This window comes from Aythya fuligula, chromosome 1 (genome assembly GCF_009819795.1).
Source record: "Aythya fuligula isolate bAytFul2 chromosome 1, bAytFul2.pri, whole genome shotgun sequence".
NCBI classification, from domain to species: Eukaryota; Metazoa; Chordata; class Aves; order Anseriformes; family Anatidae; genus Aythya; species Aythya fuligula.
In genome coordinates this window covers 145,885,501-146,012,387 of record NC_045559.1, presented here as the reverse complement: position 1 = coordinate 146,012,387, position 126,887 = coordinate 145,885,501, and the positions used below count along the sequence as shown (strand labels likewise).

The 126,887-nt window shown below is 44.4% G+C and overlaps 3 protein-coding genes across 6 annotated transcripts; 1 reads left to right on the top strand and 2 right to left on the bottom strand.

The window, feature by feature from the left end:
- Window positions 1-27,675: 27,675 nt before the first annotated feature.
- ING1 (inhibitor of growth family member 1) lies at window positions 27,676-31,437 on the bottom strand. The gene is made up of 2 exons (XM_032195136.1): window positions 31,278-31,437; window positions 27,676-28,640 (listed from the first exon to the last, which is right to left on the bottom strand). Exons 1-2 carry the CDS (start codon window positions 31,417-31,419, stop codon window positions 27,937-27,939), a joined length of 846 nt encoding a protein of 281 aa, XP_032051027.1. The 5' UTR covers window positions 31,420-31,437; the 3' UTR covers window positions 27,676-27,936.
- A 7,248-nt stretch (window positions 31,438-38,685) lies between these two features.
- On the top strand, window positions 38,686-73,045 carry CARS2 (cysteinyl-tRNA synthetase 2, mitochondrial). Of its 2 annotated transcripts, XM_032203945.1 has the most exons (14): window positions 38,686-38,754; window positions 42,390-42,507; window positions 44,766-44,837; window positions 45,508-45,613; window positions 46,304-46,387; window positions 48,765-48,894; window positions 52,110-52,243; window positions 57,048-57,115; window positions 59,966-60,032; window positions 63,648-63,786; window positions 65,851-65,974; window positions 67,650-67,748; window positions 70,114-70,377; window positions 72,886-73,045. In XM_032203945.1, the coding sequence occupies exons 2-14, from the start codon at window positions 42,454-42,456 to the stop codon at window positions 72,958-72,960; spliced, it is 1,416 nt and encodes a 471-aa protein (XP_032059836.1). In that variant the 5' UTR covers window positions 38,686-38,754; window positions 42,390-42,453; the 3' UTR covers window positions 72,961-73,045. The 2 variants fall into 2 exon arrangements, with proteins under 2 accessions (XP_032059836.1, XP_032059828.1); XM_032203937.1 differs by lacking the exon at window positions 38,686-38,754 and having other exon boundaries at window positions 42,396-42,507; window positions 63,651-63,786.
- Window positions 73,046-73,801: 756 nt separating this feature from the next.
- On the bottom strand, window positions 73,802-123,296 carry NAXD (NAD(P)HX dehydratase). 3 transcript variants are annotated; one of them, XM_032191902.1, is made up of 11 exons: window positions 121,430-122,145; window positions 120,014-120,385; window positions 116,515-116,665; window positions 115,146-115,191; window positions 113,313-113,401; window positions 101,279-101,387; window positions 88,482-88,532; window positions 88,296-88,400; window positions 87,809-87,929; window positions 77,947-78,067; window positions 73,802-76,068 (listed from the first exon to the last, which is right to left on the bottom strand). In XM_032191902.1, the coding sequence occupies exons 1-11, from the start codon at window positions 121,989-121,991 to the stop codon at window positions 75,918-75,920; spliced, it is 1,878 nt and encodes a 625-aa protein (XP_032047793.1). In that variant the 5' UTR covers window positions 121,992-122,145; the 3' UTR covers window positions 73,802-75,917. The 3 variants fall into 3 exon arrangements, with proteins under 3 accessions (XP_032047793.1, XP_032047808.1, XP_032047800.1); XM_032191917.1 differs by lacking the exons at window positions 120,014-120,385; window positions 121,430-122,145 and adding an exon at window positions 123,182-123,296; XM_032191909.1 differs by lacking the exons at window positions 120,014-120,385; window positions 121,430-122,145 and adding an exon at window positions 122,803-122,903.
- Between the last annotated feature and the right edge of the window lie 3,591 nt (window positions 123,297-126,887).

Here is a 126,887-nt window from a genome sequence, read left to right as displayed (position 1 = left end):
TTTCAGCTGAAATTCTAGTAGGGATAAATCATGGAAGTGTCTTCCATTCCCTGACAGATTGAGCACTGTCATGCTAGAGACTGTCACCATTTGCCAGATGGATTTTCACTCTCCGTCTTGGAGCATCATCCTGCAAAGGTACAGATTGGCTTTGCTGACAGTAGCCAAGTGCAACATTTGTGTAAAGAATTTATTGTCACAGAGGTGGAGGGGATGATGGCTTTTTTGAATGCATAGCGGTTCTTTTGTTGTGTGCACAAGCAGTGCTGCCTCCATCAATAAACATCACTGTCCTGTGCCTTCTGGTAGACGGCACTTATGCAGGAGGCAGAAATCCTCCAGCCAGCGTAGTGGAGCTCAGTGCCCGGTGACGTTGTGGATCTGGACCAGAAGGCTTCCCAAAAACAGCGAGGGCCAGGGGAGCTGATGGACACCTGGGCACTGCCTGTGGTGGCCTGAACCTGGGACACCAACATGACATGCCTGGACCAAGGAGCTGCAGAAATGCTCCTGGAAGTTGCTGTGCAGAACTGGTTTTAATCTGAAATGCTGATTTCCAACTTTGTTGTGTTTCTCAGAGTGTCAGGGTGCTGCTCAGACCAGCACTGCACAGCCCCAGAGGGACAAGTGCCAGCTGGGAGCTCTGTAACCAGGTCAGTGTGGCACCAAGCCCAAAATAATACGCCCTGTTTGTTAGGTCTTCGGTACTCTGTCTGAGGTTAAGCCTGCCGTGGCCTCAATAGTAAAAGGCAGAGCAGCTGAGGGAATAATCCTGCTGAACCCAAAGCCAGGAGAATAAGATCTTCCCTCAGACTAAACTTGCTCAATGAAAGAACTGATATTCACACAGGTGACCTCTTGCACAAGACAACTGAGCAGTAGGACTAAGGAGAGCAAATATGAACATGATCTCCTCATACTGAAAGACTTCGAGGAAATGGCCACTGAACTCACCATGCAGTGAAACAAAAGGAGCACAAAGGTGGCCTCCTGAATACGGGCTGATGTTTGAGAAAGAGATCCTCAAGGATTCACCAAAGCTTTTCCAGTGTAGAAGGACATATCTGAAAATACAGTATGCCTGGAGGCAGCAGAGATTTCGGGAACCAGAAAAGGAACACAGGCCAAGCAAAATGAGGTGATGAAAATACTCAGCTTGTTCTACGGGTCTGAGAGCAAAGTAGTCACCTCTTTGCCACAAATGGTTTCAACAACTTTATTATTGCTAGTGAATTTTCAAATTATGAATAAAATGAGTTGTCCCTTTTTATATATAGCTGTCCTATAGAGACCATACTATGCAAACCATTGGAGGATTTCAGTATAGATGTGCTCCCACATTGTGTAAATTCAGATGCTAGACTCAAAATTCATTTGTACTGAATTTGAGCAATTTATGCAGGCACAGGCATTCCGATGTTTTAGATCATAGCCTGGCTCTGACAGGAAAACCACTTAAAATTACAAAGGCTGAAATCTACATAAAGCAAAACTACTTTTGAATAAAGATAAATGCTACCAGAAATGGTATTCAGTTAATGGCACTCCAGGGCAATGCTTGATACCAACTTATGCTATACTCTCAAACCTGTAGCTTCAGGTGTACTACTTCTGGGAGCAGCAGAAGGAGCAGCACAGGGAAAAAAAAAAAAAATAAAGTAACAGGAAACTTGAAGACCAAAGTCTGCTATGACCAGCAAGATAAAACTTGTCCAGACTTAGAGCAGAGTTACATATTTCACAGCTGTATGTTTTCAAAAGGACAAAGCCCGCACCTGGCACAAAGGACACACAATGCTCCTATTGCCTGATAGTGTTGAGTTTCCCTTTGGTGAAAGAGCAAATAAACTTGCCCAATCTAAGCCCAGCACGGGCTTGAGGAACTGTAAAATGCTTCTTACTGATGATCAGCAGCAGAAGTTTGTGGGGGCTGGTGGGTATCAGGATGTCTCCAAACCAAGCGATCAGCACAGTCTCCTGCCACCATGCCTGGGGCAGCATTAAAGTGCCTGAAAGATACACAAATACTGCACGCACAGCAAGGCCGACTGCTGTAAGGAAGGACAGGAAGACCCTCCATGTCCTCAGGTCTCGGGCAAGTGTCTCCTGCAGGATGTAAAGGGCAGCCAGGGCCTGCTTGGGGTGCTGGCTTGGGGTGTCAGGGCAGGCAGGGCCTTGTTCAGGCCCTCTCCTGCACCCCCACCTCTTCATCCCCACGTGTCCCACCGTGCCTGCCCCCAGGAGGAGGACAGTCAGCATGAACTTCCTTCAGTTGTGGCCTTCTGGCCCACAGCTCAGCCCCAGCTCAACTTGCATGTTGGAAGTCGACCTGTGCTGCCTGCCTTGGCCATCCCCAGCCAGCCTGACCAGCTCCTTCAGGTCTCCTCCTCTCTCCGTGGGCTCTCCATCCATGCTGTTCATTGGCTTTGCCTGTGGAAACATCGCTGGTCTTTCCTGCCAGCCCACACAACTGAAATCATCTGGTCAGGATTCAGTCATTTTTCACTAACTTTGGTGTCTCTGGCTTTCATGTTGGACTTCACCACCTCTCTGATATCTTACACTGCCTGCCTGTGTGCACCAGTCATCTCTTGCCCTAGATGTTGTTTTAATTCTGTGTTTCGATGGCGTCTAGCATAGTGAAATCTAATCTAATGGTAAGTCTTCCAGGAGTGATAGCAATAATGACAAAAGCAGCAACAACACTAATAAGTTAAGAAAATAACCAGGGACTCATCTACTCCATGGTATGATGGGACAGGATGCCACAGCACACAGCAGCAATTCCAATATCTGGTGACAGTAATACTGTGATGTATTTTTTTCCTCCTCCTTGTTTACATGCTCTCTGTAGAAATGTTTCTGAAAATATCAATTAATACAAGTGTTATTAATTGTGTCCCATTGTGACTATTTGTAAGAAGAGGCTGATTTATTATGTGTTTAAGAAAAGCCTTCCTCCACATCCTACTCCTATAGTATGTCAGGCTCAAAATCTCCTTTTTTTTAACCTCACCTGAGGTCTTATTTTCAGATCCCCTTCTGATTTCCAGTCAACATGAACAGGTTGGGTTATCTGTAGGTACACTATTTCTTGTCTGCAGCCAGGACTCCAGCTCTGCTCTCCCCTTCCTCCTGATTCTCCGTTACATCACTCCGTGAGGGTGTGTAAGGCATGGGCAATGCCCTAAAACTGAAGGGAAGAGACATGAACAGAGACATAAAAACCAAAACTGATTATTCCGCACTTTCTGGGGAAATGTGGGGAAAAAGAATAAGAAATAAAAAGGGCATATAATAAATAAAACCAGAAGCCACTTCAGAAGTAATCTCCAGTCACTCCCATGATCTCCACTCCTGAGGCTTACAAGGAGCTGTGCTGGTACAATAGACTCAAAATGCTTTGTAACTTCAGCCTCCTCAAAATGGTGAAGGGATTAAATTGGGAAAAGGTTGTGAGGAGGAAGGTTTGACGCAGGAGAAAACTGAGAAGAGACAAAAGCAAAGTGGGGAAGGGATTTAATGAGGCCCCAGCAAACGCTTTGCTAGAGGAGAAAGGGCTGCGCACTCCTACGCACCGCCTCGCCTGCTCCGCATGCTAAAGGTGGGTTTTGGTGTGTTCGGGAATCTTTGAAGGATTGAAATCATTGCTTATAGTGGGAAGGGGAACGCTGCTCAGCATGTGCCCAGTGTAGCATTTAAACAGCGGGAGGTTTTTGTCTTGCCGAGCGCTGCACGTTGAGCGTGCTGGTCGAGTTGGTCTCTGCTTGCACCTGCGCTGCCGCTGCGCACAGCAGCTCCAGAGCCCTCTTGAGAACCTTCTCCACGAGACCACTTTTTGTTGTCAGTGGGAATGGCATCGTGCCAAGGAGCTCGCTTTGGCTTGCGCAGGGGCTTGCAGAGTGCTTTTTCTAAACAGTAATTTGCTATGCTTTAGAGCACATGGACTATGGGAACATATGGGCCTCTCTGCACAATTTGGATGCTAGGCAAACAACTCTTTGTAAGGAAAGAGATAGTACTGTATCAGCAGAGAGACAGGCTGAATGCTGTGGCCAGATCCCAGAACAGAGCTATCAAATTAGGGAGCTACTGATTGAACTACAACTACAGTGAAATGGGGAGTAAAGAAAGAGGAAGGCAGGATCTCATCAAATTCCGACTCACTAAATAAAAACAGCGGGTGTTAGTTGGGGTGCGCATAAAAGCCAGATCCCTGGAGAAATTAGCTGCAGTTAGCTGAGGAGGCTGAAGCTAGAAATGCGCTTCCTATTTTAATGACGAAATGAGCGCGAGTGTGAACATCCATTTCCAACAGCCACCAGGGGCAGATAATGGCTCTCCGTCAGAGGAGCTGAAGTCAACCTGCCCGGTGCTGTGGGAAAGCAGAGGGGCTGCAGGCTCAGCCATCTGCCACGGGAACGGCCAACACACCTCAGTCCCCCAGACACAAGCAGTAGTGATCACATACCAGCACCTCAGACCGCTGGCTGAAGAGGCCCATCCCTCACTTTGATAACCCTTCTATGGACCTCATGAAAGGCTGAATTATCCTTTCTTGCTGCCATGATTAAATGAACAAAACCAAAAGAAAGCTCCTTGGGGATCTTCATGGATTACCAGCTGCTGTACTCATCTGCTGACAGGTGGCTGTAGCAAAGCATCAGAAAAATATTTTTACCTGTTCATCAAGCTGCTAACACAACTGGTTTAATTCACACATACACCAGAGTCCAACCACATGCTTACTTGGGATGCAAAGTGTGAACCACACATCATTTCACTGTCTGAACCCCTATTGTTATGTGGGCAGTTTAGGTGAGGCACAGATTATGACAAACTTTGTGCATTTTTTCCCACATTTCAGTTTCTGAACATTCAATATTGCACATGTGGAGGGTTACCCAAACGGCCACTTCAGTCTGAAGCCCTGTGTTTGTTCACAGGATGAATAGAGCACATTTACTGGCAGATTGCTCTGCCCTCTAGTCTTTCATGATAAGGCAACATTATGGAGCAACATTTCCTGTGCCTGTACAGGTCATCCCAGCCTCAGCTCCGAGGCCATTCTCAGCCTCCATCTCCTCCAGTCCTCCGTCCATCCCTCATGTGCATTTAAAGCCCTGTCCTCTGCACATCTTCTGAAGCTCTGCGAAGATAAAAGGAAGATAAATATCAACCTGCAACAGACAATGATGAAGCCTTCCTAAGGTTTCACTATCATGTCAGCTGTTGATGGAAATTAAAATTAGTGTATTTAAATCAAAATAGGGCTGGAGTTCTGACACTCAGCACTCCCATCACTCCTGCAGCTGGAGTAGGGCAGCTATTGGGACGAAAGGAGATGCCCAAACAAAAGCCTGCTTGTGCAGCTCTCATGCATGTTACTTGGTCTATGTACACCTCGCTGAACCTGCGAAGAGTTTTTAGTCAATTTGGAGGTAATGGAGACAAAAAACACCTTCTAAAACCTCAACATAAAGACAGCACCTGGGATGTATTTCTGCTACCTGATGTATATATTTGTTGGAGGGAAAGTTGGATGTGAACTGAAGACTTGAAAGAAATTAGATTACTTGAGAGGGTACTGTAATTGAAAAGAAGAGAAACGTGTGTGCTCGAAACAAATTTATTTACTACCATGGGAGAACTGTAATTGAAAAGAAGAGAAACTTGTAGAGCGGAGCATTTGAAATTGACTGGAGAGGGAGAGAAAGTATGGGGCTCCTGCTCTCTGAAATGAATTTCTTGCTTGATTTGTAGTACCAAACTTTGGAAACATCTATACCAATTAACTTGAAAGTGTAAGGCTTTCCCTAGGGAGTCAGGCCTTACCATGTAGGGATAGAGAAATAAGATGCTTTAAGCTTGTTCCTTGGCTCTTACACAAGGTGGAACAAGGCATTGACTGGAAAACAGCTGATGGCAGCCCTAGGTCCAGATTTCAGGTGCAACGTTACCAGTGTTTTTCCTCTGCCTAAAGGCCCAGTTATTCCTAAAAGCTACGTGGGGATAAAACTGAATTTGCATCATCCTGAAATGAGTCATGAAAACAGACTCATCTCTGAAAGCCCCATTACGTGAGCAAACAACGCTGTTTGCTAGGACTTGGCAGAAAAGATGGCTTGTCCTTCTTATACCAGTAGACGCCAAAAAGAGAGGAGACTCACAGCACCACAGGGACTTCGCTGTAACCAAAAGAGTTGGGAATGCCCTTCGTGCCCTGCCCAACATGTAGCTCAAGTAGTTACTGGTTTGAGATCTCCTCTCGGTGCCATGGTCACACTGGGAGCTCACTGGTGCTCCTGCAGCCCTCACACGTGGCGAGTGCACTAAAGACCATGCAGGACACTGGAAGCTTTTACTGGCACCTCTGCAGCCCTGCGACACAGCTACAGGCATTGTCCCCTTAATAGGAACCTGCCAAAGGAACCTGCCGAGGATGCTCATCATAGAGGGGGCTCTTTCCATCTTTGTCTCCATTTTTTTTTTTTTTTAAGAACACAATGAAAAAGAAACAGATGCACTGAGTCTAGCTCAGGGATGGTTTTATCCAATATCATACGTTCCCTGATACAGCTTTCTGATCTTTGACAACTTCTAGCTGGAGGAATTAGGACTTTTACTTCTACGACATCTTTTGACAATGAGCAATTCCACAGCTGCAGCACACACTGTGTGAAAAAGTGCTTGGTTTTGTTTATTTTAATCTCATTCTCTGACTGTTTCATTTGGTGACCCTTAGTACTGTGAAACACAGTGAATAGATTTTCTTATGCAGCACACAATTTTGTAGAGCTATATCATATTTCTCCTCAGTCATCTATTTTCCAAGCAGAGGAATCATATTCTGTTCAGCACTTTTTATGAAACAGATCTATAGAGCAAATTCTAGTTATTCTTTGTATCTTTTTCTTCCATAACCTTTTGAAATGAGAAGACGGTATATGAAAAGAGGACACATCATAAATTCACCGTATAATGATGTAGCCTATTTTGTTGTCTGTTCCCTTCCTGGTAATTACCAACAGTCTCTTTACTACTTAACATTGAACCAATGTTTTCAAAGAGCTATTTGCAAGCACTGCAAGATCTTTCTTAGGTGTGAGAGGACATGGAGATCCCCTTGTTACATGTATGTGTGTAGTTAAGATTGTTTTCCGCATGTGGATTACCCTGCATGTAATAAGACCAACTTTCATCTCTGATTTTATTTTCCAGTTACTCAGTACCATGAGATCCTTCTGCAAGTCTCTGCAGTTGGTTTTAGTTCAAATAACTCTGATAGTTTTGTAGGGCCAGAAAATCCTCTGGCTTCTCTATGTATGCTTTTTTTCCTACATCACTTACTGGTATTTTGAATGGTGTAGGTCACAACATGCACAGAGGTGATTCTCCCACCACACAGAGGTAATTCTATGATTCTAAGATTCTCCCACTATATCTAGTATTGGTGCGGCCTTACCTTGAATATTGTGTGCAGTTCTGGGCTCCACAATATAAAAATGATATCAAGATTATTGAAAGCATCCAGAGGAGGACAACAAAGCTGCCAGAAGGGCTTTGGGGCATAGATCACAGAATCACTAAGGTTGGAAGAGAGCTCCAAGACCACATGGTCCAACCACACCCCTACCACCAATGTCACCACCAACCCATGTCCCCAAGCACCAGGCCCAACCTCTCCTTGCACACCCCCAGGGACGGTGACTCCACCACCTCCCTGGGCAACCCGTCCCAGTGCCTGGCTGCTCTTTCTGAGCAGAAATGGCTCCTCATTGCCAGCCTGAGCCTCCCCTGGTGCAACCTGAGGCCATTCCCTCTGGTCCTATCACTGCTTACCACCCCAGTGCACTGAGGCCTCACTTCAACAGCAGGTTACCTGCCCAAGGATTTGGCAGCTCCACATCTGAAATCCCTCATTTTCCCAGCCAGAGCATCAGCTATTCTCACCGTTTGTTCCTATCAGGTAGGTCCAGATTTCCTTCTACCGGCACCTTCTTTTGAGACAGAGCCATGGCCTTGTCTTCTGCAAAGAAAGGGGTATTTTTTGTGTACACGCAAACTCCAGCAAAAGCATCTGTAGGTTTTATGCCCTCCAGTTCTGAGGATTTTTCTTTAAGTCTGCCATGGCTGTGGTTTTCCCTTTCAGTCTGCCAGAGTTCATCTTTTTTTGAATCACTCTCACCAGGAGATGTCATCCATTTTCTGAAGGAATTTATTTACTTACCTTATAGTGGTTATCTTTACTGTTTAAAAACAGGCAAGTGTACCTTTTGGGGGTTCCTTTTTGAATCTTTTAATGTATACCTTTTCCTTTCATCCTCTGATGCAGTGTCCGTAAAGCATCTCCGTCCCACCAGCAATCACTTGATCCTTTCGGATTTACTTTTTAATATGTGTACTTATTTACACGTGGTCTGTCTCTTTGAAGTTAAACATTGTTGTAAAGACGTTTTTTTTAGTCTTTCCGCTCCTGTAAGGGTGTTTATATTGAATATGACCCAGGCTTAGCGCACTGTTCAGGATTACACTGAGGATTGTATCTTCTGAGGTTCCTGGTGACTTGCTGTGACCAACTCTGCATGTGTTTTTTTTTTTTTTTTTTTTTTTTTTTTTTTTTTTTTTTTGTCTAACTATTTAGTCTCTGTACCATGCTCTGTCATGATGGCTCCTTGCCTGCGTGGGAATCACAGCAATATATTGTGTTCTCTCTCCTCTCAGCCTCTCTAACCTCCCTTAGCTTTCCAGAGTCCCTATCACCATCTTGGCCAGATGGCAGCTAGCAAAGCCCCAACACTGTAGCATTAAGCAGATACGAAACTGGTATTCACAGGAGCCCTGGCAGCCAGCTGAGACACTGCCACCTGGTTGCACTCTAGGATATTTCCTGGTATTTCCAGCACCATTCCCCAGTTGGAGCAAGGTCCTGCCGAGTCATTCCTGAATGCTCTGTACCCCAAATGACCACTGACTGAGCCCAAACCCGTTGCTCGTGCACCTTCAGCAGCAGTGTCTGGAGCACAGCAGGGCCCACTGACAGCTCTGTGGGACAGTTTTCTGGGGTGGAAGGTCTCCTGACTATTTAAAGCTCATCAGACCAAAGCACAGGCACCCTCTGGAAGCACTTTAAAGAGCAACCTACAGCACTTGTTAAGGCCGATAGGCTTGAGTCCCTCCCGTACATCCCCTACAAATTGTATTTGTGGTCATTATCTGGCTCAGGACACAGGAGCATCTGTTTCACGTGTATCCTTCAGGCAGAAACACTGCACCATTAAGCTAACAGCTGAGAATGGGCATTGCAATGGGGGTTACTTTATTCTCTCTCTCTTTCTTTCTTTCTTTCTTTCTTTCTTTCTTTCTTTCTTTCTTTCTTTCTTTCTTTCTTTCTTTCTTTCTTTCTTTCTTTCTTTCTTTCTCTTTCTTTCTCTCTCTCTTTCTCTCTTTCTCTCTTTCTCTCTTTCTTTCTCTCTTTCTCTCTTTCTCTCTTTCTCTCTTTCTCTCTTTCTCTTTCTCTCTTTCTTTCTCTTTTTCTCTCTTTCTCTTTCTCTCTTTCTTTCTCTCTCTTTCTTTCTCTCTTTCTCTCTCTCTTTCTTTCTCTCTTTCTCTCTCTCTTTCTTTCTCTCTTTCTCTCTCTCTTTCTTTCTCTCATTCTTTCTCTCTCTCTCTCTCTCTCTCTCTCTCTCTCTCTCCCTCTGTCTCTTTCTCTCCTTCTTTCTGTCACTAATACAACAAGTGGTCTATCACAACCTGTTCTGCAGTGTCAGTGTGGAGTTTCTACACATCAGGAAAAAAGAGGTGCTGCTTCCCACAGAGCAAAGCTGCTGGTTTCCTACAGGAGCGCTCCCTCTCAGATGCTTCATTACCGATGTGATAGTCTGACTGCACTGCTACTGGGGCAAAAGCTCCTTCACTGACACATCAGTAGTCTTTAAAAGCTCTCCCATAGGTAAAGTGTGCTACCTAGGGGAAAATCTTAATGGATGCAGGCTGACCACCAGAAGATGGCCAATCCACACCACAAGATACCCATGGTATGAAACTTCATCTGTTATTAGGAAACTACATGGATTAACTTCCTTAAAAAAAAAAAAAAAAAAAAGGCTCTTAAGAAATGCTTAGTACCAGGTTGTTTTTTGGAGGGCTACATTAGAAGATGAGAAGTGGCCTCGACACTGTGAAGTCTCTCATGGGAAAGAGAGGGTGCTTACTCACCAGATCCATAAGGAAAATGATCTGATCCTGCGAGAGGGAGGAGGACTCATGCTGCTCTGTGGAGACACCAGTCTGCAATTCTGTACTGAAAAGCACCACGGGGAGTCTTATTGCATTCCTTTCAGCAAGAGATTGAAACCTATGGCTTCATCAGGGAAGAGAGGGGGCAACCTCTGGCTGCAACAAAGCCTGTATTTTCCTGTAACCTACCTGAAATGAAGAGGGACCTGTTGTAAATCTGTCACTTGTTTGCCTTCCACTGTAACATTTGAGAAATTATTCTATATACAAGGCAACATATCATTTTAACAGGAACAAGTTGTGTTTTTTAACTGAAAGTTGCCCAGGTAATTCACTGAGGAAAGCTCTGAAGCCACCCGGAGCAGAGGTGGGTGGTGAGCAGTTCACTGACACCTCCTGCATCCAAAATGTGCTGTTACAGCTCTGTGGGGACATGGCAGAGGGAAAGGCGGGCACATGGGATTGAGGCCAGGCCTCCGGGGTGGGAGTCAGAGCTGTGAGAACCAGGGCACCTCTCCAGTTGTAGACCTGGTCTACATCAGCCTTCTAATCATCGGCTTTCCCCATGCCAGCTCTTCGTAATGAAGACCAGCTCTTCATTAAGCAGCAGCTCCAGATGTTTCCATCCCAGAGCAAACACAGCATCCTTGTCCCATGCACCTCACGTGCTGTTTGCTCCTGGACCTGGCTGGTGTGCAGTGATCCAGCAAAGGCAGCCGAGGTCCATCCCTGCCCAGCATCAGGGGGAGCACGTGGAGCATCAGGGACTTCTTGGGCTGCTCTCCACTTGGATGAAGCAACCAAGAGAATATGGAAACTGCTGTTAGACCCATCCTTTCCCTGCACAGACAGACCAGCTCATCCTCTCCTTTCTTTTCTCATCTGCTGCTTCTCCCACAGCCTAATCTAAGGGCTGCAGAACTTGACTCCAAACTGCAGTCTTGGTACTCAACATAATACAGAGATCTCCTCTTTTTTTCAATTTTGATCCCTTTACCAGGAATTAGTGTGCAAAAGGGACAAAAATTAAATAAATGAAAAATAGCTTTACTTCTTTTGTTTACTTGCCTCAAATTACATTAGAATTGAATTTTAGAGGCCAAGGCTGGGTTAATACAACTCACCACTGATGCCTTTGCTACCCATTATTGCACCAATTTCAGAAGGAGAAATCTGGAAAAATTGCCAAGGGAGATCAAGAATGGTCTGATGTGAAAAAAAAAAAAAAAAAAAAAAAAAGAAAAAGTGAGGCTGATTGCCATGGTGACTTTATTACTTTTTCCACTTCCTCCCAAAGCGTGCATCTCCCACGAAACTTGAACACCGGTGCTTTGTGAGCACCTCCTGGCACTCGGTGTGTCCGGTCAGGCATCCATGCTACCGACAGTCATGTGCAGCCCCTGCAGATACTGAGGGCATCACATGAACTTCGGAAATAGAAACATATCAAAGGTCAGGCATTTTAGAGTGGATAAGTTGCAAATTTTTATGCAGCTCAGGAAAAGGTTTCTGCTGCAAGCTATTGTCCCTAGGAAGAGAAACCAAAAAGTGCCATCCCCGAGGGCTCCTTTTGTGTGTGTGATTTGTGAAATGTTAGGAAGTCAGCTGACGGCTGCGAATTGCTTGGGTCTCGAGAGAAGGGATAAATAGATGAGAGAAAACGAGCACATTAAGGTCTTTTTGCTCAAACAGCTCACATTTAAAAATACTTCATTAGTATTCTCGCATAGTCAAAAAAGTGATGTAGGGAATGGCTAAGCACCAGCCCAGTACAGAGGTGCTTACATTTGTAGGGCAACTATAACATTCCCAAGTGCAAAGCGGAACAAAAAAGGTGAGAACAGGATCCCTTACTAAAAAGACGTTGTTTGAAGTAAAACCCCACGAAGCCGGGAGAACAGCTAAAGAGAATACAACAGCTAAAACAATCTGCTTGCTGCCTTTCCTTTGTAAGCAGGCTGACATTTTATACTTGCTTAACATTTTGCTTTCATCAAGTAAACCTGTTTGTCTTCCATTTTGAGTCTGGTCTGGTGAAGAAGTGATGTTATAAGGAGCCAGGAGCAAACTGCTGGATGGGTGGCTTGGTGTCCAGGTACTTCACAGCCGCTGCTAGCAAAGGAGTGATGGAGGCTGGCCCGTGGACCCTGCAGAAGTCTCTGATGAAGAGTGATGTGCCAGGGAGGGTTTTGTGATTTACAGGGATCATTTATCATCTCCTTGAATGTAAACAGGTTGGTTTGTACCACTGAAGGATTTGGACCATGTACATGTCTGAGAGGTGTTTGTAAAATGCTGGTTTGGTGATGGTTAATGGTCTGACCTTGCTGACCTGGATATCCCCACTATTGACTGGGATGCTTTCAAAGTATTTTCCTCCAGCATTTTCCCTTGTTTTTGTTGTTTGTAGCTGTTTTTGAAGCCTTGGGGATGGCTGAAATACCACAGCTTTGGATTTTCCTGCCTTATGTTAGATAGCTTTTGCACTGTAGTGCTAACAAATTACCACACCATGACTTCTCGACCTCAGCTTTACAAATGTGACAAATTAGACAAAGCCAGGGCTGTGTAACCACTCCTGAAGATGGACTCGTGTTACGATATTAGTGTCACGTAATTCTTTCTAGGTCAGCTTTGAATGGCATTTGTGCACTTGTAGTGTAGGAATGGCTGACTAAAAATGAAGTCCTGGACTTTTACATGACTTGGCACAGCCTTGTGGGTCTGAATGTCAAGTCTAGCTAAAAACGTCTCCAGGGATCAGTTGAGTTTTCAGTCTTCAAACACTTGTTCTAGTATCAACATCCCTTACAATTTCATTTTCTGGATATTTCTGAACGATCATGCTTTGCTATTATGATCATTTGCCTCCTGAAAGTTTCTGAAAAGGCAGCTCCAAACCAACATTGTTAGTTTTTTTTTTTTGGGGGGGGGGTTGAGGACCTTTGAATCTCATGCTGTGCTAGTTCGCCAGGTATGGATCACACCACAAAGTACTGAAAAACCCATTTAATATCCAGCTCAAATGCTAACTTTGAAAATCTGTCCAGCCTATTCAGACTAGCATGCCTTATTAATTCATTCTCATTTGCAAATCCTGAATACATTTGGATATATTACAGCATATTTGACCACTTTTTAGGTGACATTGGGATGGATGGCATTATCTGATTTACTCACTGGGAATTGCGAACATATTCTATCACATTTCTCCATATTACTGCTCATTTCTAAATGCTCTGAACTAGTGGCACTGGGAAGACTAATTACTGTGCTGTGATTCCAAGTGTGTTGCATCAGTATTAATAATTAGATGCTTGATTTAAGATTAACATATTGTGAAACATGCTTGTATTAAGATACCATTTGTGGCAAATAAGGTACCAAGCATAGCAACACTTCTCTCCACAACATTAGAAAGCTAATCTTTTTTCTTTGCCTACATGGCCTGCTAAATCACCATCTTCACTGCTTCAGCACCAAAGTTTCCTGGCATTGTTGGAAAGTAGGAGTTCGACAGGGTTGCATAAGGAGACGTGTAGGCTGAATGGCACGGATCGTAACGGAATGAGTTAATTCGGCTAGAATGACTCTTCATATAAGAAAGGATATGCCAGTGCCTGCACAGGTTTAACTTGGATTAAAAAATAAAATAGCTGGGGTTGGTCTCTCTCTTTTCAATGGAATCCCTGAGCAGAAAGTTGTTTTACTCACACGAATGAGCCATCCTTCAGAGTGTGGGCACAGGGGCAAGTGCTTTTTAAAGCTGCACAACTGTTTGCTTGCCCCGTTTGTTTGGAGAACAGCTTTTCATTTTGCATGACTGAGCTTGTAACATGCAGGAGGGCCCACTGCTCCGACGACGTTCCAGTTCTGCATGGGGAGAGGTGGGCACCTGAGAAGCACTTGCAAAAGCCAGAAAGATGACCTGGGGGCTGTGGCTGGAGTTTTACATGCAGCTGAGCCAGCAGAGTTATCTGAGGTTGGCTAAAAGGAGCTGATCCCCTGTCTCTTGTTGCTGGCCATGCTGTCCTACTGCCTGCCTTGCATGGTTAGCATCTTACAGACCCTTTCCCGGGCCTATTTACCTACTGAAATGGTAAAACCTCTCCTCTGGTTTTGCTTGCAAAGGAGCCTGGCATGTGGCATACCAAGCAGAGGTGGTGGGAGGAACCTTGGCCAGGAGACGGGCTGGGAACCGTCCCTGTTTGGCAGCGGTGGGCTGTTACGTTGGATCACGCCATCGTGTGAAACCTTACCCTAAGACAGCTGCAAAAGGAGGAACAGCACAGACGGGAACCTGGAAAGGAAAAGGCAAAGCAGCTTCTACCTCACTGTGACTTTTCTGATGTTCAGCGGCTCTAGGAAGCTACCACCGGTGAGAGGAGAATGGAAGAGCAGCAGCACTGCATGCAGGTGTTGGTTCAAGGCAGAGCACAAAGATGAAGAGGCAGAGTGAAGACCCACATGGTATCTCTAGTGGGGTGTCTTTTCAAAAAAAAAATGGGATCCAGAAACAAAATACAGCTTCCTATACAGAGAATGAAGCACAAAACAAGCCCTCTGGGCCACCAGGAACTCATGGGACTGCCTGGGCAGTATCTCTGCTGGCTTTGGGAGCTGACTGCTGCAGGGGCAGTGTGTTGCTGCTTGGCTGTCCCCTTCCCGGTTCATAAGCTGTGGTCTTTTGTTCCTCAGGAAAACAGCCCACGGGATATCCACAACAGCTGCAAGGACAAAGGGCTGTGCAGTTTTGGGGCGGGTTCCCAAACTGCCCCACGGGAAGTAACATTGCTTGCATGCAGCGCATGGGAGCTGCTTTCGGTAGCGAGGGATGCCTTAAAGGTGGAGCCTCCTGCCCAAGGGAGAGCATCAGAGCCTGCTGCTGCTTTACCATGGAAATTTTAGTCCACAACATCTTGTTTCTCAAGAGACAAGAGGAAAGGGGCTCTCAAAGTAGCCTTTGATGAAGTGCTTCACATCAGAAAGAGAACCACCTTACAGTATCTTGTCCAAAACAGGTTAAGCAGCTGGAAAAGGCTAGATTAAAAGCGACCGCTTGGCTTTCGCTTAAAGCTTATGTGCTGAGTGCAGCTGCATGAATTTCACCCGCGATCCAAGGGCTGGCCAGCAACAAGGTTAGAGTTAGGTTAGGGGAGAATACCTTGGTCAGAGTCAGAAATCCCTGATGATCTGAGGCACACTGGTCATAGATTTTCTCCTTACACTTTTGCTCTCTATCCCTCTGGTATTTCTTCAGCTGATATCGATCTATATGAGACGTATAAAGCAAATAACTGTATTTAACAGCCCTAGTTGTGAGCAAAGAGCTCTTAAAAATCTCAGAATGCGAATCTACAATGTTCACCCTCAGGCAGGAATCCCATTAATAATTTAAGATGTCTGTATGCGATTGAACGGCGATGGTAATTTTCAGCTACAAGGGATCAATCTAGCAGTGCACTCGAGATCTCTGCACACTGTAGAGACAGCGCTTCTCTGGGCAAATTCCCTCTTCATATACAGGGAGCTCTGTAAAACTGCAGCAGTTTTTCTCTATGGTTTGTTTTATAAAATCTTTTTGCCAGCAGAGCTGCTGTTGGCTTGTCCTGCAGGTCTGATGCTCCTCAGATGTCAAAAGCCTCAGAAATATGGGCACTGGCCTCAACGTGGCTTCATGACTAGCAGTGCCAGATCCACACAGAGCTGGGTGACCTGCTGCGTCCAGTCCAGGGCACAGTTATTTACCAGCCATGGAAGGCTCAGGGGTGCAGTTACAGATCAGACACCTCACTGCTTCTGCAAAATTTGCAGGATCACACGGCCAGGACTCTGTGAAGCCTTGGGCCCAGGCACCCCAGGCTGCCAGTCCCCTACTCCCTGGCCTACCTGTCAGAAGGACACCAGGCTTGTTGGCACAGCAGGATATGAGGGGATAAATCCTTGGTGGATCCATCTCCAAGATCAGCACAGATCCATAGGACACATCTCCACTGGAGGCCCTGCTGCTGCCCACGTGCTCTTGGGCTCAGCCACCACGTAACCAGACGTGGCTGGCACTGGAACAACAAAAAGCAGCCTGACAGACAAGGCTGATGGGGGAAAAAATAAATAAATAAATCACTTTTTACTGGATGTCTCTGAATTCAGCATGCCTCAACAAAGATTATTATCGCTAATTAGGCAGAGCATGCTAACAATGCTCACATTTGGAAGCACGGTTTCTCAATGAAAGGGAAAATTAAATAGGATGCCATCAGAGAGCTTCAGACAAAGAGAAATGAGGCCAGTCCAAACCAGCAAGTTTTCATCAGAGAATAGATGAATAGATTAGGTAATTTATTTTGTTGTACCTAGAACATTAATATGCATTAAATAGCACCATGGTTTGCATTTCCAGTGGAAAATGTTTTCCCTCCTGCCCTCAGCTCTTTCTTTGCCTGGGAGGTGAGGGGCTCCAGCTATGCCCAACCCTTCCAGCAACCAGAGCTCCTCAGGCAATGCTGAAACACCTGGATAAGAAATATGGCCTGAGGAATAGGAAACCCTCACAGGTTCTTCACCCACTGCGGTGGTTTTACTCAGCTGGGCAGCTGAGCTCCACCACAACTGCTCTCTCATTCCCCCTCCTCAAAGGGAAAGGGGTAGAAAACACAGTGATGAAAAGGACTCAAGGGTTGGGATAAGGACAGGGAGATCACTCAACAAGTATTGTCACGGGCAAAACAGACTCAGCATGTCTCAGGTCAGAGAAGTGAAGACATTAGTGGTGGAGGTGAGAATCAGGCTCACTGTTCTGCCTCTTCAACAGCAGCAAACTGCAGAACTGCATCTGGAATTCAGTTTGCAGTCACAGGCATTTAGGGTGCTCGGTGTCAAACACCAGGCACCTGCCCATTTGCTGCTAAGGCAGAAAGCAGGGGACTGAAAAAAATGCTGCTGATTGCAGGTAGCGCTGGGACAAATCCCACAGGCCGTGACTTCTGCACAGCACAAATTGGGGAATTTTATCCGGCAGATTCTGCCTCAAGCTATTCCCACACCAAAATTACTGCATACTTTCAAGGCAGCCACCCGTCTTTGAACAACCTTTTCAGGCAGTGACTTTCATTCTCCTACTGGCTGACGGAACAAAATCATAAACAGGTATATGAGAAAATCATTGCTTCGGCAATAGCCTCTCATATAACCAAGCTGGTGGGAAGAAGTCATGCCAAAAAAATATATATGTCTGTAGTTAGAGATAACAGTTGCCAGTAAAAGCTTCAGGCAGTGTCACTGAAGCTATATATTATCCATGGAATTTACAGAATTTATTTTAATTTAGCAACTTACCCAAGAATATGAACGAGGTAAATAAAAGGCTTCAGAGGAGCAGTAATAACAGTTTCTGTGTAAGGGCTGATGGATCAAGCTTGAGGCAAGGCACTAAATACCTGAAGGTAGTGGGGAGCAGCTCGTGGGTTTCCCAAAGTGTTGTGTGCTGCACAGGGAAGGCAGGAGCTGGCTTACACAGCCCTCCATCGACGTGCTGCATCACCCTGAACACATGGGTGCTAGCCATGTACTTCTCTTCAAAACAGAGGTGGGATGATGCATTTTTTCCAGACTTCTCAGAAATTCTCAGGTAACAAGTTGATGTTTTTTAAAAACAAGTACTGATATTTACCAGCTGTTCCAAAAACGGTGGATTTCATTTGTCCTCACACCACCACTATTTTTTAAACTTTATTTTCCCAGCACATTGCAGAGGACGAAAGAGGACGAGGCATGAGAGGCTGGATTCTCACAGCCCTGCTGCAGGGCTACAACTTCCCACTAATAGAGACCTTTATTTTTCAATCTCCCTTTCTTTCCCTCTCTTTCTCTTTGATTAGCTGCTAGCTGTCTCTTTCATTTCATAGCCTTCCTCAGCCTGACTGAGATGTAACCATTGCCGATCTCGTTCCTTATAACAGGGAGCGAGACAGCCCTAGCTACTAATAGGGTTACCCTACCTCTCACACAATTCCTTCACTCTCCTGCTAGAGATCAGCTCATTGTATGCAAGGACTGCTGGGGCAGTGGCAAGGATATGTGTAAAAGATATCTACTCTGTGTCAGGGTGCCTCACCTACACTATCTCATTCAGCTCCTGCAAAGGAGAGTGTGGCTGGCCCCATGGGAAGGTGCTGCGGGAGGCCAAAAGCTTTTCCCTTCAGGTGTTTCCAGACCCTGTCCTTACTTTGTGTGTGAATGGGGACTCCCATGTACCCAGTACGGATTACAGAAAATTTAGGTTTGATGAAGGTCCATCCTGGTGCTGCAAAGTGCAGGGCTGAACAGCAGCTGTGGTTCCTTGGACACGAAAAGAGACGGAGACCCCTGAGCACAGAGGTTCAGGGAGAAAGTATCTGGTGATCCCGGCCAGACACCTTGGTCTCAGCCACAAACCAGCAACAAATGAAAATATTCTGAAGCTGATACTCAGAATCAACCTGGTGTAAAGCAGGTCAGCGTAGAAGGATCTTTGTTCCAATGTGTAACAGGACTTAGAGAGAGAGCAACAGAGAAAGGGTTTTTTTGATATGAATGTATCAAGATATCTATCTGCCTTGACTTCAGGCTTTGGTTCTGCATTTTTTTCTGAATAGTTAAAGTTTTTAATTGCTACCATCCTATTATATTCATAATATATGTTTAACATTTTAACTAGCAATTCCATCTTACAGACACAAATTTATTTTCCTTCTTGGTAAATTTAGCAACTTCTTACGCTTTATGATACTTTTTCCCAATGTTGTGATTAGCAAATCTGCACTTACCCACTAAGGTAAGTGGGTAAGGCATTCGATTGTAACAGAGGGAATCATACAGAATCATTTAATGCATCCAATCCCATAAAAACCTGGTTACATTCGCATCATGGGAACCTTAGGAAAAATCAAGACCCACTATCAAAAAAAAAAAAACAAAAAATCTGCGGTTGCACTGGATCTTGTGAAAATGAGACTTCGGGGTTATAATATCTTGTAAAACATATTTGAAATTCCAGTTGGCTTTAATAAAAGCTATAGGAGTTCCTCTGACATGAAATGGGCACAAAAGGACGGGAAGGATGGTATGGACTGGGTGATAAGATGCATGCTGATAGTCAGAGATGTGAAATCAGTAGAAATTGTGCTTATGCACATAAACAGCTGGTTCGTCCCAATTCCCAGTCTCCTACAGCAGCACCTGTTCCTTGGGCTCATTTGTGTTCATCTTCCTTCTTGCTTCCAGTAAATGCAAGGTTGGTTTTGCTTTGGGCTAAATACATTCAAAAGTTGCAGAAACAGCTCTCTATTAACAACAACAGCATCTGCAAAACAGATAAATTTCAGGAAATCAACAAACTGCAGTTTCACAGGCACGCTACCACAATCAAGACAAATGCCAGCTGCCAGTCTGTGCTCCCCTGGGGAGGAACAAGACCTCTCGGGACACGCAGAGAAAGAGGGACTCACTCACTCGATCCTTGGCTCACGCCACCCTACCACCAGGCTCACAGCTCCTATTTCTGCAGTGTTTCTGGTCAGAATGCCTCTCTCCTGCTGCACTGCTTTGCCACCCACTTGTACCACCCCTCCGGGGTCCTGGAGCAAGAAAGACACATCATGTTCAGCAGCAGCTTGATACAGAGGACCTTCTCCCAAAACAGTCCCACACAGCCGTGTGGGGTGATCCTGCTTCTTGTATATGTTTGGGCACACTGCATGGTCAGTGATTTGAGTCTTTAGTGACAAAGCCCAGGATATGAAGTCTGTGCACTGAGGCTAACGACATAGGGTCATAGAATGATAGAAATGTTTGGGTTGGAAGGGACCTTAAAGATCACCCAGTTCCAACCCCCTGCCATGGGCAGGGACACCTCCCACCAGAGCAGGCTGCCCAAAGCCCCATCCAGCCTGGCCTTGAACACCTCCAGGGATGGGGCAGCCACAGCTTCTCTGGGCAGCCTGTGCCAGGGCCTCACCACCCTCCTAGTAAAAGAATGTCTTCCAGAGATCTAATCTCAACCTATCCTCTTTCAGTTTAAAGCCATTCCCCCTTGTCCTGTCACTCCACTCCCTGACAAGGAGTCCCTCCCCAGTGTTCCTGTAGCCCCCTTTAGGCACTGGAAGGCCGCTGTAAGGTCTCCCCGGAGCCTTCTCCTCTCCAGGCTGAACAACCCCAACTCCCTCAGCCTCTCTTCATAGGAGAGGTGCTCCAGCCCTCTGATCATCCTCATGGCCCTCCTCTGGAGTTGCTCTAATACACCCATGTCCTTCTTGTGCTGAGGGCCCCAGAGCTGAACACAGGGCTCCAGGTGGGGTCTCACAAGAGCAGAGCAGAGGGGGACAATCACCTCCCTTGCCCTGCCTCCTACAGGCTTGGGAGCTCAAGTCTTGCACAGAGGGCAAGGTGCCAGAGGCACCTGCTCCTGACACTCAGGTCCATGCCTATGGACAGTTTCATGCTGTTTTCTCTCATCCTTTTCATAAAAAACTTCATCTTCCAGTCCACTAAATGTTCTTTGCATCTTCGTTGCAAATCTCCCTCTTCCCGAGGTTCAGGATTTACAGAAAGAAAACTGAGGTTATGAGAACACATCACAAAGAAGACAAGCTCTGTGTTGTTCCGGTCACAAGCACAGCTAAGATCAAAAAATCCCTCTGCTATCAAAGCTTATTTAGGAAACTCAGTGTTGTAGAGTGTTTTGGCATCAAACTTTTCCTACCACTGCAAGCATTTCAAACAGCTCTGATCATATACAAGTAGTAACATAAGACAGCAGCCAAAAATAGATGTCAGGTTTTGGATTTGTCTAAACTCAACCAGAAATGAGATGTGGGGAGCTGGGAATTTTGCTGAGGCACAGCAAACATAAAACATAAATCTTCAGATAAATTATACAACCCAGGGACTCCCTTCTCCTGCACTCGGTTAGGAAAAGGGCTAGGAAAACCAGTGATATATTCTCATCCGTTTGTATCTGACAGAAATCACCATGGAATACCTTTTTTTTTTTTTTTTTTTGAAAAAAAAAAGTCATCCTGCTAGACCCGAGGGCTGTAAGCTGATGTCAGGATCAGTTAAGGGTGGGTTAATAGGGCTCCTCTGCTTATTTGCCTCTATTTTATAGCACTGATTGTGAGGAGTGAAGCACCAGGCTCCTATCCGATGCCTCAAGGGGTCCTTACACCCGAACCAGGATTTGGTGGGTGCTTCCCTGGGAACTTCTGGAGAGCTGTGTAAGAGACAGAGGACAGGGAGGAGTTTTTCAGGTTTTCAGAGCTCTTCTTGCATACCCTGTCCTGTAAAGGCACACCAGCTCTATGTAATACTTTGACAAATACAGTCTCAGCCCTGGTCTCATTCTCTGGCAGCAGAGCATTCTTCTAGCAATAGTAAAATGCAGATTTTGCATGCTGAAATCTCACTCTGATCTTAGCACTTTGCTTGCCATCACTATTGAGAATATTCCCTGATAACAAGATCACAGAATAACCTGGCATGGAAGGGACCATTGGATGGGATCTGGTTGAACCCCAAGTGCCAGCAGTCCCACTAACTCACAGCAATATATACTTGATATATTTTGAATCATAAAATTTGCTCTTTTGAAACAAGCCCCACCAGCCCAGCCTCTGCTCTTGCAAGAGGCTCATCCTTCCATGCTGCAGCGCTCTCTACTTGTCCTTGCTGAACTGCACGTGGTCGGGTTGGTGCCCCACTCCGGCCTGTCCCTCTGGATGGTGGCCCACCATTTTTTGACAAACTTGCTTAGCTATGGCCTGACAGTGAGTTGAAGGCAAACATAATTTTGTCTGCTTCTGCTCTGACACGGTAGGTGAATCCTCAGCCTTTGACTTGCACAAACAAGGCTCTAAGGCTTCCCTTGACACCTCTGCAGACACAGGTGATATCTCCTGGTCAGCAGAGCTTCCTGTAAAATAAAATCTGTGGATGATATGACATCTTGGTAATCCACTTGAAACAGCTCTTCAATATTCTCCTGCATAGCATGACACAGTTCTGGCTTTGCAAGATTTTACTACCGCCTCTGCACATAATAGCCTCCAGTCCTTTTATCAAAACTAGCAGAAATGCACAAGTGTCACATACTTTGTATTTATCTTTTCAGGAAATTTGATGTTCTATTTCCCTTGAATCTGATTAGATATAACTCCTTTAAATCTTTTATGGACCAGGAAGGATTGCTTCTGATACAGAAGTCCAGCTGTTCACCTCGCTATTGTACTCCTACTTCTACTCTTCATAAGTCCCTCTCTTCCTTTTGTGAAGGTTTCTTTGTGCTGATTCGAAGAGCTCAGGCACAACAGAGCTCTCCTGACATCATCTGTATTCCCAGAAATATATATATGTGTGTGTATGTGTGTGTGTGGACAACAAAGATCGAGAGTAATATCAGCAACTTTAATTATAATACTGCTTTTGTCTTCTTGAAGCTGTCTCCAACCCAAGCAGGATAGGCTCGGCAGATAAGGAACTGAGACAAATTACAAAATGGATCAAACCCCGATAAAGCATGGAAATCAGTGCATCCAAACAATCCTGCTTCTGTCCTGCAGGAACAATATGCCAAAATGATACGATTGTGATCAAACTTTTTAAGTAATTGTGACCATAGATTAGAATTGATTAAAGTTCAAGGCACGTTACATTAATTTCCTTCTACTTTCAACATCCTCAGGGGGCACCTACAAACTGAAGCATTAAAGCTCGGGGGACTTTTCAGAAAGAGTTGCCCTTAATCTTTTAGTTGTTGAATAAAATCACCGTGTGGAACATGCATCTAACAATTCATCTCTTACTGATACGGCTTTCAATAAATTGTCTGTTCCCAAAGTTATAAGACTGAAGAAGTTATTATGAGAAAGGAGCATTTTATTTCAGATGAGACCATGCGAATCTCAAGGAGAGAGGAGGCTGGCAAAATGAAAAGTCCCCTGATATGTATCTTATAATTAACACAGCAGAACATCCCTTCCTGTATGCAGGTAAATCATTTATGCACAATTCACTTGAGTTTCTCATCCTTATCTCTAAAAACCATTTCCTTGCAAGTCTGATTTATTTTGAAGAAAAAAAAAATCAAACTCGTGAAGTGAATTGTATGATGATGGAGACGAGGGAGTTCAGGATGGGTAGTGTTGAGGGGACAGCAGTCATTTGAATTGCATTAATTCTTCCACAAAGTGAGAGTACAAAAGGTGACTCCATCTGTCTTCACCAAGCTTTTACGAGATACACTTGAAACATCCAGGTTTATTTTAAGTACGCAAGTTTTTACATATGCTGAGTTAGCAGCCCTAGGTGTGTTGAACTCTGAGGGACTTACCAGCCAGCCAAATGCAAAATACCATTGCAGCTCCGCTGCAAGAGCAGTAAGTCCTGCAGAGGGGCTGGTGGCACCCACCAGGGGTGGTGACCATGGCCATGGGCTGCAGGAACAAGTTCAGGCCTCACCATAACAAGTAGAAGACCAAGACTGCAAGAGCCTCCACCTTGCTAACCTGGCCACTAACCCAGCTCCTGGTTCTGAGGGGGAAGCAGAGGTACAGTACCTTGTTTTTGGCTACTACCAACAGTAAATGCTTACTGGGAAAAGTAATCTAGCCACCCCGAACTCATGAGAAAATCTCAGTGCTGCCTCTCAGCACTTCAGAGAGATACTTCCTTTACTCCTGCGCTCTTCCTCACTGTGTTGTTCCTTTAACTCATCAGACCTGGGAATTCGGTGATACCTGGGAAAATAAGAAGCTGTGTGTAGCATTCCTAGCTCACCTGGTTTTGACACCACATTGAACGCTCGCACTACATTTGACATTTGGAAGCAGGAAATCTTTACATCTTTGGGAGCTAGCACAAGGAGGTTTATGTCTAAGGATTGAATTGGCTTCAAAGACGATGTTAAGTTTAACTAAAGCAACAGAATGAATCCCAGCAATACTCTAATTTGCTTTGAAGCACTTCTGCTACTGAGAACTTTTTTTTTATTATATTCTATTAAAATACTATTTACAATAATTCACCTAGCTCTTGCATCTCATTACAAATTTAAAAGATTAACTAAAAATACCCTATGAAAAGTAAGACCAGTGGAGCAGTCCAATTCAATTGTATTTATTCTGCATGTTCCACAAAATTAGGACACAGTTAATCAGCGGCTGTGCTTAATTAGTAAGAAACCTATTTAAACCTAATGATACACATGGCCAGGGTTGCTGCTGCTTAATGGAGACAGTAGTTCTGCTTAATTGGGATGCTTTCAGGTGACATAATGGTTGGAAGCGATGCTTTGCTCTGCTGTTTCAGTCTCGTGGTGGCTCTCTCTAGCTGTCCCACTAGGAACATTTTGCAGTTGCAGCTGACATTGCGCTTCGAGGGCTCCCTCCCTGCCTGCTCTTACCTTCTGACTTGTGTCCTCAGCACCAACTCGTAGCTGCCCTACTGCAGAACAAATCTGCTGCCTGGGGACGGGGACGACTCAGGTGTAAGGACTGCTACCAGCTCCCTTGACTTGGGTGCTGAAACTCTGTTTTTCATTAGTTGGAAGGGTTTTATCGCCAGTTCAAGTGCTCAGTAACACAATAAGGACTTCCTGTGACATGTGTCACAGACCAGTGGTGGTTACAGTCGCCTGAATGCTTTCAATGAAAAGTTTGTGATTCCTACCGCTGTGACTTCCTCAACAAACATCTGCTGAATTTTATATATTAAATTAATCCCGTAATACTGGATAGATGCTTATTAGCCTGTAGGAAGTGAGTCAGAAGCCTCAGCTCAGCTCCTAGAAGAGAGCCTCCCTCTTAGTCAATCCTGTTGCTGGCACTCGCGGTGGGAAATGGTCATCGAGAGATTCGGATCTGATCTCACAGCTGCAGATCATGTCCCCAAATCACAGCACCGTGTCAGCCTGCTGGCTGTATAAGGAAGCTTGCAAATTAGCTGCACCTATCCCATAGAGGCAATGCAGATTGGCTCGAAGGATGGCATTTTCTCATGACCATTAAATAAACTCCAAATAGTTACAAAAAAAAAATAGAATTACTACTTCTGTAAGGACAGCATTTTAGACAAGGTACCAAAGCCAGGACAAAGTCTGCATGGTATGAAGCATTTGGCAGTGTGTCAGTACAAGATGGCTTTACTTCCACCAACAGAGTTTAACTCCATGCCAGAGTACCTTGAATTTAACTGAAGTAAGCAACTGTGCTCACAGGCTGAAACTAGACCTGTCAAAGGGTACAGCGCGGGTCCAGCCAGCTGTCGGGGCCAAGCAGCAAAACAAAGTGGCAGCCTAGAATACGGTGAGTTGTGAAAATAATTTCTTCTAGCTATTCACACTCAAAATGCCCCACAGAGCCAATGCAGACATTTAATGGAAAAGGCTAAGGTCTGAAACTGTCTGCACCAGCTCCTAGATAACGTCTCACTGGGACTCCACCAGTACAAGATCTCCATCTTCTCAGCCTCCCAGAAGCTGCTGGGAGGGCAACAGAATGGTAGGGGCAGAATAGACCACAAACCTGGGGACTAGAGGTAACAGCTGCGAGTAGAGGAGCAGGTAAGGCTGGTAAGCGTGTATGAAGAACTGGAGAAGGTTCTCAGCAGATAAGACCAACACTGAGCCATGCCAGGAGCAGGAGACGTGATCGAGTGGTCGTTTGGTGAAGGCAGAGGCGACCTGGTTTAACCTGGCAGCTTATAACGACACACATGCACACAGTGTGCCTATTTAGAGGTAAAACCCAGCTTCTGCTTGTCACTGTGGGTGTACCTGCCTGGCAGGGAGCGTCCGTGCGTGGTGAAGTGGTGTTACCTTGTGGCTTTTCAGTACCCCTTTAGAAAACACTTAGTCCCTTCAACCGGATCCAGAGCTTTGTTTCTCCTCCCTCCAACAGGGAGACCTGCTGGAGTACATCGGAACAGAACAGCGTTACTTCAGTGGCATCGTCCGAGTGCCCAGGAAGCAAAACGAGGCAATTACAGATTTTAGGAAAGCTTTGTGCTCCAACAATTCCCAGCCCCAGCCTCCCACACTCTTACGAGTCCCCTGCCCGACCCGGTGGATTTTGTGACCTCTCCCTCAGTGTTCGCGGCCCCGGCCCCTTCTGCACTTACAGCTGAGGCCCGCAGGGGGATGAGGAGCCGGGATCAGCTCAGCCAGCAGCACGGCACCCCTCCAGCCACCAGCCCGGCTGACCAAGCTTCACCACGAAGCTGTGGCGGAGGATCTGGACAGCCAACCTCCAGCACCGCACCACCTTCATTGCAGCTACAGGATTTTGGCATGAGGTGACCAAAAAGCATGAAAACGCCCGCCCCGGAGCGGCTGCAGCAATAGTCTGAAAACGCTGTCACGCAAAAGCACTTTCTGCTGATAACAAGCATGGAATAATTTATATCCACCGTGTAAAGGCATGAAAACAACTGAACGAGACCAGCTCTACGCTATTGATTTTTAGACAAACGGCCAAGTCTGGAAGCGACTGCAAACACGAGAAGTGTAGCTGGACGGAAAGTTAAATGCTACTTTGGCTCTTCTACACGCTTGTTTGTCACACGCTCTGTGGAGATTGGTTATCAGAACTGCAATTTGGTTACCACTACAACAGTTTCAGGCTTCCTAGCAGCAGCTTGCTGGAGCTGCTAAGGTTCAAGGCAAATTTCCTTTTTAAACTCTTTGAGTGGTCATTAAACATGATTGCTAAAGGAGCAAACTGTCAAAGTTGTTTCATTTATTTCTTAATATCACAGCTGTACAATTTTCATACATACAGCAGGAAATGCGCATTGGTTACACAATGGCATTTGGCTGCATTTCCAAGTATAATACAGTAAGTGCAACTCCACTTAAGAATGTACATTTATACAACTTAAACAAATTAAGGATCGCTACACTACTATCTGTGACAGTATAAAGCTTCATTTATGTTAAGTTCTCGTTACTAAACCACTTCCTGGTTAAATATAAAACATATTCAATTATTTTAAAATGGCCCTCGTGGTACTTGGCCAGCATATAAAATATTTGTTGTGTAAAATTTAACCATTAACTTTTTCTTTTCTTTTAAAAATAATCCTCTAAGCCTATTTAAACATTTGCTATTGAACTGTTATACTGACACTTTGTAGCAGGAACCAAATTTTTGCCCTCCTTTTGTTTGATCTCCCACTGCTCATCGCGGAAAGAAGTTACATTTGTAATGTACTGCAGCTTTATTCAGATACAACCAGATGGCTAAGCTATTTAACAATTCCGTTCAAATGTAAATAACATTCTTCATTAAAGAAAAAGAAATTACATTTCGGAAATATTTGTCATCAAAATTTTAATGGGTAGAGTGCTACCAGCACTGGGAGGAGAAAAAAAAAAAAAAAAAAAAAAAAGCATTAATTTATCTTTTAAGACCCACCTGAATATTCAGTTTAAACTCTTATAACTTTACTTTTGGAATACATTGGTCCACAGACCATATTCTTGTTACAGCTTACCAAATGAAAAACAAAAATTGCTCTTATTGCCGTCCCTATAACAGGAATGGTTCAGTTTTAAACCTCCTTTAAAAATATACATTTTACAATCCTTTCACCTCAACAAAGGTGACACTGACAATAAATACACTGGTTTGGTGGTTTTATTTTTCTTTGCCGTGAAAAGTCTACAAACTACCTGTTGTAGGCCCTTTCTTTTTTAGACTTCTCCAATGCCTTGTCCATAGTTTTCTCATTTTCTCCTCGACATTTGGGGCAGTACCATTTGCCCTTTGGTTTATGGTTGAGTCCCACACAGGAAAAGTGAAACCACTCGATGGGGCACTCGTCATTATCGCATCCTATCATTTCTCCATAGGAGACTTGGTTGCATAAGCAGTATGTTGGCTCATTAGGATCAATAGGAAGGTCTGGAGGAGAAGCTTCCCTCTCCGCCTTAGCCTTGGATCGCTTCTTCTTCTTGGATGTTTTTGCTTTCTTCTCCTTTGGAGTTCCTGAGGTGATGTCATCGTGATCATGATTATTTGAAGCATTTTCTCGATTCTCATTATTCCTTTGCCGCCTTGACCTCTTATTGTTGGGCTTCTCAGCCTGGGCGATTGTCTCGTTCTTTGACTTATCTTGGCTGGCTTTGCCGCTGTTCCCAGTGGTGTCATTAGTCTCTTGGCACGTCTCAAACAGTTCCACGTGGCTGTCCACTTGCCTGGTTCTGTTCTCGACAAGCTCTACCATCTGACTGACGATTTGGATCTTCTCGTCGCCCAGCTCCTGACTCCGAATCAGCGCTCTCTGTATGCAGTGCAACATTCTTCTCTTCTGCACGGCATCTGTCTCTCGTTTGAATTTTTCATAGTAATCATCCAGGTCCTTCAGAATCTCTGCAGGGAAGAAGTAAAAACTGTAAGTATTTCAGATAAAGAAATTCCGCATTTTTCCTTCCACACAGCAACACCTTTTTGTAATGCACGAGGCTGATCAAAGGCAGGCTCCCTGAAGCTGAAATCTGACAAGTGGCTCATGACTCCAGCGGAATATTTTTGTCCCAGGAGGTCCCTCAGGAACAGAACGCAAGTGCTGATTTAGAAAAAAACGAGACTAAATATAATCTCACGCACGGTGACAGCTCTTTCCTTTATCAGTAATTAAAGAGAACAGAAAATACACGGATCGCCACAAGTTCCAGCATCAGCTGTGGAATTAAAAGGGGAGTTAATGTATTGTTTTCTAGGGCATTTTCTGTCCGATAAGGCTGATGCTTGTGGTGAATGACAGAGAGTGGGAGAAGAGAAAGGAAGCACAAATTGGTGCAGGAATCAGACAACAAATTACTTAATAATTGTTATCGTGCCTGGCAGCTGAGGCACAACCCCAAACACACAGGGCCAGAGCTAAGTTTTGGGGAGATTCACCCAAGGGCGATGAATTCCCTGCGGGTACAGAATTGCCGCTGCTGTATGGGAGGCGTGGGGGCTGCTTTCTCCCTGCGGGATCTGTACAACACCTGTGGCTTACTTTTTGTGTAACTTTTCACTAAATATTTGCTGCAAGGAAGGAGTTAAAATTAAGGAGCAGTGTTAAAGATGATTTATGGTGAGGGAAACGGATGAAGCTCCTTGATGATTTAAAACGCTAACAGTGAAAGGCCGTTGGGCCGTGAGTGACACCTGAAGAGAGCTTAAAGAGTTTAAAGGGAAACATTCCTCAGGTGCTCAAAGTTCCAGGGAGCCGTTTATGAGCCCATTGGAAGCACCAGTTTCCGAGTTTTGCTTTGGGAGATGCCGCCTGCAGCCCCCCGCCCGCGCCCAGTAACGACAGGAGCTGCGTTAATCGGTTCGTTAATTGTTTATTAACCGGGAGCGAGCTTTATAACCGCGCTCCCAACGGCCCCAACGGCCCGCCCCGCGCCCCGGAAGCGCCGCGCCGCCAGGCCCGGCCCCTGCCTAGCAACCGGCCGCGCCCCGGAAGTGACGCAGCGGCTATTGTTCTCCGGCCGGAAGCCGGCGGCGGGCCCCCGGTTGGCAGCGCAACGGCCGAGGCGGGGGAGGAGGGGCGCGGGGAGGGGGCAGGGCCCCGGGAGGCGCCGCGCCTATCAGAGGACGCGGCGGGCAGAGCCCGCCCCCTCGCGCCGTCCAATCAGAGCCGGGAGAGTGAAAAAGGGGAGGCCAAGGTTGGCCCGCCCACTGCCGGCGCCACAGCCAATCAGCGCCCGGCGGCCGGGGCAGGCCGAGATATTCAAATCAACGCCACCGAAAAGTTGCTTCTCGAAACGTCACGGGGGGAGGGGGCGGGGCGCCGGGCGGGACGGCCCGCCCTCCGAGCCAATGGGCGAGCGAAGGCGGGCCGGCCCCGCCCCCCGCGGAGCGCGCCGCCCTATCAGCGCCGCCGGGGGGCGGGGCGAGCGGCGCTATGCTAACGAGGGGCGGTTATAAAAGCCGCGCCGACGCCGAGCGCCCCGCACAGCGCGGAGGCGCCCGCTGGCCGCGCCGTGCTGGGACGCGGGAGCGGCGGCGGCGTGCCTCAGCCCGCCCTGCCCCGCCATCGCCGCCTCCCCGCCCAAGGAAGTTTTCCCCCGGCCCCTTTTTTTCCCCTCTTCTCATGGGCAGCCGCGGACAGCGAGGGAGGGCAGGGGGCTCCAGGCGCCCCCTCCCCGCCCGGCTGTCAGCGGCGCCGGGGAGAGCCCTCCCCTCCCCCTTCCCCTTCCCCAGCGGACAGCGAGTGACAAAGCTGCCACAGAGCTGCCACAGAGCTGCCACAGGGCTGCCCCGCGCCGGCCGGCCCTGCCCCTGCCCCTTCTCCTTCCCTCGGCCCGGCAGGGAGGCAGCTGGGCGCTGGGCACATCCGTGGGGCCGGCCGTGTGCCCCCCCCCTTACACACACGCACAAACACACACACACACACACACACACACACACACACAGAGCTCCCCCCCCGCCCTCTGCTTCAGGGGGTGAAGCGAAACCCACCGGGGAGGGAGCGGGGAGAACGCTCCCTGCCCCCCTCCCCTCCCCTCTCCTCTCTTCCCCTCCCCTCCTTCCCTCCCTCCCTCGCTCGCTGCCTCTCTCCCCTACTACAGCCATAATGAATACTGTACATTCCTAAATGTTGTGCTGTGATCTCCCCGTCCGCACGGCACTTTGTGCCGTACCCCCCCCCCCCCGCCCCGCAGCCCCTCTTCCATCGCGGCCCCCCCCCCCCCTTCCCCTGCTTTGTGCAGCGCGCACCCCGCTTCCCTGCCCCCCGCCTTCTCGGCCGGCGATTTACACAGAAAAAGCAGAGTCCTTGCTTCATGAGAGAAGCCGGAGACCTTTTGTTCCGCCCCATGACAAGAGCTAACGCTGCAGATCAGCCCCTCTCCCTCCCCGGCTCTCCTCGCCCGGCTCTCCCCCTGCTCCCGGCTCCCCAAAACCCAAGTACCGACCCCGCGGGGGGCAGGGGGGCGAGGGGAGCCGGGGCGAGGAGCAAAGCCGCCCTCCCCCCGGCCCCACACGGCACACACGCACCGGGCGAGCACTTACCTTGATATTTGGCGTCAATTTCCCTCATCAAGGAGACATTTCGCTGCAGATCGAAGGGCATCGACTCGATGGAGTCCAGGTAATCCTCCACATAGTTCACGAGGTGCAGCTGCTCGCCGTTCGCAGGACTCAACATTTTCATCCGGCGAGAAGGAAGGAGGAGGGGGGGGGGGTAAAAAAAATAATAATAAAAAAAATAATAAAAAAAATAGATCCTTCTCCACGCGCTTCTCTCTCTCTCTCTGTCTCCGTCCCCCTGGCCCAGCGGGTGCTGCTCCCCCCCTTGAAGGAGGCAGGAGGGGGAGATGGGCTCGCCCCCCAGGAGCCGAGAGCAGCTACATCGGAGTGCTCGCGTGTGAGGCAGAGGGAGCCGCACGCACACACACACACACACACACACACACCACACACACAGAGACACACACACACACCCTCCGCCAGTCCCCCTCCAGCCAGCAGCAGCTGATTGAATGGCTGTCGTCGTGGGTAATTCACGGAGGAGGCGGCACGGGAACAATCGGAGGGCTCCGTGTGTGTGTGTGTGTGTGTGTGTGAGTGTGCGTGGAGGGGGGGGAGGAGGAGGAGGAGGAGGAGGGAGGCGGGGGGCTCGAGCCAGCCCCTCCGAAACACTCCGCAAACAAAACGCGCCCTGCGAAGTGCCTGTCAGGGGCAGCCCCGCCGCGGCTGCTCCTCCTCCTCCTCCTCCTCCTCCTCCCCTGCCGGTGCCGCCGTGCCGGAGGCGCGCTGCCCGCAGCCCAGTTTCAAACACTTGGGAAACATTCGGGCCCCGCCGCGCACGGCGCATGCGCACCCCGCCCGCCGCCGTGTGTACACACGGACAGACGGACACACGGGCTCCCCTCCCCCGCCCGGAGCCTTCCTCCTCTCCTCCTCCTCCTCCTCCTGCCACGAGTTGGGTGCTTTGCTTTCACGGGACCGGCACTGCGCTGAGGGGGCACCGGGAGCCGTGCCCCCCCCCCCCCCCCGCCCCACCAGTGGGGCCGGGCGCTGAGGAGAAGCGCGGCCCCCCTCCTGCCTCCTCCCCGCCCTCCCTCCTTCTGTCCTCAGCGGGCAGCCGCAGCCATCAGCCCCGCGGCGCCTGGCAGCCCCGCCAGCCAATCACCGCGCGGCTCGCCGCCCGCCCCGCGGCTCGCTCAGCCAATCACAGGCAGCCGTGGGGGGGGGGGGAGGGCTCCGCGGCGACAGCGCTGCCCGGGATACCGGCCTGGGCAGGGGGGGCGGGGACACCGAGGAGGAGGGGGGGTGCGCATGCGCGCTGCTAGCGGCGCGGGGAGAAAATGGAGGCGTGCGCGGGGGGCGGCCCCGAACTACATTTCCCGGCAGCCCCCGGGGCGGCGCGGCGCGGCCCTTAGCAACGGGCGGCCGGCGCGGGGCGACCGCCCCCAGCCCCGCTCCCCAGAGGCGACCCCGGCCCGAGGGGGACGGCCCTGGCCCGAAGGGGGCGGCCCCAGCCTGAAAGGGGCGGCTCCGGCTCGAGGGGGGCGGTGCTGCTCGGCTCCCGCCCTTGGAAATGCAGCGGCGTGGTGGTGGTGGTGGGGGCGTGGTTTTGTTTTGAAAAATAAATAAATAAATAAAAAATAAAAATAAAACTCTGCTGCCTCCGCCCCCAGGAAGGCCGCTCTCTGCCTCGTGTGTTCTCGGAGCGTCACCGGCTCGGGGGCAGCCCGGTTCCCTCACGCCTGGCCGGCGCTGAGGCGCTGTCGGCGATTAAAGGCAGCTAACAGGGCTGTGAGCCGGTAATTACGGCTCAGCAGAGGAAAGGCATCCAGAGGGAGTTCAAGCGAGACCCAGGAAGAGTTGTTCCTGCAAAAAAGTTAACCACCGTGCCACACACGGGGCAGCAATTACACATACAAATAAGATAACACTTCATAAACGTCCCCGATAATTTGCTGAGCGAGAACTTTTGTCCATCATCACAGGAAAAAAAAATAGGAAGGTGCATCTTCTAAGTATAGTAGTGGCTTGCCAGGCTTCAGTAATTTGCCCAAAAGTAGATCTAAAAGTAGATAGTGAAGATCTAAATTTACAGCAGTGAGAACCAAGGGAACCTGCAACCAGAGCGACAAACCGTGCAACTGCTCTGTAACTTATTTTGTAGATCTAGCACATCATTTATGTAACATAAATACTCCAGTAGCTATGTTTTTATCAGCATAACGTTCAGAATTCTTAATATGAGCAGCATCCATTTCAAAACCTTCAGATACTTTCCATAAATGCAGATACTGAGGATATAACAACTTACATATATATACGTATAAGAAACACTGCCCCCATTCTCTTTCTCTAGCTTAGCTGAATGTTGCTGTATGAAATACTCTGTAATTACTACAGCGGTGTCCCCCTTTATTAGAAAAGATAGCGTCTTCTCATCACTAGTCATTATACTTTATAGGTACAGACAACTCGGATGAGTTATTCCTTCTAATAAAGTACTGTTTCTTCACCATTTAATAGCTTAATCCCTTTCTTCTACAGTCACATTTGTTTTTCTTGTCTGTTTGTTCTTTACGAGGCTACATTCATACTTACATGGGAGATGATAATAGTATTTTACAAGTCTATTAATCTTGCTTATGGTTGAAAGTTTTGAAACAAAACTGCAGAAGTTTAGCAGGAAAGATGAGCAGAGTTGAATTTTGCAAGTATTAAGGCCAGGAGACAAGTCATAGTTTGTACTTTCATGCAACAGGCATCACTAGACAGCGTATACCATTTACAGGTATTTGGGCCAGAAATACCTGCTTGTATCTTAAATTATACAGGATTAATTGTTCTAAAATCTGGAAAAAAAAAATAAAAATAAAAAATCTAGCTGAGTTTGTCCTTCTGCTGCTTCCCAGGAAAGGCTCAAGAACTTCTCAAACATCTAACCTAAGCCTTCCACTCTTTTTTTTTTTTTTTTTTTTTTTTAAAGTTTTAAGTCCTACTTTAAAAAGCAAGCATTTCACTGGCTACAGCTCCCCATCTCTTTGCCTGCTTGCCTTGAGACTGCTAACCTCACTACTTCTTTCACACGTGTTTTCTGGCTGCTGCCATTTGCACCTGTTGCACTTCATGCGCCTAATAAGCATTGGCACTACAAGTGCCCTAAAAATGCTGATTGGAACCGGTAATTGTGCATTGCAGTACAAGGCCAAGGCAGAAGTACAGCTGGAGATGACACAGAGCAAGGGGAGCTTATTCCATGGGCTCCACAATCTAGAAAGAGTTCAGAGGAGATGCACCTCAACAGCTGGAAACAACCAACAGACCAAACCTCCAACCAACCTGTGACCAAATTCATGCAAAATCCCCGGCTTATTTCTGTAAACTGCAGCACAGGAACCAAATACCTCTGATGTTAAACTTGTAGCATCTGCTAGAGCAGCTGATGGATAGGTTGACTGAACAGCAGTGGTGCTGAAAACTCAGGGTCCAGGCCTAATGGCTCGTAGTAAGAGCAAGAAAGTTTATTACATTAATTGTTCTTTATGTCCACCAATCCTGAAATTTCTTTTCAGTTTTATTTCATTTCCCCAGAATTACTCTTCTAGAATAGGTATCTCAAGATGATTTATTATCTTTATAAAACATACTCTTCTTGAACTTTGGGGGAATGGCTGCTCAACATTTACAACATTTCTGAGTCAAGCATTTGTAATAAGCATGAGACAACTTTTATTCTCATTTTAAAAACTAAATTGGATTCTTAGACAAAAAGAATTTGTACATTTTGTAAAAATAAAAAAGCACTATAAAATGTAAGTTGGAGTGTGTCTATTACAGAATCCTCCAGAGTTCTAAGAATAAATTCAGTCCACTGCAGGGGATTTAGCTCGTCTTTCCTTTCGGTTTGTAGTGTTTCTTCACAGCATTTCTCCCCCCCTTACCTTCTCAGGTTCAGATCCCGTTGCAGGTTCCTGAAGTAGAATCAGACTAGATGGGCCATTGATATTAGAAACGTGCTCTTGTTAACCCAACACACGCTGCTTTTCTCCTCTGTCGGCAATTCTAAAACAGCCTGGTTTCATTCTTAAGATAAATGTAGCACCCCAAGCAATAGTTGGGAAACTGTAAATGTTACAAATCATGTATCCCCTAGTAATAAACAGAAAAGAACAATTTTGTAGCATAAGCTTTATTTGCTCTTTACTTGTGATACAAAGCATGCTCTGGGATTTGCATGCTGATACTACATACCTCTTGGGGACCAGTCTTGCATGTGGTCCTGGTCTGAGTACCTGAGACTGGAAACTGGAAACCACACGAGAAGCCAGGTGAGCCAGAACACTCAGAGATCATCCCTGCCCACCACAGAAACGTTGCAGACCTGCAACACGTGTGTGTTTCTACCATTTTTTCCCTTTCACTCAAGCCCAGAAAGGAAACATTGCCTTCCTGCATGTGCAGGTACAGAAAATAGATCAACTCATTCTAAGGGATTCTGGAGTCACAGCCTTACCTTCGAGTTTCAGCTTGTATTTAAGAGAAGTTTTAACCTTGATGGCTCCTATGAGAAAGGTGAAAACATGAGCTGACAATATTAAATATGCGTGTGCCCCCTTGAAACGACAGCTTACCTGAAGCTCTGATAGTCAAAATCCCAATGAGGTGTGTCTAAGGGTTTTACCCGCACCCCCCCCCCCCCCCCCACGCATACTGCATCTCCTACTAACTAGTCAGCAGAAAATACAGAAGTAACAGGTATCAGTCCGGTCCCCTGGCTCCAGCTGCTGGCAACGTCTGAAGGCATCTTCTTCCACTCCAGATGGCAAAGAAGACAAGTCTCCCAATGGAGGCAGAAAATCCTTTCCTGATATTATTCTGCTCCTCTGGTAGATGAGGACCTCATTCTACGTGCTCCAAGATAGGAATAAGGGTATCAGGAAGGGAGGTGGTTATAGGTGTCGTAAGTTGAGGTGTGCTTACAGCCACAGGCTGTTTCTGAGAACATCTATTAGTTTTTTCTAAGGTACATAATTTATGGTTATAATATATCAGCTATGGTTATAATATATTGCTTGCAGGACACTTTCCACAGTTCCAATGAATTTATTCTGCTGCATTAAACCAAATCTAAAGTGTTAACAATGTTAACTGTTTATTTCAGGCATTAAATTATTATTATTATTAATAATGACTGTATAGCCTTTACTACCCTCAGATTTATTTATTTTTTTTTCAGGACATAGACATTTCTAGACTAAATGCTAAATTAAAGCTAGTCGGAATACCAGCGGCACTAAGCCTTCTGAAACCATCAGGGAAAGAAAAAGTTTCTCCATTCTTCTGATCTGCTGGCAGTTTCATCCATGACAGCTAAACCTGGAATTACAGCTAAAAAAACATCCATTGTTACTTAGTATTGATTCGGCCTCTCTCAAAGTGCTTGGCACTGTACAGAACAAAGAAGACAACAGTTAAAGACAACTCTTAACAGGATGTGTGTTGAATAGTGAAGACATCAAAACCAGCCGACTATGGAAACTGAAATAATTAGCTTCCAGAGAAACGTCTAAAGCAAACACTTACAAGGTTACTGGATGGTATCTTTAGTTTTATCCTAGCTGGTCTTGAAATAGCAAGCCCATAAAATAGGTTTCTTATCTAATCAAAAGTTCATTGATAAATGAAAAACATTGTGGAACACAACTGTATATTATGAAGAGCAGAAAACATCTGTCAGTAGTAGGGCTGTATATCTGATACTCTCCACAGCTAAGCCAGATACAGACAGCCTGCTTGGATGAAGAGAGATTTCTGTTATTATGTAAAAGCGGTGATTTAAACGCTCATATTCAAGATGAGAAAAAAAATTCTAAGAAACCTATCCCTGGCAGATTCAGGAGAACACAGCATCAGGATTTCTGCAAGGCGGTTCACCGCAGCCAACCCTACTCTCTGCAGAATGTGGTCAAGAAAGGCTGCAGTCACGCACTATTACCTTCCACGCAGAGGCCAGCAAGATGCTTTAGCTGGTGGCCACTGCAGTGCTGTGGGAAAGGAGAAAAGGCTCTGCCCCAAACCAGAGGTTTGTGGGGAGAGAGGCAGCAGGGAGCGGCACAGCCAGAGCGTGCTGGAGCTGGTGGTTGCCTCCTACCACGCAGGGCTAAGGGCTGCAGCAGGTGGAGGGCATCTTCAAAACAGGCCATGAGGACTGCTTCTAAAACTGACAGCGGGCCCGTGGTGCTCCTTGCCAGAGGCTGGAGCTGATGTGGGTTTTCCCTGGTGGCTGGGGAAGTTAACAGAAGAAGTTAACTCACTGAGAATAGGTTAAAAAAATATACACGGGGAAAAAAAAGTAGTGTCCGGCTCAGGAAGTCACCCAGTCAGAAGCTGGGAAACTAGGGAGGAAAATATTATATGTGCTTGTGCAGTTCTCACTTGTTTTCTTGGTAGCTGCTCTCAGAACCATTAGGGTTGGAAGAGAGCTCCAAGATCACCTGATCCAACCATCCCCCTACCACCAATGTCACCACTAAGCCATGTCCCCAAGCACCAGGCCCAACCTCTCCTTGCACACCCCCAGGGACGGTGACTCCACCACCTCCCTGGGCAACCCGTCCCAGTGCCTGGCTGCTCTTTCTGAGCAGAAATGGCTCCTCATTGCCAGCCTGAACCTCCCCTGGTGCAACTTGAGGCCATTCCCTCTGGTCCTATCACTGGTTACCTGTGAGAAGAGGCCGACCCCAGCTCCCCACACCTTCCTCTCAGGTAGCTGCAGAGAGCAATAGTTGCTTAGGAGTTACTTAGGGAAGCAAACAGCAGCTTACAAATACCGTGCGCCTGCTCCGTGCAGCTTTAATCACCCCAGGTGAGCAGCTCGGAGCTCCCAGAGCAGGTCCGGGCACTCCAGCCGGTTCAGCCCCGCTTCCTCCCCGTGCTGAGTCACCAAACCCAGACCCCACAGCAGCAGCAGCCCGAGCAGAGCGCACCCGGCAGCAGCAGCACATCCCGGCCACCTCCGGGCTGCCGGGGCGGCACGGCGGGGGCGGTGACAGCCGCCCCGACCCCTCCTCTTCCCTCCTGCCTCCCCGCCTCGGGCGAGGAGCGGAGCAGGGAGCGGCGGCAGGGTGGGGGGGGGGGTGCCGGGTGCCGCGGCCATGCTGCGCGGAATGGCGGCGGCCGCCCGGCGGGGCTGGCGCGGGGCCGCGCCGGCGACATGGCGGCGGTGCTGCCGCCGCTGCTGCTGCGGGCAGGCGGGGCGGCGGAGGAGGCAGCAGCGCTGGGTGCCCCCGGCGGGCAGCCCCAGCGGGGTGGTGGCGTACAACAGCCGCAGCCGCAGCAAGGAGCCGCTGGTGCTGGCCCGGGAGCGAGTGGCCACCTGGTAGCGGCGGGGGCGGGGAGCCCCGGGGCTCGGCCGCCGGTCCCTGCCCGCAGGGGGCTGACGGGCGCCGTTTGCCTCCCTGTGTCTCCGCAGGTACAGCTGCGGGCCCACCGTGTACGACCGGGCGCACCTCGGGCACGCCTGGTGAGTGAGCGGGGAGGGGAGGGACGGGGATTTTGCTGCGGCTGCTCGCGGAGATCCGGGCTGCCTCTGAGCCCCCGGCTCCTAACCCTGCAGGCAGAGGGTGCCCGGGGGTCGTAGGGAGGGAAGGGAGTGAGCTCTGCTGGCTGCTGGCACACCAGCAGGGCATATATGTATATATATATATAAAAATATTCTATATCCGTGGGTAATTTCTATACCCATTACCCCTGTAGGTTCACCAGGACAGTCAGCAGGGGCAACAGCACGCCTGCTGCATTTCCAGGAGGCTGGGTGCAGCTCTGCTGTGCATGGTGCTGCAGGTGCAGGCTCTTCAAAAACTTTCCTCTCTGGTGATATTCCACATAGCTTTGGCACAGTGAACTATTCTAAGATACAATAACACTATATTATTACATGTAATAATATTCCTGTTATCACAGCTATTCTTTTCTTGATCTTATTCACGTCTTTCTTTCAGCATCTTTCCTCAGTGTGTGTGTGCGTGATGCTCTTTTAACATAAAGTTTCAGTAATCAAACTGTACCAAGGAAGGAGAGGTGCGGGCATTGCCTTGCACAGCTGGCCTGTGGAGTAGAACTTATACCGTTTCTATAAGTGCTGCCCATGTTTCTCTGCTAGAACAGATACAAAGTGGTATGTATAGTGGGTCTGGAGTACAGCATTTATAAAGCCAGAGGACTTCACCTTCAACTTGGATCATTATGTGTCTTTTGAGTGTCTCAGTCAGTGGTTCTCCACGTTCTCCTGATTAAAAGAGTAGATTAAAAGAGACCTGCTATTTTTTCCATCCATTTTTAGCCTATGTCCAAACTAACAATTTCAAGCTTCCCTGGTCTGAAAGTTTGCCATGTTTCTGTGCCACCTATTCCTGACCTTTTCACTTATAGTATAAGAAAGAACAGTTAGGGCTGCATATCACATTCACGGTGGTGTGTCACGCAGATAAGGAGCTATGTTATCATCCTTCTGCCGCCTCTTTAATGCCTTCACGTGTTTTCTGTAGTACAGCAGGATGCCTGTGCTAAAGATCTTCCTCTCTCTCTTCTGAACAGGTGAACCCTTCAGGGGGCAAGGAATTAACTGTTCCCTCCCAGTGTCTGTGGTCTTGCAGATCTCAGTAGTGACATCTCAGCTGCCCTGTTCAGAATGTTTTAATTTTTATTTTTTCCCAGTATCTAGGCCTACTTGCAGAGCTACAAGAACATTGCTTTTGTTGGCACAGCTGAAATGAATGGGAGGCTACAGATCAGGAAATGCTCTGGAAAATAGCACAAAGTCACATGGAATGATGCATGTTGCTACAGGGTCACTCCTATAAAATATCCTCATGGTGTTGCACTGTTGCAGCATCTGATCTTATCACTGGAATTTCTTTTTTCCATCCTTTTTCCATTTCATTTGCAGTGAGCGTAACAAGAACAGCAGATCATGAATAATGGAAATGAGCTTGAGATCCTCAAGAGGAATTTGGAAAGAATTGCATTACTATTTTTCTTTTCCCCACTAAGACTTCCTACTTCTCTAGATAATCCAACTTTCTCTAGCATGTTGTGCTTCCAGACTTCAAAACAGGCACCCTGTGTGTTTTCAGACAGCATCCATAATTTATTCTATATATTAAAAAAAAAAAAAAAAAAAAGATGCAGAAAATGCCACCTTTTCCCTCAGTGCTGAGACTGGCTTGGATTTTACTGATGTGGGCTACAGCCTGGTTAGGGCCATGGTAAGAATAAGCCCAAATAGGAGGGAGTTCCTTCATGCCATTGTGCCTGGGAACGACACAAAATTTGTGTATCATTTGGGAACTAAAGCTGCAGAACCATTAAATACAGTTTTAAGCTTTTGATGCTGGCATTGTCCCTTTGAAAGAGGTCCAAAGAAGAATTTAATCTACTGGAATTGTGTCACAACATGAGATGCACATTGCCCCCAGTGAGCTGCTGTTCATTAATATCTCTTTTCTTGGCAGCATGTGCTACCTTCCAAAAGGCCTTTTTAATACGGACACAGTGCAAACAACAAAAGTAAAGTATTTTCTTTCATCAAGATACTAAAATCATCACAGAATCACAAAATGGTTTGGGTTGGAAGGGACCTTAAAGATTATTTAATCCCCCCCCCCCGCCATGGGCAGGGACACCTCCCACCAGCCCAGGTTGCCCAAAGCCCCATCCAGCCTGGCCTTGAGCACCTCCAGGGATGGGGCAGCCACAGCTTCTCTGGGCATCTTGCTCCAGTGCCTCATAGTAAATAACTTCTTTCTTATATCTAATTTAAGTCTGCCCTTTTTTTTGTTTATGCCATTCCCCCTTGTCCTATCACTCCACTCCCTGACAAGGAGTCCCTCCCTCCCCAGCTTTCCTGTAGCCCCTTTAGGTTCTGTAAGGTTGCTGTAAGGTCTCCCCGGAGCCTTCTCTTCTCCAGGCTGAACAACCCCAACTCCCTCAGCCTGTTTTTACAGGAGGTGCTCCAGCCCCTGATCATCTTTGTGGCCCTCTGGACTCGTGCTAACACTTGCATGTCCTCCTTGTGCTGGTGGCCCCAGAGCTGAATGCAGGGCTCCAAGCCCACGTCCTTGTTACGTAGAATCTGAATCTTAAGGTTGCCTGGTCCCCACAGCTGAGGGGAAGGATGCAAACCCCTTGGCAGTGTTTGCTTACACTCATTTTCTTTGACAGACACGGTGGGTGCAGCCCATCCAGTGGTGTGGGTGCCATGGAAAGCTGCAGCTCCTGGGGCTTTTCTTCGCTCTGTTGTGCAGACGCAGTGCGCTCGGGTTTCTTCACAGCCAGTGGAGGCTGAGGTTTCTCCTCATCTTGCAGGACAGAGTGCGAGCCTGGAGTCACCTTTTGTTATTTCACACAGTAATTGGGTTTTACTGAGTCAAAGCATGTTCTGAGAAGGAAGAGCGGGGGGCCTGTGAGGGGCAGCAGGCTGCCGCAGGCCTGCACCGCGTGCAGGTGGATCCGTCTGGCCGCGCCAAATGTTCAGCTTTGTCACGTACAGCCTGGATGATATTGAAGATTTATTCTCAGCTGTAAATAAAATAAAGTAACCCCCCCCAGAGCAGCTCTTCTTTGCTGTCAGAAAAGATCTGTGGTGTGTTAATGAAATAGCTTGCTTGTAGCTCTACCTGTTACTCGACCCCAAGCAAAGTTAACACGAGCTCTATCACTCTGTGTGGTGGACTTTGAAAGCCTGCTGGCATACACAGACTGAGGGCCTTTTATTTTAAAAATAACTGATCCGTGTCTCTCTTCTGTACTGTTTGCTTGGGAAAAGTCTTCTGGGTGAGAGGCAGCTTGAAACACAGCTCAGTGTTATCATAAAGAGATGCAAGAAAAGAAAGCGGAGAAAATTTGCTGTAATGTGTCACTAATGCCAGAAGAGGGTAGAGCAGTTCAACTGAAATTTGCCTGACTTTTGTGCAGATTGGAACTAATTTTGTAAAAGCATTTTATGTACTCAAGACCACCCTTTTTTTTTTTTTTTCCCCCCCCCAAAGTATTAGGGTATTGAGAATATCTCTGTGGCTGTCAGTGCTCTTTGACATTTTTATCAAAGTTTATTCCTGTTGCTGCATGTTTAAAAACTCTTTTTTTTCTCTCTTCCAGCTCCTATGTTAGGTTTGATATAATCCGAAGGATACTGACTCATTTTTTTGAAACTGAAGTTATCATGGTGATGGGGATTACAGACATAGATGACAAGATCATAAAAAGAGCCAATGAGGCAGGTATTTGCTACAGTCTTTGATCCAAACTTTTGGTATTTCCTAGATATAGTTATGTAGGGAAATAACCTAAGTTTGTTTTTGTTGTTGTTGTTTTTTAATTTATTTATTTTTCAATAGGTAATACATTTTGAGATTTTTAGCCCTCTAGCTGCTCCTGGGGCAGGTGCAGCTAAGTTGAAAGGTGGCCTTATGCCTTCTGCCGTGTCTGGAAGGCCAATGGAAAAGAAAAAGCCATGGCAACCCATCAGCAGAGTTGAAGCATATCTTTTTCCAAAAGCAAACCGAAGCCAGTAGCTTCTGGCTGTTTTCTGAAGAAATGTTTTATGTTGTTGAGCTTTAAAGACAGTAAATGATGATATACAGGGTTGAGGGCAGTTCCTGAAAGGTGCCAAGCACTCTCTAGCTGAAAAGTCAGCACCTTGAGACGTGTCCTTAGTCTTGTCTGAGTTCATGGCCTCCTTGAAAGTTGACACTTTTGGGTAAGGCTTGGTAAGACAGGGGCCTGGTGGTTGGATCAGTACAAAAATACAGAAGGGAAAAAAATAAATCAACACAACCAAACTTTTCACTGAATTCTCAGGGTTGTTGGCATGATTAAATGTTTTGTGGCTGTAAGTAGTTCTCAGATGGATTTTAATCAAACCTTTTTAAACAACCGTGCTTGGTGAATGTTTAATGTCATTTTTTAAAAATGTTTTTGGACCCAAAAATACCAAGAATTTATTCTGCATTTTGATAGTCCTTTTATTTGCATTTTTTTTTAAGACCAGTTCTCTTTAACCAAAAAAAGAAGGCTGCGTTTTACATTTTTTCTTTATCATCGGAACATCAAGGAGATTTTATTTTGTGTGGGGAAGGTGTTTTAAAAGAACGTGTGCTTATTTACTCCATTCTTTGGTTCTAAGAAGATCTATTTTATGTAGCATTTTTGTGTATTTTTGAATGCCCTGCTCCGCACGCTTTGGTTGTACAATCAAAGTCTCTGCTTCTAAGATCTCTTTTTTGCTTTTGGCTTCTGTTGTTGCCAACATTTGTAGCTGAAGTATTAGTGTTAGGATCAACGTGCCTGACGTTGTTTTTCATCCTCTGGTGGGACTCATATAGAGGGATTCTGAAAGTTGGGCATCTGGTCTGTGAGAAGCATGCTACATTCCCTGAGTGGTCCTTTGAAAAAGAGATGAGTCTCTCTGTGCTTGGAAATTTTCCCATCTTCCTTTAGGTGCTTTTGTCTTTCTGTTGATCAAAGAAGCAGCTGAGCTGCGTGTTGAGGTGAATCCCATTGCTGGAAGAGCTCTCCCTCTGGTCTGCAGGCAGAAGCATGCCTTTGCGCTGAGCATCTTCCTCCTTCCGTTGCCAGATGAGCATCTGGTCTTCACCAGAACTCCTGCCTAGTTCACTAATTTGTCTGAATAGAGGTACCCACCCCTTGAAGGTACTCCAGTAACGAACTCAAAGCAATGAAACTGGATTGATTTTTGTTAACAATTCAGTAATCTGCAAGCTGGAGAGGGTGGCAGTCTGCTGGCTCTTCCCCAGTAGGTTTTCCTCAGAGAAGATGTAAAACTTGAATTTGAGATACACTGATACCATGCTTTTGCCTGCCAGGGCAGGTTTTGCCTTCTTAACATGATTAAATTGCCTCTTTCCTTTTGGAGTGCACTTCTGCGAGGATCCCAGTTCCTGTCAGTCAGCTTGTGAATGAGAAATGTGGAGAAGATGTTTGAGAACTCCTGCACTTGGCAAAACACGGAACTGACTTTCAGTTAATTTTCCCTGACTGTTACTCATATTTCAGTACAATCAGCTGAAATATCTCATTTTTCTTAATCACTGGAAATTAATATCCTGTCTCATCCTGCAAGTCTCTGACAAGGAGGTGGTATCGGCGTCCCCTGCCAATAAGTTAAATGAATTTTACATCTGTGCACTGTAGTGTATCTTGTAGGTACAAATGGAAGACGACCCTCTCAAGAGGAAAATAATGGGGGAGGGAAGGAGTTCATTATTTTAATCTTCTGTTGCTTTCTCTTAAAAGTTATCTATTAATATTTTGGTAGTTCAGGAGCCTAAATGAAATATTACTTTAAAGTTATAAATAACTTGCATCCCCTTCCCGTGAATGCTAGATTAATAAGCTTTTCTGACTCTGTACCTTGGGGGTTCTGTAAGTCTTCCAATTAGCTACTAACTGCCTGATAAAAGATTGCAGTATTTTATGTTATCGCTTTGATTTACTGATCTTTTTTTCTTTCAGATGAATATATCGCCAGTAGCTCTTGCTCGCATTTATGAAGAAGACTTTAAGCAAGATATGGCTGCCTTGAAGGTATAGATAATTGAGCTTCTAAATTTTAGAGTATTTTAATGCAATTTTTCTAGTAAGGAATCCTTTTTTGACAGTTTGATGTGGGGGGTTGGGGAAGGACACAACAAAACACAATTGATTGCTTGTCTGATGAAGTGTTGTTCAGAAACTGAGTAGTGATTTACTTTCTCATTCTTCTGGGGAGAAACAGGCTTTATGTTGCACACCATCTGAAGGAGGGGGAGAGGAAGCATGGCTATTCTGGAAGAGGAATGAAGAAGTTAAATTTATTTAAGAACACAGACTTGCTGCCCCATGCAGTAAAGCCTTGGTTCACAGATAATACTTAGTTACTGTCATGCAGAAATATCCTGATCTAAAGCATATAAAACATCAAATATTCTGTCACTGAGTTCAGGTGACTTTGCTTCTTTTCCAGAGTACTGTCAGAAGTAGGCAGTAAGCCACTGGGGAAAACTAGTAGATTTCTTTTTCTGTCCCTATTTTTATTTTTTTAATATTATCTGCATCTTAAATAGTGCTTGCAATCTTTCTATGATATTTGCAACATTGTTTTTTGTAAGATAAAATTAAGAAGAGTGGTCATTAAAATTTGTTTCTGACGTTGGAGTGGCTTGTCAGTAGTGTATTTCACACAGTCTAATGAACTGTCACCATTTCTTTGTTTAAGGTCCTTCCTCCTACAGTGTATATGAGAGTTACCGAAAACATTCCTCAGATAATTTCCTTTATAAAAACGATAATTGCTAATGGACAGGCTTATGCAACCTCGCAAGGTAAGATTTGCAGTAAGGCACCTCCTCTTAGTGATCCTGCTTAGGGATCAGGTGAGATATGCTGTACCGGGTTTTGTTGATTACTACTGCTTGAGCAACTTGTTTGTGATGATAGGAGTGTGCCAAATAACTCTTATCCTATTTTTAAGTTAAAAGTAGTTCATTATTTAACATAATTGTTTGCTGTAATGAGCTGCTGTCTCAGCTCCTGTGGGGAAGTCCTGGCCTGGGTTCTGCAAGGGAGCTGGGGGAAGCTTATAGCTGTAGCAGGAGCTGGATATCTGCCATGTACTGTAAAAGACATGCCTGCAAAACACAATGTGTGGAAAATTTTTTAGTAGCACTAGTGGCTGTAGAAGGATGCGAATGTGTTTTAACTGGAACACTAGTAGGTAATAATTCAGTCATGGGAGGGGATTGCTAGTTAGCAGGGGAAAAACCCAGGCAGATGTCCAGAAAACAGTGTTGTCTTAGGTGCAAATCAAGAAAATGCCATGGGGTTACTGTAAAGCTTAGTAACATGGGCTGCTACTTCTGCAGCATTTCTGGTTTTCTAAATCAGAATTTCAAATGGAAGTTCAAAGGTACTTTGTTTTGTTTTGCTTTCAGGGAAATACTATCTCTCCATCATATCAGCAGAGTGAATGTGCCCCATCCTTGCTCTAAAACTAAATATTTCTTTTCTATTAGGCAATGTTTATTTCGATGTTAAATCCTGGGGAGAAAGATACGGAGTGCTAACTGCTATTAGTCCTGACACACAAGATGAAGCAGGTAAGCTCATGGCAGCAACTTGTTTGTGTTAATGCTTCGTCTGAACTCATGATGTATCTACGCATAAACCTTCATTCAACCGTTTAAAACAGTTTTGTAACTTGTTGTACATAGCCAGCGTTTTTAGTTAACTAAGACATTGTGTTTTAGTGATTGCTTATTGAGGCAGTGCAAGTGGAAACTGTCTTTTTTCATGCTTGGTTTTCTCTATGCCGTTGTTCTGGTACTTTAGAACAATCATGATTCTTAATCAATTTTATTTAAATCCTTGGGAGCGTTGTATACAAGCTGAGTGATGAGGTGGTGCTGTCAGCCCTTGCACTAGCCAGCAGTGAGGTGGGTGAGGGGAAATGCTGGGAAACGTCACCTGTCACGTTATTGTTGGGCAGTTGCACCCTTCTGGTGTGTGCTAACCAGATGCATTTACTTCTTTCATTATTTACCACCGGACTACTGCTAAGCAGAGTGGTTGTGTGAGCCCTTTTGATGGGCTGTGGTAATGTGCACTTGGCTGTGTTCTTCTGTTTTTGCTGCTGTTTTGCTGAGCAGGGCTGCTGATCCTCGCTGTAGTTTCCGTAAGTTGGCTCTGATCAGGTCTCTGCATAGGAGAGTTCGATGCAGGTCTCCCGTGTGCTTTTCATGCTGAAGTTCACTACCTCTTCATTGAAAAAAATTGTGTTTGCAATTACTGGAAATGTCTTGGAGGTGATACTCAGGTGAATTGCAGCCAGACGCTTCTCACAGCTCCGCTCTGGAGTTGTTTCATTACAGCCCACAAAGGGAACGTTCTGTAGGGGCAGTAACTGACAGGCTGAAACCATCCTCCTGATTAATCCTAGGCACATAGTAGCATAGGGGTCCCCAGCTGAATATAGGCGAGGATGTCCTGCATTGTATTGTGCTGTGTTACCTTTCCTGAGTTTGCACAGGAGGCGTTTTGAGGAGCTGTGCCCTCCTGTTTGCTGCTGGAGAACTGCACTCAGAACTGGCGTCCTGTGGTGTGTGCTCTGCTTTACCAGGTCCCCAGCTTCTTGGGGTTTTGGGGTGTTGTTAGTGACAATTGGAAGCAGACAGGTGCCAAAACAGGGCTTTGCCTGCCGTCTCCTCTCTTCTGAAATTAAAAACCAGTGAATTGTAGGTCACTCTCATTCTCTGCGAATCCAGAACGTTTCCAGTCCTAAATGTCCCAGACAGCACACTCATCGCCAAAGCAAACTGTGGTGGCTGCAGGGCACAGTGTCATAACCAGCATCTCATGAAGAGATCCCTCTTGCTGCTCTCTGACATGAATAAGCACTTGGCTGTAGAGCTCTGTTAACTCTGTGGGCTACCCTAGGGTTAACAGAGGCCCTGGGGAGCCTGCTGTAGGTGAGCCAGCTCTGGTTAGGGTTTGGAAAAGATGTTTCCAGAGGCGTCTCATGGCTGCAATCATTCATATTTTACCTTGCTTCCCCTCAATTCAAATTCACTTACTACTGAACTTACTCTGATCTCTAAAGATTCAGTGACCGTTCCTTAGTTTATAACTGAGAAGATGAAGAGTGCTGTTTTCGAAGTAATATACTCCAAAAAGGCAAGAGAGGGATGGAATCAACAGATGCAGGTCAAACAGAGCTTGGCAAGACAGTGAAAGCTGAGATGAAGATTCAGTTGGTAGAGCTCAGGTTATATTTCTGTCCCTTTATTTCTTATCAATTTTGAATGATGAAGCAGGTGTAATGGATTTCGGTAATGTGCTCCGCTTAATATTGCATGACGCTCTGAATAAAAACAGCCTCTACATAATATCAATAAAGGACAAGTGGAGTGGATCAAGAAAAATGACCACCTGATAGAGCCCTGAAAATAGCTGTGAATCATCATTAAAATGTGTTGGTAGTGGAATGCTGCAGGGGTAGGTTTAGACCCAGTCATACATGGTGTTTTTGTTAATGGTCTGGAATAAGTAGAGGAAAGAAGTAAATCTAACGTCACTGCTGATAAAAACAGATGAGCAATGTTAAATAATTAAGGATTTTTTTCTTCTGCTGCTGCAGTCCAACCTGTATATCCTAGGAAACTAGATGATAAGTAACTAAGCGAATGAGATAAAACCAGAGAAAGCCAAAAGAACAGAAAAGATGAGATGTATTAAAGAATCTTGAATCCATCTTTTTAGCCTGCAGAAGTCAAATTCCACATACTATTTTTTTCAAAAGCTTGATCAAGGAACTGGAAGCCCAAGGTAAGCAGGAAAGGAGGAAGGACACAGAAAAAGGAGTTGGGCAGAAAATAAAAACTGAATGGTTCACTAAGCGCACATTTCTGCTTTCTTTCATTTGTTCATTATTTATTTTTCTGAGACATGTCCCATTAACAAATCCCTTTTCCATGGTAGTTGATACTGATAAACGCTACAGTAAAGATTTTGCGCTGTGGAAAGCTGCCAAACCTCAAGAGTTATTCTGGACTTCTCCCTGGGGAAAAGGAAGGCCTGGATGGCACATCGAGTGCTCCACGATATCAAGGTCAGATTTCTGGTATTTTAAATCCATCGCTGGTTTTTGTCATCAGTCGCACTACAGTAGTAGAAGCAGTACTGCTCTTTTTTTTTTTTATGATCAGTAGAAAGCACCAGTTCTAATCTGAATACTTTCCATAGCTGCCTTGTTATATTTTGGCACTTTCTCTCCTTAGAGAGAAAAGCGTGCATTTAAAATAAGCCATGCAAGATCACGTAGCTGATTAGGGACTCTTTTAACTTGAATTGAGTAACTGAAGTTTTTGTGAAAGTTAAGAAAGACCTCTTTCATCTTCCTCCCTTCCACGTCATGTAATCTCCAGCGGACCTAGTCAAGCCTGTAGTGCTGTATCAGGACACAGGAAGTTTTGCTGACATTATCTTAATGGCACTTGTGGATGTGTCTGCTAATCATCTATCATTATTCAGATTTCTTTAAAAGCCAGCCATACTACTAAATATTCAGATTTCTACGTGGCAGTATATTCTGTGGGCATGATGTGAATTGTGTGCAGTAACAGTTTGCTTAGAGATGTCTAGAATTTGCTCAGAATTTAGAGTTTTGTTTTATTTTTTCTACAGGACAGGAATACTTTGTCCCATGAAGTGTCAATTTATGACCTATTAATTTGTGTTTGGAAAAAAGAGGCTTTAACTCTTCCTTTGTGAAACATTGGTAGTGGTACTTAGTTTTGCATTAGTTTCATATCTTTTTTTCAAAGCTAATAAGAAATTACTGAGATCTGACCATGTGTAACTTGAGAGTTTTGAACCCAAGCTGAAAGTAGGTGGAACAACTGCTTCAGGTTTCTCTTTCATAGGCCGTGCTGGTGCATGTAGGGACGTTAGTCATTACTACCTGCTAGCAAAAAGCATTTATAAAGGTGATTTTATGTCACTAAATAGTTTCAGTGCTGTGGAACAGTTCTTAAAGCAACCCAAGTGCACAAAAGTATGTGGCATTTGGAGTGCAACCTATGACAGAAGTGCACTCTAGGTAAGAAACGACAACCTGTTACAAAGTGGCCTATGTGCTAATGTGATGCTATTTAGAGTATGTATATATTTTCTGTACACTTTGCTGTGATGAGACTCCTGCCATGTAAATAGGAATTTACCCGTGGAGAGCAGAAGTGTGGTAGTCTGGGACTATGAGGAACAGGGAGCTTATTTTTGTAAGTTACCTGAGGTGTTGTACTGTCACAGTCAGCTCTCAAGTACCCATTTTATCTAATAACTACTTGTCTGTTTTGCCAAAGATCTCAAAGCTCTTTAAGTTAGGTGAATTAATTTTGAAATATCTTTGAAGTGTGTGTGTGAGAGAGAGAGAGAGAAGGTGAAGGGCATCGGTCTCTAGTTTAGTCCTGGAGAAGGAGGGAACCATCTGGTGTGACTCAGGTCTGATCTGGAGCTTCACTTACAGTCAGAGATGGGCTGCAGCTCCTGTCCCTGAGCATTTTGTAGATCTTTTTCCCTCTCCTCAGCTCTTATTTGTGTTGTCGGAGGAAACTGCCAATGGACAGTGTTTGCCTCCAGGTGGCAAGAGGGAAGGGACAAGCTGGGGTCTCTTTCTGAAGGTCCACACTTAATCTGGTTTTTAAGCAGGCAGGAAGAAGCAGTGGGGTATGAGCTTTAGACATAGCCACAGACAGTCTGTCTTCCATTCTCTCTTTCAGTTTTCTCCTGTTTCTCTGCCCCAAACTGAGAGGGTCTATAAATGTAAAAACCTATAAAGATATATGCCTACAAATACCTGAAGGGAGGGTCCAAAAAGATGGAGCCAGGCTCCTTTCAGAGGTGCCTGGTGCCAGGACAAGAGGCAGTGGGCACAAACTAGAACACTGGAGGCTCCCTGTGAACATCAGGAAACACATTCTCACTGTGCAAGTGACGGGGCACTGGCACAGGCTGCCCAGAGAGGCTGTGGGGTCTCCTCCTTGGAGATCCTCAAAAGCCGCCTGGGGATGGGCCTGGGCAGCCTGCGCTGGGTGGCCCTGCTGGAGCAGGTGGCCTCCAGGGGGCCTTTCCAGCCTCAACCACTCTGTGGCTCTGTGAACTAGAACTGCAGTGCCATCACGAGCCTGGGTGTTTTGTCCCAAGAAGGGACAAAAATTTCGACATCTATCCAGGACCAACTTGTTAGTGGGACATAAGGAGAGACTGTGTGTATCCAAAGTGCACATGTGTGTCTTGTCTTTCATTTTCTGCTTGCATAGACATTGTGTCTTCCCCAACTTGAGTGTCTGCAGTTCCTGTGCAGTTAGCATTGGTTTGTTTTGCTGTGAGCTGGTTAAGTATCCTCTGTGGAAGAGGCAGGCAAAATAAAGTGACCAGCTTGCCCAGCATGACCTAGCAGGGACTTAATGAAGCAGCGGATACATTTGATGAGCCTTGACTTGTGAGGCTTAACCAGAAAGAGGTTTGTCATACTGCCACGTGAATACCTTCCTTCCAACCACCAGTATTTTAGAGATGTCTGTGCCATGCAAGCCCTTGGGTAACCCACACGGAGTCGTCATTGCTGTTGGAATTAGAGAAGTGGGCTTGGGAGAATCAGAGGCAAGGGGCTCAGGTAATTCCCTTGTCATTAACCCATGTGCGTGTGTAATTCAGGCTGCGACTGAATGAGAGGTTTGCATTTCCAACAGGTCACTTAGAGATAGATAATATGCATGGCAGTGTTGTTTCTCCTTTGGTTTCTGGCTTTTCAGTGAATTTGTTTCTTCAGTCTCATTCTCATGCGTCCAGAATTAGGCATTTTCTTTTGACTTTATAACAGTGTAGGACTAAGCATTTTCTGTCATAACTGTGTACAGTATTGCCTGAATTCTAACAGGAAAGGTACAAGATAAAGCATGGGAACACCAAATTTCAAGAAACGTTCATCTCTGAAGTTGTTTAGTCTGTAGATGAAGGAAGCTGTCTGATGCTGATACCGTAGCAGAACAAGGAAGGGAGATGTCCTGCTTGCCGTTCTTTGATCTACATTAGAAAAATAATTGCTCATACAGGCAGGAAGATTAATAGCAGGCAGTTGTGGTCCTGTCCACACAGGTTCTACTGCAATTTTGGTATTAAGATCTGTGTAAAATCCTCATCTGAAACTGTAATCAGTCAATAATGTGTTTATATTTATGATGTTTCACCTTATCATTTTCTGCATTTCTTTTACAAAAACCTTTTGTAGCGTTCCCCTTGCTGACCAGGAAATTATTGTTACAGCGCAGTGTTTGGAAAGCAGCTGGACATCCATTCTGGGGGAATAGATCTCGCGTTTCCTCATCATGAAAATGAGATCGCGCAGTGCGAGGTGTATCATCAGTGCGAGCAGTGGGGGAATTATTTTCTGCATTCTGGTAAGTGAAATATCAATCACCTGAGAGGCCTGTACAAGTATAAGTTTTTTTTATTATTATTATTATTTTTTTTAAGGTTTGACATTGTATGGCATGAAATGGGAAGAAAACCTTAGAAACAGATACTGTACTGCAGTGACCAAGTTCTGTCCTCACTAAAAGAAGAAACATAAATGAGTGAATCTTGAAACTGTAGAACGAATGCCTTTATTAAGTGGTTACAGTGAAATACTAAGTATCATCTGTACAGCGTTTATTCCTAATTAAAAATGTGGAAAGAAAAGTTCTTCCAGCAGAATCTCATCTCCTTTCACTTGATTTCTGCAAAATTTGAGGGCACTGGGTATGATAACAGTTTCTTTTCCAATTTTACTTTGGCTGTGACAGTCCTGCTGGAAGAGGGTGAAAAGAATTGATCTTTTCTATATGGCCTCCTAAAAATAGAAATTCCTGCTGTCTTTGAGATAGAACCCTCGGTATCTGGAGGCAGGTGAGGGAAGGTGACAGGTAGCTGATCATAGTGTTTTAGAAGCTTTGAAACTGGAATAAACCAGTCTAGCTCTCCATCATCTCTCAGCACCAGTTGCCTGTGAGCTTAAAAGACAGTTTTCAGTGGAGTGCTGAGTAAAATAGCCTGTAATTATGGATACAGGGAAAAGGCTCTTCTCTTACAAAGACTCCGTACTCCTGAAGGATAAGAATGGAGAGAAGGCTGAGATGCCTGAACTGATGAGCCAACAAAGCTCACGGTTGTGACTCTGTAGAGAAACATCTGAGCTGGGATGTTTTGAAATGTGGGAGAAACCTAACAAGCAGATGCTCTGCTGCAATGAACTGGAAGCTCTGATGCATGATTCACGCACCTGTAACTATTTAAATTCTTCTGAGAAGCTTGTGGGTTTTTGTTGTTTGTTTTGTTTTTTTTTTAAATCCTCCGGTAGCAGTGTGATGAGTGATGAGTAAGAGGTGCAAGGTTAATGCCGAAGACTGAGTCAGACACTTTGGTTTAGTCTGCTCAGGCGTGACCAAAGAGGTTGCTGCTGGGTGAGCGACTTGGTCTTGGGGTAGCCCATCGATGCCACAGACCTCTGCATCTCTTTCCCCTAGAAGTGACCTTGCTGCCTGTGCCTGACTAAATGATAGCAAAGTGTCTTTTATTCACTTGGTCTTCAGCATTATGATATTGCTGCTGTGTAGAGCTGCTGCCTTATACAGTAATGCTTCAGTGAAGATTGTGCTGTGCAATGCTCTGAACAACGCTGTTATGTGATGGGGCTGGCAGCGTCCTTCTGGGAGAAACTGTGAAGTTTCTTCTTCCTATTGCAGTTGTAGTGGTTCTGGATGGTCTCCAAAGGACCAAAAGCAACAGACTGCAGATTGAACCTGCCTTTCTTCTTGCTGAACAACACTTTGTGTAAAATCTCTTGCTGCTTGTTTGAGCAAGAGCTGTGGAGCTGTGGTACACCCTGGGAATTACTGAAGCCTTTATACATTTGTGCTGTTTGGGGTTAATACCAAATTCTAGTTTCAGTTCTCAATGTAGAGGCTGTTAGAAGTTACCAGAAGCTGTCCAGAGGCTGGTGCATCCTCCAGGGTACGCTTCACTCCTGAAGTGTTGGGAAATTGTCTGTGCTTCCAATGAGATAGACAATACACTGGCTACTGCCAGCTGGAGCCCTCTGCCAAAAAAAAAAATACAGTTAATCTGAGTTCTCTAGCTTGGAGTCAAAACTATAGGGGAAATATCCTTTGAAACTAAGCAAATAAAGAGGATTCAAGATTTCTTTTCTCAAGAAAATGAAGAAGAAAAAAAAATAAAAGCTTGATTCCAAGGGCAGTTTGAGTGCTGAGCTTCTCCAGGAGCTGACAGATTACATTCATTAATTCAAAAAATGTTGCTGGAGGACGATAACGTGAATTATTTAGGGCAAATGAATCAGCTTCAGAAACAATTTATTCTGGTAACAGACTTCAGAATTTTAGCAGGCTCAGAATTGGAGAAGCAATCCCCATTAGAGGAAGAAAATCCCTGCACTGGGGATAAATCTTCTTATAAGGACTTTATTTTTAGACTACTTGTGCTCTGGGAAGAGCGCCAAGCCAAAGTTATGAAAATCCTTATATTCTGTGATTCTTTAATGAAACCATTCCAAGCGCTGAGGCTCCTGAAGAGGAGTATTACTTCAAATTCAGGTGTTACCTGTGCCTTATTAAGACAACATGGCCAAATTGCTCGAAATTGGGCTGCCTACAGTTAAGTCAGTCAATATTTAGGCAGCTTCACAAAAGCTAAATAAATCAATAAGTAATCATACCCAGGCTATTCATTTTCCACTGGCGAAAGTTTGTGTATGGGGGGTTTGTTTTAGTTGTTAGAGCTACAAGTGTCCAGTGTTTCTGGCAGTCTGCATGTTTTTATTCAGGGCCCTGAATAAAAATGGCAGTGGGAATGGCCTCACCTGATAGCAGTCAGGACTAAACATCATGAAAATGAGGTTTTTATTGAATTGTAGGTTTTTGTTGTAGCTGGTCCTGGATCCATACAACTCTTGATTCTTTGCTATCCTTGAAAGGGTGCTGTGCAAATTTAGCTGTGCAGGTGGTGGAGGTGGGACTGGAGGTGGCTTTCCCCAGGAGAATCCCCACTGACTTGAACCACTGCCGAAGGAGCTAGGAGGTGAAACCAGACGCTTCTCATGCCCATTCAGCAGGCCCAAGAAGGTTGCTTTTCTCTTTGGAAGAGTTGCTGGGAATTTTGTCCCCTTGGAGAAGGGAGAGGGCTCCAGTCAGGGCGGCAGAGCAGCGCTGTGCAGAGTGATGCAAAATTCAAGCATCAGACTGGGCTGCTTCACAAGATGTGAAACCTCTTCCACCATCTGTGAAAACGGAGCCGTAATTGTGTGTAGTGCGTCCACCCTGAGGAGCACCCGGAGGCAGCAGGTATCTGAAGGAATGCAAGGTTGCTGGTGTGCTGTTAAAGAGTAAGGAAAGTTCATGCTTAAAAATCTGCATCTGAGTAGGGTTAAGTGCTGGGTTCTGCAGTTAACAGTGTCTGAAAACTGTTAGTTGTGGGAGCTTGGTAACTTCCAGGATTACTCTATTAATAAGAGAAGCCAATTAAAGCTTTTAACTACATTTCTGAAATGGTGCTGAGTAGCATTTTATTGGCTCTGTGTTCAGCATCCCTCTGGCTCTGTAAATAATTGATGTCTTCTATCAGTGCTGGTGGTGTGGCTAGTGCAGACAAGGTCCAGGAGCATACAGCCTCATCTCCCGCATTGCTTTGACAGAATTTTATCCTGAAGCCAAGCTCTGCTTACTCTAAGTGGGATGGAGATCATTACTTCCTTTTTCTTGCATCACAGCCCTGCAAATGGAGGGTCTGTGCAGCTATTGAAAGCTGTATTAGTGCTTAGAGATTACATTTTAAAATTAATTCCAATTAGGCATCGCAGCTATAACTTTTCCCCTCTTTCTTTACACTGCATCCCAGCAGTGAGCAGACAAATGAATCCCTTTCTTCAGGCAGAACTTGGGCAATTTTGAGCATGATCTGGCTTTGAAGTTAGCCCTGCTAGGAGCAGGGTTCAGCTGAGCAGCCTGACGAGTTTCCTTACCAGCTAAATCCCCCTGTTATTTTCCTTCTACCTCACCAGCTCCCCAAGGCAGCAAGAAGGCAATGAGTCCTGGTGGAGGACCTGCAGGGACCCTGCACATGCCATGCCTGTGTGAAGGAGCTGCCCTTTGAGCAGCGTTAGCATGCAGCTCCTGGTGCCACGCAGACACACTCCTTGTGCCTGGAGTGCTCCAGGGCTGCCACACCACAGGGGCTGTGGTTAACAGGCACGTGTGCTGGGTGTGGCACAGCTGAGAGCTGTGCAGGGGGACTCAGCACGCGGGGAGAAGGTCTGGTTGGCCACCTTGGATGCTCCCCACTGCCTTCACTAGACCCACTTCGAGGAAACATGCTCCCGGATAGTGCCCATGACTTCATTTCCCAAGTACAGTACTCCTCACTAACTCTTCTCTGTGACTATAAGCTCCTGTCAGATTTTCTGGCATAAGTATCCAGAAGAAACACAGACGGCTTTTTCAGAAAGTTACTTCTGAGCAGCAAAATCTACCAGTTGCCTTTCAAAAGCTTTGACTTGCTTTATGGTATCTCTTAAAATCAAACTTCAGAAAACAGATCCTCAGATATGAGTGTCTTCCTTATCCCCTCTAATCCATTCTGGCAACCAAATCCTTCCAAATTTTTGGTAGATCGAGTTTCAGAACAGGAGATGCACAGAAAACTTTACACTTGAGGTATTTTGGATTAACACGATACACTTTTGGATTAAAAAAATAGTAGTGAGTAGTACATACAGAAAGTTGGGTTTCAAGAACATCGTATTGCAGGATAATTGGATGATCTTTACAAGTCTTAAAACATTTCTGGGAAGTCCAAGGTAACAGGTAAAGTACTTTTCTGTGAAGACTGAAAAGTGCTTGATTGTTTGTTTTTTATCAATTCATTATCAATTTGGTTAAGGAAGACTTTTTTTTTCTTTTATTTTTCCCTCATGTCTCTGCTCCTAGGGTGGTTCTTGTTTGAGTAACATTTTCTTCTGTTTTAAAATTCACCCAGCCCATGTTGAGGGTGGCATGGCCAAGCTTTTGAACAATAATTTACATGTTGCATTGAGATGGTTGGCACACGTCCATCTCAGCGTATGCCTCCTGAGACTCCAGAGTTTTTCCCTCATTCGCTGCCCATTGAGAAGAATACTAACTTATCCCAATTCTTTTTTTTTTTTTCTAGGGCATTTGCACGTTAAAGGAAGTCAAGAAAAAATGTCCAAGTCATTAAAAAACTACATAACAATTAAGGTAATCTATTTTTGTGAGCTGAAGAGATGTATGTATGTAACACGTAAGTATTAATCACAGCTTTCTTTTGAGAAAACACATGAGCGTTTGCTTATAGTGCAGTGGAAGAAGTGAGGCAGGGTGTTTTTCTAATGCAGATGTACCTGTTACTCTGTTGGGACGCAGGAAACCTGCTGTGACTCAGGGATTGTTCATAACTTGGGTCTCACTGAGTGGAGAGTGTTTGTAGGAGCAGCATTTGTGCCTAGTACCAGAAATCTGCGTTGCAATAATGTGTTCTCTTCTGCACACTTATCTATCATGTATGACTTTGGGACTTAGGCAAGGGTGGATATTTTTCCTTGTCCTGCTTTAGGTGAGAAGTGACATAGTCTCAGCATTTTCTTAGTAATTTATCAGGTATTCTGCAACTACACTATCATAATGGGCTCTTGTCTTCTCCTTTATTTTCTTTCTTTATTTTTTTTAACTGTCACCTTTTGATGATGTACAGAAACCTTTGTCTTTTCATACCTCCAAGCTGCACAAATACGTCCTGTTTTACCGTGTCAGAGAGAAGGAGCCATTCACCAGAAGCAGTTCAGTGAGTCAGTCACTTGTGGATCCTCTCCTTTCCTCCCCGAAGGCCCACAAAGGGGTTGAGCCAAAGTTTGTGGCACAGCGCAGGGCAGGGTTTGTGTCAGCATGTTGGTGATACGCTGTACTTAACACCATCTCAGCTCCAGCGATGGCTGACACCTATTGTTCGAAGCGGGTAATTTTCCTCCTTTAGACAAAGCTTGAGAGGCTGTTTCAGCACACACGTTCCCCTCTGCCCTCTCGGAAGACTAATTACAGTCCTTTTAAAGGGAGTTCTGCTTTATTCTGAATTCTCCCATCTCGTCTCGTGTGTGTACAGCTAAGCCTCTCCTCCCCTAGGAAAATTATCCATCCCTCACCATTTTCACAGCACTTTCCTGAGTCCAAGCAGATGCAGAGTGGAGGAGTGGCTGTGAATGCAATGCACACAACGAAAAAAAATGTATAGAAATGCTCCCCTGCATCTGTGCAGTGGCACTTCTTTGTATGGAGCAAAGTGTTGTGCAGGAGGCACGCAGAAATTTCTTTGTAGCCAGCAGTGATGTGCTCAGCAACAAAACATTCAGGGCCTTCTCCCTTTCCTTGTGGGTTTCTTCTTTTAATTTCTGCGATTAGACATGGTGAGCAAGTATTAATCCTCTCCGGCAAGTAACTTTCAGTCCAGTGAGCCAGATTTCTTCCCATACAGTCTTTCTGCAGCCTGGGCGCTAAGCCCTGTGTGGAGCTCCGTGCCTGTGCTCTGAAAAATTCACGGCCTCGGATGGTGCCGGCGGCTTTTCCTTTGTCTCGGGTGGCAGAGGAGCGCGGAGCGCATTCCTGGCAGCCACTGAGGCATGGCTCTCCTTTCCTGCAGCCGTGCTGGATGCTCTCAGTCCAGCTGCGCTATTTTTCTTCCCCCTTGTTCGTGTGTTTTTTTTTTCTTTTTTTTTTTTTTTTTTATATAAAGGCTATTAATTCTGACCTCCAAAATCAAGTGCGTGGCGATAATGCACGGCCAAGCAACCCGCTTGGAAAGATTTACGAGTACTTTCTTCCTCCGTGCTCTGTTTTTAATGAAACGCAGAACTGATTTCTGCAATTTGGATGACCCCTTCCCAAATTCAAAGTTTTCCTCAGTGGAATTTATTTCCTTACTTTACTGACTTTGTTTTCCTTCTGTGTATTCGCATAAAGCTTCTGGGAACACTGAGTACATAAAGTTATGGGTTAAGTTTATTTCCCCCCCCCCCCAAAAAAAAAAAGAAAAAAGACCACTTAGTTTCACAATCTGTTTCTTGATTTAGCTTGCACTGATTGCCTCAATTATTTCTGTTTTCACTTGAGAGACTGCACATAGCTGACATTTTGCTACCTTCAGTGTTCAGGCTGGTTTAGTCTGGCAGCAGAAGCTAAATTCCAAAATGTGCATCTTTAAGCAAATGACACTTCCTGTGTTTTCTTCTTGTACTGACTTCACCTTACGATTTTCTATTTCAGTGGTACTTCAGTGTTACAAATTTACTAGCACCAATTTGCAAATTGGGGGTAAAAAAAAAAAAAGGCAGGAATGCGATGTTCAGTTAATCTGCCACCTTGTTCAACCGGCTTGCTGAGAGCAGAGCTGTCAAGGGATTGAATGTTTTATCTGCGTCCCTTCCAAGCACTGAAATAGTTCTTTGTCGGGATAGTAAATTATTTTTAAAGCTAGATAAGTAGCAGGGTGAAATTAATGAGGCTTCACAACTAGCGTAGATAAATTGCAGTGATATATATATATTTTTTTTTTTAAAAAAAAGCTTTTTGTTCACTCCCCTGTTTTCCTTCATAAGCTACTCCTCCAGAAAAGGTATGCTCATTTTCTTCTTCAGGAAGTTTTTCTTTGTCAGAAACTTTGCAAAAACTTAGGAGTTGTCCTTTCCTGTAGGTTTGTATCCACCTCTTAGTCTAGTAATTTTAGTTTGTTTTTGTGCACAGGTCTTTATTCAATGCATAAACATTTGATCATCCTAACAAAGTATTTTTCAGTGTTTTATATTTGTGATGGACATTACATGTATACTTATATATTCTATGTATATATCATATTGTATGTCGATGGAATTCGATTTTATTTAGTTCAGACTCTGAACAAGTTTTCTCATTTAAAGTTTTAAACCTAATTTAAAGGACAGAGTTTCTTTGTAATGCCAATTTGTCTGAAATATTCTGTAAAACCCGCGTAAGAGAATTAACAACAGATTAAGAAATGATCTGACGCGATATTAAAGCTGTCTTTTTCTGGGTGGAGTTTAGGATTTTCTGGAGAAGTCTTCATCGGATCAATTCCGGATGTTTTGTCTGCGCAGCAGGTACAGCTCAGGTAAGGAAAAGCTACGCCTGGCTTTTCACACACAGCTCCCCGAGCGGAGACCTGGTGGTGCAGAGGAGGGGGCTCCTCCTGCCGTGCCCCGCAGCTCCCACCCTAAGCGGGCAGGTTTTCTGTGCTCTGTGGGGTTGCTCTTAGGCTGACATTTAGGAAGGCATCTTTACCAAGAGCAGCACTTAACTGTTTGTCTAAATACCTTCCTGAAACTGAGGTTAATTACAACTCGGAATTAATTACGCTTTCAATTAATGAATTACCTGCACCTCTGATTTGCATCTGTTGCAGCCAGTTACATTTCAGTCACAACCAACTGCTTTTAGAGACATATGTAGGTAGAGCTTTACCTTCCGTTCCTCTAAGGTACGGCAAGGGTTTACTAATAATTTTTTATTTTTATTTTATTTTTGTCCCGTGGAGTTGCTCGGCATTCAGGGCGGTGCAGCTCACTTGGGCGAACACTTGATGAGCTGATGATCGTGGCAAGCTGGCAGGAGCTGCTGGCAGGGAAAGCTGTGGGGGAATTTTGCTGGCTTCCCTCTCTCTCCACCAGAGTGTTGCCATCAGGCAGGCGCTGCTTTTAACCAGAGGAGGTTTTTGTGTGGATAGCACCAGGTTTTTTTTAAACCAGTTCATTGATATCTGCCAAAAGTGGATGGTAGCACCATGGCTGCTGGCGGATAATGTGATTTGTCAGCGCTCCTGGTACTGTGCTGAGATGCTGGAGCACGCTGAAACGCCTGCTGTGTTATTAATCCAGCCTCCAGATGCCTCAAATAAAGCACACCTAGCAGTAGGACTGGGAGAACTGACGTGGTGAAGGCTCTGTGGCTTTGCTAATGCCTAACACGCTGTGCATCCCCACAGACAGGCAGTTACTGGGCCGGGAGATCTTTCTGCTCATTAATACCTCTGGCTGCTTGCAGGAGCTACCTGCCTGGCGGAGCCTTGCTTTTCCTAAGGCAGCCAAAGGCACCAGGAAGGCTGCGTGTTCCTGAAATACTTGGAAGTTTGGAATAATAGGAGAGTGAGTGGTGGGAGTCTGGAGTGAATAAAACAAAGGATGAAGAAAAAAGGCTGGCACCCGCAGCATTGTCACACAAGTGTTTGTTCTAGAAACAAAAGCTGAGAGGCTGGGTTGCCTTAGTTGCCTCAGGGGTGAGGGATGGCACGGGCAGCCCTGCAGCTGAGGATGCCTGCACACCTCTCTGCACTGCTCCTGAGCTCCTGGCTGCCTTTGAACCAACTTGAGAAGTAAGGCAAAGAATCGCCACGTCCTTCTCAGATAAATATCTTCCTACGATAAAAAAAACAGGCTGCCTGTGCAAATCTAGGTGGCTTTGCTGAAAGGAAGCGGTGGTGTTGTGTCAATATAATGCCAGTAAGCCGCTGTGCAGGCAGATACGGGTTGCTGGAAGGTGTGCAGCACTGCCACATGATGAGGCAGGCCCCTTGTCAGACAAACGGGCAGAGCCAGGCACTTACTGTGCGGTGAGTCAGAGCGTGCCCGTGCCGTCAGCTCAGTTCAAAGATGACCGCTGCATTTCTCCTTGCTGCCTGCTTCCACAGTATTTTTATTAGAGGTGAGATCCCGAGCACTTTCTGTTCCTAAAACTCTTCCTGCAGCCTGAGCCTGTTGGTGGTGATTCCTGCCATCCCAGCCTTGGAAGGAGAACACGTTACCCTGCTGGAATATCAGCTTGGAGAGATGGGCAGCGTTCATTGAGCCCGTAAAAGGCCTTCAGGAGTGCTCAGATGAGGCTGGTGTCTTCCTCTGGAAGCGTGGAGGTGCTGTCCGCTAGGATAAAGCTCCTCTGTGAAGAAGGGGCTGCGTTGCCTGGGGCTGGGGGCAGGTCACCACAGGCTGCAGCCATCGGTGCTACTTAGCAGTAGGAGCACACAACAGCCCAGGAGACACAACCAGTGAAACGGCTTTGGAAATAAAGCCTGAGAAATGAGGCCTGACAGATGCTAGTCGTCTCCCTCTGTGCTCGGGTACTGCAGCAGTGACAGCCTGCAGTTTGCTCCTCTGCTTAAAGAAGCCAGGTAGCAAATGCTGGGTGGCATTGCCACGTGTGGCTTTCTGCCTCCAGCTTAGCCCTGCGTGTCTGCTGCTGTGCACGCCAAGTGCTGAGCGGGGGTGTTAGGGGGGAAAATAAGACGTGCAACAGAAGAGCAGCGTGGTCTGCCGCTGCCACTGCCGATGCTGTAATCGCTGATTTGTGGCTCTCTGCTCTCCTTACTGAGTTTTTTGTTCTGAGGATATCAAGCACATGGTCAGTACTTCGCGATTTCCCTGGATATTTCAGAGATGGTCCTTTGGTGCTGTAGTTTGTGTAGATCTAGTGCTCGTCTTCTGCCTTTTTGTGACCTGTGTTAGGTTTACCCCAAAAACCCTCTGCTTGCCTCTGGAACAGGCTCAGAGATACTCTGTACTTGAATGAACTGAAACATTTTCCTCGTTCAGGTCTCCAAAAGTTGGTGCTAGCAGCAAACACTCTGTTATTCGTCATTTAGCAGCGATGGTTTCCGTGGCAGGGAGGGAAGGGGTAGATGGAGAGCTGCTCGAGCAGCCTGTGTGCCCCGTGGTGCGTTTGCAGCACGGGGCGGGTTAGAAGAATGCCCTGAATCAGTGGAGAAGAATGGCTTTAATCAAAGCTTCATCAGAATAAACTTTCATCAAGTATTCCTCTCGGAGCCCCTGTAACCAGCGTAATCAGCTGGGTAATCTTAGTGGATATAAACGATCTCCTTCGATATCTCACAGTTTCCTAAAAGTCACTACATCGGTCTTTTTAAAAGCTTAGTAAAGCTTAATTCTAAAACCAATGTTAATGAGCCAGGAATGCAGATTTTTAATTACACACAAGTGGAAAACCTGACAAATACAGTCCAGACTAACGCCTCAGTTACACGGGGACAAATCCTGCAGAAAGTCTGTTTGGACAGCTCGGCTTCTTTGGGATTTGTGCTAATGGCACCGAGATCAGGGCTCGCATCTGGCTTCTGTCCTCGGTGAAGTTACCTGGTGCAGACCTAGACTGCAACATGCTGGGTGCCTCTAGGCATTTAGGTGCTGGTGACACAGTCCCTTAGAGGTAAGTGCCTGTATTCCTCAGTCAGTGGTGAGGGTTAGGGGTCTTCCGAGGTCTCCAAAGGCTGACTGTGTCTACCTAAATTAAAACTGGAATGAAATTCAGGGGGAGATCAAAGGTGGGTTCTCCCAGCTTTAATCTGGAGGGACAATTAGAAGTACATCCCATCCAAGTGTGTGAGATTAATAACCAGGCAGAAAGATTCAATACTGAAAAAAATACTTTAATTCAAGCAGGTGTTGCCTCAGAGAGCTTCTAATCTTCACACCAGTCTGAAGCCTTTCCAGTAGGTTCCTTGTTGTCACATATAATGATTGTCTCTTATGTTGATCTAATTCACCTAGTGCACTTGAAAAGCAGAGTTGCTAATTAAATGTGCAATTAAGAAAAGTTTGCTCTGACAAGTGACTACAAACTTGTGTTCCTGGAACTACCGTGGCTCAGGGTATCGTGCCCATGTGTGACAGCAACATCCTCCATAACAAAATGCTTGTCTTTTTTTTTTTTTTGTCCTTAGCAGTAGAATTCAGTGACGAGACCATGAATGATGCAAAGCACCTTCTCCAGGCAATCTCCTCGTTTATTAGAGATGCAAATGCTTATATAAAAGGACAGCTGGTATGTGACCCTGTTAGAGAAGACATACTGTGGGAAAGGTAAGTGTGCTTCCTCTAGATAGAGATTGTCATTATGTGAGCAGTAATTTGCAAATTGCTGGCAGGCTCCAAGGGCTGAACTTCGCAACATACTGAGTTCTGTTGAAGAAGAGCTGGGAAGCAGCCTTCCCTGCTACCCTCACCGAGGGTAGGGTGGATTTATTTTTAATTTTGTAGCCAACTGTTTTTCCTCACAGTCTGCTATACTTAATGCATTGTATTTGTACAATCACGTTGTTTATCTGGTGTGCCTGACCTAATAAAAGCACATTTGCACCTCCTGACTGATGTAGAAGGAAAAGCTCTGTCTGAAGTTGCAAAGCTACCCAGGACATAAGAAGAACTGTGTGTTAGTGACTGAAGGAGAAAGAAGACAACTGGAAAGTGACAAGCCTTGGGTACAGGAGCTTGCAGTGAAACTGGCAGACAGGCTGGTGTGAAGGAGGGAAGGGTTACTCAAGCTGGTCAGGAGAGATTTCATAGGGAAAGAAGATGTTCTGTTTGCTGGGACCCTGGCAGTGATGAGGAGAATCTCTTTTGGAGTCCCTTACAAAAACTGGGTCATCTTACAGGATCACAGAGTGATTTGGGCTCTAAGGGATCCTTAGGGATCACCTAGTTCCAGCCCCTTGCCATGGGCATGGACACCTCTCACTAGAGCAGCTTGCTCAAATCCAGAGATGTGGATGGTGTTGGGAGTAAACCTGAGGAGCCTGGTGCTCTGGATTTAGGGTGGGAGAGGCAGTGAAGCACCACACGTACAGGCAGCTCTGAGGCGTGCGATCAGAGGGGAAGACGAAGTGAGAGACAAGTTTCTTGGTGGTGCGTGCACAGTCATATTGAAGAGCTCATGGCTGTACCGACTGCGTCTCACTGTGTCTCATAGGGAGCACTGGAGCATGTCACAAGGAGAGGGGGTGAATTAGCTACTTGTGATATTGGGCAGCTGAAGCTGTCCTTCAGCTGGAGGCTCCAGGGGACTTGCTGGTGAGGGATAAGGCTGAGAGGTGTGAGGCATGTAAGGAAGCCAAAATAGAGTGTCAGTGGAGGACGTATGAGAAGGCAAAACTTGGGTATCTCTAAAGTGCTTATTTTGGGAAAGTGATAGATATTGCATGGAGAAGGGGAAACTCACAGGGAATAGCTTCAGGTGAATGGATTTAGGGTAGCAGCCATTTGATCCCTGAGAGAGGCAGGTATTCCAGGAGAAACCACTCAGAAACAGGCAAAATGGGGTTGAGGCCATCCCCAGAGGTACTACGGTAGCTTGAGGCTCCCCGGGTAACTCTGCTCCCCCAGCTTTACTGTGGAGCAGCATCCCCGTGTCAGTGGCAATAAGTATTCAGCTCATATAGCTTTGTACAAGAGAAAGTCCCCAGCAATTGTTGGCAGCTTGCTGTTTGTTCCCCCTGCTCAGCTCACCCTGCCCTGCCAAGCGGCCCTGCCTGATGAGTGCAGGCCGCCCACGGGCTGTGTGAGGCGGGCTTGGCTTTTCCACCAGACCTTTCTCTCACCCTACATCTCACCCTATAGATAGACCTTTATCTCACCCTATAGAGCTGGAATTTGGCTACCCTAGGAAACAGGGAAGCAGAGCCTGCCTCGGAGCCGGATCCTGCCCACAGGACTCCCTCCTGACCCGGCCCAGCTCTCCCGCTAAGCGCTGGAGCAACGCGCGTAGTGTGGCTTTGGGAGAGAAGCGTGCCCTCAGCATGAAGAACGGGCTGCCAGAATAAAAGGACGTAGCAAAACTGCTAATGTGCTTCATATCAAGGCAGCTTTCCATCTGTTTTTAAACGATGAAGGCGAGCATCGCTCCGCGGCTGGTTGCTGTGATTAATGATGTGTTTATTGAACGGATCTAGCGCTTTGGGGTCTGACAGGCGTCAAGTTTTTTCCCGAAAAATGTGTTCCCTCCTGATCGGCGCGGCATCTCCCCTCCCGGAGCAGCTCAGGAGGAAACGGGTGTCCTTCCCGTGACTCCTCCCGGCTAGCTGACGGCTTCAGCCTACTGCTGGCATCTTGTTTGTCTTATCTTAAACGTTACCTTTTTTCTTCTTGAAGGCTAGCCAGCACAAAAGTAAACGTGAAGGCTGCGCTTGCAGATGACTTTGACACCTCCAGGGCTGTTGCAGCAATTATGGACCTCGTTCACCATGGCAACAGACAGCTTAAGGCTGTTACTAAGGTAACCCATTAGGATACAGAGATCAGAAAATGACAGCTGTCCACTGTCCTACTGTTTAATGCAGACAGATTAGTTTATTGTTCACACGAGAAACCAGCAGAAACAAAGCTCCATAAATTGTTGACCTTAATGGTCCCCATTTGTCCTGGCTGTAGCGCAGGAATTATATACGACTATTGTATTATGCCTCGCTGTGTCCAAAGTATCTCTCTTTGCTGCTGCCTGATATTATTTATACCTCGGCTTTTCGAAAGGCCCGAAGCCTCTGTGACATGCAGCTAATTTTTAATGCTGGTTTTACGGCCTCATCTTGCTTCTTTGCTTCGTATCCATGCCTTGAAGTTGGCCTTAGTAAGGAAAGGGGTGGTGGTCACTTCTCGGGGGTCTGAAGACTTGTTCTCTTTTACCCACAGCTCCCTTTCTCGCTCGAGGCAAACAGCTCAGCCTTGCTGCTGTGCTCCTTAATTGCTGTTTTCACGACGGCCACCTTGTTGGGCTGTGAAGGAGATGTTGAGCATATAGCAACAACCAATTTTAAGAGAGAATTTGCTCATTGCTTTAAACATCCTGCCTCCTCCTGATCTTGTTTTGGTGCCGATTTTAAACTCCCTCTTCAGCCCCATCTGCCCCTTCTCGTTACAAAATCACTCGCCAAACAGATCCCTGGCTTAAGCCAGTTTGCAGTAGGGATCTGCAGTAGCATTACTGCTCCGTAAATACACGTATTGCTGGTCGCTGCTCGTTTTCTCTGAATTCGTTTTGTCAGCTGGGTCTTGGTGTCTTGACGCTCCTCTGGGTGCAGTGCAGCTTTTTGTTTTACCTCCTAGTCAACATGTGGGTGCTTTTTCTCCTTAAGAACTGAGTGAATTCGCATCAAAAAGAGGAATGAGTTATGTTTATCTTCTCAAAATTTTTATCTCAGTTGGCACGTGCCTGTTTCTTTCCTCAACAGCTCACTTCAGCTCCTTCCAGTTTGGAAGTTGTAGGTTATGGCTTATCTCAGACCGTGGTGGAGATACCAGATAAAATCCAGCACCAGCTGCTAATTTGGTTGTATATATCATTATTCTTTTTTAGGCAAGTGTTAGTCCCTTAAATCTCTTTTCAGTCTGTCACTTAATCTTGAATTTATTTTTTTAGTGCAATAAATGTAGAGGAGAGAAAGAAATACCCATGTCCTTAAACACTAGTCCATCACTGCTGCTGCTCTTAGGGCACGACAAAAAACACCATAAGCAATCTCAAAGCAGACTTCATGTTGTTTAAATCAATAAGACACAAAAAAGGGTGGTTTGTTTTTTTTTTGACCTTTATTTTAAGGATGCCCTTGAAGCTGCGATTTTGTTCTTCTGTTTGGTTTCCGTGCGCAGCAGTGCTATTTTTAGGTCCAATTTACGTGCAACGCGCTGTGCTTGCACGCATCTCCCCTCCTCGCCTGGTAATAAGCTCGTCCCCTCCCCCATTTACTTGCATCTTTTCACCCTCACGGCACAAAGGGGATTGCTGGAGGTGCTTTTATAGCCACGTAAAAGTTCCCGTTTGGGGCAGGTTTTACTGGCAGAGGTGGAGCTATCGAATTAGCGGTAGCTCTCCCTCGCGGCCGCGGCTGTGGAGAGATGCCGAGCTCTGTGATGTGTATTGACTGGACAATCTCTTTTGAGTGTTTTTTAAACAGGATGGCGGCTCTCCCAGAAGCTCTGTTGTGTATGGAAGCATTATTTCCTACGTAGAAGGCGTTTTTAAGGCCCTTGGGATGTCCTTTGAAGAACGACAGGTATGAAACACCTCTTCTGTGCGCACCGGTACATGGTAATGGTGCTAGTGTTGGGTGCTGTGCAACGCTTCCTGAAAGCATGGAGTGTAACAGAGCTATCTATGGCTTCAGTAAACCCTCCTGCATTGCTTGTGGTTTCTGCTGAGATGTTTTAAGAGAGCGTCTGAGCAGGCAGAAAAGGGTAAAGCACAACGGGGGCTTTTTTCCTTCCCCTGGGTATTCCTGCTTGACTTCTGCAGCGATCGCATTGTAGGAACGAAAGTTGGAGGAACAAAACGAGAAGAAGTTAGTGCTGGAGGCCTTTACGTTGGTACTGTTCTCTGTCTGTCTTTTCCCTGGCTCTTCCTCGTTTTCTGATGGTTGCATCCAGGCTGACTTTGGTAGCCATACAAATACTTCTCTGCCCAGCAGGAGCCAGGGCTCGGCTCCTCTGCAGAAAGCCAAGGTGAGGAGGAAGGGGCTGCTCTGCCCTCAGGAGGGGCCTTCACTGGAAATACCTTACCTATCTGCCAGTGCTTGAAAAAGGGCAGGAACAGGGAGGGAAAAAAGAAAGGAAAAGCCCAATGCAAAGTGCTGCAGAGAGAAGAGGACAATGAACAGGCAGGTGATATCCTGGTATATGGATGGGGAGCAGTTTGAAGGTTTGGAGATGAGCGAGCTCTTCTGTGCTCACCTCCTGCAGCTCCGTGAGGAGTGTGGGGCTGAAGAGCTAAAAGGAGTGTGGGCTGAAAGTTAAAAACTTTCTTCAGAGAAACCATTCTACAGAAATTTCTTTTGAGGGAGGGGAAGAAGAGAATAGGGAAATACAAATAACCTTGTTCATCCAGTACAGCAATCAGTGCATTCAGTTACTTTGCTTCTTTGTGGATTTTCCCAGAAATTTTCTCCTGAAACAGCTGCTGGATGCAGTTCAGCTGTTTGCTGCTCCTCATAACGCACGCGTTTGCCATGTTTAGCATCCCACTAAATACTCAACACTTACATTTGTGTGTCTGTCTGAATGTTGAAGCCATTCCTCCTTATTCTGAGCTGTCTGTATGCAAGTGAATATTTATTTGTAGTGCAATAAGTGCCTTAATGCTTTTCTTTTTTTGTGTGCTGCTACTTTCTTTGGGGTATTGGGGTCAGCAGCAGATGCTGGTGAGAGGTAGGCAGGAAGGAAGGAACAGCACTGCAGCTCCTTCCCTGACTCTCTGCTTTTTCCTTTTGCCCTCAAATAACCGAATCAATGAAAATCTTGATTTCTTACTCAAGACACCACAAAGGTCTGGGGGCTATGAGAGTAGATAAAGACATCCCTCGCCAGGTTGAAGTCCTGTAAACGTTTTTCTCTTGGCCTTACCGGCTACTGCTGGGGGCTTCTAGCTGGTGAGTGGAAACCATCGTGCCTCTTTAGAGCTGGGGGCACAGGTAAGGCCTTTAGCTCGCCTACAAGTGCTGTCGTCCAGGTGTGACAGCTGATCTTCTGTGAGAGAGGCAAGGACACGTTTCTGCATAAAATTGTTATAAGCCCTTTGGATTGGATGGTACTACGGAAGAAGAAAATGGAGATCAGGAGACTTTATGCAGTGCTTTATTTAGGAGGTGAACTGATCCCATTTCCCAGGCTGTCCCTCCTTTTGGAGGATCTTGTCTTTGTGTCATGAAATAAGTGCCTCATTTCAACTTTGCCGGTGTCTGTAGAGACCTGCTCTTATCCCCTCTCATCATTTGTCTTTTCTCTCCCTTCTGCATTTAAGCATTTTTCCTGTCCCAGGTTACAAGGGGACATTCCTGGCGTTTAGATTTATTTCCTCCTTCATTCTCCTAAGCCACTTCTTCAGCATGTTTACATCTTTTGAAAGTTTGGGGAATTTGCTGCCTCTTACAATCCTGGAGAGCACCGAGCATCTCAAGCTCTGGCCCCTAAATAGCTTCCTCCTCGCCTCCTCCTCCTCCTCCTCCTCTTTAGTTTGCTTCAGCCAGTGACCTCTGAAAAGGCTCCCTTTCATCCCCCCCCGCTGTTCTGTGACTAAACGCAGTCGGTCCCCTCTGCCTTTAATTACTCGGCCCCTCTTCTGCTCCCAGTGCCCCTGGCAGCTGCCTCACCCCGCGGTGCTGCTGTGCTCTGCATTTTGCTGCAGCGTCTGCTCCCTGTCCCGTGGACACTGTCCTGTGTAGGAACACCCCGAGCTACTCCAAAGCACAACTGGGCCCTAACTCCTGCCCAGCACGAGCAGGGGGTGGGATGTGTTAATCACACCGCTGCAGTGGAAGGTGCACGGCCGTGCGAGGTGACAGGAAGGCCTCCATGCATGCGGCTGAATTGTGATGGATTTTGGAAATCGTTCTCAGATGTTTTTAAAACTCTGCGTTTGATTTACAGGTTGCTGTGGGAGGAGGAAACACGGCTCTGCTCTCCAACGTGATGGACGAGCTCGTGGGCTTCCGCACAAAGGTCCGTAATTACGCGCTCGCTGTGCCAGAAGCAGTGGACACCATGCAAACAGAAGAAGGTGCCCAGGGATCAAAAGGACCAAAACAAGAGCAGAAGGAGAAGAGACAGAAGTTAATGCAGGAGAGAAAACCTCTCCTGGAGGCTTGTGACGGCCTGCGCGGGAACCTTGCTGCTTTTGGAATCCACATCAAGGTAGACGACAGCTACTTGCCTTGTGAGGCTGCTAGGGTCTCTAAGGCAGCGTTATTTCTGCCCTTCCTGCCCCCTCAGCAACTTTCCTCGTTACACCCTGCATCCCATACAGCTGCAGTGGCAGGAGGCAGCAGCTGAGCTGAAGCTGAGCTTTTCCGTGATGGTACTGCTGGCCTTCTCTTCTGCTCCCCTCAGCCTCGTGTCTCCGTGCATGCTGTAGCTACTGCAGTTACTAAGGAAGCATTATTTTGCCACTGATAATCCCCTTATGCTCAGAAATCCCTAAATTGTCCGAGTTTAACACACAAGAAAGGCTAGGAGTAACGTGTGCTATTTTAAGAAGGCTGCAGAGGAACTGGAAAATAAACTGAGATGACTTAGGAAAATAATACCTTCCTCTACCTCCTCACATTTCCCCACCAAAAAGATAAGTCTGTGCAAGAAAGCCTCTTCTGTCTTTGGCAGGTGCAATCCTAAATGTCCCTGAGCCACAAGTGCTTTGCCTGGTTCCTGTCGCACTCCTTTTTCCGTGGTGCTTTCTGCTCTCAGCCCGTTCCTAACGCCACTGTTCCTCTTTTTCATTCCCCTGACTGTGTCTCCCGCTGAAGAGAAATCCCCTCGTTGGCTCACTGCTTCCTCCCCGTCTCAAGATGCTGCACGACTTCCTCCATGTGCGCTGCTTCTTCCACTTCTCCTGCTCCGCTGCCCTTTTCATCTCAGCTCCATGGCGTTAGTTTGATCTTGTTCCTCAGGTGCAGGATCACGCTCCACTTTCTGCTCAGCATCCTTCTCCCTCCCTGCAGTTCGTGCTGCTCCTCGCTTGTGTTTTGAGCCTCGCGCAGCCTCCTTGCATCGTTTTACCCACGGGAGGCCGTGAAGCACGATTACATTAGGGGATAGCAGCACACATCCCCTATAATTGCCGAGCGTGAGAGCTGTCACTCGTCGATGCACTGAATAAAATCAAGCGCGAGCTGTGGGCAGCGCTCGGGATTTCATGTGGAAGGGATACAAGCGGGGTTGGGGGCCGGAGCCCAGCGGTGGCGAGCTGCAGCTGTGAAAGCAAAGGGAGCCCGTGGGAAGCTGGAGCATCGGCTTCCTTGTTTGTACGTCACTAAATCCTCAGCCTCGCTGCTCTGTCAGGAAGGCAAATCCAAGCCTTGGAGAGGAGCGGCCCCGTTTGATCCATCTGGCCAAACAGCTGTGCCCCCCCCCACCCCCCAGCCCCTTTGAAGATTTGTTTTGTTTTGTTCTTAAAGGGATTTACGGATATTTAATAAGCTCCTAGAAATTGGCCTTAGCCGGGATCCAGCCCAATTTATTTTAGTTTTTATATGAGTCTCCCCGGTCCCGGGCCATGCTGCTTATTCCCTGCTGCGATCACTGTGGCTGTGCCCCTTTGGAGGAACTCCCCAGGTGCAGGCTGGCTCTTGGCGGCATTTTGACCCCTGATTCTTCCTGCGTGCTGCAGGAGGGAGCCAGCTCCCTGTTTCGGTAATGACAGCTCCCACCTGGAGGTTAAATGTGGCAGCACCCAACTTGCAGCCTTTTACCTCCTCTGGCCGGCTCACAACTCGAGCAGAACACCAGAGTTGCGTTGCTGTAGCGTGCTCGTATGAGATACAACAATGTGCTTATTTTAGAAAGGGAAATATTTTACATAATTCCTGTTTATTACCACTGGAGCAGTTCTACTGCCAGCCTCACCTGGCCTTTCATGGCACGGCCTCATGGCTCTTTGTTCCCAGAACTTTGTCACAGTAAGTGTGCACTAAATGCAAGATATCTCATATAATGAAGTGAAATGACACAGTTATTTAAGCATCGCAGTTTTCACTTCAATACAAAGAAAATCCTACATTGTATTCCAGCCTTTCTTATGTTAGCTCCTTTAACATTTTAGCTTGTTGAACATTTAATATTCAGATAAACTTTTGTCATTTTCAACAGCTCTGGTCAAGTGACTACATCAAAACTGAAATTATCGGTTTGGTTATGATACTCTTTCAAAAATATAACATTGCACTACAGATTCTTACAGCAACAGGCTTCTATCCTTCTAAAAATTCACAGAGAGGAATGTGTTAGGCAATATTTTCTTGTGTACTGACCACAGAAGAGATGTTTTCCATGTAGGCCAGCCACTTAAACATGAGAATATGATTATGAGTGCCTAACACTGAAAAATATATCTTGTTTTCTTGTAGTGATTTTTTAAATTATTTTTCTCTTAACTGTGAAGAATTGTCTGGGCTTGTTTTACAACTACTGAGCATTGATAGTGAGGGCATTCCTGTGAGATGGTATCACCACCTCTTTTCCTAACTTGATTAATAGCTTTGCTGCGTGACGTTTGTGTTGGAGTAGACAGAAAAAAAAAATAATATCTGCACACTCATTGAGCTCCATCTGGTACATTACAGGGCGCGCTGAACGGGCTGCAGCCAGCTCCACTGATCCCTGTGTGATGCAGGCTGATGAGAGTAACACGTTTCCTTGTTCCTGCAGGACAGAAGTGCTGTTTCGACCTGGGAAATTGTGGAAGGTGGACGAGTGGAGCAGCAGACTGAGAAAAAAAGCTGAACCATCATTACAGGACTTGGTTTTGGTTGCAGCTGCTCAGTGTTGTAAATACCTGTAGTATCCAAATAAAATCTTTGGAACAAAATGTCTAACAGTGATGTAATCTCAGCAAAAACGTTGGAACTACTACTAGGTAAATAAGTACTGGCCTTGAAGAAGGGGCACATGAGATGCAGGGCGTGCGGGCATCCAAACACCCCTAGCAGAGGTATTTTTTTCTTAGGCACAGAAGGAGTTGATAATGTTAAGCCTTGAAGTAACTCCTACTACAGTGCTGCTGGCTTGGTCCGTGAAATCTTCTCCCTCATTACCACGCAAGCACCTACCTGTAAGACTTGGGCTCCTTCCAGTTTGTTTTTGCACAGATTGCCCTGAGCTTTCCCTAGTGCTGGGACTAGGGCAGGCTCAGGATCCAGCTCTCAGAAGTGGAAAAATGCAATTAGCACATGTGGTGTGGTACCTGGGTGGTCATTAAGCCCCTGTGAAGTAAGTAACCTGAGCATTTTGGAGGTGAACGAAATGCCTACCACTGTGTTTCTGTATGTTCAAATCACTTTGTGAGATGCTAAATAAGAAGATGGGCTTATACATCTGAAATTACACAAGTGATCTATTCAAAAGGATAAAGGCTTTCTTTTACACCAAGTGGCATTTATTAAGCTAAACCCATTTTTAGTCACCAGCCTTCCTTAGCACTTAGGCTCAAGTGCCTCTGCTGGGATTTTACATCTGTTAGTGGCTGCATTGCTTCCACCAGTGGCAAAGGAGAAGGAAGGGCAGACACGTCCCCCAGCTCGGCTTCTGGGGGCAGCGTAATCAGAACACACCAAACTCCAGCCAGTTCATTTGCTATGTTTTTTATTTCCTACTGAAAGAAACCGCTACAGTTCCAGAATGCGTAAAAATTGTAACAATTTGCATACATTAGTGAATAACAAAGTTACAACTTTTGTGTAGGTTTAAAACCGACATGGCAGGTTGAAATCTGTACGGATACCTGGGGCTTAATTGCCTTTGCCTACAAACGCCGTTGGGCTAGCATACCGTGATGGTCTACATACAGAAATGCTCGGTATTTGGAAGAAAATCCAGCACTGACTTTATTTAAAAGGAGTTGGGCTTCCCCAATAGGTTTGGGGGGAAAAGTAATTGTAGCTTGGTTTCCCCAGGGATGTAGACAGTTTACAAAATTGCTTAAAATAAACCCCAAGAATCCATCTCTTAGGAGCAGACAGACAGTTGCTCTAATCTAAAAAGAAGTCCGTGAACCCTCATAGACCAAAATGAGCAAACATTTAAAAACCTATTTTAAAAAATAGGCAACTGGTTTAAAAAGAAAAACCAAAAATGCATCGGGGTGAGGTAGTAGTCACAGTGCATACAGAAGTATTGACCGTAAGGGCGGGAGGGGAAGGACTGAGAGCAGCCTGACTTCAGGTGCTTTTTGTGGGGAGCTATTGCAAGGAACGAGAACAAGAACCTATGAGCGATGCCGTGTTCCAGCCTACAGTCAGACCACTGGGAAAAAAGAGTGGTTGCAATGAATATATAACACCTGCTGTAAGAACTAGACACATCTTCGTGTGCTTGTTCCTGCGCTTTAAGGAGTATATACACTTGGAGCTGGGCCGTAGGTCCAACGGTAGCACCCGCTTCCAGACCTCACTGAAGGTTTTGTGACAGCCCTTCGAGTGAGCTCGCCCCTCTCTCCACACTGCTTCAATCCTTACAAGCTTTGACTGAATTTCCAAAAACTTCAGAAGCGGTATTGTGCAAAATCCAACTTCCCCTTTGTATCCAGCACTCATCTGTTCTGCCTGCCAGGCAGATGTGTTCGTAACAGTAGATAGAGGTAACAGATTGGCAATAATGGCAGAGCAAAACACCTCTAAACCCAGAGCCTGAGCACCTGCCACCATTCTTCTGTCCCTGTCTTTGACTTACGACTGCCTGTGTATCACTAAGAGCAGACAGATGCGTGCTGTTGTCTGCCTTTTCCTTCAGTTCCTGCTGGTTAATAAATAGCCACCTCTGTACACGTACACTCGTGCTCTGAGCTCCAGTCCAGCAGGCAATCTGACTTTTAAAAGCACCTCGCTCTGCCGCTAGCCCCGCAGCCTGACCAGCTGAGTTAGGTGGCACTACACTCCTTACCCACCTAGCACCTCTCCCAAGGATAATTTCACACAGTTCGTCACGCTGAGCTCCAGGTGAGCTGAGACCAGCTAAAGGAATTCAAAATAGTTCTTCTTCAGGCAAACACAATCACTGTTCCCTGCTAATATACCTACAGCGTGTCCTTATTCTGCAACGGGGGGAATCTTCTCCCAGAAAGCCAGACGTGGCAGGCAGGGGTGTGCTGCTGGGAGGAATGCTGCCCCTGGGACTGGGAATGGAAAAAGGCAACTAGTTACATTCAGAATCTAAAGCAACTTCATGCGTTCCCTTTCCAACGAGGCTTAGTTTTGCTTCTTAAAGTAAATACACTAGCATGGCAAAAAATGAAGTGCAACAGTTAACTCTAGACAGACGGCCTAAGGATGAAATCATGACAAGCTTGGTGCAATCCAAGAAATTCAGTTGAGCTGGTGGAAGAATTTTATTCTTATCTAAGTATCAAGTGCATTTATTATTTATTTTTTTTTGCTGTTCAAACTTTAGTTATTGCTCAATAACTATCAAAAAGAACAGAGGAATACTTTCAGTTTAGTTTTATTATATTATAACAGATCTGCAACTACAGCTTATTTCAGCCAAAACATTTTCGTATTCCAAACTCTTAGAAAATATCTACATTAATCATATTTTTCTATTCTTAAAAATAAAAAAAAAAAATCTACCTAGCATACCAATGCTGCTACAGCACTTGAAAGGGTGCATTACTTATTTCAATTCTACTGTAAATGCAATTACTCTTGCAGTCATTGTTCTTCCTCTTCTTCTGCGCTGCTTTGGCTTCAGGTTTCAAAAAGTTTGTTAAAAGCTGTTCCAACTTCTGAAACCATGTCAGAGGCAGTCATTGAACGTCCGAATTTTTGGAAGGCTTGGTTGTTACACTGCCTCGTAAGAGAGCAAGCTCCAAACGCAGCCACCAGGAAGGGATTTTGACTAAAAGGAAACAAACACAATTACAAACCATATCTGAACACTGCTTTTCTAAAGCAGCTTTGTGTAATTCGTAAGGTGGCAGGCGTAACCTTTGTACCCATAAACGTTTGTCAGCCCTGCTGGGAAAGACTCTTGAGAAAAAATCCTGCATTTCTTAAACTCTTGTGTTGCAGAGCATCCTTGGCTGGGAATTTTTTAACACACGCCTCTCTTCCCATGGCTCAGCACATGACTAAGAAACAACAGTGCTGAAGGATGCAAAAGGAAAACACACGTGCTCAGGAAGTGGGTCAGAAGGTGTTCCATGGCCACGGACAACCAGGTGGCCCCTCACGGACTCAGATCATGTGTAAACACCTCACCGACTGCACTGGGAGCCATCACGTTTCATTAAATCAGCTTACAGAGAGTACGATGACAGCTGTGGGCCACACCAGAAATTAAGGCACACTCTCTTAATGCTTTCTACGTTTATGAGCTGCCTGACAGAGCATCTCCGTCCCCATCGCTCAGGCACTGAACCTCCCCTGGAGAAGCACAGACCTGGCACCTCCAAAGCACCTTTTACAGGCCATGGGAGCCACTTCTGCTGCTTTTGCAGTCCCGGAGAAGAGGAAAACAGCAGAATAATTCAGCAGCCAGCCCTAGGGGACAAGGAATGCTACTGGAATTTAAGACACCAACTAGAGAAAGCTGGGACCTGGAGCAAGGCTCTGGTGATTACTGCAGACAGCCACGCTCAGTGGGGCAGCCCAAAAAGGCAAAACTCATGGTCAGAAGCTGCAAAAACCAAGAGCCCAAACAAAAACCAGGGAGGTCAGCTACATGCCTTAGCTCAGCACTGTGTTTAGCCCTGGACATCTTGTCTCCAAACAAATGCCCCTGAGACTGAACAAGGTCAAACAGGATTGAAGAGATACCTAGAAAACAACGGACTCCTATAGGAGGAAACACTGAAAAGAAAAGCTTTGGCAGAGACAAACAATGAGACAGTAATATCTGAATTTTTTCAGCAGAAGAAGTGGAGCTCTCCACATTGACTTCTCATATAATCTGTGATCTCATACAGTAGCAAAGGGCATACTGCTACTACTGCTACTGGACTAGAGGGGCACGCAGTCACAAGAGACAACGTATCTGAAAGGTGTATGGGGAAATTTCGTTACTTCAGACTGCAGTCTACAGTTCATAGCTCATTACTTACTGGGAAGGGACTGCTGCTCCCTCACTACTTGTCTTAAGGTTCCTTTCAGTGTTATTTAAAGAAGCTACTTTCACAGGAAGCCTACACAGCTATAGGGACCAACTAGTCAGAGTGGAACTGCCACCATTTAACACAAGAGCCAGCATCCAGCTGCAGGTGGGTGTCTGCTTTATGTACGAGCAAACCAGCCTGCCCCTTGGCCTTAAGACGGTCACCCTCTATGAAACTGTGCCTTGTTTCCCAGTTTCAACTTACCTGTCCCTCTGCCTTACTGCGGTACAATGCAAGGTAACTCACTGAGTTACAAAAACAAAACTAAATGACCTATTTTTGAATTACAGAAATATTACTGAGTGACCATCACTTATTCTTCATTTTTTTTGCCTGCATTTAACTGTTTTGAAAACATATATTCCATACGTAAGTGTCTTTGGGAATTGAGCCAGGATCACACTTTTCTGCCTCAAATGTGGGAGATGTTAGGTTTTTTTTACCGTAACAGGAAACAGGTTTCAGGGTAACTGAACCAGTACTACAACACACTTACAGTTTTAAAAGTACACGGATATTTTAGTCCCAATTTTATCTGAAAAGTTCTATGGCAGGTCTACAACAGCTGCCATAGGGGAACACAGACTAACGAGAATTAATAAGTTATTAATTAATATTCATACCCATTTGTTTTCTCAGCTCCAGCCATAAATGCCCAGTGTGCTAAGACTCCCAGAGAACCAGAAAGGAGGTCTCCCTGTCCTCCGCACCTCCGGCTGCTTCCTTCATGGCTGCACACCAGCACTGTGAACAAACAAACCAAAAACAGTCATGCGTTTTTTCGTCCGTTCACAATAACAACGCTGTAGCTGCGAGGGCTCATCTCGGAAGAAATTCACAGGCAGCAGTACATGCTGAAATACACCACTCGTCAAAAAAAAAAAGTGTTAACATTTAAAAAATACTTTTCCAATTGCTTTTCAGTCTTTACTAAGTAACAACACAACGCATATACCTTACGTTTTCCATCTCAGACATTCAGTCACTGATTCCTGTTGATGTACACTACTGATGCTGCCACAACATGCACACAACCCGAGCTGGACCACATCCCTCCACCAGCCACTGCACAGACGCAGCTCTCCAGAGCCTCTGACCTCCAGTGTTTCCAAATGTTAAGGCAAGGTGTTTCACAAAGAGCAAATGCTCTCTGAACTCAACGGAGCAACATTCTGAAGCCTCCTTCCATGTCCATCAGAAAGACACCACTCAAAGCAGTCTTTTCCTGAGGCTTTGTAAGAATACAGCCAAAAAAGGGATCTCTTTTTCTGCCAACCAACAGCACCCTGAGAGCCCATGCCTTTCCGTCAGCAGTGTCACCGTGGACAGACTCTGTCAGAGTATCAGATGTTCCGTTTCTGTGTTAAATATACAAAGGTCCTTTGTCAAACTGATCTCTGCGGAGCTTTAACTACAAAGAACATGCAAATATTGTCACTGAATGTAACTCCCTTGCTCTCCACTCTCAGCAAGCCCAAGGAAGAAGCCTGGAGGATCCGTAAGGCACGGAAAAAGAGACCACCACCAACTCTGCTACCCTTCTCCAAACTCTCTTGTGGGTATGTATCTGCCCTTAGCTCTCCTTGCTAGCCTCTGGAAGAAAAAAAAAAAAAAAAAAAGAAGAAAAAGAAAAGAAAAAAAGAGAACCTTCTTTTCCTCTCCTACGAGAACAGAAGAGCTGATAATATCAGTGGTGGCCACGTAGCAATGTTTAGGATCTCCAGGCAGGTACTCAGGAGCTATTGGCTCTGCACATCATGGATTGTGCATTCCTGGGCAAGCTACGTACACAAGCAAGTACTTCAAGCAAGACACTGCTGGGACAACAGCCTTTACCCCGGTTTCCTGCAGTCACCTGGGCTGGGTTTCTCCAAGACACATGAAGAGAGCAGCACAGGCGTTTTAGAGGGAATGTTATTCATATTTGTAGAGGGAACATGTCTCTGAGATAATGGGACAAATCTGAAGCCCTTGCAGGTAAAGCTTTCTTAAATAGAGAGACATTAAAAAACTGCTCAGCACAAGCAAGCCCTATCCAGTTGATCTGCATAGTTCATTTCTGCTTTCTGTTACACAGTGCACCAGAGAATTGCACTTCGTTTCCATTTCCTACCCATTCTTCCAGCGGGAATTGCTGGGCTCACGAGGCCAGGCAGCTGTGCACTTCTGCTGCCACTGGGAGGGCAAAGAGCCATCAGTCACCCCGCACACCGCAGACACCCCGGCAGCGTTCCCCGCAGCTAATTTTCCCAATCACTCGTCTCCCCTCCCCTCCCCCGTCCCAAATTAAGATGCTGGCTGTGTTCCTCGGTGAGCAGTAGTTAATGTCAAATTTCACAAGCGTAATACACTTCGGAGTTAGGTATCTGAAAAAAAGGTATGCCCTTTTAGGTGGATTTTTTTTTTTTTTTTTTAATACAGCGCTTTGGAGAAATTACCTCTAATTCTGCTACTTTGAAGATGGTATCTCACAGGATTTTCACTTTGAGGTCTTGAACTCCTGGCAGGAGGCAGGATGGAAATCCTCTGTTCAAAAGCTTTGAGGCCTTCTGACTGACAGCCGAGCACAAGCCCCTGCTTATTAGCTGTATGTCACCATCTGCCACTATTCTGTAGCCCCGCAACCTTCCAGCCAGTTTTGAGCTGTGTAGGAAAGTAAGATCTCCTCAAACTAGGCCAATTATAATACCCTGCTACAAAAAGTGGTCTTTTGTTTGTGTCCCTTTTTTTTTTTTTATGTAAGTAAGTCTCAAATATGTGCAGACTACCTCACAGGCAGCAACAAAGGCAGACCTTTGTACTCCGCACAGAGATGCTGGAAAACAAATCCATGCAATAGCTTCAAAGCAGCAGAATTACAGGAAATTCACTTGAATGAGGGGGGAAAGGTAGAATGCTTGGCAAGTTCTTGCACAGAGGCTCAGTTCCTCAAAAAAATACCTCAAAATAAAAGCGTGATGAACGACAGGCAGTGTGGAAAGTAATGAAAAAGTCCTTTGAACAATCGTCACTGCTGAGAGCTTTTAAAATAAAAGAAGGAATCCCGCACTACCGTCACGACACAGTGGCGTGCTGCCAAACCCACAAAGGACAAAGTCTTCGAGATGCTTTTCTCAACTTTCTCCTCGAGCAATAAAAATAAACTGTTATCTTCCTCACTCTCAGCACCAAAACAAAATCCCTGACCAAATAAATGTCTGTGGCCCACTGGATCGAGCATTTCTTCAGCGACCATGTGGGCGACCTCCCGATGTGTTGCACCGAGCAGCAACCACCAGTGGCAGCCTTCCAAGACCTCTGTTAGATGGACACGATGGGATGTGCAGCGGTGATGTAGGGAAGGCAGATAGCTCTTCCCTGGAGAGATGAAGAATGATGTGTTCGCATGAGGATGAAGCATTTTTCTGCCCACTGCTCTGTGAGGCTAGCGATGAAGACTGTAAATGAGAAGGCCTAGAAAGCAAGGTTCATCTAATTCTGGAAGAGCTGAGGAGACCAAGACAACCAAATGTTGAACAGCAGGGACACTGGGAAGAGTGAAATCACCACTACTTGTCAATGCTGAAAGACAGCAATCGGGGCTACTTAAGGTCAAGTAGTCTAACATCAGTCCCAATCAAAGTAATGGGGAGGTTCACCTATAGTCCTACTGACAGGCCTTTACAGTAGGAACAAGCAGCTAACACCAGCCAAACCGGCTGCTGGGGCAGGGAGTCTGCTTTTGTTTCTTAATAGGTCCTGGCAATCAAATCTGAAGGCTTTATTTCAAAGGGTGAAAAATTGAAAAACTAACTCACTATAACTAATAGGTAGAATTTTAATGAAAACCAATTTATGCCAAGCGACTTCCTGAAAAAAAAACACAACCAACAAAGCAACAACTCCCTACCACCTATCCATGGAGCATCCAGAGACTGTAGTATGAAAAGGCCAGCTGAAATAAAATTGTTATCACTTGATGAAATCGCTGAATGAAATATGGCAAGAGAGCTCTGCTGAACTCAGAACAACCACAGCCCTATTTCAACAGTTTCAACATAGTCTCAGCAATTAAACAGCACATAAATATTGCCAGAGCTGTGTGCAGCAAACCCAACATGTTGGTCATACAGTCACCCAGATTTCTTGCTTTGCCTAAGTCCATTAAAACAATTTGTACTGAAATATGAGTGCCACAGAAACAAAAAATAAAAATAAAAATGAAGGCTGTCATGCTGACAGAATACTGGAAAGTAGAAATTTCTAGAGTTTTACGTATTAAAAAAATCAAAATTCAGCCCCAAACTTTAGGGGTAACAATGGGCAAGTTATTAAGTAGCTTCTATATATACGTAACGTACTTCAGGACATAGAGTAAGTTATCATCACTCCCTTTTCAACATACCTTGAAGATAAGATAAAAACTAGCATTTGGGCAAGCATTCAGATCATGGCTTCTTGCTTACCTACACCACTGCCAGCAAGCCAAAAGTGCCAACAGCCCAAACTGTGCTGGCAAGTCAAGCCCCAGAAGCATGACAAATTTATGGCTATTATACATTTAATTAATAAAACAGCCTGTGATGTAACTGAAAATAGCTGTCTTGTGAGTTAAAAAATAAATAAATGAATGTAGTAGCTTTGCTGAGATCAAAGGCTGTGAATTAAATGGAAAGCATGAATTTTGATACAGCTCTGTACAGGCAGCCCTATTTATACTAGCTACTAAATGGGTCGCAGCTAGAAAACTGAAGGCTCACGTACAGTGTAAAAAGTAACCTATGTCTGCAATATTCTTGATTCACAATATTCACGGTAGTGGAAAAAAACACAGGCAGCTAATTTTTGATGTTTTTATTTAGAGTACAGACTGTGAAATATGGGAATGCTAGTTAAGGCTCAACACTTATTGCTGCTGATGATAATGAAGGCTAAAGAGTCCGTGAAGCACCACATTTACTGAGTCTGCAGACCAAAAGACAGCCTGGAGATTAAAATTTTATTCATGATTTTCAGACATCCTGAACAAGTCCTCTGCACTTGTTTTCCTCTTACAAAGCAAGAGAATTGTACTTATCCTAAAGGAATTAAGGATGTGCAAATGAAAGGTACAACCATTCTGACTCCTCTATGACTCATCAGCTACCTCACAGAACAAATAATCTCATTTAATTGGAATGTTTTATGTTTCTACTTTCTATGCTGTATCGGGTGGCAAGGTTTTGATAGCGGGGGGCTGAAGGGGTGGCCTCTGTGAGAATCCAGAAGCTGCCCCCGTCAGATAAGGGCCAGTTTCAGCTGGCTCCAATGGGACCTGCCGCTGGCCAGAGCCAAACAAATGTTTGTACCTCTGTGAGAGCAGATTTAAGAAAGGGGAAAAAAAAACTTACTACACAACAGCAGCTGGGAGAGAGGAGTGAGAAGCAGCCCTGCAGTCCCCAGCTGAGTGCAGTGGGAGGGCAGGAGGTGCTCCAGGCACTGGGGCAGTTCTCCCACGGCCTGTGGAGAGGCCTCTGGTGGAGCAGGCTGTCCCCCTGCAGCCCATGGGTCCCACACGGAGCAGATCTCCACATTGCAGCCCCCCTATGGGTGGAGGAGCCCCCGGTGGATGTGGCCTGGAGGAGGCTGTGGCCCATGGAGAGCCCTCGCAGGAGCAGGCCCCGGGCCGGAGCTGCAGCCCATGGAGAGGAGCCCACACAGGAGCAGGGGTCTGGGGGGAGCTGCTGCCCACCTGTGGGGGACCCGTGCTGGAGCAGTTTGCTCCTGGGGGATGGATGGACCCTGTGGGACAGAGCCGTGTGGGAGCAGTGCTTGAAGAGCTGCTGCCTGTGGGAGGGACCCCACGTGGAGCAGGGGCAGAGCGTAACCATGAAGGAGTGGCAGAGATGAAGCGTTAGGGACCAGCCGCAGCCCCCATTCCCTGTTCCCCTGCGCTGCTCAGGGGAAGGATGTAGAAGAGGGTGGATGGGGGAGGTGTTTGTAGTTTGTTGTTGTTTCTCAGTGTTTTAGCCAGTTAGCAATAGGTAATACATTTCTCTAACATCCCTATGTTGAGTCTGTTTTGCCCATGATGATAATTGTTGAGCGATCTCCCTGTCCTTACCTCATCCCTTGAGCCTTTCCACCACATTTTCTCCCCCTTTCCCTTTGAGGAGGGGGAGTGAGAGTGGCTGTGGTGGAGCTCGGCTGCCTGCCTGAGTAAAGCCACCACATATGCAACATAATGTAGCCAGCTATCAAGAACCACTTTGTTCCACCAAATGCAAGATTCAGGTTTAGACCATTACCAGATCTTTAGTAAAACCTTTTACCAACAAAACCATAATAAGAAGAAATTTATCTTTTTCCTTTTGCAAGTTAGTTCACAAAGCTATGTAGCTGGAGACTGGAGACTCCCAGAAACACGTTCCAGACTGCATAAAGACAGGGCAACCAATATTAATGACCTGGGCTGGAGAAACCTCACTCAACTGATGTGGAAAATGTAAGTTGGCTTTTATATAAAGGGTGCTTATACTTTTGTATTCCCTAATCACACTTTTAAAACTTAGCTAGGTCCTTGAGTGCAAAACACCAGGCAAATTAGGTTGAAAGAAAATCTGAATTTTATATTCCTCTCCTTGGATAGGTGCAGGAGCCAGGGGATGGATGTGATAACAGATGAGTACTGCCACGGAGGCAACAGGCTGGGCCACACATGCAGTGACAAACAGGGTGGGATAGCGGACAGGAACCAAGACCTCCCTGTTTTGTTCAGTCTGCAGAAGCAGGATTGGAGCTCAAGGTACTAAAATCTAGGCAGAATCTGCAGGGCAGCTGGACACTGTAAGAGCTTTTAGCTAAGGGAACCAGGGACTGACGCACTGAGTAGCCTTATTTCCAGCTGTATGGCAGATTAACAGCAGCAATTGTAAGTACTGCTTGGGGATTTAGTGCAAGAGATGGCTTTTTACCCCATACTCAGTACTCAATACTTCCTCTCACATGCTTCTTTGCTTCTCTTGACCATAGCTGCAGCTGGGCAACAGGAGGGAAACACTGACTACTGGCTCCAGGTAAAAGTAGTCAGAGGCAGCAAGTGGTTGGTTACCCATGAGGTCTGCCTTTTGGAAGGGAGGAGAGGACAAACACAGGTGCTGGGGAAAGTACAGGAAAAAACTTATTGTAACGTTAAAAAATAAATAAAAAAAGAGAAAACAACCAATAAAACAAATGATCTAATTCAAGGACCTAACCAAATTTTAAACATGCTAGGAACTATGACTGGTATAACCACACTTTATTATTGACCAGTTCTCCGATGATTAATAAAAAGAAAACCTTAGAGAGCTGTGCCATAGTGAACAAAAGCTGACTTACCTTCTACCCACAGGCTGAGTACTCATTCCTACCCTGGTCAGTGATGGCACTGATATCACCTACCAAGAGCATGGTGAAGCTCATCTTTGTAGAGCAGGGAATCAACAAGTGTAGACCAAGCTATAATGTGAAATTGCAAAAGGAAAGAGAAAAAGAGTATATAAAACTTAATTTAAAATCTTGCTGATTACGTTTACAGGGCAGTTGGCAGCTCGTTACTGAAAGTGAGACATTTTAGAAAAGCCTCGTTTGTAGTGGAGGGCTGTTACTGATTTCACAGAGGCTATGTATGTGATTCGGTTCTGATTTTAAGGCCACAAAGAACCACTTGGATGTGGCCTGTAAAAAATGTGATCTGTAAAAAACAACCTCAGAAGTGTCCTTTTTTTTTTTTTTTTTTTTTTTAAAGTTTGGGAATTTATCAAGGTTCTAGCTATGCTATTCTAAGGATAATTTCTTTGACTCTTAATAAAATATGCCTTACTTGTCATCTGAATTGTTGATACCTCAGCTTCCAATCAGAGTTTATTGTGCCGGTTTGCTCAGATTAGAGTTGTTTGCTAACAGTAATCCTTCACCAACACCTTTACTTCCAGCCCACTGTCAAATCACTTGATAACCTTTCTGGTCTTAAACTAACAGAAGTAAACCTTCTACTCACTCAATTTCCTACAGACACATGTACAAAAGTATTGTGACAACAGCCACTACAATCACTCGAAGCCAAGAAGTATTCACCAAGACACGGATTTCCCAGCTGCAAACCCTGCATCCTCAGAAAGTTTTCTTTCCACAACAGCCAAGCACTGCACACCAAAGATACATAGCTGGGTTTGCAAGTTTTGTTTTTTCTGGAGAGCATTCAGACTTCATTTTTCAGGAAGTATGCATGCATTATACGCCCGAAGGAGACAGTTTAGAAGTGACATCTGGAAACTGGAGTATCAGCGTGCTAAGCACATGAGCTCAAACAAGAAATGCCTGAAAATAGGTAAGGCTTAAGCACAATAAACAGGTGACGATATGAAAAATAAGAGGCAAGAGGAGTACACAGATCTTTTCATAATGTTTCATTGTGCTCAGAGGACATTGGCCTGATCCAAAGATCTGAATTTCGCTCACATTGGAATCATCATTTGTGTTGTCTCAGCTGAAAAAAAATGACATCAGATCAAAAGAACAGACAGATGAAAAAAGCAGAAGTTAAGAGCGGAAAACCTGGTAGAGAATTCAAGGTCAGTGGCACGACAACATGTTCTGCGTTACAGCCCAGAGCAGACAGTAGGATCTCCTTTCTCCATGTAATTTTGCATTTGAGCCTTTCAAAAATTGACCAACAGTAACTCCCAGACCCAAGGAACATTCTTCTTAAAAGGAAGCTGATGTCTTTAATTTCTGCAAAATTCTCAGGAACTTTCTTACAAGCAACACAAACACTAAAATCAGTGTTTGTAGTCGACACTGTAACATGCATTAAACCTGACAACTGCTTTCTTATTGCTCAGTAATGCTACCTGTAATGTCTGTAATCCAGGAGAGAGAAAGCATCAATCACAGAGCCAATGTAAGAACACAAAAACAGCCGATAGCTATATCAAACAATTGCTATAAAGCCACAAAATTGTTTTTTATTTCAAATAAAAAGCCACTTAACTAAGAGAGAAAAAAAATCAGTACACAAGACAAAGAGGAGGAGGGAAGGGGGAACAATGCAAAGCCCCCAAAGCACACCAGGCATACACCAAATTTGTGCCACGCCTGACCGTTCAAAATTGGAATTGCAAAGACTTTCAGATGCTTCCCCTTTTTGAATCCTGCGTGACAAGAGACAATGGATACTGTCGCCTTTCTCCTGCAAGCAGTGGGGGTACACTTATCTCAAGAATAGCAACTCAAAAGAACAGAGAGATACTAGCAAATGTGCTCGGTCTAAGGTGTCACCGATTTTCCTGACATTCATTACAAAGGCAACAAACCTGCATAAAAATAACCCAGTTGACACAAAAACACAGCAAGAAGAGATGCCACAGTGCTCTAAAGCTCTCTAGCTGACGTAAACTGGAGCTAGGCTATTTTCTCCTCTGGCAGAGTTCATTCTCCCTTCAGCACGGACTGATGTCCAAGGTTACAAACCAAGCCTGCCATTGGTGCACACACGACAGCAGACTTTATGCAGAGCTACTTGGGAACTGCATGACCTATCGAAGCCCTTCACCACATAGGCATAACTACATCATTTCCAGTCCCAGCGTGCTTCACAGTCTGCTACAGCGTCTGTACTAATGGGGGGTACCTGGAAGTGGCTCTGCTCAAACCAACTGTCATGTTACATGTTTTTTTTTTCTCTTATAAAAGACTCCCATGGCTCCAAGTAATGAAAAATTGACTGCAAATACAAAAAGATTCTGAAAACGCATAAACATTTATCAGAGATTAGCATTTCAAGTAATTAGGGGCAGAGCTGCTGCTTGTTATGTACGTGAAGTAATGCCATGTAGTCAAAATGGGATTAATGCACTCATGAATTAATTTTATACTTATCACAGCAAACGATCTTAGCATCAGATAGGCAGCAAATTTAATTAAGTATACTTTAACCATATTAGTAAGTGACTGTTTTAAAAAGTTGTAATGGCAATCTAGAGCTAAATTAAAAAAAATATTGTCAGGGCTAACATATGAGTCATATATACACACACACTAATCTACAACCCCACGGTGGACAATGAGCAGTCCATGAATCTCAAGAAATCTTCATTTTTCAGACTCGCCAATATATGGTGAAACACCACTATTATTCTTCATTAGTTTAGCAGTGACATCTGCACTTAGACCAGCTCAGCTAAGGATTTTTAAACAGCTTATAAGAAGTGAGATTCTCAGTATGTGTTTAGTGTAAAACATTATTACAGTCATTTAAATGAGAAATACAATCATTAACTTTTTCGGCAACTAAGTTGCACTCTTTTAAAATATCAACTTACATAAAGCATCGAAAGGTTGATATTTTATGCTTTTTAGACAGCCTTCCCTCCCCTTCGATCATCAGGGGAACAGTCAACCAGTTACTATACAATCCAACCACTGGACTATGTCTGAAAGCAAACAAAAAAAATCACATTGCTAAAAGCAAAAGGTTTCACTTACCTTTATCTCCATCTGAAATAAGATCTCGTTCTCCCTTTTGAACAACTGTCAAATTCCCCATGGCTTGGCTGAGTCTTAATACACATCCATGATGATCACTACTGTCTACGGGGTCTCTAAGCTACAACACAAGAATTCCATACACAGTACGTATTTTATTACTAGAACAAAATATTCTAACACGTCACTTCAGCATGTGTAGGGAAAAGAAAAAGCATCACCATCAGCCTTCCCAGGTATTTTTATTCTATACCCATTGCAGTGCCAAAAATACCTTAAAAAGGGTCTTCTGTAAAAAAAAAGAGTTCTGTTTAAGAATATGCATTGTTGTGGCAATTATCCCCTGGAATAAAAACCCAGACAATGCTCATCTTGCATACGAGGAACAGCACATAATGTTTAGTCCAGTAGTAATGTGTTCATTTATATAAAGACTACAAGACTAAACTTGCACATACTTTAATTGAAAAAAAGGAAAATAGCTCACCATAGCTTCATATAGTCTACTAAACTCCATATAGTTTGGAGTAAGAATAGCTCGCTGGTAGCCTTGAATAATGGAAGGCTGCTGGGAAATAAGCCACAGTCCATCCTGCAAAAAAACAGTAAGAAGTACACTTTCTGAATAGATTCTTAAATGTCAAGCCACTGAATGAATCAAAAATGTACTTACAGCATCAATAATGATAGGAATTCCTTTGAGTTTCGATTTTTCTATAATACCCTGCAAGAAAAAATGTAGATAACTTTAAGAAGCTTGCTAATTTAAAGCTTGTAACATCCAAAATAAATTCTGCATTTCCTTCCTGTCTAGAAGGTAGGTGCTGTGCAATAAATCTGGTCATATAAGTTGCTTTTTCAGAGTGAAATAAAACATTCAGTTATGGTCATCACAGTTAGAGAAGACATTTTCATATCAATTGGTAATTTTACAGCTGCTTTGCTCTCTCCCAGTCTGAAGCAGTGACAACAGGGTTTCTACAACTGACTCCCTGGTGTTGACATGCAAACAAACAAAACAACAATCCAACTCACTCTCCCTGATCCAGAAGGCTATATGCTAACTGGAGTTGTACATAGCAAACGGATCTTTCCAAATTAAAAATAATAATAATCCAAATAAGTAATGCCATGATAAAATTCTACCCATAACTCTAGTACTAATCTTAGCTGTCTTTCTGATGATGCCCTCATTGCAGTACTCAAGTTCACATACAACAAACACCCCGAGACAAGCAGTACATCATACATGTCATTCCACTCATGACCCCAGAGGTTTTATGCCTTCAAAACAAAACAGAAAAGGTCAAGAGAAAAGACTGTTTGCAAAACTGTTTTTCAGCAAGCAATATGTACCAGCAGACTGCCTGCCCTTGTTTTCTCTCCTAACAGAGCAGTGGCAACAACTGATACTCAAGATTTTTAATGAGCAATGAGTGATAATCGAGCTTTTTTGGATGGTGGTCATTACCAACTTCTGTTGTTGAAGCTGGAGAGTTTATCTCTTCCCTGTATAAGATAACAGAGAGTGGTATCCATCCAGAAGTCTGACAGTTTTTGTACATTATTAGGCTTTTCAGATCAGCTATCATATGGCACCGAGCTCCACAGGTTATCAAGAAATTAGGTAAGGAAGAAGGAAGAAGCATTTAATTAACTTCCCAGGTATTGAATGTACCTTTGTTCTTGTATTGTGGTCAAAAACACAGCCCATGTTGCTTCCTGTACATTATTAATGATGGAATCTACATATCCTCACTCCTACCTGACTGTTTTTTTCTCTTCAGTTTCAGTAGAAACGTTTCCCTTCTGTTTTTAAATGGATGACCAGAGTCTAGCAGCAGGCTTTAACCCAACATTACTTTTGTTTGCTTTCATGTCCTACGTGTGAGAGTGAAACACTACCCACTGCAACAAGCCTGAGGACATCTCTCAAAACACAGCTGCAGCTAAATTGGAAGCCACTACTGAATATAATCCTTTCCATTACATGCACACACGTGCACAAGTCTCATCTTGGGCAATGCCCACTAGGTGTCCATCCTTCTTGGGTCTCCAGGGGATCACCACAAGTCTTCATTTATATTCAGCTACTTAAAGAATTTTGAAGCAATAGCAAGTTTTACACAACTCATACTATCAAACTACTACTAAATTATTCAAATTTACAAATAAGCATATTTAACAGCTGTGCAAGGAGGAAATCTTAGAACATACCTAAGAATTAGTTGTGGCATATTGAAAACTAGGCAGCCTTCCTTTCAAAGATTTTAAGAAATTTATGAGATGGAGTCATTTCTTTATTCGTTAATATTAATCAGCACAGATGTGCACAGCTCAGTTTTCCTTCACAGAAACTGTACCGCTTTGCCCCTACTGTGTTCATTAACAATTACACTTAATTTGACTCATTTGGTTATATAAAATAAGGCTGTGGATATGGCACCCTGTTTTTTTTTCCTGCATAAATGAATGTTATACATCCAGAAGCCCAATTACTTTTGAAATGTCCTAGGCTCTTCTGATTAGATATCACACTGCACCGAACCCCAGAGGTTAGCAAGACACTCTGTAAGAAAGCTTTCAGATCAGCCCCCAGAATTTTTGGCGACACAAATGCCATTCACTGCAACCTTATTTTATAACCAGTTTTAATTAGACGGAATATTTTTGCTCATTGGCAGCTTCCCCAAACCCTTTCAGTACACTTAAATGATTGCTGTCCCATTTCCAATTAATACGACTCCTCAGTTTATTCCACTGTGTCGGTTTCAGTACGCCAATCTTCCACGACAGTTTGCTTTTTTAAAACCAAAAAAGATTTCCCCTAATGAAGCCTGATGCAAGACACAGATCTCAGAAGTCAATACCCATCCAAATGACTCTCCTAACTTCATTATGATCAATCCAGTGAATTAATTTGGCCAAATGTTTTCTGTTTCTGAAACAGTTAAGGTTTGGCTGCTGCTGTTATCGTCTGGCCCCTTTTCATGTTTTCTCACAATTGTCATTTTGCCTAGTGGTTGCAATTTCTCTACATATCTAACAATAGGCTAAATCAATGACTTCTGAAGATCCACTCTCTACCTGAAGATTGTATGCTTAATTAAAAAAAAAGAAAAAGTGGAAGCCACAAAGCACAGAAGTATATGTACGGGTAAATAGCTTCTGGAAGGTGAGGTCACTGGTACCTTCTGGAGAAATAAGGCATTTCTTCCTAATGATGTTTTGTGCTCTCACTTCTCTAACATGCCCTCCACGGTCTGTGAGAGACATCTGACCTCTACTCTGAAGAAAAATTTCATCTTGTTAAGTAAAATCTACTGGCCAAGCAACTTTTGTTGTGTACTGAGTCTCTGAGGTACCAATTTCTAATCTAACTTACTGAAGCGATCTTTGCTTTCTCTTTCTCTCCAAATAATCAGGGGATACAAAGTCCTTTGCCTTGTTTAGAAAGCTCATTTTTTATTCCACAAACACAAATCCGAAAGTAATTGTTCTCCTTTCCTCCTGTTCCTTAAACCCAGACAGAAGCTGCTTGGAGACAGACGAGGAACCTCAAAGACAAAGCCTTAGGGAGAGAGGGAGTAACGTGGTAACCATAAAAATGGAGTTAAGAAAGCCCCCATAAGACAACCACCTTTTGAAGGACACCACAATCATTGGGGAACCTCTGCTTCATATCGACTGGGGACAGGACTCACCTCCTGCCATTTAGGGGTGAAATGTCTCACCGTGAGAATGCCATTGGCTTAGGCACTGCATTTAGGGTGGGATGCATCACCAGCAGACATACGTGTCCCTCCTCAGTTATCACAGAGAGGAGAGAAAACTTACTGCTCTGTTTCTAGACATCAAGAATTAGGTGAGACGAACCCCTCTTTTAAACACTCTATTACTGCAAATACTGCATACAGTAATTATTTGAGTAAGAGGGGTACAGAGCAATAATGGCTACATCCTCTTCTATTTTATTTATGGAAGCACAATGAATTTTCAGCCAAATCTGTCTCTTCATATCTGGCACGGACTCTCCTGTGTTAATACTTGTGGCATACAGAAAAATCTTCTCTGCTAATTGTATAATTAATACAGCTCAGACTAGCTACTTTCACACCAAAATCTATTTAATGGTTTCTAATGGGACTCTTTGTTTGAGCAGAAGCCATCTGTTCACTTTTATACTGTGTAACAATTACTTATATGCAGAAGGATATGGAAGAGAACATTGCTAATTAAAACTACTAAGAAATGCTACTAAGAATGCACCTGGTATCAAGTTAAGGCAGGTTTCCAAACGCCAGTCACATGAGTAAACAGCACCGCGTACAGGTATCAAGGACAAAACCACAACACTGCCCCTTCCCCTCAAATGGCATTTTGAGCATTAAGACTTTGGAGATTCGAGCTCCAAGATGTTCCAGTGGACTACACTTCCTTACACAGAAGCTATTATTCTGCAACAGCAGTGGTTCAGCTTTTTTTTTTTTTTTTACCTACTCCCACTGCACTGTTGAAATATGTAGTTCCCTGAAAAATCTTCGTTCTGTGACTGGGCTTCTGGGACTTGGATGCAAGCAACCTACGCAGTAAGGACTGAGAAAGAAGTTGTGCCATAGTAGGAGTCACTGCTCTGTCTGGGTAAAGGTAACTCTTTACTGTGATCTGGAAAATTTGCAGAGTAAGGGCAAAGAATTTCTGTGTTTTACTACTTTTATTATTATGGATTAATATTTATTATTATTATTTCCTGAAGAAACACGAACTTAAGAGGGGAGTGGAGGGAACATTTTTTGGAGGGGGAATAAATTTCTCTGGATCTCCCAGGTACAATAAAAAACCCACCAACCAAGGAAGTCACAGAGCACAAGGCTCAAGTCCTGCTGCACGTGGAGCAGACAGCAGGCAGCACAGTCCAAGTGAGCCTCCACAGCCTCGTGCAGAACTCTGCAGTTTGGACACCTCCCTGCAAGCCCACAAACCAGCAGCAACATACATATCCTGTTTACTCTGCCTGTGTTCAACAGTATACAACCTGGCCCTCCACGGCTCCTCGGAGAAGACAATTACGCATTGTTTTGCCTACACCTGACTTAAATATGTTTTTCAGCTTTTTTAATTAGACGTGGATTGGCAGCAGAATGCCTGCAATGATTTTGGACTTATTATTAGCCGTATCGCTCCTTGTGGCTTTCCTGATGAACTGGTTTAGCCACACAATAACCTTGGCATTCGGTATCTGCAAAGGGAAGAATCAGGAAATTGGAGCCAATGGTTTTAACAGAAGATTGAATTTTAATGAAATAAGCAGCAAACCACAAGAGCAGCATATGACTCAACAGCTATCCCACAGCGGTAATTAATTTTCGCTAAGGATACATCACAGCCATCTTTCTACCTTGCACAGGAGAGAGATTGTGGGCAAGGCTTCCTTTACCGACACCAGCAATGAACGCTGCGTTTCCTAGGTCCCTGCTAAAGAGTCACGTCTTGGCTCACTCTTGGCAAAATTCCTTACCCACATGTTCAAAAAGCAGCTCAAGCCTCAGCATGCTGGATAGCACTGACCACAACGACATCCAAACACTTCAGTAAGCAGCATAATCTTGCTCTCAGCCCACCAAAACGTATTCTAGTGCAATCTGCAAATGCCAAGCACGTTGTGAATTTTTCTGCTAGATGCTCCAAACGAAAGACAAAATGCATTAGGAGGGCTGTTAAGCAGGTGAGGTCCTTTAAGCAACAGCTTGCATGCCCACAACTTGTCAATAACCAGATTTCTAAGAGAGATGGTAGGTCCATTCCCTAAAAGCTCAAATACCACTTCTGAAATACTAGTTACGCTGAGGTGACTGGTTCTGCAGTCCAGCAGTATGTGCTGCTGACCTGACACCGGGCTGTCCGACTACGCTGGAGCAGCCAGACTCGAGGCAGCAACAATTCCTAGCTTCTGGAGTGGCAGGGACATGCAAAAGGGCATAATCTTGCCCTGGGTATGTATTGTACAACCACAAATGATCAAAAAGGCATAGCAGCCCCCTTTACAAATAAAACACTACTGGAAGTTGCTACCGTCTTCCAAGGGTCGGAAGGTGCTGCTGAAATGCCTTCTCTGTTTGCTTGTGTTTTCCACATGGACCCAACTCTCATTCACCAAGCCTAAATCCATAGTTTCTTCCGGGAGAAAGAGATACAAAGGAAGAAATAGGCAGAAATTTCCCTCTAAATACTGCAGCTGGAAATGTTTCCGCAGCCCCCACCTCTCACCAAGGTGCCCGGGAGTTAAAAACAAGTCCCGCCCCAGCACACTGCACACCAACTCCTACAGAGAGGCACTAAAAACCCAAGGAAACATTTCTGTGTTCCTGGCTTCAAACCTGGCATAATGCAGAGGTAGCATGGCCTCGGCTGCACAGAGGTCAGGATGCAGCTCTGTGGCAGAGAGGCTTGCAAAATGGGCTTGGCAAGCACAAGTGTGTAATCTTGCACAGCTAGGGGTAGGCACTGATTCCAGGTCCAAGCTGTGCTCAGGGCTACAGCCATGGTTGCTGGGGGGAAGGCAGGGAAAGAAGCTTCCCTAAATAGAGTAGATTTGATACAGAAGCTTTTGAAAATTGTTAAAACTGGAGTTTCTCTGCTTGAGGCTCTTTGCACTGGAGACACCTTTTCAGTAACTTTGAATGATCCTGTTTTTGCCTTTGTTACCTTTGTGTCACCCACAAAGTGATACAAGAATTGCTCCTCCTTTCAAAATTCAGCATCAATCAGAATCTTACTTTGTAGCCAAGATCTATATAAATTACCTTTAGTTAGCTTAATTGCTTCAGTTTTACTTAATAGGTTTCCGTATGTGTAACTATCACTGTCTCATTAATCATTCTAAGCTCTCAAACCTCACATACAAAATGATTAACTACTAACCACAACTCAGACCACCTGAATGAATCATTTAACAAATATCCCTTCATCAACACAAATAGCATCTTTATCTCATCATTTAAGCTAAACTCAATTTAGCTGTGTCTTTTGCCTTTTACCTGTATTATCATATGGCTAGGCCCCCTTTTCCAAAATCAATTTTGAGGTGCGCAGGAAAGTATTTCTTTTAAGCCGGTGAAACCAACTCTAAAGAGTACCCCAGTACCTTGGGAGATGTTAAAAGCTGTTGTTGCAACTAACAAAGCTGAAAATGCTGTAAGATGTTGGTTAATCAAAACTGTTCTGTTCCACATTAAAAAAAAATAATAAATAAAAGGTAAGAGTGATCCACTTCTGGATTCTCTGTTTGAATTCAAGGCAGACCAGTTGCTGACTTGGAAGAAAACTGCAGCTTAATGTCTGCCTCAATCATATGTTAAATTTTAAAAGAAGTGACATAATCGAACATCACGTCTGAACACAAGAAGAAACACAAGAAAACAAAGCAAAAGCCTCTGAAGTGCTATCCCAGCTACGCAGAAGACAGAGTGCTCCTTTTTAGTTACCCCTTGTGAATTCATGCACAACTAGATACCACTTGGGAAGCTGTATTTATGTATTCCCACCCCTAAACCCATCCAAACCCAGTTTAAGCAATAATCCTGCTTACTCCAATCCAAAGTGAGAATTGTAAATCAGAATAAACGAATGCACTGAGTTTCCACATGCCGTTTCATCCACTGAACATTCACACTCCCACAGCAAACTCTTTACGGTTTCCAATTTATGGTTGGTTATGTTAATGTTAAATTTGGCTTGGGATATTCATGGTGAGCTGCTGGCGTTTTGTCTTAAAAAGAAACAAATAAACTTAAGTTGAACTGCAGAATTTATCACTGCCAATTTCTTTTTAGCCTTCTTAGCTGAATACTGCTCAGAAAGTTGAAAAGGTATTCAGTGCCAGCATTTTGCTTACAAATGCTTTTAAGAATCAAAATCAAGTTAAACAACAATATAAGCCTGCACACAGAAGGCAAATAAACATCCCACTTCACTGTGAATGACTTTCATCAAGACCCATTACATATATTAGAAAATAAATTCTGCTTGCAAGCTGCATAAACCTGTATTTAAGGTCCCGTTAGCATATTTTCAAACACTGTTCTTCTAATCAAGACGTTTGTGAGGAAGCCACAGAATACTAATAGTTCTGAGCATAAGCAGTTGTAATTCGTAGCGTAACCAACGGCACTTTTCTGCTTAGAGCTGGTGTTCCCAAGCTTGATCTGCACCAAAAACAACTGTGTCAGACCCCAGGAGCTGCCTCACCTTAGGTGAAGATCTCCATGGATTCTGACTCTCATCAGGCTGTCTGAAAGCAATGACTCCTGGCTAGTTAGAAAGTATTTTCTCACTGGGTACTACCTGCAGTATATGCATCCATCTTAGGGGCTGTGTGGGGGCTGAGAAAACGATTTACAGATGTATTTTCACAGTGGATGCACATACATGCCCTCTGGTTTTTGTCTCAGCAGTACCACAGGCATAAGACTCCATCCACCTCACCTCCTCCTAGCTGAGGGCAGAAGACAGAAAGCAGCACGTCCTCGGCGCTACTCACGTTCCCTACGAACTGCTGAATCCCCACTGCAGGAATCTCCAGAGGATTTTGCAGATGACATAAACAGGGCGGGAAGCACATGCTCATGTTACATGTAGCAAAAAACTAAGTAAATAAGTAAAAAACTAAGTAAATAATTTTTCTGCTAATTTGAGTCCACGCGAGTGGTGTTCCCAGAGAGGAACGCATCCTGCTGCTCACACTCACACACAGCAGTAGGCATCGCAGACAATGCTGATCTAACAACCACAGAGTTAGCCTGGGGTGCTTCTCAGATACCTTTTAATAAATACAAGCAGAATCCAGTGTGTTTAGGTATCTGCTCAGATAGCAAGAGGAGAGTGCTTCTCAAAGCCCGTGGAGGCAGATTTACCTTAACAGACTGCTCTGACAACAAAAAGTGGCTCCATACTCTGTAGTCCTTTTCAGCTTGTAAAAACCAGTGCAGACAGAGCATACTGAAGCACCTGGTCCCTTTCTTACCATTTATTAAGGCTGTGAAGTGTTGAGTAAATCCTGAAGGCATGAAGGCCCGAAGGCAGGAAATTAATCCAAAACAACAAAAAACAAAGGCAGAAAGGCTGAAACCTCGTTTGAGGTGGGACTGAGAATCCATCTAAAATGGACCCTCTGGGCACACCCCATGAAGATGACCCATGACAACGACCCAAACCTCTCTCATGCCTTGCTGGAAGTAATTAAAAGCAAGGAATTTCCATGCAACCATAACTAGCTAGTTATTCAAGAGGGGTGGAAGATGAGCTGTCTGAAATTTATGTCCTAGCAGATAGCAGAGATCTTCAAGGAGAAAATAATATTTGAATGACTGTCTCAGGAGCCTCAGGAGCTCAAGCCCTCATCTTGGGGTAAGGAGGCTGGGGGGAGAGGAACAGAAATATTATCTTCCAACAGCAATGGGCAGAAATAGAAGCTAGGCAGGGCCTCAGTCAAAAGAAGAACCCAGGCTGGTATCCAGAACATTTTCTTGGAGCTAAAACAAAGATTGAGAATTGAGTAAGAGGCACAAGCGTGTGCTTTGAGAACCCAGTTGATCTTGCTATTAATCATTACCTCTCCTGCAGGAGGAAAGCAAGCACGCTGTGCTTAAAACAGCTATCTACCTTTGCTGCTGCAAGACAAAACACAAAAAAGACCGGAGTGGCCTAATGCAGGATTCACTGCTACCAGTTCAGGGGAAGAGGCAATGAACCCAGTGACAGCAAAAGATGATTTCAACGTCAAAGTCATGCTTCGATTAAGGATAAGGCTCTTCACAAGGCTGAATGCTTTTCTCTGCCTGCTTCCAATAGTAACCACTACGCAACAATTCCAATTCTGTATTGGTCCATCTGACCACAGGGCCAGTAATGTACCCCATGGAGATTCACCAAACTCAGAAACAGAAAATTTGACGGGAGTATCACATTCATGCCAGGAGGAGAAGGGGAAAGGAGATGACAAGAGGCTGGAAACCGATACAGGAACAGCTAAGCCCATAACTTCCTGATTGCCAGGCAGCAGGCAGAATACAGGAACAGCCTGAAGCATTAGGGAGTATCATCTACCCTCCCAAAAGGCTCTGCAAGGAATACAGTACTCCTTTCCAAATTCTTCTAAGGAACTGCACTCATCATCCTGCAGGGCAGGAACTTGGTTGGTGGTACAGTTGAGGATTCTCCTGGTTCCAAACCTCAGCCTACAAGAAAATCAGATCAGACCAAGACCAGAAGTGCAATCATCATCCCTGGAATGGCTGAAGGAAGTGCTCTGCAGTGTGGACGTACAATACGGGCACAACACCTCTTCTGTGTGAAATAAAAAAGTAAGTAGACAGTGGCTTTGGAAATATGCTGCCTCTATGTACTGACAGAGGTCAATCCCAGGAACCTTGGCCTTGTTTGCACAAGACAGCTGAACTGTCTCAGGGTCTAAACCACCAGCAGCTTGCATACCAGCTGAGGTGAACACAAAGAAGCAGTGGTAGTGTCACTGCTGGCCAGGATCAATCACAGACAATGAAAAACAGATGGCCTGGTATTGCCTACAAGGAAGCTGGCTGTGGCTTTCTCTTTCTGGAGAATAGCCTGGAATGCTTATTTGCTCCAGAGTTGGAAGGTCTATTCATGTCAAGTCTAGAGCTGCCACACCTGCATGGGATCCAAACAAAAAAGGACCCAACAGAAGCTTTCTTTGGTAGATTTTTCTGAACCTGTAGCTCCTGGTCCTGCAAACCTGTAACTAGGGAGCTCTGACAGAGCATCAGACCTCATCCAGGTGACTGAGGAACAGTATGTGAGGGGGAATAAAACTTGTTGAGTAGCTTCTTGTAACAAGACTTGCAGATGGAATTACAGCCAAAAGCAGACAATCACAGGAAGCCAACAAGGACATATTCAGAGCACCACTCCACTCAAGAAAAAAAGTAGGAGGAAACCAATCACAAAGTGCTTCTTTTCCATCAGACTGTTGGAAAGCCCTTAAATGCCACAATGCATGCACATTAAGCATGAAGGAGGCAGATGATACCATAAGGACACTGAGAGAACAAAGGGTCCTGGGTGAGAAGATGCACCACCTGGTCAGCAAGTACACGATCTATCACTCTGGCCATATACCAGAAACTGCAGGTTGCTGCCTTAGTGCCTTGGTTTCGCAATGCTCAGAGGAGAAAAGTAGCCTGAACACCTGACTGTTTAGACAAACATATTTGCTGGCAATGTGCTGGCACAGTTTGGACAAGACCCAGACAAGAACAGCGTCAGAGAGGTGACAGACGGCTAGGCCTCATCACCTAAATGGGGCAGAAGGAGGAAGAGGAGAAGCCTCCTCCTGTTGTCACCGCCGCTCTGATACAAAACCCTGAAACAAAAGCAGACACTGATCTACATCTCAGCCCTGTGTTCAAATGACAGCATGCTGAGGTTAGCTTAAAGAGAGAAAATTATATACCCAGTCAGCCTCTTAGAAAAGTTTAAAATAGCAATGCTATCATCACTTGCTTGTTTTTTGGAAGGTGAAGAGTGATACAAAGCTTAAAATTCACTGTCGAAGCAAGAGGGAGGCTCAGACTTTCCTCAGCACAGAGAAACACCAGCTCTCCTCAAGCAGGTAACCAGAGTTCACTTTTCCCAATTACATGCATTTCCTAAAGCTTTTGGTTGAACGTAGAATTTAGAAGATTATGGTTGTTGGATTAAAAAAAAAAACAACACACACACACACACCACAACTGAATAACTAATGAACATTTACATAATTATAGTGAAGACAAAGAACTTGAGCTTTAATGTGGCTCGAAATTAGCAAGGTCAGATCTACAGCTCACATAAACATGGCCCTAGTATGGAAGAGCTCCCAAAGAGCTTGTCTTCACTGACTGGGTTTGTTTCTTTAACTTCATGAAAGCTCACGCAGGACACCCAGGCTGAAGTAAAAGTATGATTGTAATTCACCAAGAAAGCAAAAATTATTTTTAGCAATGAAGGAAAAAATAAAGGAATCTTCTACATACTATCTTACAGATAAGTACATGACAGATACTTAGAAAGCCCAGATGGACTGAAGAAGCTTATGTTAGATCTTGTAGATATTCTAAACAAAGCCTTATTTTCTTTTGTTTAAAGTTAATTTCCTCTAGGGGGAAAAAAAAAAAAGTAAAAATAAAACAAAAAGGAAAAATCAAATCTTTTTTTTTCTGCAAAAAGAATTTGAAGGAAAGTTTTCAAAAACCGTCTTTGCTGAAAGTTTACATTCACCATCAAATTTTATTTCTTCATCAGCTATAATAATTTTATTTATTGCCACTCTCCAAAGCCATGTGTTTTTTTTTTTTTTTTTTTTTTTTTTTTTTTTAGTTTTGCACCTCTACATCATAAAACAATCACTTTTTGAAAGCAGAAGGAGAATTAAAGGAGTGAAGAACTACAACAGCAACTTTCTCTAACAAAAGCGTAGCAAAAATGCCCTTATCAACCTCAAAGTATTCTGAATGTCTTGGATGTCAATGTGGTCTCCAGTCTCTTTCCTCCTCACTTGTAATTTCACTGTGCCACTGTTAACATTTCTGTAATTTCTATTAATTGCACTTGTTAGTAGCACTGATTAATTCAGTAACAGTCCTCAGAATTCTTTCTTACATTAGTGTCACTCTAATTTTGTGCAAAGTGAAATATGTACTTTGAACGTGCAGAGATCTATTGGTAGTAATACAAGACATCATCTGGAAGACTGTGTAAGTTCCTGTTAGTTAGAGCACAGAGCTATCTAAGCTCCTGTTTTCAGCTTTCCACTAAGACTTGACAGAAAATAGGATTACTTCTTTATCCAGAGTAGAAATCTGCAACATTTTATAATTAAGACTATTATTTCTTATTGCAAGGGGACACAGTCTCTGTTCTTTGGTCCCTTTCCTTTCACAAGCTGTCAGACACAGCTCCTAAAATTAGAAACTGAAATTCATATTTAGGTTCTTACAGTACAGGTGCTCGGCACCTAGGAAAACACAGAGCCCTTCAGAGGTGCCAACATCTATTTCTTAATGAGCAACTTTCACAATCAAAGCAGAAGCAAATCAAAACAACTATGTGGGTGCCTGAACATAAAGCATCGCTCTTAATTTTAATAATGAAGACCATAATTAACAGCTGCAATTTTCTGTCAACAATATCCAATTAAACTCTTCCCTTTAAATTATAGCTGTTACAATAAATACTAACCACTCATAAAAAATAAAGTCTTCTTAAAAAAAGTAAAATACTTTCTGCAGTTCATTCTTATCACAGAGCCCCCTTTCAATCATGGAAATATATTGCAACAATTTTACTTAATCTGTTAGTTGTTAACCAGAAACATCAGTGTGATCACATAGATATGGAATTGGTTAATAAAATTCAACGTGAAGACATAGAATAAAATAGCAGGAAACATATTACCTTTGCGTTCTCAAGTAGAACTTCATCTCTACCTAAGCCAGGTCCTATGACAACTGAGTGCAGTCGTGGCAACCACTTCTCCACCTCATAGACAGCATTCGGACTATCACTAAACAAAATTAGGGGGAAAAAAAAAAGCATGTTCAAAAAGGCTTCATTTTAGTATTCTCAAAATCTGAGTTCCAGGTGCAAGACATGAAGAGCTCTCTCATATCCTGAGTGTCAGGCAATTTTATCCTTCAAATTACCAAACATTTGTAGCCCAGGAAATGTGGCGTGGTTGTCCAAATAGCTAAAATGAAACATTTCTCTCAATTCATTCCTTAAGGGATACCACATAAAAATGAGGAAATAATTACAAGTATCCCCCAAAGCTATTACAAAATATTAAAAGAAAAAAAAATTAGAAGAAAAGGGCGGGGAACCAACAATTATTACAGTCTGTCACAGTTCCCTATTTAATGTTTCCCTGTAGAGATTACACCTGGGAGAGAGATCCACCATCTCACAAGTGTATACTGCAGCTTGCTGGGAATTACGCAATTATTTATTATTCTATATAGCAAAATGATAAATCTAGTCGTTTGCTTTTTTTGTCTGTTGTTTCACACGCATTTGTTCCAACTGAACTGCAGCCAAACCGTCCCCTTTCCCAAAAGGCAAGAGAAGCAGCAAGCTGTTCGCCACGGGTATCATGGGGTCGTAGTGTTTAAGATCTCTGTAGTGTTTAGGTTTTGCCTGTGTTGGGAAAATGACATGAATACCCACTGCCAAATGCAACCACTGCAATCCAGCAGCTCACCAGAACCGTTTATGTTGTTTTGATTGGTTTTGTTGTATAAATAGGTCAGAACATTTTGAAAGCACAGCTGGACAACGCCAAGTAAATCCTCACTGTCAATACGGAGGGGAAGTTTAGCCTCCCTCCCCACCTCCGGCACAAGTGGCTGATAACAGATGAACATTTTCACCCAAACACGGGGGGCAAAAGCTCCCTGCAGTCTAAGCCAGGAGGTGCTGCTAGATGACAGCACTCCTCAGGATATTTTCAGCTTGTGATACTTCGACAGAGCTCTGTGACTGCGGACAAAAGCCCCTGCATGTTTTTCATAACCGACAGCTGTACCGCTGGGACACACCACTCGGGAACAAGTGTTTAGCCCGGCTCTGGCAGAATCAGCAAATTCCACAGCGATTTCTGCAAGTGCCAGGCAGGAGCCGGCAGCTTGTGCAGCTGCGGCAGGCGAGGCGGCCTGCTCGCGCCTGGCCGCGGCCCAAAGGCCTCACCACCACCAAGGGCCGCTGCACAAATCGCCACGCTTTTATTTATGTATTAACATATAACGTAGAAACTGGTTTTAGCTTTAAGACCAGGAGAGCTGATCTATAGCAAAGCCCTGCTTCCCTGATGAGGATGTTTGAAAGGGCTGGATTCAAACCAGCTTTGGGTAGCGGAAGACGAGTACACAAAATAAACGTTACTTTAAATAGAGCGAGGATTGTACCAAAACTTCCTCCGCAAATAATAAACTTTCTCATGCAAATAATCTCAAGGTAGAAAGTTTACTACTTTATTTATATTCAGACTTCAAATAAGATAATTTGGTCTCCAACCCAACTGATAATGTACGCTCTTCAAAACAAAGCCATCTCTCGGGAAATGAGCAGTCCAACATGAAGCCACTCCTGCTCACTTTGCCCCTGGTAATAATAAAAACCTACTGTAGAGCTTTTCATCTTCAAAGCATTTTACAAACATTACGTTTCACATAACTCCTTCGCAATTCCGCATCGAGAAGCAACCCAAGGCACATGAAGGGCCAAGAGATTCAGAATGGTGATAATGACTATTACACTGCAAAATCAGCTATGAAAAACATGCCGAAAAATATCTGATGGAATTTTATTCTTTATAAAAGGAAGCAGAATAAATACTGCCTCCTCGTAGCACCACACCACCCTCACTTCAAGGTACCGGATGCTCACAACAGCTGCAATTACGCACCTAAGGACACCTTATAAACTCTCCTGGCTCTGCTTGTCTGGAAGTGGAAGGGCTTATCACATCAGGTTATGGCTTAGTCCCACACACAGACATCAAAGCAGCAATATTTTAAAGCTGACAGAGTAAAAATGACCACCGTGTAACTTTCTTCAGGAAGATGATAAATGGGTATCATCTCCAACTTTCCTGACCACAGGATGTAGCATAGAGAAACTCTTTCAGCTCTTAACACAGCTACAGTCTACACACAATATTTAAACATCCCCAGATTGGTTTTCTGATGCAGAAGTCAACCAGCCCCTGTAAGGAGCCCACTGTAAGGCTTTAGAGCAGGGTTAACAACCAAGCTGCCTACCAGGCACAGCCCCTGGACTGTAGTAATTCCTCAGCAGTGGGCCAAAACCTTGCCCAGGATCATTTGGCAGCATGGATAATAATGCTCAGGTAACTGGGAATAAATATGCCTTGGCTCTGTTTAGTTTACTACTGCAGACAAAGCCAACATGTATTCTTGTTTCTCTGGGGATTAAAAAACAAACACAGAATATTTCAGAAGTACCAGCACAAAACACAAATCATATCATCAGCTGTTTGCTGGGTGCTGTACTCACAAAAATAACTGTTACCTCCTTTGTCCCTTCATGCCAATTGCTCTGTCTGATTCCTAACCTGATTTCAAACCACTCCATTTAATTATCGCCTCCACTGCCAAAGACATGCACATACAACTTAGATTAGCACCGTTTTTTTAAGCATCTATAAAAGTATGAGGTATGAAGATGATGTCCCCTTGATCAAAAGAGATGTAATCTTTAGTCTTAGATAGAGAGGGATCGAGTAAACAAGAATCATTATTGTCTTCAGGGGTGCAGAGCCATAAGATAAAGAATCATGGATTCTTTCCAGAACACGAATCATAAATGCAATACTCCTACTCTGAAGAGCAGAGCTAGCACTAATATTAAAGGAAGTCAGAAGATCTATTGGGAGGCCCCAAGACAACAGCATCTGAACTTCTGAAAAGAGTGAGAGAAAGAGCTGTTATCTTCCCTGATCAAGACTTTGATTAACCAAAAGTTAGTGTTTTCACAGAACTACAGACTAGCCAAGGCTGGATGGGACCTGTGGAGGATATCTGGTCCAACTTCTGCTCAAGCAAAAGGAACCCAGGCCTATCTCCAGGCGGCTTTGGAAGGCCTCCAAGGAGGAGACCCCACAGTCTCCCTGGGCAGCCCGTGCCAGGGCTCTGTTACTCACACAGCACAGAGGTGCTGCCTGGTGTCTTGATGGAATCTCTTGGGTTTCAGTTTGTGCCCATTGACTCCTGTCATATTTATTTCCCAATTTTCTCTTGTCTTTTATTTCCCAAAATAATCTAACACAATGGGAATAATTTAGGAAGCTGAATCGAAGCCGTAACACTAGTAAACATGGATAGAGAACTACAATACCATTGTGCAGATGCATGCAATAAAACATTCTGGTGACAGATCACAGTTGCAGATTTGCAGGCAATGAACAAATCTTTAAAGAGCTATCTAATTTCCAGCTAACCACTATTATGTGAAATGTTGTCAGATACCATTTTGCAGGAAATCTAGATTATGACAGCTCACTGTTGTTCAAGCAAGCAACTAACCAAAACCCTTCCAAAACCCAAAGGCTTTGTCAAAGTCTTAGCTTGTCTGGAGAGCAACTGATAAAGCTCTGGCTGCATACAGAAAAGGACTACTTACTGCAGCATAAACACGAAAATAACATCTGCAAGACAACAGAATTATTGTTTTTCAGGCAAACAGAAGAAGCTTGCATAAGCCATCTAATTCCTGTGAAGGCCAGTAGGCGAGGAAGAGTCTAAAGCTAGTGTCAAGTGTCAGAAAGATAGCCTCCTGTCAAACAATTAACTTTACACATTGTCCATTAGTCAAAGCAGAGGTAAATAAATAAGCAATCCTACAGTCTCACAGTGGGGCACACTATGAAAAAGGGCCCCACACATGTTTCTCTGATCGATCTTCCCTTGGCTGTTAGTGAGAGGCTGAGGAGACAAAGCCTCGCTCAGTTCATGAGGAGAGGACTGCAGTCTCTTGGGAAGGGAGACACAACAGCTTTATCACTTGCCTTCCTTGAACCCTCTCTGGAGACAGGGCCAAGGCATGGTGTTCAGAATCTTACATGTTTATCTTTTTGCTCTTTTTTTCTGCCTTCAGAATGTAGCTTTCATGGAAAATCCTAAAGAGATAATAGCTTCCCTTCAAATTTAAACACCACCTAGTCTCTGAAATGGTGAGGACAATTTTTGTGAATTACTGGTAACTTTAGATAACTTCTACCAAACTAAAATCAGCACATGCTGAAAAAAGCATTCTCTTGGCTTTCCACTCAAACTGTTTTTACGTACAAGAACAGCACCGGTTTCGTTACTGTGCTTATGACAGTAATTGCTAGATTCAGTACTGCCAAGTCTCATTGTTGCCTCTTATCTAAATGCACAGCCTCACAGCCTTTTATATCTTTTGGTTTTGAACTGGTAATAAGGAAAATAAAAACTTTAAGCTTTTTGCTCTTCGGGACTCTTCTGTATTTCACTATCACACAGTAAAAAATGATATAAGACAGTTCTGTAGATCTTTATCTTGGTGAAAGTTTGCTGTAATAACCTTTCCAAAAAAAACAAAGAGCCTGAAAATAGATGGTGACTATTGCCCTAAGATCACCCACAGTTTCTAAACATCTTCCAGAGCAGTTTGTAACAGATATTTGATAGTTGCCATCTGCTTGAAAGTCTACTCGAGCTGGTCACTGTCCAGAGTTGGAGAACACTTGACAGCTAGGGCCTGAAACATAACTCCCCTCTCCAGCCCCCCAAAACAAAAAGAATTTTGCTGTATGCTGTATCTTATTCAAAGGGTGGCTTTCACCCAGTGATCAAAAGCTGTCAAGGCAATAGCTTTAAATTATCACAGAAAGGTCTAAACACAGCAGCTTTCCCCGTGAATGACAGTTACTGTCATTGCTTTCTAGAAGAGGGAAAAGGAACAACGATGAAAAGCTGCAGCCTTGTCAAATTCTACACGGAAACAAGAAACTGAAGCAAAGTCAGCATGGGTATAACTGGGAGCTATGGGAATAGTAGATAACCACAAATGACAGCGCGTACAGGAGGCAGCAAGACAGCAGCTTTTCACATTTGTTTTAGGCAGGTGGAACCACCTAATCCGAGGTAATCCGAGTAATCTTCAGTTTGGGCTTGGTAAAATGCCAACCAGTGGGACCTCCTGCTAGAGAAGGTCAAGGGACACGACTGCTGTCACCCGATCAACCACACGGCTCCTCACAGGAGAAGGTATTTTTTTAAATTCTGCTCATTATCAGTGTGCACTGGGAATGATTGAGCCCAACTCCAAATGCATTAAAATGTATCGTTGCAAAAGTCTGTTATGTAAATGCAGACAAAGACATTTTAAGTGGGCAGTTTCAAAAGCCAACCTGGAGTCTTATCTTCAAAGATGAGAAAAAGCCTCTGATCTGAGGATGAAAGAGTTTTGGTTTTGTTTGTCCAAGCACTGCAGGTAATTATATTAACGTGAATCAAATGCTAGACCTGCTGACATTTAGATCCTGTCATATTATAAAGTACATCAAAAGAGCAAAAGACGGGACATAATGTGTAGCTCTAAAATTTAGGTGGTTATCTCAGAAAGCTAATTATTAACTATTGTGGTAAACCTCAGGTGAAGTCATTATTGGAAAATGGGCAAATAAGATAGGGAGAGAGATTATTCTCCAAAGGTTAGGTCAAAGGAATTACAAGCAAAACCAAACAGTGCAAAAAATGAGCATAAAATTAAAATAATCATATATTCCCAGAGTAGCTGTATTTCTCCATGTTTAAATCATCGTTCTTGTAAATTAACTCCAAGCTTCCAGAAGCCCAAACTTTTCACGTGGCATCTCTCAGCCCCTTGAACAGAACTGGAAATAACAGCTTGTTCTAGGAAACCTCATTGATCCCACAATCAACTCATGGGATCCAAGCACTTCTGCCAGGCAGAGTCAATCTCAGTGATGAGAGTGGTGTAAAGTTGGTTGGATGCAATTAGAGACCAAAAAGACGTATTTAGAGAATTAAGATTAAAACGCCTAAAACAAAGTGACAGGGAGGAAAGTGACAAAAAACGAAAAGCAAAGGCCCTAATGAGGGAGGGATTGAATAATATTAAAACCAATTATTCCTTTTCTGCTACTGAATAAGCAGGCATATGTGATAGGCTTCATTCATATATTAACAGCAGGCAAGAACAGCAAGCCAGCAGCCAGGAGAAGCAGTGGTATTCCAGGTTCAGGGCCAGAGACTGCCCTTTATGTGCAGACACCACAGTCTTCACTTGCTGTATTCCACCTTCAAGAGAGTGTGAGCGTGGATTACCTATCAAGGTACGTATTTGGAAAAAATGCCTTGGTTACCCTATCATACCTTTCACATTGTAATAATGACGACAAAACCCCAAACATATTCCACAGCTGCTACAAAGACACCAACGACCCTCATTTCAGGCACAATATCTGTCTCACCAGGCACTGGGCACGTACATTGTCAACACACTACAGGCATCGGAGCCAACCACAGCCTCCTTAATAACAAACCTAAATACATTACACAAACGGGGTCACCTCTCTTACGCAGAGCAGGGCCTCATATCCTGCAAGAAAGAGCCCCAAAGGAGAAGCAGCTATCGCTTCAATCTATTTTCTGAGATTTCTCACACAGACATGACGACAGCACTCAAGGGCAACCTCATCCGGCCTCGTAAAGACACCACAAGTACCAACACAATTATTTCACGGCCTTCATTTAGATATATCCAAACCTTCAAAGCAGTTGTAGTACATTTCGATCTCAATCACATTACCAATGTAATATTACATCACATCACCAACGTGCGTTGCAGTGATCCACCCCAAAAGTATCATGATAACCAAATGTCTTGACTCAGCTGTTTTCATATTTCAGAGTTAATGGAAGCAGTCCTGCCCTATTAATACTCCCTATAACTGACTTGGTAAGTAGAATCTGTCAAAAATCCTTCCAAACAGACTGCAATCAACCCAAACCTGTGATTTTAAGTGACAGAATGAAGCTGGGATGACAATGTAACTTTCCTCAGAAGGAAGCAGAATTAAGATGTCCTGGGAAAAACTAATGCATGTTATTTTTACTATGTTGGCTGATAAACAAAGTGACAAGTTTATATTACATTGGTATCACTCTCTAGTTTACATTCTGCTCTTAAGGTACAGATGATAGTTGAATCTGTACCTGGAAGGCTTGAGTACTTCAAGTCAGCTCTCTACACCTGAAAAGACAGAACAAGTCTCAGCCCAAACATGTTTTGGTGATTGTCAGCTGGAAAAAAAGAATGAGATCCTAACAGATTCAAATAATAAAGAAAAGCAAATACCATCATGCCTTTCTTTACTCAAACTCATAAAAATTACATACCAAAGAAATCAAATCGCAGTGTCAAATCATAGCAGCATAGCAAGTAGGAAGAATTAGCAAGGATGAATTTGACCAGGACCTAACCCGAATACAATGCACCTACACATGTATATTTCTTTTTCTGACATATCAAGATACAGCAACAGCAGAGCGACCCCCCACAGTGCAGTCAAAAATGTTTTACTACATCTTCCATTTTGAGGTGATAAAACATCTGTAAGTTTTCATCTGGGATAAGGAGCCCTGCCAACAACAGGGAGGAGAGGGGCTATAGCATGAGGTGAACACATCTCCTTTCTTTTATTCACTTGGCAGCACAAAGCAAAGAAACAGCAGCTTTTTTGAACAAACTCAGTTTATCAGGAGCTCACTATCCATGATTCGCTTTCACGTTTTTTTCCAATTATCAGATCATGGACAACATCAGGTAAAAACAAGTAAATACATCCCAGCAACCACGGCCTAAGCTAAGCTTCTTCGTTAATGGTAACCAGCCTCATGAGTTTTATCCTCAATCATTTTTATTTCAAAGTGAGAAAAAAAAATCTTTTTCAAAATCCAAAGCAAGAGTTGAACTCTGTAATTAACTGTAAGACTTTCAGTAATTCTGTCAATCTTTCCCAGTCCATATAGACCCATAGCTATGACCAGCTGGGATAAAGGTATTAGTCCTAAAGCTGTATTTTGTTTAAGGAAGGTTTTTTGTTTGTTTGTTTGATTGTTTTTTTGAGAATGGAAAAACTGCATTAGTTCTTCTGGACCACAAGGAATGTATGACCTGACACCTCAGACAGCTTCTCTGATAAAACTCTGCGGAACAAGGAATATACAACTATTGACTTCACAAATACATTTGACAAGAAGGTTATAAGTGGGTTACTCAGTAGTATCTTGTTCTTTCCAGGCCTGTGAAGAAGGAAAAACTCTGTAAGATTACAAAAAAAGTCCTCGTAAGAGGACTAAGAGGTGAACTAGCAGCATAGATTTACTCTTCCCTCCTTTTAAAATATAGCCAGCTCTGTTCGTATAGCTCATTTAACTCTGTGATCACTGACCTATCAAGACAGTATAAGCTAACCCAAGACATGTATCCAAGCAGGCTACTCAACCTGACCCAAGGCAAGGAATTAACAAAGGCAATATAAACACACTCCTGAAAACTGTCTTCTAGAAAGTTCCAAGCATTAAAGCATGAAAGTCTGTACATATCTGCAGCAAAGATCCACACAGAAAATGCCAAAAAACCTTGGCTTTTGCATTTCAATAAGTTTTATCTTGTCTGTATTTGTGTAGAAGTTATGGTAGGAGCATGCTAACAGAGAAAACGGAGAAACGTAGCACAAAACACAGGTGGTGGTGGCAGGAGCAAGGCAGCCATGACCAAGCCTCAGTATACTCCACTGTTCAAAAGACCCTGACTTCTGCAATACATATTTCTCAGTTCTCCACTGGAAAGCAAAAAGTCAGTCAGCAGAATTACTGAACTGGCTAGCTGGTTAATTTTTAATTAATGCTTTTATTAATACCGTCATTGTTGAAGGGACAATAATGCCTTTGAGAGAACCCCTGACTAAGAAGGAAAAGCTGCTATTGATAATATTGACAACTCATTGTCCCATGAAATACAGCTATAATTTTTCAGCTCAGGCAGTGAGGACACAGAGCCAGGTGTTAAAGCTTCCTCTTCCCAGATCCCAGGCTGCAACATGCAGTTCTGGCTCTCTTACCTTCAGAGAATGAAGTCACGAGATAAAAATCACACAGAAACTTGCATTATGGGTGTATCTAGCATGGGATGTTACACTACAAATGAATCTCAGAATGATCTGGGGCTGCAGCCACACAGAATTGCCCTGGTAACACTGCAATGTTGGATGCCCGTTTTCATAACCCTTCTGCAATCCTACTCAATCCTCCTCACAAAACACTCTTCATATCCTCGAAGTGACAGACGTATGCCAAGGACCTGAAACACAACCGCACAACTTGTAGCTCTCACACGCCTCCGCTAGTCATGTTGTCACACACCGGCTACTGCAGCTCGAAGGAGCCCCTGCGTTCAGAGGTGCTCTCTCCTTAGGGCGATCCCCCCTGAGGCGAAGGCAGATACCCCCGAGAGGTAGCAGCAGCCAAGTCACCGAGGAGATGATAAAATGTCAGACTCCTGGCTGTACAAAATGGCAGTTGAACCCTGGCAAGGCGCCAAGTCGCTCAAACACCGAATTGAGAAGTCCACAGGGCCATAATTATGATTAGCATAATAAGAGAGCGCTACAACAGCTACCTTGTTACTCTGAAGGGTCACGGAAAAATTATCACAAAGCAAAGTTTTAGGGAGGGACACAAAAGACAACAATGACGTAGCTGGGAGGTTTTTACCCGGAGTTTCTCCCATGCATGAAGCGTGGCCCGGGAGAAAGTACAAAGGCTGTGTAAGAGATCAGGCTCTGAATCAGGAGCAGCCAGCCATGCGAACACAACTCCAACTCCTCTTCAACTTATAAAAGATCATACGAGAAACGTGACACGGAAGACAAAAGGATTTCACCAGAAAAATAGGCGGCTTGTGTAAATTTGAATTAAATACAGGCTCAAGACAGTCAGGCAGGATTCTTTCCTTTCTAGCTAAAAAAGGCTATTTTCTCCTTTCTTCAGATGAAACAGAAGAGATAAAAATAACAGAAATTTAACTGACAAAATTTGAACATTCTGGTATTCACATTTTTTCACTCTGAATGTCATATAAGCAATATTTACAGAACCACTGATTCATGCAATTAGCCAGCTGTCTGGGTGAAATTAATCAGTTATAACAAAAGTGTTAGACATTATCATTGATTTTCAGACTTAATGCTAAATGGCTACGAAAATTTTTAGATTCATCACACTTTGTACAGGAATTTATAGAAGAGCTGAAGTTTAAACTCAAAAGTTCTTTTTGCAAACAGAAGAATAAGGGTTTTCACTGAGATCTGAATTGCACAGAAGACACTGATTGAGAATCTGCATATAAAAACGCACATATTTAGCAGACACAGTTTGGTCCCGACAAGCAGAAATGCTAATGTTTACACAGTCACTTCCACTTTTGATTATGCTGCTTCTGTTTTTCCTGTAAAACTTTTCCCTTACCACAGATAGCTCAAACTAAAAATGCTTCTTGCGAGGCAAGGTCAACCATTCCCATAGAAGGCAACTGTACGCTGTATCCCAAGTGGCACCCACCAAGACAGCCTAAGTTACAAGCTAATATACTGCCATTAAGATTTTCCATCCCATTTGTTATGATATGGTATCAGACAAAACATCAACTCAAGATCTGCCTTTTGGATTTTAGAGGCTAAAGCAGCTGGACTTGTAAAAACCCTACCCTGCTATCTTCCCCTTGATCTCAAATTCCCTGTGTAAAATCCACAAAGTCAAGGGTTTTCTAATAAAAATAAAAATCAACCCTTGGCATCTGTTTGACTGACCTCTTTCTAAGCACCTTGTTCTACAGACAGGAAAGAAAACCACCTTTAGACTGTAATATACTTCTTTCAACAGCTACAGCTTCCAATTGTAGGCATCCCCATAAGGGAGATATTCTACTTCTCACACACCAAAATATTGCTACTGTCATAAACCTTTCCTGACAGAAATATCTGGCAAATATGGTTTTAAATATGTTTTTTTTCTAGCTTTGCTATGTACACCAATGGACTTTAACACACACAAGCTAAGCTCAGGGCCATAAAGGTAAGGCACACATCCTAAATCTCATTTACAGTGTTCACTGTATACCATTGCTACACCTCATTGAAACAATCTATTCTGTTAAAATTTACCAACTGGTAGCACATTTCAGAATACAAATTCAGGGAAGTGCATGCTGATTTTCCCAATTAGGACAGCCGCTTATCAAACCTGTCATCTTCACGTTAATAAACCTTTTATTTCAAGTAAGAACATCCATTTATTCCCAGAATTGCTGCGTATCTAATGCAAGATGCTTACGAAGAAACATGCAAACAACTGCCCCTCTTGCCCAGTAATGTCAAGCAAAAGACTATAGACAAAATAATGAGAGGAAATACACACTACTGTTAAATATTTTTTGGACAGAAGAAGCAGGAGAACATACTCTATTTGTCTTTCAAATGCAGATTCTAAAATGCTGACTTGTAGTGAATCTTAGCTCTGGATTTTGCTACTGCTCACATTTAAATGCATTACAATCACAAAACACATGTCAGCAAGTAGTGGAAAGCAACATCAGATACTACTTTATAGTACTGATAGTATTCTGATAGTAATGAAAAACTTCACAACTGATTCAACTGATTGTTCTGCAACAAATATCTGTTTTTAATGAAAGGACAAAAACAGGCTTTTTTTTGTACTCTCCGTCTCACTCATACTGTAACTAAGAAAAAGAAATGACATAAACTAATGATATCAACTGTCAGACTGAAATGTTCAAACTAGTAATCTATACTTGTTCATTATATATATATATACACTCAAAAAAAAGGTAAGTCACTTACAGGACAGGATGAACAATCAGCTCTGGACTATATGATTTGATTACTGTTGCTGCATCTTTGGTACAAAACACGTGGGATAAATCTGCACCCTAAAAAAGAAAAAAAACAAAAACCAAATAGAATCATCAATTCTGTACTTAATAACAACTTAGTCATTCCAAAGCTTACTCAGTAAATAGTTCATCTACTATCAAATTCCTACTTCTTGGTGGTTGAAGCAAACTTTTTGTATTTTTTCTATTTTGGCTTATCACACCATGCAATGTTTTGGAGAAAATTTATACAATTTTTTTGCATCTACCTTCCAAAATGTTTTTTTTTTTTTTTTTTTTTTTCTCAACAAAAGGATGGCCAAAAACACAGATCTTGAACTTTTACTCGCTTGAGCATCGTTTCTCATTTCAGATTACCAAAGACTAAAACAGCACATGTACAATAGGAAAAAAAGGCAGGAGAACATAATTGAATAAGAGATAAGCTGCACTAGAGAGGAAAAGTAATACTGTAATATACTTGCAAAATATAGCTGTAACAACCTACAAGTACTATTCCAGTCCTACCATTTTTACTCAACAGGCCAAATCCACGGCAGATAAAGGCTGGCACAGTTTCAACAGCTTCCCTTCAGTTAAATAAAGCTGAGGAGTTTAGCCTCAAACTTCCACTATGAACTCAAAAAATCCAAAGTACACTTAAAAATTATGTAAGCAGTGACCAGAAAGCCTTGTCTGCTATTTGTCTTCCATGCTGCAATTTCACAAGGTTAAGGAAGTGTCTCCTCTGCTTTACTTCTACACGTTTAATATTTCAGTTTTCTATGCAATTCTTAAATTTGATCCTATGGTTCCTCCTATGCAGATGTAATGAGCTGCAACCACGCAACTTCAGCAGAAGACCTCCTGGTGTACTACTGTATTTGTACTTAGTGAACAGAAAGCTGAGTGCTTTAGCATTTTATAAGATGCCAATTTAATAAGATTATTAAATGATATCATTTCAGTTTTAGGATTTTTTTTAAATCGTTGAGGAACTGCATCTTTCGGGGGGAAAGAGGGGAGAAAAGATCGAAACATGCCTTCAGAAGGAATAAACATATGCAACGAAAAGGAAGTACTGAAAGTGCTGGTACACAAATAGAATATGTGTATGTGAAAAGTAGATATACATTATATAAGCATGACTTGTTTATATTTGTATAATCACAAATGTATTTCGGTAGTATGCTGTAAATATATTTTTAGCCAGTTAATATGTCACTAAAATCACTTCTAGGAAGAAAAAACATTGGGAAATACTTCTGCTAGAGCTTATAATGTAAATAAAATGTACTACTAAAAAAATACATTAAATTTAACCAACTATAGTCAGACTTACAGCATCCAAGAATTTTATTAGCTTAAAGCTCTAAGTTTTGAAAGAAAGTTACTTCATTCAACACACTTAGCAAGTATGGAAAGAAATTCTGAAGATTTCTGACTGCCACACTGAAAATGTAACTTTAAACACTCGTCTAAAGATATTTGAGAAACTATTTCAGCAACTTTTCAGATTTCCTATCTGAGCCTCTGATAAAACAGTTCTCCCCTAAAATCTTCATTTTTTTGACTTAGCTCTAACTTTACCTTATACAGAGGAAATACTTCCAAGAAACAGCAAGTGACACACACTTACAAAATATTTCTACAAATCCAGAACTAAGAATTTTCTTTGTTAAACAGAAGACCTTTTAGAACTCCAATTTCAAGTACGGCACAGAGCAAATGCTTTTTAAAAATGGCACTAAGCCAACATAACTGATGAAAAGTTCACTTTGGATTGGTGTAGAACACGTACCGCTTTGAGAGCTGTAATTGCAGCAAAATATGGTGCTCCCGTGTATCTAGAATGAAATACAATTTAGGTTAGGAAGCACATTCATGAGGTTAGATAATCTGGAAATCACTCTGCCATAATGAAATCTCAAATTCAAGGGCAAATTAAAAAAACAAACAAGCAAAAAAACCTTTCTCTTTTGTTTGCTGTCAAAGACAGACAAAATTCTGCTATACTGAAGCCAATCTCAAACCTTGCTTTGATTTGAAAGTAGCCAGGATTTCACCTTGGACACCTGATCTTTTCACAGAAACATTTATAAAGATCATGCCATAAAAAAGCAAACTCTTCTCAGACAATCATCTTAAAAGTTTGGAGACAGACAAACAAAACAATAGTTGAGCACTGTTTGCGAGCCAAGTCTGGGATCCTTGACCTAGATCAATCCCATCTGGTTTTAGATGCTGAACTGAAGTACCTAAACTGGGACTACAGTTGTCCTGAATTCTCTTTATGAAGACTGAAAAGAGGGATATGGGCAGAATCATCCTCCAGAGGTGTCTGCTTCTGCCAAGAGATAAGAACCTAAGTTCAGTAGACCAACAGGAAAACTAACTCCTGGCTAATCAATCTAGCTATAACATAGCACATTTTTGCTCTTTATAGAATGCTTATTAATGGCAGATCTCCAGCAGCAGATCTCTTTTACAGAAGATGCCACCTCTATTTCAAAAGGGGAAAATGGAAAACAGGAAGGTATAGCGGTTTGTGCAAAGTATTGTGCAGATTATTGAAAGTGACCAAGAAACTGAACAGAGGTTTTATTTCTTGGTCAGTACAATGTTTAACTGGTATACATTGTATTTATTTATTTATTTTTTTGAAATATTCTATTTCTAGCACTCCAAAACATCATAGGTCAGGGTATTGATAGATTCTAGGAAACACCACAGTTCATCAAAATAAAAAGCTCACAGTGACACAACATTCTATTCCTCATTTAAGAGCTCCAGTTCCCGAGATACCAAAATACAACAAAGATCAGCTGTGCCACTGTCTTAGTCTATTTACTTCCACAACCTCATCACGCAATGGGAAAAGACATTAATACTGAAAGTAAAGACTGTTAGGGTAGTCAAAAAAGACTGAGAGGGTAGACACAGACACAAACTGCACTCAAGTTTCAACACAAGTTTCAAACATATTCCCTGCCAAAGTTTTGCATCACAACCTTAGGGCAACGAGCTCTTTCATAAGCATGCACGGTCACAATGATGGACTAGTAAAGCCCTCTAGAAAATTCTCCTAAGGTGAGCTCGAATGGCTTCCAGAAGCAGCAGTGATATCCACAACCTCTTGAAAACAACGCTCAGATTTCTGTTTAACTTACTCTTGACATCCTCCAACAATGCCTATCCGTCCATCTTGACCTTTATGCCTTTTCCCTGTTAGAGGAGGGATAACGTTGCGCACCAGCTGAAAAATATTCTCCATATCCTTCAGAGTGTGTGTTCGGTGCAGTGAAAAGGTTCTCTCTATAACTGAAAAAGAAAGAAGTCTTACTGTAAAACATGTTCTTTTTTAAACTAACATGAGCATTTAAGTACTCAAACACCAATAAAGTCACTCGAAGATATACAAATGGACGTACTTGTAAAAACCAAAAGCGTTACCACCTCAAAGCCTTTAAAACACCAAGTAAATAGGGAAGGTGATCATTTTTAAAATGAATTTAGCGTCAGAGGCGGCGAACATTCTCACTGCTCACAGTCCTAGCTTAGAGCTCAAGTACAGAGAGAAACAACAGCCCAAAATAGTTACATGTACATTTTGCAACTCAACTATCGTCAATCTGAAATCACTTCCATAATTAAGCTCAACTGAAATAGGTACACTCAGTAAGGACTAAGCACATCCAGACACGGAGCAAGCACAGAACAGCTCAAACCACATTTTATATTTATACCCTACCTTATTTTCACTTCCCCTTAAAGACTTCCACACCTCAGCAGAATCGGGGCCTAACTCACTGCTCTCATTTTGGCAGGTGGCTACGAAGCATAATGCAAAGTCTTTCTGCAAAACTATAATCCATTGCACTAGATGCAGCAAGCATTACAAAAATAACACAAACAAGTTTGAGCTGTAACGCAACTACTGATCTCTGATGCAAGGTTACATTTGACACTATGTATTAAAACAGCTATACCCTCTAAACGCTGTATGCTCAAATTATTGTTTCAGAAGACTACGAAAATTTAGCAGAAAAAAAGTGCATCAGCAATTACAACTAAAGCAAATTAACGTTTACCTATCACGGGACAAAACAGAAGACCAGTACTTACATCAATGACGGTTTAACTATAAATTGCAGTAAATAAAGAATAAACTCTTGTATTTCAACAAAACTCATTTACTGTACAAGTTTGTTGAGAAGAGTGGTTTATTTAAACATTATATTTTACTTCTTCACTTTATCCACGTTTCTTTTTTTTTTTTTTTTTTTTAACAGATCTCCAAAAATATTTCAAGGAACTGCTGCATATTTATAGAAAATTACATAAAAAATAGCTCCCACAATTGTCCTGATTTCCACTTGCACAAAATTTAGTAATCCCACCCCTCAACCCCAAAAACTGGAGGAGAAAGAAGAGAAAAAGATGTGCCAGAAAATTTGGACATAATAATGAAAAAAAAAGTAATAAGCAAGAAAACTCTATCTGCACGCTATCAGCAGAAAGCATCTTTTTCTCCATCCTTCACAAAATCTAAACCTAAGCCTAATCATCAGCAATAAAATGCTTTAGTATTCAATAATAATAAACACTCCTTGCTATCTTTTGCTTCTAAAATCCTCCTATAATACAGGCATTCTGCTTCCACTGAGGTAAAAATATTTATATATATATACACACACATATATTCACGTGTTGGATTACGGCCAATGTAGCATTGCAGCAACCCCTAGTAAAACAAAACACTCATCTCCTCTGGAAATAGGGCAGATTAATTTCTTTAAATCACACCTCGTACATTAACTGGTTTTCAACCTCACATTAAACATCCATATCGTACACCTTAGGAGGACTTGAGAAACTCCTCTGTTCCTTTGCTGCTGATTTTTGTTCGTTTGTAAATATAAAGTGATTATGTAATAAACAAGAAGAAAAGGGAATCATGCTGAAAGACATTCTTTGTGGAGCCCCACTTACCTACATAAACACTAAGGCATATTTAGCTATCAACAACTGCAATCCTAACTTCTTCAAAGATGTGTTGCCTGAAGCGTGATTTTTCACATTACAAACACTTTCTTTCACCTTCACCATTTGAAAGGTTAGGAACCTGAGTTTCTCATTACTATGGTTAAATATACATAAAGCATTTTTGCACAGTGTATTACAGCTGTACAACCTGTATGGTGAAATCCAGCAGGAGAAACTAGACTGCAGTTTCGATCCCATACAAATGATAAAACTCCTTCAACTTTTGGCAAGAAAAAGAAACATTTTAGAAGCAATGGTAAAGCCTTGTAGGTACCATCACCCCAGCTGAGCACCTCAAATAACTTCCTTGGAGATTTTCTAAAGCACTTTAGGTTTCCTTTCCTTTAAAAGTAAAAGCAGTGTTTGAAACACAAAATCCATAAACACGCTGTAATTTATCAATAAGTCTTTTGACATAGAGTATTGCTACTGATCAACTAGCCGATCAAGAAGAAACACAACTGAGTCACCTAGCCTAAACCTGTACAGGCCTGAACACACAGTTCCTGATCAGTTTTACAGGGAAATGCCAGAATATTTAATATAGAACTGAAAAGGTTTTAAGGTCCTCTCAAGAATCAGAGCATGCCCTTTATGTTCTGATGTGCAGGATTATTATTCTATGCTGTGGATTTGGGTGTTGTTTTTTTCTTTTCAAACCACAATTTCTCTTTCCAGCAGTGTGAACTTCAGAATTAGAACGAGACTTGTTCCAAGACAGCAGGCTACAACCACTGAGTCCCAAGCTGACTCTGGTTTCAGCACTGACAGAATACCCGTTTTCCTCCTGCCCATGAAGTCTACCTCCACACACAAAGAGACTATGATAAAGAAAAATGACACAGAACCACAGAGCTCAGAAGTCTGTTAATGAATGCTAATATCTGATTATCAGCTTCTGGGCCACATGTAAGTTACAGAAGAAAAGGTCTGTGCATAAACACCAAGTCTAGAGTTCTTGCTTTGCCTTCTTCTCTAAAATAAATTCAGGCCCCCAAAGAGTTTATAGATGAACTGGTATAGAATAAAAATACATGCCAGTATTTCCATCTTGTACTGCGCCTACTACAGTAATATGGTGTTTAATTAAAAGATAGGATTCAGAATACATATTTAAAGAAATTTATTTTAAAGCTGGACTTTAACATTTGGCTTACTTGAGCGTAAGCAAAATTCAAGTCTTTTCCCAACCCTGGAAAAATGTATGCATATCCTTAATTTCACACACTGAGTTAGGCCTGCTAATTTCAGTAGTAGCAGAATTTCTGCTACAACATATCCATTTCCACATCCTTTTCAGCAAACGTACTACTTGTCTTTTATATATAAAACTTCTCCTAACTTTGTTTTACAGACACGTGAATGTGGAAAGAACTCCCCGATGTTTACAGGGTTTCAGAAGTGTTACTTCACTCATTAGAGTTTGTTATAACTAACGCATCTATGTTATATAATCAGTACAATGGTGCAAGTGACAATTTTGCTTTACATCAGACAGACACCTTCACCACGGTATTAAATAATTCCAACTACCTTTTATTTTGAAAAGCTGCTTACTAACAGGGCTTTCACATCGAACCTTTAAAAAAACACAGCTTTTATTTATGCTATAGAAGGAAGTACCTATCGGTGGAGAAAGTGCTGCTGTCACAGCATTATAATTAAAGTTATCCCCATATGAGCGATGGTTTGCCCTCTGAGGTGGACTCGCTGGTATAGATTGTGACCTTTGTGATACCGTAGAAGAAATTCCTGCCAACATCTGTCCCAACATCTGTAACATCTGGAGCTCTCGAGCATGCTCAGCTTCACGACGCTTGTCCTCAATTTTGAGCCTCTGCTCTTCATATCTGTAAAATTTCTCTTCTGTATCCACGCTCTGTTGCAGAAATTTTTCCATCATTTTATCCAACGTTAAATTTGCATGGCGTTTTTTTGATCTTTTGGGCTGATTGAGAGGTGGAGTAACAGTAGGAGCACTTATTTCTTTAAAGCCTAAAACAAGAGGAGAGAGAATTATCTTTCTGGAGGACTAAGAAGAAAGCACCCAAAAAATCTCCCTGCGAGATGTGGACCTAACGTGTCACTAAGTTGTTATTCTTCTCAGTGAGAACTGTAATTATTTCAGATATTTGTATTTCAGAGTACCAAAGCAAAAAACCTCAAGCTTCTACAAAGTCGCAAAGGTAGCACAAAAATCACGCAGACATCTTTTAATTGTTGTAGTACTAAACTTCAACAATGGGAGTCTTTTTGATCTCGTAAAAAGGTTTAAGTGAAGGCTATTAAACAGTAGAGGCTCATTTGTGCATTGCAGGTAATTACATTAATCTAAATTGAGTTTCAGTCTGTTGGCATTCTGGATTTGCATTTCAAAAGGACATTAGTGTAAACAACCCTTTGATGGGGTTTATGTGTAAAAAGAAGGTTGGTTAAACGTCAACCAATTGGCTGATTCCTCAGTGATGTCAACTGCTGAGGACAGGTTCACGTTTGTATTAAAAACACGGCTCTAATCTAGCTTCAAAACAAACAAATAACGCTGCCCCCCCACCTCCACGACACACACACAGAGCCGGGGGGAAAGAAGGAGAGGGGAAGGGGCAGGCTTTATCTGAAGACTTCTCCTGTCTGCCAGCAGCCTGCTGAACTTGGAGGCAGGCTTTCCGAAACAACCCAAGCCGTTAATTACGTAAAAGCTACCCCTAGCTCTCTGGCCCGTTTCTGCCACAATAAGCAGATTTTTTCCAGGCATTATCTTCATCATCATCATCGTAATGCCGCTTAGCGGGACCGCGCGTCAGCCGAAGGGAAGGGGAAAATCCTCCGGCGAGAGGCGCTCCCTGACGCCTCGCCTCACCTCTGCTGCCAGTCGGCTTCCCCCTGCTCAACCCCAGCCAAACCTCCTCTCCTCGGGGCCTCCATCCCAGCGGCGTCTCCCACCTGCTCCCCTCCCGGGCACCCTTGGGAGGCCTGGAGGAGGCGGCAGGTTCGGGAGCGAGGCAGAAGCGGCCGGAGGGGAGGCCGCCCGCTACTCACCGTCGCCCGGCGGCACCGGGATGGCGAAGGGGGGACACTCCACCTTGATGGGGTGGTCGGCGTAGGATGAGCACTCGCCGGAGTCCTCGGTGAAGTTGTCGCGGGGGGACTCCAGCTCGCCGTCCTCGTCCAGCTCCGTGTCGACCTCGCGGCTGTTGTGCGGGGTGCCCGGCGTGGGCGGCCCGCCGTGGGGACCCAGGGGCTGGGGGCCGTCGGGCAGCGGGGCGGCGGGGGGCTCGGGGGCTCCGTCGGGGCCCCCCCTGCAGCTGAGGATGCGGTCCATCTCGTCGTAGTACTTGCAGATCTTGCGGGCGTGCCCGTTCTTCTTCAGCCCGTCCCGGGCCTGGTAGTACTGCCTCTTGAGGCCCTTGATGCGGATGCGGCACTGCTCCGGGGTGCGCTCGAAGCCCAGCTCGGCCAGGCGGCACGCCACGTCCCGGTACACATGGCTGTTGCGAAAGTTGCCGTCCAGCGCCGACTGCACGTCTGCCTCCCCCCAGATCTCCAGCAGCGCCCGCGTCTCCAGGTCGGACCAGAGGAAGCCCCGCGTGTTGGTGATCATCCTCGGCCGGCCGGGGTCACCGCAATGGCCGCGCGCCGGGGAGAGGAAGGCAGGGAGAGGGAGGGACGGAGGGGAGGAGGAGGAGGAGGAGGGAGGGGGCTCAGCGCCCGCTCGCCGCTCGCCCAGGGGGCGCCTGCACCAGCCCCGGCCCGGCAAGCGGCGGGGAGCCGAGCCCCGGGACCCGCATCCCAGCCCGGGCCGCCGCCCGCACGCCAAACTTTTCCCGGCGCCGCCGCCGCGGTCACCTGCAAACAGGGAGGGAGGGTTCCAGGGGGGTGGGATAATGAGGGGAGGGGAGGAGTGGGATACAAAAATAAAAAAATAAAATAAAACCCCCCTTCCCCCGCCGCTCGCTCGCTCGCTCGCTCGCCCTCCGCCGAGAACAACGAGGGAAGAAAGGAGGCGCAGCCGCCGCCGCCCCGCTCAGCCCAGCGCCGCCGCTCCCCCGCCCCGGGCTCCTCCGGGAGCAGCAGCAGCAGCAGCAGGACGGCGGCGCTGCCCGCACTCGGAGGCCCGGCTCATGGCAGCGCCTCCCTCCTCCTCCTCCTCCTCCTCCTTCTCCTTCCTCCTCCTCCTCCCCCCCGTTCCTCCCCCTCCCTCCGCAGCGGAGCGCGGCTGCCCGCACGGGCACGGCCACCCTTGCACACGCCATCCCCTCGCACACCTTGCACACCGGGCTGCCCACGGGCACACGCACACCCCCATTTTACGCCCACTCCCATCCCATCCCATCCCAGCAGGTGCCCTCCTGCTCCGACCCGCGGCGGGGACACCGCAGCCCCGCGCTCTCCCCCGGGGGCTCCCCGCTTACCTCGCCGCAGCGCGGGGCCACCACCGCCACCACCCACCGCCGAGCGCGCAGGCAGGCGGCGCACCCAACTCATGGGCTCGGCTTCCGCCTCCGCGCTGCGCCGGGGCCGGGGCCGGGGCCGAGCCGCACCGGGCAGGGCAGGGCAGGGCCGGGCTCCGCGGCCGCCCCTGCCCGGCTCCGCTCCGCGCCTCCCCGCGGCGCCCCGCGGCCATCCTGCCCCCCGCCGGCGGCAGCCAATGGCGGCGCGGGGCCGCGCCGAGGCGGTGGCCGCGCCGGTAATGGCCGCCCGCGGCCCGCTGGCAGGCGGCTGCCTCAGGGCGGGCGGCCGGGGCGCTGCCCGGGGTTGTCTCCTCAGCGGTGGAAAACGCAGCGGAATTACCGTTTTTATTCATCGCCGCCAGCCTGGGGAAGCTCCTCGCCACCCTCATCTCCCCCGGCTTTCCGGGGAAACCTCCGATTCGGGAGCGTGATACGCGGCGGGGTTGCTATCTATATCCCAGACACGTCATCTTAGAGCAGGGTTCTTGTAAGATTTTCTTTAAAACGCGCCCAAGCCGGTGGAAATACCCACTAGTGTTCATCTCTGGTCCTACAGCACCTACATAGTCAGCGCAATACATCAAAATACAAGAAAAACCGAAATTTTTAGGCATGAGATACCTGAAACGTTAAAGCTCAAAATATTCCTAATTTCTGCCCTACGCTTCTGGGTATTCCCAGCAAGACTGTTGTTAGTAGCTCAGAAGAGCTTCTGGCCTAATTAGAAGTAAGATGTCAACGTCTCGATCAATATTTTGCTAGGATGAAGACAGACAACATTGTCTTTTACAATTTTTCTTTACACACAGGATGTGGACAAACAACCTGCTATATTTGCCTGGACCAAACCCAAACAAATGATTTGTGCCCTTCAGCTTTGGAGGCATCGTTTTAAAAAGCCATGCTGTCTGCAAATTGCAAGACAGACGAGCTGGGCTTTTAATAATCCAGATCGGACAGTAACACAGGTACCGAAGCAGAAACTTGGATGACTGACAAGTGCACTGTCAAGTTTTAATTTGTTTGCTGAAAAGTTACTCTTCTATAGGTCCCAGTATCTGATATGATTTTAAAACTAATACCAGGCCAGTGAAACTTGCCTTGTATTCAGTCAAGCACAAGTAATGCTTTTTACCCTTTGGTTATTTGACTGTACCACAAACTAAAAGATAGGTTCAATGGCAGATCATGCTTAGCTTTCACATGAATTCTAGCCCCCAAAAGAATTACCAGACTGTTGAACATCACGTTTCTTACACACATTTTGATTCCAACTAGAAGAATGAAGGCAAAGTAGATTTCCTGTAATGCCAGCACCAATTTAATGTCCAGGAAAGAGGGGGAAACGAACAATGCAGATGTCTTTTATGATCCCATCAAGTATTTCTAGCTCCACTAAAAACATGTTTTGTGCCCAAAAAAAGAAAAAAAAAAAAGAAGAGAGATAGAATTGTAATGTTGTTCTTCACTGTCTTCTCTGGTTTCCTTCGTAGCAGAGTAAGTTCTGATGTTTTAGAACCCTTACTATTTTTTTTGGGATCAGTGGTGTTTCTGGGACCCAATTCTCAAAGTGGAGAAGAAAACCTAAAGGTTGTACTATGTGCTTCCCATATGCCAAACTTGTTCATGCTGTTATACACAACCCTTAACATCAACTAATCTAGTCTCACCATACTTGAACTGTGCATTAGCAAACACGAGTGTAAAACCTTTGAACAAAACGTATTGCCACTCTTCCAACATTCTACTGCTCTGCATCTAACTCTAGTTACATTATTTTCGTATTGTACTGGCTGCTATTTCCATACATTGTACAGTGTGAATCCACAATTACTAGTGCTATCTCTGAGCCCAGCATCAGGACTGTTACTTAACTGGGGGATGAGGCAGGAAAAAAGAGCCATTTATAGAACTACAGAAGATAAAAGGTAGATGAGGTGAGAGTTCACATGCCCAACAGAGAGAAAATGCAACTGCAAGAGGCACTGATTTCTTTGGGTAAATACTGTGTGTGTGTTTTTTTTTTTTTTTACTGAGTTCCCTTTTCTGACAGGTCCGTCCATTTGTCTGCTTGTTCATCTCTCACATGAAGGAAGGGAATGACTGTGCAAACTTCCCTTTCATACTTTGGATTAAAATCCTTCTTGCTTCATTGCTGGTTTCTCTGTTGCTGGCCCCTAGCTCTTGATGTCAGCTTTCAGTTCCAGCATTTTATCCCATTTGTAGCTGCACTGTCACCGCAACATAGCTTTCTCATTAGTGGAATTATTACTGCAAAGAAAAGCTGGACATCATTGGCCTACCTGAGAATTTCCTACTCCTGCCAAAGCAGACAAGCAATTGGAAGTTTTACTTAGTAGTAGGTGGCCATGGTCACTGACAGCAGTTGCTTGCTGAGAACAGAATGTATATACAGAGATGGGGTGAAATATGGGCTGTAAGCTAGATGTAGAGACCCCCAGATCGTGATCACTCTGGACCATTGTTCTCATCTGCAGGCTCCTGCTGAATCTCCATTCACAACTGCTTTCTTTTTCAGGTCACTTTGTGCCTACTCAGTCCTTGCCATTCATTTGGATCCTGTGATCCTGCCTACCCAAGCCAATCCAAGGTGAACGTGGACAGCAGGTGGCAACAGCAGAGCTTGCAACATCCTTTGATTGCATTCTCCATTCAAATAAATGTCAACCTGTATTGCAATCACCGCTTTAGGTCAGAAAAGCATATCCATGTTAATAATTGCAACAGAAGGTTTAATTGTTTGTGTGGAGTGAGGGATTGGATGAACTCAGAAGTAGTAAGTAGCTTGGAGCTGCCCATAAAATATGACCTAAGATATTTTTTTTTGTTGGAATGGGAATGTGAAAGCATTTTTCATCATGAAAAACGTGAAAAGTCAAAAGGCTTTATTTCATCTGAATGTTTACCTAGTTAAATGAGGGGTTGGAATTGACAGTAGTAATAGAGAAGGCAGCAGTGCTGCAGGTGTTACGATAAAGAAATAAGGGGCCAATTCTGCAGGTGTTATGATCAGTTAAATTTACTGCCATGAAAGTGAGTGAAACGAGCATGTTTTACAACAAATGTTGTGGTTTTCTTAGTACAGGACAAAATGGATTTTTATACTGTTTAATTTTATTCTTTTAGTTTCGATGTCTCTCTAGGCTGCGAAGAAACTAAATGTTTTTAGTTGAATAAGGCAACCTGAAGCTATAATTATTCCTGCCACTATACTTCTGTGCGTTCTTATATTCAGGAGAGAGGACAGCAGCAAAGAATTCATGACAAGCACTTACTATAACACAACATACTTTGGTTTGCCTGCAACATTTACTGAACAGGAATACCACATGGCCTGAAGAGTGGAAAGGAAACTGTAAATGGGAACAAGTTTACTCACACTTGATTAAGTAGTTTGTAATAATTTAGTCTCTACAGTTTCTGTAATTCTTCATACTTTTATGAGTGGTACAGATATTTCTGCTTTTAGACATATTGAGTATGATAACATTTTGAATCCTGTGCATCACTAGATATTTTTTGTTTTATACAAAGTGGACAGTAAGGTCTTTTCATTTTACTAAGTGTTAATGGTGAAAAAAGCAGGTAACAAGGAAACTGTAAAGAGAGTATTTCTGTTTTTTCTTCTTCTTAGAGCAGTAAATATGAATGACCTGTGTACTGCAGTAAAAGTGAAGATGTTTTTTGGGGGCTTACCCAACTGATTCAAACAAGTTCCTGATACCTGGTGCAAACAAGCATACATACAGTTGCACGACTCTTAAGCAACATCCAAAAAGTTAAAGCAAATGGTTTATTTTGGTAGCCTTCTATCATGGGGTTACAGCATTGGTGGATAAGGGTTGAGCAACTGACATAATCTACCTGGACTTGTGCGAAGCATTTCACACTGTCCTGCACCACATCCTTGTCTCTAAATTGGACAGACATGGATTTGATGGATGGACCACTCAGTGGGTAAGGAATTGGCTGGATGGTCCACTCAAAGAGCTGTGGTTAATGGCTTGATGTCCAGGTGGAGACCA

Bases quoted from the DNA above. Each gene is read 5' to 3' on its own strand.
- ING1 (XM_032195136.1), bottom strand. From the start codon at position 31,419: ATGAAAATGTTGAGTCCTGCGAACGGCGAGCAGCTGCACCTCGTGAAC. The intron at 28,641-31,277 runs GTAAGTGCTCGC...TCTTCCCTGCAG, and splicing joins AATTGACGCCAAATATCAAG to AGATTCTGAAGGACCTGGAT.
- CARS2 (XM_032203945.1), top strand. From the start codon at position 42,454: ATGGTGATGGGGATTACAGACATAGATGACAAGATCATAAAAAGAGCC. The intron at 60,033-63,647 runs GTAAGGAAAAGC...TTTTGTCCTTAG, and splicing joins GCGCAGCAGGTACAGCTCAG to CAGTAGAATTCAGTGACGAG. The intron at 70,378-72,885 runs GTAGACGACAGC...TTGTTCCTGCAG, and splicing joins CTTTTGGAATCCACATCAAG to GACAGAAGTGCTGTTTCGAC.
- NAXD (XM_032191902.1), bottom strand. From the start codon at position 121,991: ATGATCACCAACACGCGGGGCTTCCTCTGGTCCGACCTGGAGACGCGG. The intron at 115,192-116,514 runs GTAAGTTAAACA...ATTTCATTCTAG, and splicing joins ATTGTTGGAGGATGTCAAGA to ATACACGGGAGCACCATATT. The intron at 87,930-88,295 runs GTGAGCTATTTT...CTTGTGTTGTAG, and splicing joins GTAGACTATATGAAGCTATG to CTTAGAGACCCCGTAGACAG.